Source organism: Bombyx mori, chromosome 1, assembly GCF_030269925.1.
Source record: "Bombyx mori chromosome 1, ASM3026992v2".
Classification (NCBI taxonomy): domain Eukaryota; kingdom Metazoa; phylum Arthropoda; class Insecta; order Lepidoptera; family Bombycidae; genus Bombyx; species Bombyx mori.
The window spans coordinates 7,528,183-7,668,572 of record NC_085107.1 but is presented as its reverse complement, the minus strand read 5'-3'; the positions used below and the strand labels follow the sequence as shown (position 1 = coordinate 7,668,572).

The 140,390-nt window shown below is 35.1% G+C and overlaps 4 protein-coding genes across 7 annotated transcripts; 2 read left to right on the top strand and 2 right to left on the bottom strand.

Moving 5' to 3' along the window:
- The first annotated feature begins 29,871 nt into the window (after positions 1-29,871).
- On the top strand, positions 29,872-63,076 carry rdl1 (GABA-gated chlorine channel alpha subunit). Of its 4 annotated transcripts, none has more exons than XM_038012226.2 (10): positions 29,872-30,228; positions 50,068-50,168; positions 51,621-51,688; positions 53,260-53,486; positions 53,600-53,682; positions 54,828-54,965; positions 55,853-56,137; positions 56,283-56,455; positions 57,118-57,246; positions 58,005-63,076. In XM_038012226.2, the coding sequence occupies exons 1-10, from the start codon at positions 30,149-30,151 to the stop codon at positions 58,167-58,169; spliced, it is 1,449 nt and encodes a 482-aa protein (XP_037868154.1). In that variant the 5' UTR covers positions 29,872-30,148; the 3' UTR covers positions 58,170-63,076.
- A 14,543-nt stretch (positions 63,077-77,619) lies between these two features.
- Positions 77,620-86,191, bottom strand: LOC101740832 (UDP-N-acetylglucosamine--peptide N-acetylglucosaminyltransferase 110 kDa subunit). The gene is made up of 7 exons (XM_012693631.4): positions 85,352-86,191; positions 81,533-81,927; positions 79,825-81,062; positions 79,460-79,751; positions 79,208-79,388; positions 78,963-79,067; positions 77,620-78,398 (listed from the first exon to the last, which is right to left on the bottom strand). The coding sequence occupies exons 1-7, from the start codon at positions 85,468-85,470 to the stop codon at positions 78,239-78,241; spliced, it is 2,490 nt and encodes an 829-aa protein (XP_012549085.2). The 5' UTR covers positions 85,471-86,191; the 3' UTR covers positions 77,620-78,238.
- A 5,676-nt stretch (positions 86,192-91,867) lies between these two features.
- On the bottom strand, positions 91,868-103,156 carry LOC101740691 (tryptophan 5-hydroxylase 1). The gene is given in 10 exon segments (NM_001309589.1): positions 91,868-91,999; positions 93,719-93,935; positions 94,531-94,763; positions 94,876-95,002; positions 95,639-95,802; positions 96,561-96,678; positions 97,330-97,380; positions 100,023-100,188; positions 102,086-102,239; positions 102,887-103,156. Coding segments are annotated over 10 exon segments (1,632 nt in total).
- Positions 103,157-110,133: 6,977 nt separating this feature from the next.
- Positions 110,134-123,139, top strand: LOC101745296 (JNK-interacting protein 1). Its single transcript, XM_004929765.5, has 8 exons — positions 110,134-110,429; positions 110,614-110,852; positions 115,289-115,543; positions 115,625-115,825; positions 115,950-116,067; positions 116,877-117,039; positions 118,850-119,031; positions 119,788-123,139. Exons 1-8 carry the CDS (start codon positions 110,308-110,310, stop codon positions 119,858-119,860), a joined length of 1,353 nt encoding a protein of 450 aa, XP_004929822.2. The 5' UTR covers positions 110,134-110,307; the 3' UTR covers positions 119,861-123,139.
- Positions 123,140-140,390: the final 17,251 nt, after the last annotated feature.

The following is a 140,390-nucleotide window of genomic DNA, read 5'->3' as shown; positions in this document are numbered from 1 at the left end:
TTGTAGATGTCTATGGGCTCCAGTAACCACTTAACACCAGGTGGGCTGTGAGCTCGTCCAACCAACTAAGCAATAAAAATAAATAAAAAAATGACTTCGATATGAACTCGCCGAAAAAGTGATTTGATTTATTCCTTTAAGATGGAATTATGTACACTGTATTGTGGATTTTATTTACTATAGTTTGCACACCGAATATCTTACGCCAAGCTTAGTACACTTGTAGCGTATAATGGTAGCTAAAAACAATAATATAACTATGAGTGGCTGGTAAGGCACTAGTTGTAAAAACAAAAATTTATATAAGGTATAAATTCCCGTAACTTGATATTTAAAAGTTAATGGACCGAAAATAAAGGAACTAATAAATTAATTATGTCATTGTTGTGACATTTATGTCATAATAATAACCCCGAACAACTTCAGTTTAAAATTACGTAATGAAACACAGATTTTAAATATAAAAAAAAAACACTTTCAAATCAGGGTGATGTTTTTAAGTGCAAATTATTATTCTATTTAGGTTTTAGATGATTAATATTTAACATAGATAAATAATTTTGCTTATTCCTCATATTTTTATTAAGATAGATGAACGAACTCACAATCCACTAGGTGAATACTATCTGGTTGCGGAAACCCATAGATATCGAGTTTGAATTGCGCCGTCAAGCTTGAGATAAAAAACTTAAGTGTGGTCTGCTTGCATAGCGGCTGGTTCACCCTTTCAACTAGAACGTATGATTGGTTCGCAGCAAAAATAGTCAGAATAATGGTGGCTACTGCTACGGTCTTACAATATACCCTAAGTGCCAGTTCGCAATCACAATTTTAGTAGGTAGGTAGCGGCTTGGCTCTGCCCCTGGCATTGCTGAAGTCCATGGGCGACGGTAACCAATCACCATCAGGTGGGCCGTATGCTCGTCTGCCTACAAGCGAAATAAAAAAGAACAATACGTTAGTATATAACTACGAAAGCCCCTCGTGAATCGCTTCACATCTTAGTCGCGTTTTATGACATCTACGGAACGAGATGGGGTGATACTATTCTATTATAAATTGACACCATATAGCAGGTTTTCATGAAATTCTCGTAAAATTTGATGTTATTACTTTGTGCGACATTATAATACTACCTGCCATCGTAAAATAAACCTATAAAAAATATTGCATGTATGTTTTTTGTAATTATGTAGATAAATAGTTGATCTGAAAGAATAACGTTAAATATAACAAATAATATTGGTCGAGACCCCAAAAAATATACAGTGAAGCTAAACAAGAATTAAAAAGCAGATCCGGTATGACGCAGCTGAATTCGAGTATGATTTCTTGTTTTTTAGCTTTGTGTTTTTAGAATTCATTATATAACATTCATATTTGATTTAAATTATGTTTTTAGTAACTTAGCTCATAAGAAACGACTTAAAAAGGGAACCTCAATATTTGTTTTAAACATGAATACTGACATAAAATTGAGTAAGGAAGAACGCTTTAGTGAAATATAGTGAGTCTAGGGACAAATGCGTAACGCAATATGAATTTTGGATGTAATTTAGAAATGGACACAAATACAAATAATATTTTCAAATAATACAGAATACTACATGAATTTTTAGCTCATGTTTATTGTATATTCACAGCTTAGTGATGATTTAGAGCGATGTTGGCTATTCTATCTATATACTTAATAAATGAATTGCTGTTCGTTAGTCTCGCTAAAACTCGAGAACGGCTAGATCGATTTGGCTAATTTTGGTCTTGACTTATTTGTGGAAGTCCAGAGAAGGTTTAAAAGGTAGATAAATATGAAAATGCTTGGATTTAAATAAAAATAACAATTTCCTTTGATGTGTCCCCCGTCGGACGGGAATTCCTTTTTTTTGTTTTAAGTTTATTTTTTACAAAATTTGGTCTTTTATTTATCGATTGAGGCACTACGAAGTCTGCCGGGCCAGCTAGTTGGTAATAATTATTTTCTGTCAATAACATCGCCATCTGAAATAAAGCTCAGGACTTAGTTACATTCTAGTCAAGAGGTTAGATAGCTAATTTGAAGCCTGCAAAGGCATTTTGCCGGTTAAAAGCTTCCATTTTCACTTCACAGATGGAACTGTTCCAAAAATCTCAAAAAATAAAAATTAGCTACGAAAAATTTTCTTTAAAAAGCTTTTCGTTCATTTACGAGCTAGATTTTTTAAGTTAACATAATATATTATAATATATATAATAATTTTATATAATTTAAAAAGTAAAAAGTTTCGTTTATCTATATTTTGATAATGGAGGAATAATATTGATGACTAATTTAAGGGGTTGGTAAAATTTTACTCACTACCATCAATTTTTGAATGAACAAACCAAGAATAAATAACACAAAATGAAAAAAAAAATTGTTAAAATATGAAATTATACAAAAAGTTGTTTAATCGTGATTGACAAAACGCGTAACCGGGTTCGCCGTTTCGATTTGTTTGCACAAATCTCTTCGGCGGAACACGGTTACGCGGGGCCCCGGCCAGGACTCGAACCTGGAGTTTCCGACTTTGAAAGCGGACGTTCTATCCATTGAACTACCGAAGCTTACAATGTACGTGATGAACTCGACGAAGACTATAAAATTTTCAGGCTCTATTTTTACCTTCGTGCCCTATTATTTCCTTAACGTATCGAATTATTAATGCTAGAATTCTAGTAACACCCAAAATTAGTTAAAACCTTACTCTTTCCTTCATTAAAGATACCAAAAACTCATCAAACAAATTGTTTTAGCCGTACTCATTTTCTTGTATGGACCATTAAACGAGCTTAAAGCTTTTCTGGTATTATCTGCAACCAGAATCCTGGTGATTAATGACCGACGTCTGTACCGTGGAGCTTTCGACTCGATACCCGATTGTAGGGAAGTTACATGGTTTTTTTTATTATTTATCCATATGTACACATTTTCATGTCGTATCTATGGTTTCGTAACCATAACATGGAAGAAAATAATGTGGTAGGTCGCCATCGTTGCTGAGAGGTACATCGTGGGCCCACACGGGTAAGTACCTATATCTTGCCAATTTTTGTCGTGAAATCATGATTTCCGATAACCACTTAATGCGCAATGGGTTATAAACTCTTTCTGACAATTAGTAGCAATAAAAAAGCTACTTAATGTCCCTCGTAGTCGTCTACGAGATTTTTGCTAACTGACGTAGCTTGTCGTAGATAGACGTAGCACCTTGTAGACACTTGTAGATAATGCTACGTAATTTACATTACTATTCAGCTTCGAAGAGCCATTATATTCTGACATTGATCAATACGAGGTTGAGCTGTGTAGTGTTAGTGACTTTGAATTTGTTATGTTGCTATCTAATTATTCTGAATCAATTGAATATTGACCTTCTTCTTCTTTTTCTCCACCTTATCCCACTAGGCGGGGTCGGCACAGCTAATTTTTTTCTTCCATTCTCTTCTATCAGCCGTCATCTCAACACTCACTCCTCTCTCTCTCATATCGTCATTCACACACTCCATCCATGTCTTCTTCGGTCGACCTCTTCCCCCTCTACCTTGCACTACCATTTCCATACATCTCCTAGTCACATGCATCTTCTCTCTACGCATCACAATACATTTGAATATTGACCAATTTGATGAAAATCGTGAGTAACAAAATAAAATTTAAAATTTATATTTATACATTATTTGTATATTATATACTGGGTTTTGGATAACTTCATTACTAGTCTATAAGCTAAGAACGCAAGTGAAGCTGTACGAAAATTCGTATAAAACTAATTTGTAATCGTATAATAGTTCTATTTTTCTCCTTTTATAACTGAGCTTTATATTCTTGACAAAATATTTTAAGATTACTCACATCCTGTTATAATGCTGATTTTTTTATTCATATTCCTATGCTAGCGGACAGTCGAAGCCAACTCAGGAAATACCGTCAATTGAGCCAAAGTGCTCTAAAAAAACAATAAATAACCTACAAAAAAAAGAAGAACAAAAGTAAATATAAATTAAAAAAATTTGAACTATAACAGTGAATATAAACACAAAATTCCACGGATTGACTCACGGAGAGATGAGCATCCTAGAAATTAGACCACTTATGCTCGATTTCTAGTAGCAAATATGGGTTCTTTTGGTAGGATTTAATTCGGAACCAGTTGACTAAAGACTCTCTTGAAAAAATAGGACAGGCGTATCGTAATAAAATGTTTAATTGTTTTGTTTCATGATAATTGTTTCTATTATTTTCCTCTTAATTTGGTCACTTTAATTTAGCGTAATCTAAAAACCTTCTTTAAAATTGTTTATTAATTATTAAAATAGAAGTAGCTTTACTTAAACAAAGTCGGTATCTAATCATTAACAGTCTGTTAAAAACGCCCCCTTTCGAAATACCGTTTAAGCTTGTAAACATGATCAAGTCTGGTTTTTGGAATCAAACCCCTAAAACTCTCGATACGATATAAATGGAGAGCGACATCTGTGAATATTTTATTTGCACTCTATATTCCGTTCTCTATATTTCGTGTTGTTTGTTATTTATCAAACCTATATTATATAGTATAACCTAAGTAATTCAAATATTTTGGAAATAGACTACGGAATAATTACTCTTCAAAGTTGGGCACACTTTACAACAGTAGTCATGGTTAATAATGACAATCAGTAGCGGGTCTTATCACCCTAGTTATAGAGCGCTACTGTCTCTCTGATGAACGTGTTAATAAGAGTGCTTGTCTTAAAATATACATTTTTGGTGTGCCGATGGCTCTATATTGTAGAATCTTTGATACTCTATCCTAAATTTAAATATTCGTATATCACATTCTTATGTAGGTACGTGAGATTGTACTTATTTGCTTCAAACCGAGTCCTCAAGTTATTTCTGTCGTTCCATGAATACAAAATAGCAAGGTGAGCATTGGTAATGGAAGCGTTTTTGAACAATAGTTGTATCAGTATTTTAATTTTTCTCTAACAGCTGCTACAATCAAACTCCAATTACAATATCAATAATCGGTGGCACTTAATTTACAGGAAACTGCTTATAAAGAATAAATTTAATTGTTTTGAAATATGGCATTGGCATTGTATGTTTTACGAACAAAAATGATCGTTGATAAGAATAGAAAGGGAGTGGTTGTTGGTATTAGATGAAAATTAAATTGTATTTAAAATAAACAAGATCATACAACTTAGCGAATACATCATAAAAATAGACACGTGATGGTTGTTGAACCGCAATGTTGATGAGTATAAATTAAAATTTGATAATCAATTCCCAATATCAATCAATGTCGCTATTTGATTACACGAGAAAAATATGTTACATAGTATATTTTTTAATGGAGATATTTAAATGGATTTTTTGAAGAATCACACATTAGGGTTGCAAATTAGATTTGTCACCCATCTAAGCAATAAAAAAAATTAATTATAGCCGGCGCAAATATCTGATTAAAAATTTTATTCGTTTGAGAATAAATTATCGATATGTTATTATTACTAATCTAGATTTAATGGCAAACAATAACATATAAATTTTTAAATTGATTGTTGGTCTTGTTTTAATATTATGTGGAACTATTTTAATCGTTACAGATTATAATTATATTATATTTTAGTCAGTTCTAAATTTGAATGTTTAAATAGGTATTTTTGCCCATACGACCATTAAAGCTGCGAGGGAAAAATGTTATTTTATTAATCAAAAACTTTCTCTAATTCTATTTTTTTTCTATTTTGATCACTCTTAGAAAACAGAGCGAAGAGTGGCTGTCATCAATGTTTGTCTTACGCTACTCATTTCGCGCCGCCGTCTCTTTGACGCGTATGTTAAGAGGAACATTTGTCAGCCTTTATTCGATCAGTCCACCGCATGGAAGATAGTCAACGACATTTACATCCACTGAAACGTCTCTAGAATCCAAGCTTCTGTGTGTCTCTACATTGTGTAACACGAGAGAACTCTAAGTAAGATATATTTTTTGCAACAGTAGATGTATACCTCATGTTCATTACTATAAATAGCGGTAATAGTAGAGCATAATGTATTTTAAATTAAATATAGGATATAAGGAAAATATTTTCATAGAAAAAGCTTTTTATTATATAACGAACAGGTACTTCAATATAAACGGAAAACGCAGCAACGCAAAAATACTTATCTAGTTAACATTTTACAAAACCATAGTCAAAAGTAGGGGACCACATACTCGGATGGGTCTCAAGATATCATTAGCCAGGCGTCGAAAAAGATTTCAATTGACTTCCTTATTTTATTTTGTAGTACACAAAAATTACATTAACAATATCTTATATAATTAAATCGATTACTATATTATACGGTTTACTTTTTCGCCGTTTTAATTATACGGTAGGCTGGTTTTTGGGAGATGATTCGCTTACGTGTGGTCGTTTGAATGATTATCTGATATGAATCTTAAGTCACAATCGTGTATTCAATGAATGCCTATTTCTTAAATATTTTCTTGTGTTATAAAAGATACTATGGAATTTAATTTAGATTAATTTCAAGTTGCTTACAGCCCACTATACAAATCGTTATAAAATTCTAAAAGCCAACTGAATCTTCAGACGCTCATTAATATCTGTCAAGCTCGATTTTGGAAAATAAATCGTAAATACCCAGGTTGTAAAATAATATCATAGAATTATATAATTGATTATTTTGGAAGTTAAGTGATTACCAGAAATTATAGATATCAGACCTCAAGTTGAAGTTTCGATAGTAATTAACAACAACTTTAAATATAAAAATATGAATGAAACATAAAATTAAACAGACAGCATGGCAGTACTTAATTTTCTCAATCTAACAATATCATCAATAATTATGCTAAACTATGCGGTTTGATTCTGAATTTCAGCATGATTCAAAACAAAGATAGAAATGGAAGGCCAAAATTACTATTTTAATAATATGGAATTATAGTCACAGACTTTGTGAAATTTAAATTTAAAAACTCGTAGTTAACGGGTCATTGATCTTTGGTGAACGGGCTATATCTTAAACAAAATGTATATTTTAATTTTATCCCGAAGACTGAAAAAGTGAGCTATTTTATCCGTCCTGTTTTATCTAACCCACTCAAGTGTACCATGTTCGGAGGCCGACGAAGATTTTAAATATTCATTGCGTTACCTTCCTGCGACTAAAAATTGGAAAGCCCGTACAGCCATCGCCAACTTTGTCCGTACCTGGCCGTGGACAGCGGTCTTCTGAATTTTTAATGTACTCAACACAATTGCATTACGGCTCACGAATTTTAGATGACATTTAATCAGCTCTCAACACCCCTTTTTAAATGGAAATAAATATTTTGCGATCAAACGTTCGTAATTTTATTCTGCTCGTTTTTGTTTGCCTGCAATACTGTTTTGCCAACTTAGTTGAAATATAGCGAGAGGTTTGAAAATCGTTGGCACACTCCCCGTGGAGCTATACGATGGGCTGCGTATACATTTTTGGCAATCGGCCCAGTTTCTGAGGTCTGTGCTCTGTACTTGTGTAGAAAGACTCATTTTATGAAGGCTTCGTTTCACTCGCATATTTCGGTACCTGCTCAGTTACATATTCAATGATATCGTTGTCTGCACTGCCACTGTCCTTTGTCATTTGACAAATATCTTTTACGTGTTTGTAAATCTATACTAATATATAAATCTACTGTGGCTTTTACGGATGTTCCGTTATAACTACTGAACCATGCATCCGATTGACTTGAAACTTGGTATTCATGTAGAATATACATGTACTTAACGGATAGGCTAATATTTATATGATTGTTGGACTCCTTAATAATAATGACAATAAATAATAATGTTAATTTCAAATGCCCAGCGAAGCGAGCGAGTACGGGTAGTTAAATATAAATGCTATCTAGGGCTTGATTTAAAGGTTATAACAGTTCATTTCAATTGAATTTCAAATTAATGTCTATACGTAGACGATTATTAAAAAAAATACATTGTGTTATCCCAATACCTATCTAAATTATATTTTTAATTAACACTATTAAATACAAGTTTTTTAACTATGAAAAATGCTATAACTATTGATGTGAGATCCCTGAGATTTACTTCAAATTTTAAATTCATGTTCAAACTTTGAACGAAACCCAATCTCAATTTGAAAGTTCACAACTGAAGCTCTTGACGGATAAACTTTAACCGTACATAAAAGATGTACTCAACAAGTTCGAACATAAATTATGAACTCAAGTATTGTCAATCACTTGAATTTATTATTAATTTAATATGAATAAGATTAACTTCGAGAATTTTGATTATATGATGTTTATATACAACGTATAGACTGAGCTTTATTTGTTATGTTACTCATAGTTTTTTGTAAAATAAAAAAGGGATAATTTGTGGAATCCATACCACATAAATTTCATATAATAAAACTTAATTTTCCCTAAAACTAAACTACATTATTTGATTTACACATTAGTATATTGTTGAAGTCAATATTCAAAACAAATGTACGTAATATTTACTACTTTAGTAAATACATTGCGTTTTAAGTAAAATGAAGTGTAACACACTAAAAACTGGGACGGTCCTCCGCTTAATTGCACCGCATCTGCAGCAGATAATTGCGCAGCTTCCCAGCGTTGTGAAACTGTAGTGAACAGCTTGCCACTAATTAGAGAACCAAGAAAGATATTAGTAGATTCGAGTATAATTTTTCTTCTGTAAATGTCAGAGAAAAATATAAGATTATATATATCGACGCTTGAAAGGCAAACGTGACTAAGCGACAATAACTGCTTTATACATAAATGATGGACAATAACCATATTCGATGCGCAAAAAAAATATATTTCTAGGTTTATTAAAATCATTTCAATCCCACAGCTAGATTCGTTAAAATAATTTTTTTTTTTTCAGGTATTTCAACTTTAAATTAGTCTACTGTAAAGTTCACGCATTGTCGCTTAGTCATGTTTGCCTTTCAAGCGTCGATATGTATATACAAGACTAGAATATTTAAAAACGACCCTGAATCTTTTTTCTCGCTGCCACTCACCTATTAGCACATTGGGCACTAGTCATTAAAACAACAAAGCATAGTATTAATGGTGCTCAAAGTTTTGTCGCAATATTTATTGTTCTAAGTTATATCATAAAAACCACTGAAAATCCGGCTAACTAGACTTTTAACGAGCAGTAACTATAAGTTGTGGGATAACATTGCTTTCAATACACGCAGTACGACCATATATCACCATTGATAATTTTACATAGCTAGAACTGCCTTCAGGAGAAATTACCTAGACTTACGTATATATTTACAGCTTTACGAAGAATAATAGAACAGATAGAGTTTTGCATAGCAATTTAACTCTATTGTCTTGATGAAATAGAGCAAAATAACATCGAAGTAAAACAAGGGGATAGGATGATGCAAATGAGCAAACAACCTCTTCGTTCACTTGATGTTAAGAACCGATTGCTTTGCTAGAGAAATAAGCCTTGGTGTTCAAGATTATGATGTACTTAGACGTCTACTGCTGGACATAGGTCTTTCCTAAGGTTCGCCATAGTAAACAATCCTGTACAGCCCACATCCAGTGGATTCCCGCAGCTTCAGTTAGGTCGATGTGGCTTTCCTCCATAGTGTTCGGTCATGGGTGGCACGGACTGCATGCTATATAGACTACCAATAACTGATTTCTTAAACAGATCTGACCATCTGGCTGATGTTCTGCCCACTGCGCGCTTGCCTTGTATGCGACCCAAAATTATGATGTTCTCTAATTCATGTCTAAGAGACTGCAGGATGTGTCCGAAGAAGCTCATAGCACGTTCGTCGCAGATGTTTTAAAATTTATTAATTTCAAATCTCGTGTAATTGTTGCCCTTAATTGTAATACAAAATCAATTGTGCAACGGTCGACGGAACCTTTAAGTCAAAGCCAAGCTCAGGTTCACGACTTAATTAAACAAGCTTCTTAGGCTGACAAGGCCGCCTTCCACTAGTTATCATACATAGAAGCTTGCTTCTTGATTCATTTACTCATTAGTATTCAGAAGTTCTCTACTCTGCTTGCATACAAAATGATGCAAATTAACTCGCTTGTTACGGTTCTATTCAACGAAATTTTCCAGTTGAAAGAACAAAAGTCACTCAACCAGAAGTAATTGTGGAAATTAACGTATTCATACACACTGAATCGGTGAAAGGATGAAAATGTGAAATAAAATAGCGATGAAACTGACTGTAAAGTTGAAATGAATGGGAGCCGTCGTCACAATTACGCTGCATATGAAGCACGGAAGGATTTAGGTGCAATTATGAGTGGCTCTGGTCTGTTGCAGTCGTTTTTTTGCTCGCCTCGGGCAGACGAGCGCTCGGTTCGTTTAGCTTCATTTAATTTCTTCCCAATCAAGCCTTTGTATTAAATTTTTTACACGGGTTTTTTTAAATCAGCAGTTAACATGTTTTTGATTTTTCTTTTATATTTCTTAACAAAGTAAAAGGACGGGCTTCACGCTACCGATATCATTAGGGATAATAAAACTAATAATGCCTATTCTATGTTAAACATACAAGTCAGAGTTAGAAGTCTTATAACAACAAATCATATATCCTAAATAATTTTATATATCAATAGAAGATTAGGTGATGGTAGTGACTGGCTTACATTTAGCTCAACTATAACTATGCAGAAGCTAGAAGAGTCAGTTCAGAAGACAAAGTGAAGATTATACTCCTGCTAAAGTTGGATATTGGGGAGAAGCTTGAAGCAGTTATCGTCACACACCGGACTTTGTACCTATCCCTTAATACCCAAATGGCCTGTTATCATTTAAAATCTTTTGGACTAAATATTTTTGGAATCTTATTGAATAGCCTAACATTTATCATTGTTTTAAATCAGAATTACAGCTTGCGTAGCTTACTATACAATTCAGGCGTAACATAAAGCATTGAGGTAAGTGGCAGCATTCACGATAATATCTATGAGCTCCGACAACCATTCAACACCCGCTAAGTAGTCCTTGTCCCGTCTATGCAATAAATAAATAAAAGTATTTTTAGATGCGCTATGAACATAATTTACTCTATTTGAGGTTTGTTTTAATAACAGTAAGTAAATAACTCGAAATTATTAATATAATATTCAAAATTCAATTTTATTTAAATTCAGACTGACGTTTACAGCTCAGACGAACTTCAGTATATTACACGATAACGTAGTCCAAAGTTTCAATAACACCAAAAGCTCTCGTGTTCACCGAAAGCTTTTCGCCGAAACAACGCAATTCAATACTGAAAGCATAATATCACAGTTTTCCATACTCGTAAATCGGACGCGCAGTCGTAATTCTGAAATGCAGAAGTTTATACAAACAAACGTTTTTCGTTCGCGACCCCCGCCCGATTCCTTATGAATTTACGAAGCTACGTAGTTCCATAAATTACATGAATCGTGAGTATACTCGACAGGAACGAGCGGCGTGCATTGAATTGTTAACATATAATAACAATGCTTGATATAGTTTTCGAGAGATCTTTGTGTGCGATCTTGATGCGTTCACACAATGTCTCTTTCATAAAAAAAATATTCATCTTCTCTTTAAAAAATCATCATAAATTAAGCATAAAGTTACAATCTAATTAAATTGAAATAAGGATTTTAAAGCATCCGTTGTCTAAATGAAAGCGAAGGCTGCATGTTTTTAGTACGTGTGGGGCCGCAAGTTCACGAGATATGAACCCACTAAAAATACGAAACATTAAAAGTAAATCATGTGTCTTCCGTCTATATTTTATGTTATCACCACGAGCATATTTGCCGCGATTTAAAAATCATTACATTATATTACGGAACTAAAATTTCGGTGGAAGTGAAAACGTTTCGTCTGAAAGAGGATTGGAAATTTATTAGTGAAATAAAAAAAAAGACGTGTGGCACTCGGGGACTGCCACGGTAAAGCTATTGCAAAGCATTTTTTATCAACTTATGCAATTACAATTAGACAATAATAATTTAATATTAAAACAATAATAAAAATAAGACCACGCAATATTTATAAAAATTAACAAAAGCAAAACATTAACTGTCCCCTTCACACTCATAAGCTAGACCGCGTGAGAGAGAGATGGGCAGACTTTTCATGATGCTCATGCAGTGCGACGTCACGCTGCGCGCTTATTCACAAACACTACACCAGCGCAACGTGTGGATGTGTTAAACGCGAGCTACATAGTAGGCGTAGTGGGGGTGTCAGGTTATTTTCGTTACGGAATTTCTTGATTCAGTCGCCGCGCTCAAGGCTCGCGATAGAAGCTGTGCAATAGCTTAAAAATTAATGAAAGAGCTAACTGAGTAATTATAAATGAACGCAGATTCTTAAGTAAGCTACTTCTATTTCCAATAATACCTTAATTTCGGTTTCGTTCTTAAGTTCTATCTTGTATTTGAAATTATTCCACGTTTGTATTTAAACTTCATATTAAAATCAGTAGCTATCTACAATGTAATAATTAAGCCTACTATAATTATGAACAGTACAGCAAATAAAGCCAAGTCACAGGAGCATAAAATCCTACCAAATATTTTTAAAACACTTATGAATTGGTTTTACTGAGATCTTAACTGGTAGAGCTTAATTTGAAGACTATTTATTATTTATAGAAATGTAGTCTTAAAAATTGTCGTAATAATATTTTACGATGCCTTAAATTAAAGACAAAAAACGAACCGTGCGAATAGAAAAATCCAAATTGTGGATATCCGTTACTACGCCTCTACTGATGAGCAATATATTCAAAACATACCATATCACAGTAAATAGCAATCACATAAATAATGCTAGTTAAATAAGATGGATAAAAATGAATCGGACTGCAAAAACCTTTTCTATTGTAAGTGCTGCCAAACAATTTAAAGAATAAATGTATATTAAAGTATAGAAAAACATTTGATTTTGCTTTTGTCTACATTTATCATATGCTAGAGAATACAAAAATTAACCCAGTTCTTTTGTTGTAAAGCTCGGGAAACATTACTTATTTAATAAATAAATTTTGAGTCAGTTACATTTAAAACCAAAGCCTTGTATTTTTTTTACAGAAAAACATGCTTTCGCTTTCACTAAGTGAAGCCCACATAAAAGTTGGCAAAAAATATACAATTCAAGTTGTAATCCTACTTCTACGGTTTTACCAAGCATTAACAATACAGTCTGGATTTCTGTGAAATTTAAAAATAGCTAACCAGTGTGGGATGTTCACAAGTAAGCTCGTGGTGTCAGTATTTTCTCTCTCAGTATCCGTTTGGAAAAATCCCTCGACTTTTTCTTTTTTCTTGTCTTTAAATGGGAAATTTATGAAAAGGGGAGAAATCACGCATGCGTTCTAGCCTCTATTCTCTATCCTCCCCGCACTTCTTACCTCCCTAAATGTCTTGTCTAATCTAGACACGTTATTAAACTACTAATAGATTATTTAAACACTGTCAATAAATTTTGAAAACATTTTCATTAATTTCATTAAATAAATAAAAAAAAAACATTTACAAGCATTTTTATAAATTATATTTCGATTCATGTCTCTATAAATTTTAAATTTCTAAAAAAAATGAGCCTCAGTCGAATAACTAGATTGATCAACTAATGCACTTAATTATTTTAATTATGACGTTATTTAATTATGACAAAACTATGACATTAAACTTATACAAATCAGACATATTTGCATATCTATCTAACAAATGGCATTATGCAAACTGTGAAGAGTTAAATACTATTTTCATTATTAATTTCGTAAATTATTACAGGTTTATGAATTAAACACGTCACGTATTAATACAAAGATTTTAAAAGAAATTCTCGAAATAGCCGAGAGCTATACACGATTTAATTCAATCGATATCTCGGAAAGGGTTTCCCGTTTTCGTCACATTAAGCGAGCACCTGTAGTTCAAAGGGTAGAACGTTCGCTTCAAAGTGCGAATATCCAGGTTCGAATCCTGGCTGGTGCGTGCGTAATCGTGTTCCGCTTTTTAGAATTTACATAAGTTTGTAAAAGCGGAACACGATTACGCTTATTATTATATTTTTCTAAATTTAAAATTTCGTCTATCGAAAATCCATATCCGATTTTTGCACCACAATTATTCCAATTATTTTAAAATAATTCACTGAAAACAAATCGGGCAGACGAGATTCAATTTTTTAAACGTTTCTTATTAATATTATGTTAAGGAAACGTGCTAGGGGAAATTCCTTTTTGGCAAAATGAAAATTTGTCCAAATTAATTCAATCGAATCAAATCCAATTAGTTTTTTATTAATCTTCTGTACTGATTCAGTTTTTCTGTTTATTTATGCGAAACTCGGTTAGTCTAGAATTTATATTGTACGATTTACACTTTTATTTGTACATACGTACGAGTATAATTAAGGTGACACTTGTCATGCACTTTAGTGTCAATTTAGATTTTTTCTGAATTGGTAATTACTTGTTTGGCACAAATTAAATTAATATAGAAATAAAAACTGCCGCTATATTATTACAATAACAACATAAATAAACAAATATCACGAAATAAAGTTTAAAAATTACTTTAAGATCCACGTTTATTGTCAACTGCTTACAAGATAAAAAAGACTTAGATGGATTGTGTGAAAGAGGACCTGTGCGAGAAAGATGTGAGTGCAGTGATGATGTATGAATAAAAAAGACGTCCATGTTGCGCTGACCACAAATAGTGAGGAAAAACATGAAAAAAAAAAAGAGTAAAACACTAGATTAAGCCGTAAAAGTATTTTTAATTATCATAAGCCCTGAGCTAAGCCAAAATTATTAAGCTTAAGTGTTTCTCTCATGACGCTCTGCATTTTATTAGGGCTTGAGTGGGTGAACGAACTCACAGCAACGCGTTGAAGTTGTTACGGGAGCCCATAAATATCAGAACGTAAATGTCGCTACCCATTTTGAGATATTATGTCGATGTCTCGGTTGTGGTAAACAACGACTGTCAAACCCTACACTCGTAATTCATGGCGGCTGCTCGACAGAAATAAGCAGGTTCGTGGTACTTCCAAGTACAATACAATACCTACATGTTTTGGTGTAACTAAAACTTCGATTTAACTTCCCTGTCCGTCATTATCTGAGCATTATACGTATCTTTTTGTAGGGACTTTTCAAAGGAAAGCGTCGGCCAGGCTGTGTGTGCTCTCAGCATTGCTGATATTCACGAGCGACTTGATAACACATATTCACTAAAGACATCAATTAGTGGTTCCTGATTTTATTTTGTTGTTATTAATATATCTCATATAAATATGAAGTGAATCTTATTTTCATATATAAATAGATTTTAAATGAGAAACTAATTTAAAATAGCAAAAATGTCCCAAACGAATTGAAATAAATTCTTTCCCACGTTGCCAATTCAGGTCGATCGTGGTCACCAGTAATGTCACCAGCTACAAAATTGTAGTTATGTCACTATTAGATATATGGTATGATGTATTGATTTAGTTCTAATAAATGCTGGATGTTGATTTTGAAAAGACGTTATTGAAATAGAAAAAGTATGTGTCCTGAAAATATCAGTAATTTTTTTTTCTTGTCATAGTTTATTTGATGAATAGAATCAATGTGATGATTGAAAAAATCAGCTGTTTTTCTTACTAATTGCATATGAATTGTGTATTGAAAAATAAATGTGTGAAGAAATACTACTACATACTGGTGGTAGGAATTCTTGTGAGTCCGCACGGGTAGGTACCACAAACCTGTCTATTTCTACCGTGAAGCAGTAATGCGTTTCGGTTTGAAGGGTGGGGCAGCCGTTGTAACTATACTGAGACCTTAGAACTTATATCTCAAGGTGGGTGGCGCATTTACGTTGTAGATGTCTATGGGCTCCAGTTATCACTCAACACCAGGTGGGCCGTGAGCTCGTCCACCCATCTAAACAAAAAAATAACTTTTAATTAAGTAAGTCTTTCAATAAAAGTAGGTACATACGTACGTTACATAAGTTTTCAATAAAACAAAGTACATACATAATTCACTCCTAAAGCAAAATAATCACAAGAATCTTAATTGAAATCCAAATCATAGTGAGGGTACAAGTTTTTTTTTTTTTAATTTTTTTACAGCCCTTTTCTATTCAAAATCTGAAGCGAAAAGTGGAGATGAGTCAATGAGCTTACGGTCCAGGCGGTAATTGTTGGTTCCGGATCTTCAGCCCCTGCAAACGAACGCCGTAACGAGGTATTTCCTTTGAACTTATAAAAGTCCTCCGGAGCTAAATTGAAGTATAAATGTGAATCCTCGAGCCTTATTGAATTCTATGGGAATCGGTTTAAAAAACGTAAGATGCCATACAATCATCCAATCCAAGAAAAATAATGGAATATTGTCGTGTAACATAAGGAAACATGTGAAAAATATTTTGTCACTCATGTTTTCACGAGACGGTAGATCCTAAATATCAGGAAATTAATCTCGTTTGAAATTATTGTACATTGTGTGTAAAACTAAAACGGTTATGCGATGATTCATTTTCAGGAACGAATCTAATATACTGTCTAGCTTACCATTATATACATAATAAATCATTGCCAAAACTGATTGCAAGTGAACTAGCTGAAGTGAAAACTTAACATAAAGTACATAGCATAGTTTTTTATGTTACATTATTATACCAGTTTTTTTGGAACGAAGTTCTTTATGGGACGATGCGGAGGGTTACCCTTACCGGGAAAAAACGTCCGTAACGTAAGATTTTTATTAGTAATGCACACAGTGTACGACTTAACTTTGTAATAACGTACAAAAAATAACATATTTTTTATCATTCATTGACCACGATCTCAGAGCTTTCGTTTGCGCAATACACTAACTCTTATGCAAACAACCGTGAATGAAGTGTACCACAATAAGTTCACGCATTACCGTATGACCGTGGGTTGTTGCGAAGCCTCCAATTTTCTTTTCTTTATACCTCGAATAGAACTTAAAATTAATATTTTTAAAATAAGGAACTTCGTTCCTATCCGGTGTCCCACGACACCACACATCTTTTTTTTTATATAAATAAAAAACTTATTTTGAAATGATTAAATAATAAAACGTCGAAATCAAATAACTTAAGTAGTTCGTTAAGCTTTAAGTTTTAATACCGGCACTGTTACGCCGCTATCTGACATGTCCCGACCGTAAAATACAAAGTAAAACAAGCAAAATTAAACGTGTAAAGCTGAAGTTTAAAAACCGTTTCCGTTAACTGCAATTTAAAGCCATTTAAAACGGAAATGCTGTTTTTATGAATACCGAGGGAATTAAGTTTTATAACGCACGCGCAATGTAAGGTTTTGAAAGATCTGAAATTATTTTTCTCTTTCTCACACATGAATTTTTTAATTTTTTTTTATTGCTTACTTGGGTGGACGAGCTCACAGCCCACCTGGTGTTAAGTGGTTACTCGAGCCCATAGACATCTACAACGTAAATGCGCCACCCACCTTGAGATATAAGTTCTAAGGTCCCAAATATAGTTACAACGGCGGCCTCACCCTTCAAATCGAAACGCATTACTGCTTCACGGCAGAAATAGGCGAGATGGTGGTACCTACCCGCGCGGACTCACAAGTGGTCCTACCACCAGAATGTACATTCAGTATTTCAAAAACGCCACGGAAATTTAAAGGCTGAAATTGAAATAGCACCATCTCGAAAAATCTTTATTCCTAAAATGTCGCAGTCCAAACTAAGGAACCAATTTTGTATTCCACCTCTAAATATGACAAACGAAAGAGGACAAAAACTTTCGCATGCAATTTCGTATTCTTTGATTTTAAAATTTGGTGCCCGTACTCCTTGATGCAAATAGTAAAATATAAAATATACAGTACCAAAGTTCGGCTTAGAGAAAACTTATTCCTTTGTCTGACTAACCAGCAGCTCTGTGCATGTATTCCCTAAAACAAATAACGGCGTAAGTCTCATATAGCCCTGGACTTTTCTCTTTAATGGGCTGCAATGGAGAGATAATGGCTGCGTGGTGGTTTTCTGAATTGCGCTATGCAGTTGGCGGTACTAAAAATATAGATTTCATATACCATATACGCCACTGGAATTTATTATCGAGAGGTGAAATGTTATTTGGTTTAAGCGACATTTCACTTAATACGCGACATTTATCTTTGTAATTAAAAGTCTGTTTTATTTGGTATTAGTATCAACAGTTTGATGTTTTTATTTGAACTTCAATTAAGCTTACCCTAATCAATAAGCTGATTTTTTTTGTCATGATATTTCGTCTTCTTGCATTAAAACTGTATAATCTCAAAACTTACTAATTTTACAGGAGAGTGTTTTAAAGGTTTAATGTGTGATACTTTTCATATTTTTAATCATCTTTGCAACATTTATTTCTAATTTTTTACGAGTTACATTATTTATGAGAAAAATACTGGTGATACAAAATGATTCCGCATATTAACTCAATTTCGAATATTTTTGGAAATTGTACACTTTTAATGCGAAAAAACGATTTATTCCAAATTTTAAACTTGAAATGGCTGTCGTGTAAATTTGCAAAAATGTCGCAAATAGTCTTTCGCCCGTCAATATAAACCCAATACACATGTACAGTTTGTGAGCATAATAAATTAGCCGTAACGAACGCATATAAAAGTTGGGGTTAACAACCGCCCTGAACGTTGTAATTCGTAGACCCACGACGCGCTTGTGTATTGTATGTGTTTTATATATTATTATATATACATACATGTATTTTACCTATACTACTAGGTAGACGATGACCGGGATTTTTTTTTGATAACGCCATCTTGTTGTGTCTTTAAAGCAGTTAGTTGCTCTCAATTAAGAAAAATAGTATTATTATTCGCCAATAGATGTCGGGAAGAGTCATAAAGTTGATTATCGATAAACACGAATAAAACAACATTTTCTGAAAATAAATCGTAGCTAGATCGATTTATCGCCCCCGAAATCCTCTGTATACTAAATTTTATGAAAATCGTTTGAGCCGTTTCCGAGATTTAAATTATATATATATTATACAAGAATTGCTCGTCCAAAGGTATAACATTGAATTTTGTCATTTAAGAAACGTTGTAAGATACGTATTCTTAATAGCATTCTCTTTTCTTTGTTTCAGATTTGATCAGTCGCTTGTTTTTAGAATCTATAACATTGTCGTGTTTTTTTTTGCTTGTTCAACTTATTGTCAATTTTTTCAATAGATTATCTGACATTCTTGGTATTTAAAAATATATATTATAAATCTATTCGTTAAATACTATAAAATCCCCTCGGGCTAGAGCCCCGTGAGTTTACTTACTCGCAGGGTTACGCTGGCATAACTCCCTAGGTTATTAGCATAGATAGGCAAAAAAAATTGAGACTAACTGTTTTTAAATCTACAATTTCAATATTTTTAAATTCAAATGAATGTTTGTTTATGTGTCTTCTATTCTTGAACCATTCATACGATTGTGATGAAACTTGGCACGGTTATTGTTGGCACTTCAGAAAAGGCCTAAACTACGATATTTATCTAGTGTCGGTCACAGTGAAGTGTGATTGGATTTTAATAGTTTATTACAAACTTTGTTTTTACAATGATGCAATTTTTTAAATAAAATTAACGTAATCGAAATAGTTTTAATACGTTTCGCTGTAACGCTCCGTTTTTTCTTCGTAATTTATAGAGCTAAATTCTTTAAAAACGCGAACCGTTTCTTTCATGAACTTGTAATTGCTCGCGTGATTGATAATGGAAAATGTGCATGATACAGTACTCGATCGTACTAAAATTCAGGTCAGCATTGCATGTTACCAGTGTACCAGTTTTGTTTTTAAGTTTTACGTTGAACTACGTCGTTTCTTACTAGCAGCTACAAAGCTATTTTAATGAAAACGATTTCACTAAGGCCTTTTCGGAATGCTATTTCAAAATATTCAGTAATGTATGTTTTGTATATTCTGCAATTATTTTAAGTCTTTTTATCAATTATGTTAAGAGTAATCTATATAAAGCCCCTTCCTGAATGGTTCTCTGAAGATTATGTGAATGTGAGTTTATTGGAATATTCAGTTGAAAGAACTAATAGCTGACCTGATGTTAAGCTGTCACAAGAGCACACAGACAATATAACGTATATGACACCACCTAACTTCAAAGATAAGCTCTACGCCTCACTTATATGGTATAATGGCGGTTCCACTCTTGAAACTGGAATGTACTGCTTCTAGGTAGAAATAGACAGGGTGATGGTACCCTTGTGGGTTCACAAGGCGCCCTACCATTAGTAAGCGTCTATAGAGAATAAACGTTTGGCAAATGAACTGAAAGCAAAAGTAGAGAATGAATACTTATCTTACTGGAGGGTGGAGGGTGGGGAGAATGGCTTGGAAACATCCAAGCCATTCTTATCTCCCGAGAGAGTCAGAAAGTTGAAATTGCAATAGGCAATTAAAGATATCGTAGAACTGACCTCTGACTGAAGTAGACTGATTCATCAGTGGAGATCACGGATCAGCAAATGAAGTGTGAAGTAATCACTCAGCCAGCTACAGCCAGCACAAGTAACAACATACGAAAGACCGTCATCAGGAAATGGATGGCGAGATCCTTGCTCAGGAGCGAAATTTAAGGCTTAGTCAAGTATGTGCAGCTGTGGAAGAGGCTGGCAATGACAATAACAAACTAAACCATAAATGATTCTCAGATAGGTGTTTTTTTTTTTTTTTTTTTAAATTCTTGATTTAGAATATACGTGCAACCCACATACGTGACCCAGCCGGCAAGACCCAATAACCCCGAACTATTCACGTTTCCATACGATATTCTAACAGTCACCTCCCAGATCTCCGCTCACGTTTATATCGTTAAAAATGTATCTTAAGACGTATAAAATCGCTTAGTGGAAAAACGATAACACATTTCTCGTAGTGAACGTGACTTTCCGAAGGTATTAAAATTCAGTAATTTTCTGACTGTTCTCATTTTGAAATAGAAATGGACTTTTCACGAAGCGTTAATGCCCCTAGAGGTAATACGCACGTTTTATTATCGCGATTCGTGAACAATGGTATTATTATTTTCTTTGAATAATAAAATTGATACGCCAAGCTTGAACACGATCACGTGCGTAATGACGTCGTCGGGGCGGTAAGGATAAGCCATCGAACTCGTAGCTCCTAATGAATCTATATACTGGAGCTCAAATATTGTAGACACATACAAAAAAGGCACTTTTTAACATATGTTCATGAATGCATTCAATGACCCAATAATAATATGGAGTAGGAAAAGTGAAAACCGCAAAAATTAAATGATAATATATCATCCTATTTCTGTCGTGAAAAGTTACAGGATGGTACAGCTGATTTACAATAAAACTAAGAATTCGACATATTTCAATGCGGGTGACGGTTTTTTTGTTGCTATTTCTAAGGAGCCGTAGTAACAACATAGCAAGCACTAAGGCGTAAGTTCGTAAGCATGTTAGTAAGTGTGACAAAGAATTTGGTAAAATAAAGGTAATAATAATATGTTACTCAAATCGCTTGTGTCAATTTTTTTTATTGCAAAGGTGCGTGGACCAGCTCACAGCCGACCTGGTGTTAAGTGGTTACCGGAGCCCATAGACATTTACAACGTAAATGTCGCCACCCACCTTGAGACATGAGTTCTAAGGTCTTACTTGTAACAGTACAACGGCTGATTTGCTCTTCAAGCCGAAACGCATTACTGCTTCACGGCAAAAATAGGCAGGGTGGTGGTACCTACCAGTACTCACAAGAGGTCCTACCACCAGTAACATCTGAAAACCACAAAACCACAGAATAGGCTGTGATCTCGCACGTACTTCTAAGCTAAAACTTGAATATTCGTGTAGCATAATTAGCAGTAAAGTTAATATCATCCGCTGTAAACATATTTTAATACGAGCTACGGTTAATAGTCCTCGGAACGCTTGTCAATGAAATTAAAAGGCATTGTTGTTTCGGATGAACCGTGTCGCGTGAATATGGCTGACACATTCGAATATGGATTCCCAGCGAGCCAATCAAGGTTTATTAGTTTTTCGGTCGGCTACAATGCACGTCATATATATCGATCGACATTTTGATATTCGGCTGTACGGTATGAATGTATCAATCAATCAGCTTTAACCAAAAAGGGGATTATTTTTTAAAAGGATTAAAAAATTTGGTCATATTTTTTTAAGCTAACTATTATTTATAGATAGTGTATGTTGTCATAAGTTTATTGAACAAGTTGTAATCGATACTTCTATACTGATATTATAAAGAGGAAATATTTGTTTGTTTGTTTGTATTGAATAGGTTCCGAAACTACAGAACCGATTTGAAAAATTATTTCACGGTTTGGAAGCTACACTATTCTCGAGTGACATATATTTTTTGAAAAAAATTAGGGATCCTTACTAAAACTCCAATAATGTAACCCAAGGTGTATAAAAATTACCTAAAATATTCTTTACATCGCGTGCCCTGCGAAAACTATTGATGATAGAATAAAATAATGCCCTACGAGTTGTAGAACACATGACTACTTACAAAACGTGTCGCGACAGCATAATATGTCTAACTATTATAGTTATGCCGCCATAAGTACTCTTTTATTTAAAAAAATAAAACAACGTCGTTGAAATTTTTGTTAAAGACCCAAGGCGGAGCGTGCCGCTAGCTGCATACAAATCTTTAGATAATGCGTCATGAATATCGTTCGAAAAACTGCCAAAATGTAACAACCTATACAAAACTTTTTCAGTATATCTCTTGATTCTTATTACAATATTCAAATTGGCATTGAGAGCATTCCGGCTGTTCTCGGATCTGATGCGATGTGAATCTGTTTTTTGTTTATGTCGAATTACGTCACGACTCACACTTTGGTACGAACTGAAAATGTGACCGTTCGATATATCAGCAGTTAGTTTGCTAAAAATAAAAGCCTTAATGGCTTTTAAAGTCGCACTGCGGTGCATATAATATATTATTATTATTTCTGAAATCGGCAAACTGGAACGGAGCAGAGTTTTCGTGTGCAGTGTATCTTACTTTAGTAAGAGTCTATTAACAACTTTACTGTGACCGGAAATTTGGCATAAGAAGCAATGTTGTAATTGAGAAAAAAAAAGGCGAAATCGATACAACTTTCGTCAAACGAACTGTCTATTTTTGTAATTTTTTTTCTCGCTTACTAAAAATTAAATTTATTGGCATGTAATATTTCACTAGTAAAAATAAAACTACTTTTACTGGTTAATCTCTAGTTTATTATGCCATTATATTACGTCTGGTGTTTCGATTACTTAGTTCTCATGGGCACGACGATATCGACGCATAAGCTTATCGTTGAAGAGATAAATATAGAAATCGACTAATTAATATTATTAGATAAACGCGTTTTTCTCTGGAATGCACCCCCCTCGAGAACAAAAACAATCACTAATCGTTTTTTGTTGAAACTGAGAGTTCCGGAAATGATTTTAGGGGTAAATAGGCAGAACCATCACAAAGTTAATCTAAGTATGGATTGCTTAATTAATATTTTGGTATCCATTGGGTATATTTATTAAATATATCTATTTATATATTATGATTTATAATTTTTATATACATGTAATATTATCGGGTCGTTCAATAAGCCAAGTAGTAGTATAATGTTTAAGTTAACAGAAAATTCCTTTTTGTATTTTCTATTTATAATTCTATTTTTCTTTAGTTATTCAATCAATGTACAATGTAATGTTAATGTAATGTAGTGTTAAGTGATATAAATAAATAAATAAATAAAAAACACATAATTAAATAAAATTACTATAATAATCACCGGTATGATAATATCAGCAAAATTCCACCCATTAGACATAAGTCAAAAATAATTTTAAAAATATATTATTTCATTCCCTTCGCTTTATCATTCAGCCGTAACTCAAATTATAATCAACTGTTCAAAACTAATAAGCTGCCGCTAGATTCGATGATTAGTAATTGCATCGGGCCATTAAACATCTATTCAGATCAAATAGGTATGTAGCAGACGCTATTTACAAGTAATCTGCTTAGTCAAGCATCGCATCGCATTAATTGAGGCTGGTGATGTTGAATATCAAAGGCAAGCGGAATTACGTTAGTAATTATCACACTATTTGATTGTTGAAATATTTACGTACCATAAAGAATCTATTGAGCATTCTCATGTCATTCCATTATTAAAATGATAGCATTACTTCATTTTTTATTTAATTCTGTAATACTATTCCAATGAAAATCTGAAATCGAATTATTATTAAATGCAAAAGCTTATCACTTCTTGCAAATTTAGCTTTTTTTTAATGCTTAGATGGGTGCACAAGCTCACAGCCCACCCGGTGTTAAGTTGTTACTGGAGCCCATAGACATCTACGACGTAAATGCGCCACCACACCCGCCACACGCCGATATAAGTTTTAAGGTCTCAAGTATAGTTAATTTATAATTCAATTTTAGTACTTTTTAGTAGTTTTACTAAAAATTAATTTTGTGTGAGGTCCATCTGCTTATTTCGAAGCGCCTTCTTTATATCAAAGGCGTGGATTTAGAAAGAAGAATGATATTTAGTAATTATCTCATCCCAAACTTAGACAACTTAATCTTTTAAAATGAAACTTGCGTCGTACCTATTAAAAACGTTTTTTCTTCGAACCAAGTCCATTTAAGTTTAAATCTCCATTTATTTACTTAGCTCTATTAAAGCCAGCTTTATTAAATTCCTTCGGAATCCGGCACAAACTGTCAAGTCACTGTCGCGGGAAAGGATAAACTTGTAGTACTTTATTTTTCGCTGATATTCTAAATATCCGGAGTAGGTCTTGTTTGACACATTGATTTAGGCTTACCCTTTACATAATTTATTCCATCCGGAATCGCTGCTTTGTTCAATATTCGCTCTATCAGTGTTTTGGACTTTCACTTTTTTAAACTATATATGTTCAATAAGCATATAGTCGATTTAAATATTTTATATATTTACCAATTTAAATATTTCGTTTTCTATAGTGAAGAAACATTAAAAGTGGTCACATAAAATAAGGAGCCAAGGAAAATTCTCAAGTAAACAGGCATCATAGCTACGCAAGCATTTTCTAAAAAAAACTTATTAAATCTTAAACTACCAGTGTCTAACATACAATTATTCTACTTACCGGAAGCATAAAGAGGATTGGGTGTATTATTAAGTTGTTCTGGTAGTGATTTTGCAGTTTAATTTTAGATATTGATATTGAGATTGAGTGAGAATCTAACAATTGATTACTGAAATTTATACATTAATTATTGTTTTAATAATAGGGTCATAAAATTATTTTGCCATTGAGTGTCAATATAAATATTTACTAAGACAATTTTCCAAAAGATGTGATAATAATGTAGGTATGAGATACGATGTTATGATCCATTATAGCAATCAATGAACATAATAACATAAAATTTACAATATAATTACTGCTTGGAAGAGGCGTACTTGGACAGCTGTTTCTACCACCTAGGAATTTCGCCTGGGGTGACTGTCTATCTGATTTTTTATTACTATACATTTTTATTATTTTTTATTATTATTCTTTATTATACATCTTTATATAACATTTTATCTAGTACGAATATTTTTTCATTTTCCGCCTGTTGAAAACATTAATATTTATTTCAATCAATATTTAACGTATTGAATATGAACATTTTATTACGTCATAGGCTATTTCCTTGATATTTCTGATGTCCAAGACGACCGTGTAAGCATGCGCTAAAATATCAAGAAAAAACTAAAGATAAAATTACCTTTAACCATAAACATACCATTTATAAATAAGACACACATATTCCGTCTACTGCAATAGCCTTTAAGTACACAAAGTGAACCGCAAAATTGCGATCTGGGAGAGGATCAAAGCAGTGTTTTAGGGGCTTTAACGCGAATCTCATAATTTCCCCTAAGAGAACTTACTTACCTAAAATAAACGTTCACTTTTATTCAATATAACATTTTTAATTTTCATTTTTCAGACGTCACAAGTATAAGTACGTTGTCAATATTGTCTTTACATTCAGATAAAACATTTCCATGTCTAGTTATGTTTTTAAATTTTATTACTGGTGGTAGGACCTCTTGTGAGTCCGCGCGGGTGGGTACCACCGCCCTGCCTATTTCTGCCGTGAAGCAGTAATGCGTTTCGGTTTGAAGGGTGGGGCAGCCGTTGTAACTATACTGAGACCTTAGAACTTATATCTCAAGGTGGGTGGCGCATTTACGTTGTGGATGTCTATGGGCTCCAGTAACGACTTAACACCAGGTATGCTGTGAGCTCGTCCGCCCATCTAATCAATAAAAAAAAAAATGCTTTAAAATATTTTGTAATGCACGTCTCGTTAATGAAATAAAATAAATAAATAATCGTCGTCTGTAATTCTGAGAGCAAAAGCCTGTGTAAAAGTAGGGATGGTACAACAGAAAGGAGATCCTTGATCGGGCAGGGTTTACATCTGGATTATGAACCTAGAATACAATAATTGAATTTCGAATTTTTCGTCGATCTCAAACCATTCAACGATTGATCTCTAGAATACTGTGGTCGACACGTACTTATTTCGTTTGTAAAGTATAATCGGCAATTTTCCCATTCCATCTCCATTTTATTGTTTATTTTGTACATCGAATACATCTTGTAAAGCGACCAATTATTTTGAGAGTATCGACATAATAATATTAACCGAGGGTTCTTCTTTCTGTATTTATGTGAAGTAATTTTTTTTTCGTTACGAGTTTCAATCAATAACAATGTCATCGGAATAAACAATTAAGCAATAAATAATTATTATTACCTTTATTTTGAATAGATTTATTTTTATAAGTGAATTCGGAAAATGAATTTTAGCGTAGACGTATTATGAAGTAATAAACAAATATTGAATCTGTTCTTTATCTGTTTGTGCCTGATAAGCTTAATCGGATTGTTTAAATATATGATTTTAAAAAATCAATTGCAAATGCGCAAAAACAAGGCCAATTGGACAATATAATATAGCATAGCACGAATATATTATATATATACGTAATATATCGATGTACAGCGACAGATTACGTATTGTTCAACTATATCATAGTTTTACGATATATTATTATGATAGCAAACGTTTGGAATAACACCGAGAAGAATTGTCGGGGTAAAGATAAAGCGATGGTTCGACTAGAGCTTTGGACGTTCTATATAAATAGTTTGATATTGTGTTCTAAGGTTTAGGGTAAACCCACGAAAGTAGGTCACAAATATATTCACTTTACATGACACTTGAGTGTTCCTTCAAATGTTTTGTATTGCTTAAACGGGTGTACTACCTCACATCCCATCTGATGGTAAATAGTTACCAGACGCTATGGTAAAATCGCGAAGTGAATGTCACTATCCATCTTGAGATATGAAGTCGAATTTTGAATGCTATTGCTTAACAGCGCTCACACTCTTCTAGTCCGAATTAGTAACATTGACAATAGTGCGGAAAAAGCGAACAAATCATCGTAAAATTTAATTATGAATTAAGTGAAAAAATATTGGACATTATTTACAAGTAAAATATAAATGGAGTCGTTGCTCGAACAAAAAATGCTAATTCACAATACCTGTGGTTCATTCACAAACGCGAACAGTTAACTAAACAGAAAAAATAACTCGACTATTTCAAGCTTGACGCAACCTACGTGGCTACTTCAGTTATATTAGCGATGAAATGTGAAAAACTTCTCACGCGATTAATAAATTAGAAGCCTTGCCGTATAATATAAATTTTTATAGTAAACAACAATACTAAATTAAATATAATACATAGGTAAATTGGATTTAGAATCTTACTTTTACATAATAATTAAGAAGTGGTGTAGCAACGGAATCTGAACTCTGTGTAGCACTCACTTTCCGCTACGGATTACGTAGCACTTCCCAACAAACGTAGCCGTAGCTGTATTTTTCAAAGACATACCGATCCCTAAATCGATAATGGCCGGTAGCGTAAATGTCGAATCGTGGGAAGGTAGCATACAAATTTCTGCGAGGCATGATATTCGACGCAAATCAATTGTGAATATTTGTAACTTCGAAAACAATAGGGTAGCAGGCACATACATATGTATACATATATTTTATCAAGAATTTCAATGGTGATTTTTACGATACGCGACGTTTTTGGCCTTCCGGAACCGCTTAACACCAGGTGGCCTATAAGCTTGCCCAGATAAGTGCTACAATTAACTTTGTTAATCAAAACTTACATTTCTCTTCAGTATAGAATAATTCAGTATACTTTAAAATTTAGCGGAGAAAGCCATTAATGCGTAACAATGTTAATGTAAAAAACAATGCGTGAATAGGCTTATGGTGAATAAAAATATTATGGCGACATTAATGCGCCGGCGCCTGGACTCATACTTAAATCAATCTAAAACATAATTTAAACTCATTTTACATATAATTTCAATTCTAACAAGAACGGCTTATTTTGTGTTTAATTTTAGTGTTAAATAATGTAAATATAAGAAGTAGACAACCCTGTTGATCGATATTAAAGCTCCATTGCTACTATACAGTTCGAAATTATAATATTTATGAGATTCAACAGCGCGATGCATGTTTCGTGTAAAATACATGATGAAACTATACAACGTTGTGTGGCTTACGCGTAGTGAACATATTTTAAATCCGATAATGTACGAGGCACTATATATACTAAGAGGTTTTATGTGAAAACGATAATTTTTGTATTTTATTTTTTACTGGTGGTAGGGCGTTTGGTGAGGGCGCACGGCTAGATTGATATCACCACCACGCGAGATGACGAAGCCTTCGAATTTCTCATCCAATAAATTTAATATTTCCCATACTGCATAGCAAGTGACGTCGTCCTGTTGGAGCTATATATTTTTGAGATCCATACCGTCTATCTTAGCCCACAAAAACTTTATGATCATCGTCCGATATTAGTCGCCATTGACAGTGAGGGCGAGTCCTAGCACATCTTCAAAGAAAAAATGAGAATTCGAATAAATAAGGGCCCATGATACCGCCGGACAAGCGTGTATCGTTTCATGATGAAATGTCACGATAAAATATGTGTGCATGCCAAATTTGACAGCTATCACGTTACTAAGATGGCCGCTATAAGCTGTCAAAGTTCGAGCGTCCCTATTGAAAAACCGTATATTTAAACCACAAAAAAAAATTATATAGTATACAGAAAACATGATAATAATAGAAATTCCAATTATATTGAACAAAATATTATGGCAATTTAACAGTGAGCTTTAAATGCTTGTATCGAGATATTAAGCAAATTAATAGCTGGCCTTGGCTAACAAAAGTCTGATCGATATAAAATATGAGAGAATAGGCTCTGAAACAGTTAAAAACATGCTAAAGATCTGAGCAGCTTTGAACACAATTAGCCTTACTAATTAAAAAAAAGTACGCTAATAAACATTTGGAATTTCTCTTAAAGAACTTTTCATATGTTAAATCTACAAATTAAGAAGATACAATCTACTAATTTTCATATCAATCATTTTGTTAGATTCTCCACGTGGTGATTTAAAAAAAATGTAAATACATATAATTGAGATTATTGTTTCAGAAAACCTCAACAAAAAGAAAATGTAATCCAACTGAATTACCATAACCATTGTTTGCGGGCCTCACTCATTAAGAACAAAGTTGGAAGTTGCTCAGTTAAATCAAGTGAGATTTGTTTTCGACGGTGTCGTGCGCAGGTTTGAAGTTTTAACGCCAAGGAGTCCAGTCGAGTCGGTAATTAGGAGGTGAGTACGCGTCGCATCGGTTGCGGCGCGACGGTCGATAGCTCGAGCGACAGGCGGTGCTGGCCCGGGTCACGCCTGCTGCGATCGATAGTGACGCGGCGGGAGCACAAGCAAGCGAACAAGCATTAAGCTCGTTGCCGTCGGCCTCCCAGTCAGTTCGCCACGCGACACCGCCGGCGAGTGGTGGGCGTCAACAACCTCGCGCCACGCCACGCTCTCATGCGCCTACCGAACACGTCATGAGCGGCGCCAAGCCCCGCACCGCGCCGCTTCTGCTGGCGTTAGCGGCTACCTTCCTACCCCAAGTTGATCATGTAGCGTGAGTCTTTTTTAACTATCGCTATACCGTTAAATCTTCGCCAAACTTTAGCAAGGTTCTCCGATAAGCTGAGACGATCGTAAATCTCGGCAGGGCAATAAAATGGAATGCATTAGATTTACGATGTATGACAACGTTATTATTTTTCTTTTTGGGGGGAGACCACGCAACGTGCACAGTTTTCTATTTTCCTTTTTGCAAAATAAACTTTAGTTTAAGTTGTGGCTAACTTCTTAAAAGTGTAAAGTAACAACTAAATATTTTATTCTAGAATTTTAAACTGCTTGATATAAAATTTAAAGTTCATTTTTATTTATTATAAAATCAGCACAGCCTGGTCACGGTGCCCGTGGCATTGTTATGTCCACGGTCTGAGCGACGGTAATCACTAACGGTAAGGTAGATAGATCCTAGACTAATCTACATGCTATTAATAATTCTGCATGTTATTAATAACTTAATTTTGAATTACGACGCTTCCAACATAATTGCTTTAATATATTAAATGAATATTCCTCTCAGATAAAATTGCCTCAGAATTTATTCAAAATTTACCGTGACAAGATTCGATTAGCATAATTAACTGGCGTCATGTAGGATCTCAGGTAATAACGTTTTCACTGCGTCAACTGATAAATATGCAAATGCCCAAAAAACTGGCTTGTTCATGCGCAGTCCCAAAATTTGCTCATTCGTTGGATGTATTCAATATTTAGATATCTCAAATGAACACGTTTTTGGAACGACCTTTTTTTTCTTCGTAAATTAGCTGAAAGTCGAAACGTCTTGCGTGAGAAAAGTATTTTCTAATCCTGTCTATGAGGATTCGATGCGATTAGTTTTGTGCTGCAGATACTGAGAATATATTTACAAGAAAAGAGGCGGGACCCAGAGAAAAAATATTAAATATTTTAAGCAGATATCTTGACTCGGGGAACGGATTATTTGTCGAACGGATTATTTGGATTATATTTCGTCAGTTTTTCTTCTTACTTCATCTATTTTATTGACGTCATAAAATGTACATAATGACTAATTCGTGCGTAAGGGAATTGTAAATATTTTCAGTAAATAACTGATAGAATTTATTAGAAAAATTATTTAAGTATTAAAATAAGCGGATAAAACTTAAAAAAAAAGAAATCCATTTTACTCGAATTTCTTATTATGGTGACATGCTACCGATAGTAATGGCGGTAGGATATCTTGTGAGCCCGCACGGATAGGTACCACAACCCCACCTATTTCTGCCGTGGATCAGTAATGCGTTTCGGCTTGAAGGGTGGCGTAACAGTTGTATTTTAAAGACTCAGATTTAGAACTCCTGGCACCGGTGGCCACTTAACACCAGGTATGTCGTAAGCTCGTCCACCGATCTAAGCCATAAATAAAAAATAGTAGAGCATATTGAAAGGCCGCGGAGGTAATTACTACTAGCCCATCTATGTAGGCCGGGACGTAATCGTGCATTCTGGTACGATGGGTGGGATAGCTTATATGCTACATAAATGAGTCCGCAATCTTGTGTACACAGAGGGAGATAGCCCACTTGTGTGCTTAGTTCGAACTTACAAATTAGATCGCGTAAACTTCATATATATATAATATGTATTGAATGATAAGGAAGAGTAGGGAAGTTCGACCCGGTGTAGCCTGATTCCCATTGTGTTGTCTATAGGCTTCTATAACTAAATACTTTATCTCAGGTGAATCGTGAGCTTAGAGATTATAATCCATGTGGGCTCATCAGAGCTCAGCGATCTTCATTAAAGATAGAATTTTTGGAAAGACATCAGTAAGAAATGATGGCTATGATAATTTAACCGTGAACTGACTATTAATATGTAATAGTAATCACTCAAAGATAATAATATAACAACTTCTTTAGATCTGATAGCTATATCATTTTGCCTTTCGGTTTTATTTATATTTTTACTAAAGAAATCCGGGTACGCTCCCCGAAAAAATTTACCGGATTTGGGGGTCCACTTGTGCGGATTTCGTTTGGTACATATATACCATATTAATGCAATGCTTGCAACTAAAACTTGATTTCTCAAACTGGGCTTGACATTTATTTTATGATATATGCATACATCAATGGTTCAGTAAAACAATAAGAACGTTGCTGCGTAAGGAATTAAATGGACACAGGAATTTACATGAGATATGATAAAAGGAAAATTATTCGGTAATAGCACTTTCATATGCGATTGAGAAACATTTGCTCAACGCTGCGACCCTTGAGATCTTTTGTGTCCAAACGCCGCCACTATGAGTCTGGCAATAACTGATTTCGAGATAGGGGCAGTTGTGACTGTCCATTTTTATTCATTAAGAATTAAATAATTATTTAAAACATAGTTACCATTTCCTCCGTACAGAAGACGGCAGACTGCATTGTCACGTCAGGTTCATCTTGCACAGGAGCTCCATAGTTCCGAGGTGCCCTATGTGGATCCTAAGCAAATTTTGTAGCTCATTTATAAATAGCCTTTTAACTTTTTCTAATCTTTGTCTATATACTTTTACTCTGAAAATCTCTGGTAAGCTTTCTATATAATCATCACCGACATCATCATCATCATCAGCCCTAGGACGTCCACTTCTGAACCCTCTCTGAGATCTCTTCCATTTTACATTGGTCTGCCTTAACTCTAATGGATCTTTCTATTCCTTCTCTAAAATCTCATTGCATTGTGGACCTCATATTACTATTGTGGTCATTGGTATAACCACACGATTAAAACTACTTTTACGCTTTAATCTTGTATATACTATTGTCTTTGTATTATTTCTGATATTTCAAATACTGTACAGTTCTCTTGCCTACGGGCGTCCAAATAATTCTTATATAAGTTACAGGTGTTTTCATTAATTTCTCCTTATTCCCATTATTCTTCAACACCAATATGTACCCAGAATAAATTTATTCCGGTAGCAGTGTCAATCAATTCTTTATAAAGCAAGTGAGATGTCGATCGCATTAAAGCGGGTGATGCTATCCAGCTCGTGATTTTCATTAGCTCTAACTAAAAAACTCAACACTAGTTTGCCGTAGGCTGTCATTTGAAACTGAAAATATACCTTTAATTTTTTTTAATGGAAAGTCAATTGAATAATTCTCACGCCCGTTTGAAAGTTGCTTAACTAATTTAATCTAATAAACTGTTTATCACGATTTTAAAGGTACATTTACATACAGCTTAGGGTTCGATTATCCAGTACTCATTTGTTCGGGTGTGAAAGCAGCCTGTAACCATAGCACGTAAGATGACGATTTTAATATTATTTTGAGAATCACGTCATGTCATGTAACCAATTGTCTATACTGAAAAATGGACTATATATGAGGGCAATTATACCTTAATTTTACTGTCCACTGTAGTATTTTTGTATGGCCCTCAAGACATCCGTTTATTTTATTGTATCAAATCATTCAAATATCCTTGAGACTGAATAGATTTTTTTAAATGTTACGTAAATAATACGACAACTAAATAGTACAAATAAATAAATAAAAATAAAACACAAACAGTCCTTATAAATTCGACAATAAACACAAAATTCAGAGCTCGGTAATGAAAATTATTAAGCCATGAAATAACGTCCACGGCTAGTTCTACTTTATCCAATTAAGTTACTGACCAATTAAAGCCAAGGTGAAATTAAAGATTACAGTTTTTATACCTGTTCCTAAGCAAAGCTACTTACAATTGAGTGATCGACGTAGTGTACTGGTACACGCCAAATGCTATTTAAGTTTGCTTTGTGAGTGAGGCGATTGTTAATTGAAAGACGAGGGGGTAATCGAGCCAGTGATTAGCGTCAATCTTTAGGCTATTGTTTCAAGGTACTCTGCTGTCTAATTAATTTAATTCTTTTGTTATGGATGTATATCCTTACTGCGCTCATAATGATAAGCAGCACCAGTATACATGCTAGGGAAAGACCGTTGAGGATTTCGTTTTAGAGTCAAAAGTAATGGCAGAAAATGGTAATGATATTTTAATTTTTATGTCACTTTGCTATTAAGTACATTTCACACGCTGTATGCCTTGCGACAGAAAGAGGGAAATTGGTGCTACCAACTTGTGTAACCACAAGGCCTATTTTGTAAACTAAACATCATATGTGGTTCTATTTCGTCGCAAATCTATTTTTATATAAGCCTTATTTAAATCATAATTAATAATGGCAGAGATGCTTTAGTCATCATTTATAATTAATACTAGTTGACCCGGCAGACTTTGTAGTGCCGCAATCGATAAATAAAAGGCCTAAGCTTTTGTATAAAATAAACTTAAAATAAACAAAAGGAATTCGTCCGACGGGGGACGTATCAAATGAAAAAAAAATGTTATTTTTATTTAATTCCGAGCATTTTCATATTTATCTACCTTTTAAACCTTCCTTAGACTTCCACAAATAATTCAAGACCAAAATTATCCAAATCAGTCCAGCCGTTCTAGAGTTTTAGCGAGACTAACGAACAGCAATTCATTTTTATATATATATCTATAGATTATTTCTAAAATGAATAACCATGTATGTAATAAACTGAAGGAAAAGCTAATCGTTCCGAAACAGACAACTTATCTTACAAACAAACCCTTCGATGCCAACGAGAGCTCTCTCAACACAACAAAGCGGATAGCAGCACTCATACTGAAACTTGCACAAACTTGGATATCAAATTCTGGTTAGCGTTCGACAACGACGTGCAACATAGATAAGCACGCAACGTAATTAAAACTTTAGTAAACTTAAATCTGAACTCGCATTATCTAATACGTGAAGCAAAAACTTTGTATCCCTTTTTACGAAAATTGCGCGGACGAAGGAGTATGAAATTTTCCACACTTATAGTGAATATAGAGAGGAAGTGCATAATGCTAATATTTTTTTAAAATAATACATAAAAGATACATTAAATCAATAAAGAAAACATTATACACACTACCATGTATTTGACACACACTAATATGTATACTCTATGTTTATTGTCCAACTTTTGTTGCTCTGTTAGTCTGTGGTCATGTTGAGAATAGGTTAATATTGTTTATTTGTCTAATCTTGGCAAATCGGTGATTATAGAAGTATAATAATAGTCTTTGACAATAGAACCATAATAATGTTCAAACTTATAATTTCAATTAATTATAGTCGAATCTCGACTATTGCGGGACCGCTAGTATGTATAAATCTTGTTAAACGGTGGCAGGCTGTGAGTCCCTAAGAGAGGCGAGGTTGCTTTTCCACTCTAAGCTCTACCCACTACACTCCACTCTAAGCGTTGGATAGTAGTTTTACAATACAATTGAGGCTTTGATCTTGAGTTTGAGGACGGGCGATGGTAAAAATAAGGTATTGATCGAGAAAACTTTAGTGATTTAATCTCGCATTTATAAATGTCGCAGCATGTTAAGTGTGACTCGTAAGGTCTAAGCCTGAAATGTATTGTCTTTCATTTCGGACTAAAACCGTAAGAACAGTGAAAAACCGTAAAACGTGTTCAATAAACGGGAGATTAAGATCATGAAAATATTTTAATTACGTCAGCGACTCGTGAAAAGCCCAGACAATAAGGGCTTGTTATTAAAATAGAGGCTCAATATTGGTTTTTCGGGACAAGGACGAAGGCTCGTGTCTAATTTTAGAAAGCCGTAAAACGAATCCCTTCCGTGAAAAGCGGGAAAACAAAGTACAGACGATTTTCCATTAAATAATTCAAAAGTATATAGCTTACCAGTTATGCAAATTAATATTAAAAATGAGAAAGTGTGTTTGTTTGTCCTTCTTTCACGTCGAAATGAAGTGACGGATTGATATGATTTTTTTAATGTGATCGTGTTAAGTCAATGTATTGACGTAGGCTACCTTTTATTTCAAAAAGCTACACTGACGTTTTCTTTGACCACGCGGGCAAAGCCAATAACTAGTAAGATATCTGTTAATATCTCATAATGTAACTATACTGAGATCTTAGAGCTTATATCTCAAATTGGGTGGCGCATTTAGGTTAGATGTCTATGGACTCCAGTAACCACTTAACACCAGGTGGGCTGTGAACTCGTCCACCCATCTAAGCAATAAAAATAATAATAATAATATAATTAGACTTCGACTTAATTTCGATCGAAGATCGCGTTATATGCAAAGTATATTTATAAAATTTTTATTTTTTTTATTTATAGTCCTTTCTTGGTTCCGTATAAAATACCGCTCGCTTAATATCATTGAGCAACAAGTGCGAGAAAATAATAGAAATACGGTATTCGCGTCTAGCACGTTCAGTAGATTGTTTAGCTTGTCTTGGTTCTTTATTACGGAAACTGTCAAACGGTAGATGATCGATAACAAAGCCATTGAGTTATCATACGGTCCTCAGATTGTTACTTTTCTAGATGATGAACAACTCATATCAACTCCACATTGAGCATTAAAATGATACAGGTACGGTAATGAACGCGATGATATTCCGATAAATACACATGATCAACAAAAAAAAACAGTTGTGGTTCTGTAGCGGTCATTGGTCATACCATTTGAGTTAAAAAAAATATAAAGAATATTATTACGACAAGTCCTACTAACTAGCTCAAATAATTTGAAAATTTGGAAGAAGAAAAATAGAAGAACGAATTAGTTCTTGCTGAGCTTAACACTGCAATAAGAGCAATGAGTTTAAAAATGTTATTTTATTTCCTTCATCGAACATTTCAATAGTTTATTGATTATTTAAGAAAACGAACTTTTACTTTTTATTTTTAAATTCAACGACCGATTTGCGTTTAAATATCTTTACCTTAAAATTTAATACCTTTTGTAATCGCTCGACGATTTGTAAAATATCAAAATTGAAGCTACTAAAGTTGATGTGACGGGGACCGAGAAAATACTTTATAGCAAAACTTTACAGTAGTCGAAACAGGTTTCAACTAGGTACTGAGACCTTAAAACTTATATCTCAAAGTGTGTGGCGCATTTACGTTGTAGATGTCTATGGGCTCCAGTAACCACTTAACACCAGGTGGGCTGTGAGCTCGTCCACACATCTAGGCAATAAAAAAAATTATAATAATAATTCACAAAGTTGAATATCGAGTACTACTGCCAGTAAACTGGTAGGAAGAATATTACTCGTATTACTAGGCGTATTATCAGCCTACGAGTAGGTACCATAATCCTGCCTATTTCAACTACTTTGCCTAGATTACAATTGGGTATTAAAAATCATGTTTCAAGATCGCAGACGTTATGATTCTAAGATCTTTGAATATTATTTGACATTCGTAAGCGGAGAACTACTATTCATATCTACTATCTACTATCCATAAAAAAGATATGTAGTTTAAATTGAAATGGACTGACCCGTCCGGTACGCTAAAATCCGCTCCATCTTATTAAGAACCTCAGAGTAATCTTAGACACCGACATAACCTAATGAACATTAATTAAATTATCGCGGCGTAAATGGTATATAAGACAGCCGGTGTGCTCAAATCAATCGACGTGACCGTGTCGGATTTCAAATCCAAGAGGCAGTTACTCATTAATAGTACCTAATAATAAAATTAGTAACTGTTTTTGGAATGAAGTTCCTTATGGGACGATGCGGAGGGGTATCCTAACCGGAAAAAAACGTCCGTAACGTAAGATTTATATTAGTAATGTACATATTGTATGACTTAACTTTGTAATAACGTATAAAAAATAACATATTTTTTTATCATTCATTGACCACGATCTCAGAGCGTTCGTTTGCGCAATACACTTACTCATAATAATATGCAAACAACCGTGAATGAAGTGTACCACAATAAGTTCGCGCGTTACCGAATGACCGTGGGTTGTTGCGAAACCTCCAGTTTTATTTTCTTTATACCTCGAATAGAACTTAAAATTAATATTTTTATAATAAGCAACTTCGTTCATATCCGGTGCCCCACGACACCACACATCTTTTTTTTTAAGGACACAAATATAAGTACATACTTAATCCGCGTCACAGTTAACGAACGACTGGATTATGATAAATCGAACCAACAAAATTTCTACGGTGGGAGAAGCCTTTGGGGGTTCGTGCACTGGCGTGATTGCTTTTCTTCATACAGAGAAGTATGAAGGATAGAGTAAACACGCAACTCACTCTTCTTCATTCTTCTTATGGGGGCATTAATGTCTTGATGTTTCTGGGATCTGCCACTAAAATTCAGATGGGATGCGAGTCCGTGTATGTAATAATATATCCGCACAATAAAACACAAGCATAGTGTTAATCGAAAACAACCGAAAGATAAACATGAAAATTAATATGAAAATGTATTTATGGTAATCCGATTACAATTATTTAAATGCGGTGACAGCGTCAACCATACAAAAACCGAAATATAGTAACGAAAACACTTTCGATTATTACCGTGTAATTAATTCACGGACCATATGACAATGTAATGATTTTATTATTTTATTATCTTTGTAATTAATTATACTAAGTGCTTCTATGAATATAATTCTGAGTAAATTTTATATCGTGTGCCTCTGTGACATCAAAATATGGAAACCACGTCCACAGGTGAAAATTTTGTTCGTGGGTTCTTAGGATAAGAACGCTTTTATTAGCCTGGTGCCGTATATTTGTAGGTATATACTATCCACGTAAAGTATATTATTGCTTAGTTGGATGGACGAGCTCACAGCCCACCTGGTGTTAAGTGGTTACTGGAGCCCATAGACATCTACAACGTAAATGCGCCATCCGCCTTAAGATATAAGTTGTAAGGTCTCAGTATAGTTACAACGGCTGCCCCACCCTTCAAACCGAAACGCATTACTGCTTTACGGCAGAAATAGGCAGGGCGGTGGTACCTACCCCCGCGGACTCACAACAGGTCCTACCACCAGTAATTACGCAAATTATAATTTTGCGGGTTTCACTTTTATTACATGATGTTATTCCTTCACCGTGGAAGTCAATCGTGAACATTTGTTGAGTACGTATTTCATTAGAAAAATTGGTACCCGCCTGCGGGATTCGAACACCGGTGCATCGCTTCAACACGAATGCACCGGACGTCTTATCTTTTAGGCCACGACGACTTCAATATATATATAAAAGTGAATGGACAAATTCAAAGCAAAATTGAATAACAAGAGAAACGGCGCCATATGTATGTTCGAAATGTATTTATTACCGGTGTTTACTTACTAGAGTACACTGATAACCTAAAAAAAAATATAAAAATTTTATCTGCATGTTCAAAATTTGATATTTCGCTGCCGTATTAACTAAATCTGTCTCTTGTCTGGATTCCCATCCACTGCGCGATGTTACCGCGAAGGGCGTAACGACATTTTCTGTCTCTTTCGTACTTGTGAGGTAGAGAGGGAGAATATTATTATTCGCATTAAAAACGTTTCTTGTCCCTCAAAATTTCCAACGGTAAATTCCATACGGAGACCCATGTTGCGAAGCGTCATCTTTACTAATCTACAAATTTAACGGTAAATTTACAAAAACACAAACTCAACATAGTTGATATTGCAGCCGGTAGGGGGTCTCGATATCCCCACCATGGGTCATGTATTTGGAAAAAAGATATTTACGTACCTACCGCAGAGGGGCTATGTTTTTAAATTTCTGTCGGTACAATGAAATATGGAAATAGATTGAATTAATTATTTTATAAGATGTGTCTCACCTGTGGTCACAAATTCTCAATTGCCGGCGAAGGTTTTTTGATCATTTCACAGTATTACATATTAACACATATTAATGCAATTTAGCGTAGGCTTTTTTGCGGTTTGATAATATGTATATTTGATTTGTGTTTTGTATGTATTATATGAAATGCACTGACATGTGTTATTATATGTAGCGATGATACACAATATTACACAAGAAGTATGAAAGAAAAAATGAAAGCGGTTTATGCCTTCGTGGAGATTCCAATGGAGCACACGGAGTGTACATTGCCTAAGCTTATTCTTCGATGATAAACAGAAAAAAAAAGAAAAATACGCGCGTCCAATAGTATTTGTTTTACTTTAAAAATTTTGTTGTTTCGATTTTCTACGTAACTATAAAATAATGTTTTTATAAGTAATGTTTCTCTTTTCGTTCTTCGAATTTGATTTATTTGCTCTCATAAGAGTGATAAAATAAAGTTATTTAAAGTTGACCGGGGTTCGACAGCGTTTTGATGGACCATCAGTATGGGTTTATACCATCACGGAATGGGTGATGCTACTTGGTAGTTCGACAGTCCGAATTCTGTCATTCGCAACTTGTTTATATGAAAACTGATCTTGGAAATGCCGTTAGCGCGATTCAGACTTCTGTCAAATATCTTCAGTTCAGAATGTTACATTTAAGAAATAAAGAAAGAAATCTAATGGTTTAACAATTTAGATTTACTTTAACTTTAGACTTAACTTACTGTTATAAAATATTGGGCTAGGATTCGACAACAATAAAACTAGTGTTCAAACTCAAACAAAGTAATTAGGTACATGAAAATAAAGCAAACAAATACACAAACAATTTTTTGTTTTTTACGAATGATATTAATTTTTGAGGGTGCAAGTATTCATGTTTCATTTCACTAAACCTGATCAAGAAATTTTATATCTAAATATAATACATTATTTATTACAATATTATTTGGCGAGTATGTTATGTATATGTATGTATTCTTTATATATTTGATGTAGGCATATAAGGTTTTGTTTTATCTGTTTTCTGACACACCATGCTTTTGTGATTCCAGTTTCAGAAACAGTAATATATTTTTGGGTTCAATCACTATTTCAAAAGCGAAACGGATTTTTTCCCCGAGCAATATAAAAGTTATGACGGCACTTTTGCTGTGTATTTCGATGCTACTCCACGTCGAGAGTACTCGACTGTTTTTCAATTAACTTGCGAAGCTTTCAGCTTAAATGCCACGTGAAGCTTTTAATGGATATTAATGGAATAACAGTGGCAATTTAACATTGGACAATAGCTTTGGTTCGACGTAACGAGCATCGTAATATTCTTGGTCAGTTGTTTTATCTTTTTTTTTTTACTATCTGCGATCAAGACTATGTCCAGCTATATTTCACAGATGTATCGTGGAATTTGGAATGTATTCTTTAGTGAAGTTAACTTATGAGGAAATGGATTCGATTTTTTATCTTGTGTTGTTACAAGTTTTATTTTTATTTTTTTATTGCTAGATGGGTGGACGAGCTCACAGCCCACCTGGTGTTAAGTGGTTACTAGAGTCCATAGACATCTACAACGTAAATGTGCCACCCACCTTGAGATATAAGTTCTAAGGTCTCAGTATAGTTACAACGGCTGCCCCACCCTTCAAACCGAAGCGCAGTACTGCTTCACGGCAGAAATAGGCAGGGCGGTGGTACCTACCCGTGCGGACTCATAAGAGGTCCTACCACCAGTAAAAAGGTTTTGGTAGTAATGCGATTTTTAGTCCTTGGAATGTCTTTCTTGTTAATGCATATTTTGACTACGTATAATTAGTATTCAATATAGTCTCCAGGTGCTCAGCAAAGGCATTGGGCTTTTTTGAAGAGCTTTAATCTAGCCGTTATTGCGTCTACGTGTTGGTTCTGAAACTTGTTGACTGTTGTAAATTCTCATAAACACACACAATAAATAATAATTAGTAGAGATGAGAGCCCTCAAGGATTCTAATTACGCTTCTAGCGTATTGGCATTTCTATTTCTTATCAGTACTTTTAAATTCCAGATATAATTTTCAATATGGTTTTATCTGTACCTATTTAGTTAGTGTATGACCAGTTTTGTCTAAGACAGCTCCCTTGATGAAAACTGAAGGTTTGTAATGATTTTTAGTATCGATTAAATGATTAAAGAAGTGTTAAATGAGAATATATTTTGAGTTTAGTTTTTTTATAGATTCAGGCCTTGCCTTAAGTTTATAAATTTAAAAGGATAAAGGTAATAAATAAAATGTTACCGCTTTCATTTTTTTGGCATCAATTAAATACCTATTTTGATTAATTGAATTTTTTTATTAAACAATTAGAATATTTTAAGTCTGTCTTGTTATTGATATTTTAATTTAACTATTTAACGTCATAAAGGATATAAGCGTCTTTTTGGAGAGACTTGGGTAAATTATAGAAAAAGGTGGGTGAGGAGCTATACTGTGTAGGTACAGTCGCAATCTTATAAAGGATCTGATAAATGAGAGAAATATTTCTTTCGCTTATCTCATTGAAAATTATGAGTCAACAAATTTATCGTTGAAATATTCCAGAGAGTATTGTTCTTACTCGAAATTATAATAGCATCATCTTTGCAAGCAACTCTATTTATTTAAGGTGGATTTTGTTCGACCTCACAATGCTCTAAACACTGAAAAGTAATGCAAAACTATTTGCCTGACTTCGTGATTTACACGGAATGGCTACCGCCACAATGTGACCTGAAACTAATGGATTACAGCGCACGGTCTGTTTTACAAAAACAAGGGCCTGCGTGATCAGTCATGCAGGCAACACTCATTCGGAAAATCACTGTAATTTGCACGAAACATTGAAGTCGTATATCAAATCTAATGTAACAAAGGTGTTTAGATATAAATACTCTCAATTTTTTTTGTCGGACTTTCATCATAATTTAACTAAAATTTAAGATAGTGGGATTTACCTCTCAGAATCAATTTATTTTAAATACCCCAAAGCATTAATTTACAAAACATTAAAATGAATGGTTGCTAAAAAAAAATTTTTTTCCCTTTTTTTATTTTATGTACATTAATAGACTTCACCATATTACATATATATATACTATATTGTGTTGTATGCAATTTACGCCGCTACCTACTACGAGTATTTAGTTTAGCAAAATATCTGCTGGATAATTCTATTTTACTAAATTCCTTTTTTAGATGGTTTCCCAAAATTTCGTATAAGTTTCTCAGATATTGTATTGAATTGAATAATTAGGATAGTGTTAAAGTTATTACTTTTTATTAATTTGTTTTAACTATGTTAACGCTACCTAAGCAGATAATAATAAAAAAAACCTAATATAAAGTCATATTCATATAAGACTGTAGAACAGATAATTAAAGAAAAATAATCCTAATATAAAGTAATATACATAATATGAGATCATGAAGGGCAGCACGTGTATTCTTTATCTAACATGATGTGTAAAGAAAAACCGTTTTTATGTAATTTTTATATAAAACCTGATTAGTTTTTTATTAAGGATTGAAAGGATTTTTCTTGTATAGATTGACTGAACTCTGTCATTGAGAAAAAAGACGAGTTCATTTTTATTTAATTCAAGAATAATGTGTAAAATAATTTGTCGAAAATAAAGGCCTTAAATGTTGTTTTCTTAATATTGTACAGAAAACGCAATTAAGTCTTTTATTATTGTTTATTCACTTTTAGTATATTCTATATCATTATATGTATAATATTTGATCCAATGAATATAAATATAAATATATATATTATGTACATGCTATCAGTATTATGAGAGATTTATTTACCCTCTTTGAGTATTGTATATTCAATAACAATCACACTTAAAGAGCAAACGCAATATTAGACACGTGTCAGAGCTGACCCACCCTTTCATTTCTTTTTTGGTTGTATATTTAGTCCTATCTATCCCGTTAAGCTCTGATTAACGCTCTCAACTACAGGGTTGAGTGTCACGTTCAATTCTCACTTTTACAAATATTTGTGTTGTGAACAGTTGTTTGTCTAAGTTGTTTCCCATAGCACACGGAATCAGACTTTGAGTCCAGGTAAATGTATGTGACTAAGCCCTAATTAATTAAAAAAAGTAATGGCACCGAAGATGATGATAACATTCCGTAGCCCTGAGTTATGATTTCCTTCAGGACTGTAACAATGCTATACTAGAATCATAAACACGGCGTGAAATAAACAGAACCCTAATGACAAACATAGTTAAAAAGTAAATTAAATCAGATCTGTTTAGGAATCCTTATAGGAAACTGGACTCTATAACTACCACCAAAAGATCAAATAATATAATACGAGACCTTTTGTTCCCATCGTTTTTTCGAGTTTGTAACATCTGAAAACTTCAATTAGAAAGATAGCAAATACGAAATAGATATATACATTATTCCATTATCATAACAATATGTGGTCAGACAAACTCACAGAAATCACGAGGAAACAAGCTGGACTACGGTATCAATACAACGCCCTTGTTAGTAATAAATAAAATAATTAGAGAATAAGGTAAGTGAGGTTACGTTAACTAGTACTCTTAAATCGAAGCGAAAGAATTCTTCGCGGCAGAAATAAGTAGGATGATAGCATTTTTCGTGCGGTCTTACAATGCGATTTTTTTTTTAATTTTTTTTTATTGCCTATGTATGTGGACGAGCTCACAGCCCACCTGGTGTTAAGTGGTTACTGGAACCCATAGACATCTACAACGTAAATGCGCCACACACCTTGAGATATAAGTTCTAAGGTCTCAGTATAGTTACGACGGCTACCCCACCCTTCAAACCGAAACGCATTACTGCTTCACGGCAAAAATAGGTGGGGTGGTGGTACCTACCCGTGCGGACTCACAAGAGGTCCTACCACCAGTAAATCTACCACTGGTACTGAGATTTATTCTTTAATTCTTTAATTCTTCGTGCAAATCGTCTTCGGGCATATAATTAGGCAACTCAAGACAAGTGAGTGAGTTATCAAAGATTAAAACTTCCCTACAATACTGTTTAAAAGCGTTTAATTTGCTTTATTTGTGCGCGGAGATATAATCTCGTCCCTCTGTCTAACTTTAAAAGGAACGATATCCTCGAGTCGTTAAGATGAAGTTTTTGTTGTTTGAAACTTGTTCTTCGCTTGATTTGTTGGTCGAAGAACAATTTTGTAAATAAATAAAGGCTTTGCAGTTTAACCGTTCTGAAGTTTTAAGTTTAGTCTTTGTTTTATTGTATTTTTTGGAAGCAACTTTTTTAATGCAGTTTACGGTGTTGTCTTGTAGAAATCGTCACGTAACGAAATAACATCTTTATTTCTCGGGTAGGACTTAATGATAGACCTGTCTTTTAAATATAACATGTTAAAGACATAACATTTACACTTTATGGCAAGCCTATATTTGTCCATATCGGAAGATTGAGGTTGGTGATAAAATGAAATTTAAAAATCAATTGGAAAGTGATTACTTTTATTATTTGGCAAATTAATAAAAGTAATCACGACTTTATAACGGTGACGTTAAGACCAATATTAAAACCGTGTACAGTAAGTTATAGTATCTAATTTACCAACGAGGGAATCAAATTGAACCAGCCGATGATGCTTTGTTTCAAAAGTTACGGTTACGTGATTCTGTCCATAGCCCTAAGCTACTTGTCCTGCCCTTCATTCACATTTTGGTGTCTATGCATTTCAGTATCCACTTAACACCGGGCAGGCCGTGAGCTCGTTTAAAGGTGTATTCAATAAAAAATTGCTTAGTACTACCTTAAGGCACTGAGAATCTCTTAGGTTCAGATTTTCCCAGAGCTCCTCTTTCATTTATGCCAGTAAATAAGTTCAGGAACATCAATTTGTTCCTCAACCGCACGAAACTTGATCTTGCAAACAATAAAACCGCTTGTAAAGCGATAAAAGTTTTTCATTTTTCATCGTCTCCAATACAACAGAGCGCCTAAAGGTTCACTTTAAATCTCTTATTGAGTTTGTTATAGTTTGCTCTTGTAATACAGAAATATATTTTTTTTTGTATGGAAAGTAATTGTTACACGGCAATTGGAAGAATGCGAATGGAGAAGCGGATTTTTTGGAAGAAGTTGGTCTACCTGGTTTCGTTGGATAGATCCAATAGAAAGGATTTAGTCGCGAATTTAGAAGATGCATTAGTGTGTCCCTGATCGGCTTAGACTACGCAAAATATTTGAACTACAGCAGCTGGATGGGCTTGAAAGCTATGCAGCGTATCAGCCTATGCAGGGAGAGGTTTACTCAAGTAAAAGTACTATATCCACCCTGGGCTCTAGATTTGGAATTCGACAATGGCAAAGAAGCATTGTAACTGTTCTATTATTAGCCTTAGCCAAAATGAGTCAGTCAGAAATTATTATTTTGAACGACTATCTCATAATTCATAAACGGTATCAACAATCCCCATGAACTCGATTTCAGGTGCAGTAAAACTTAAATTGACATCTACATTTCAACATGAATCAATCGATTTTAAATTGGTCTCCAGGTGGGCAGTAAGCTGGTCTTTCCGCACAGCTCTAAATATTGTTGTCCCATATCGTGCGATTATTCGCCGTGATAGCTCTTTGCTACTCGTAGATAAATCCATGAAAAAGACAGCTATTGCTTTCTCTTTCCTTCCAGTACAGTAGATAAAATTGTGTTTCCGTGCTGCATAAAACTTTCACTATAGCTCATATCAGTTTACAGTGTAGATGGATCTATTTTACACGGTAACTGTACAAAGCTATTCAATTTTGTACTTGTAGTGGCAAAATGTTACCATTTATAGAACAGGATGTGAGGTATATTTTTTTCGGTCGATTTATAAATAGATATCACGATGAATGAGTTTGTAACAGGAAAAAATGTAATAAACGCCCAGAATATTAGGTAAGAACGGTAAAAAAGTGAACTTTTGAGTTGTGAGTTCGTTTACGTAATATATTTTATAGGTTTGTGTAAAACAGAGTAGGGGAAGGATACAGCCGAAGGATCGGCCAGACGTCTGGACCATGACTCCAGCACGGACCGCCGAGATTGGGCCCTCCGCGCTATGACCACACTGGGGCTGGGACGTGCCACGCCCCGGGCACGAAGGTCAGCCCGCCACTGATAGTCAGCAGCGAGCGCCTCCGCCTCCAGGACCCAAGGCGGCGTCCCAGCCAGTATACACGCCGCCTCGAAAGAGATGGTGCGATAACAACGGATGACCTTAACCGCGATGGTGCGTTGCGGCCGTTGCAGCAGCTTCGCTACCCCCACGGCCAGGGACTGGCCCCACACGGGCGCCCCGTATAGGGCATGATCCCTGATAGGGATTGATCGCACCACCCCTGTATAGAGACGGCGCGTCACCTGGTCAGGCTCCCCGACATTGGGAAGGAGCCGGCTTAACGCGCCGGCCACCCCCAACAAACGAGGGACCAGATTCTGAAAGTGAGCACGGAAGGTCCGACGACTGTCCAGAATGAGGCCGAGGTACTTCAACTGCACCACGACCCCGATACGGACGCCTCCAACCACGATATGGGCATCGACAGGTGGCACTCTCCGAGGCCTGTGGAACCACATGGCCTCGGATTTACTGAGCGCCACGTCGAGGCCCAATCTCGTGATTTTGCCGACGACATGCGCCACCCCAGCCGTAGCAAGACGGGCAGACTCAGCAAAACTCCCCCCCCCCCCCCCCCGGGCCACGACCAACGCGTCGTCTGCGTAACAGATTACGCTCAGGCCCGGGAGGAGGGCACCCCTCAGCACCCAGTCATACCCGATATTCCACAAAAGAGGGCCGAGCACCGACCCCTGTGGAACACCGCGCACGACCGGGAACCGGTGCACGATCCCACCGTGTCCGGTACACGTGACCGATCTGTCCTCCAAGTAGGAATCCACCAGCCGACGAAGGTAGGGGGGCACTCCGTGTCGTTCCAGCGCCCCCCCCTATCACGGACCAGGGCAGGGTGTTGAACGCGTTGGCGATATCGAGTGACACCGCCAAAGCCACCCCACCCTCGGAGACGGCCTCATCCGAGAGGGCCCGCACGCGAAGGATCGCGTCTACCGTTGAGCGGCCCTCTCGGAAGCCATACTGCTCCGCCGTTGTAACCATACTGAGAGCTTAGAACTCATATCTCAAGGTGGCTGGCAGCATTAACGTTGTAAATATCTATGGGCTCCAGTAACCACTTAAGGCCAGGTAGACTGCAAGCTCGTCCACCTATCTAAGCAATAAATAAAAAAGGTTGCACACATTAACAATAGTCTATCTTATTACGAAGCTTTTAGTCGTTGCTCTACCTGTGATTCGTTCTCAGTCATTTAAAATAATAAATATATTACTAGTTATTTATTGAAGTGAAAACTTCTTTAGAATCGTTGTGATTTCAAACCGGATGCAACGGAAAAAACGACAGGTAAGAGACACAAATACAAAAATGTGTAGGATGAAGCCAGCAAAGAACGAGACAGAAATATACATACTATTTAATACAGCGCCATCTGTGAGATTTTTTTATACTAACGTGTGTATGAAAGCTCTTGTAGTGAATTTTAATTTAGGATTATACGTGAAATTAAAATATCAATTCACAGAGGGCACTACCTTACAATTATTTACTAATGACAAAATTTTACATATACTTAAGACGTTTAGGATAATTGTATTTTAATTTTGGAAAGTTTCACTTCTACCACGTGTGAATTGCACACATGTATTTTTTTTACTAGGTATTTATTACTATTATTACTATTATTAAAAATATTTGTTGCTGCTATACGTTTTAAAGTCGTAAGTCGTAAAATCGTTTTAAAAACGATGTTAAATGTGAACCCCTTCTTTATAATACTTAGAAGGTTATATCAATACAAAATGTAGCAATTTAAATGTGTAATCCGAAGGTCGGAAAATGTCGTGGTAAAATATCGATTTTGCAACAGTAACGCCAGCACTGTTCCGTTCTGTAATGCTTAAATACAAATTTTAATTAAATTCTGTAATTAGGACTCACTACTGGACGTCTGGACGTAGAGCTGTATATTTTCGAGGTCATTGACTTACGTTGCACGTAAGTCACGGTCTATTTAAGTGCTGATGTGGCATTGACACGAGTGTAAAGAAAAATTAAAGTTATTAAAAAAAAAAAAGAATTGATAGCGAATATTTTACATAAAAAATTTACTTTAACCAATTTTCAATTGTACATTGTTTTGTGAATAGTAGTAAAGTAATAAAGAAAAGCAGTATCGGTAGTGATTTTTTTTCTTAGGTTGGTGGACGTTGCCACAGCCCACCTGGTGTTAAGCGGTTACCGGAGCCCATAGACATCTACAACGGCTGCCCCACCCTTCAAATCGAAACACATTACTGCTTCACGGCAGAAATAGGCAGGTCGGTGGTACCTACCCGTGCGGACTCACAGGAGGTCCTAACACCAGTAAAATACGTTAAGTACAATGCGTTACATACAAGGGCCTACACGAACGTATACGGCATATGATAAAAGAAATCCATGACAAAAGAAATGTGGACGAGCTTATAGAATTCATATCATTTATACAGCTTATCGAGTTCGTTACGGGTTGCGGTAGCCACCGAAGCCCGTACAAAACACAAGATAAATGCTGCCATTCACCTCAAGCCACAACAGCGAAGCTACATTTGTATTGCGCAGTTCGAATGATTAAGCAGTACGCTGAAAATATAAATGGAATGTATTCGCAATTTAATTGGCATAAAAGAGGCCCAACTGTGTTGCTTGTGCATGAAAAAAATGCTGGAATATTTTAATAAACTACATTATTATATCTACAAGTTAGTGGGTGGGCTCGTCTGATGTAGTGGTTTGTAAATAAGAATTTAATTCCTAAAATTATAAATACCAATTATTATTAAAGAGTTTTTTGAACTTCGTCTCATATAAATGTATACTTTCCTATTTATTCCATTTAACGTCTTCAAGAATTAATGAATCAACGAAAATACTTGATATTATTTTTTATTCCATTTATTTAATTTTATGTTAATTAAATACATTATTATGAATGGATAAAATGTTTTAATGAATGTTTAATTCGCAGGGGCGCTGGTGGCGGTGGTATGTTTGGCGATGTTAATATATCGGCCATTTTGGATTCATTTAGTATTAGTTATGACAAAAGAGTAAGACCCAACTATGGAGGTAAGTACAAAAAAAGTTTTATTACTCAAATATTAAATACGTATTAGTTGACTTAATTTTTTTGAGTCAAATTAAAAACCAAGAAAGTTGTAAGTTAATTAAATAAATTGATTTGATTAAAGGTTGGTTAATTATCAACGCAATCAATTAATTACCTTGTTCATAATTAAATTGCAACAGCAATAATGTAATTAATGAATACGCAATAATATATAAACATTATAACCAATGCGTTTCAGAGATCTCTTTAAACAATTGTTATTCAACAAAACAAAAGTTGTTAATTACAATAAAAAGAAAACGAGAGGTATGTTCCTATTTGAAATTATAAAATAAGGGGGAAAATCTACTGGTTCTGTCCCCTTAATGGGAATGAATATGGGATCTAAATCAATATTGTGCCCAAACAAAAGCATTCGGATTCCACAATGAAAATAATATTGCAAATTATGTCCAGAACATCTTCACGCTCACCAAAATCTATTCAGGGAATTATTATTTTGTGCTGAAAAACGGAACCCCGTTGAATTTATTATGCGTTGCGTCCGATTCAGGACAGCGGCGTAAATGCTACAAATTTGCCTTCAAAATGTTTTATGAATAAAATATTTCGCAATCGTACTACGTTAAAATGAAAACGTTTTATTGCTTTCGAAACAAGTTTTCTCAAAAGGAATAAACACTCTATCCGTATTTCTGCATAGGTTGCCTTATTTTCCTTTTACACATCGCATTTAACATATTCCCGATTTAATTTTTCGGTTTTAACATTCATTTTACTTTCGCATGTATCTTACCAAAAGCAAATATAAAACGGAACTACAAAACGTTTACTGAGAAAAGACTTTTCTGAATTTTCTGATAAAGTCATGCCTACTATTTACGCCCTGTTTTCTTAGAGTAATTGATTATTGGTACAGAGAGCATACATAATATTATCAATAGTAAATAAATAAATAAATAAAACTGTACCGATTGAACAAAATATATCGCGCTCAATATGGCCAAATTCTAGTCATGTTTTTTTGTCTATTGTGTCGTTTTCAGGACCACCCGTGGAAGTGGGGGTTACCATGTACGTGCTCTCCATCAGCTCTCTGTCTGAAGTGAAAATGGTATCTTTTTTAAAAGCAATTTAAAAGACACAACGCATACATAGCAAAAGTCCCTTAGTTTATCACCAGCATTAACCGTTCATCGTAGCACCCGTGTCCACGGTTCGATTGATAAATAGGCGTGACACCGTTTAGAGACGCGTGTAGTGTGTGGTGCGGTGTCGGACATCGCGCTGTACACTCGGCCGTGACCGCTAATACAGCCCGCCACTCGAACGCATTCCGCGCCTCCCGCGTCCCCTACTCCGCTCGACGGCAATGGGGCACGTCACCGTCCTCTGGTTTGGTTTTCACGGCGCGAGGCGCGCGCGCGACTCACAATTGGGCTTGATTGCAGGTCCGCCAGTGGAGGTGGGCGTCACCATGTATGTGCTCTCTATCAGCTCCGTCTCCGAAGTGCTCATGGTACTCGCCAATGTCAGCTCACGCTTGTCTCGGTCGTGACGGCTGCGTACGCGCCGCTGCGACCGAGCAGCCCCAGACACGAGGCTGCGAGCATGTCCGCGTTTGGTGGAGCAGATGGCCCTTTGTCCACCCACTTGCTTTCTTATTATGTGTCTTGTACTTGATTATTTTTCTTCAAAATTGTAGTGTGACGTCATAATAAGAAAAGCAACCGTCAAACCTTCAAGTTATCCAGTTGTGTGTCCTTGCAGTACTCGTAACTCCAAAGTTGTGTTATTATTTTGTTGTTCAGCGAAGATACCTGTTTTTATTTTGTTTGGATTTTTTATTTTGTTTCTGTAAAGTCCAGATTCAGTTAATACGTTTATTTCACAAAAACTAAATAAACCTAACCTGCAGGCTATCGTAAAGTAATTTAAATTTCATACTGTGGATTTGCGACGACTGTATGACTTAATCGTGACCCATTCCGTAGTTTGTTGTGTATGTACGTATTTTGTGTTCCCATATTTATTATTGTTAACATAAAAGCAATTTAGTACTCTTCAATCACTCGGTTTATCGATTTTATCTGACCTTTTGTATATTTTTATTTTTCGTTCAATTTATGCTTTCTAATTCTTTGGAATTACATGTCGGCTAAAACGTCAGATTGTTCGTTGTAATATACATACAATGAGTTCGGTTATTGAGATTAAAAAGCTTGCTAAAATTGTTATTGGGCGAAGTATCCCTAAGTGGAAACCAAATCAAAGTTGTAAAGGTCACAATGAGACGTGATCCATGGCCCGAGGTGGAGAGGTCGCCTAATTATCCAACCGCAAACTAACGAGTATACCGCAAACCTGTTCCAAAGTGTTTTTTGGTGGCAACATGTACACGTGCCGGCTTATTAGCTTGAATTAAAACAGAATTGCCTTTATCGAGCCGTGGGTGACTGCCTGCGCCTCACCCACTCACCTCGTTGTCAAGCACCTACCTTCCTTCATACTTCATACCACACCTATGTGTCGTAGGCTTCCTGAGTGTCACCAATACACCACGTGCACTTTTGGGTTATTTTTTAATTATTTAAAGCTTGCCTCTCGATTTGTATTAATGGATGTCGTTAATGTGTAAAAAAAATTAACATTTTGAGGAATCAAAAGCTTTTTGTGATACTTGTATTAAATTATCGAGCTTTGAACAGTCGTTGTATTAGGTGTGCGTATTTAAAATAATAATATGGATTTACGTAATAAATACAACGCATGTAGATGTTAGATGTCAGTATGTCAGATAGTGTTTTACATCGAAATCTGCTATATACATAACATATACTAGAACTGGAATGATTTTGATCTTGAGTCGATCTCCCGCAGCTCAAAAAAGCAGCATTTTTTATTTGCGTCGTATTTAAATGATTCGACTAACACAAACCGCTAGAAGGTCCCACAGATATCAATTGAATGTCGGATAGCGAAATTCGAAGGAGTTGTGGAACGTTCCAAGCTTAGACAAGATCAAAATTATTTAAATCATTATATATTAAACTAACTCGATTTCGTAGTTAATTTACAGTTTTTCCTCAGGACTTCACGTTGGACTTTTACTTCAGACAGTTTTGGACCGATCCGCGATTGGCGTACAAAAAAAGGACAGGAGTTGAAACGTTGTCGGTTGGCTCCGAATTCATAAAGAACATATGGGTGCCCGACACATTCTTTGTGAACGAAAAACAGTCTTATTTCCATATAGCTACGACAAGTAACGAATTTATACGTATACATTACTCTGGCTCAATAACTAGAAGTATAAGGTATGAACTTGGCTTAGAAGCTCTTTATAACACGGATTAATTTCTTAAGCAGGCTTATAACTTTGCCGGTTGATTATAATGAAAGTAGCAAATTTTTTTTAATTTTCTTTCAGATTGACTATTACTGCGTCTTGTCCAATGAATCTGCAATACTTTCCAATGGATCGTCAATTATGCCATATAGAAATAGAAAGTTGTAAGTATCTCGATTACATTTGAGAAATAATAAAATGATAATACACTTTCTTTATTATTTTCGATATTAATCAAGAGAATAAAAAAAAAAATTGTGTGAAGATATCATAATAGATCTTAAGTTCAGGTAAACAATGAATATTTTATTGTTTTCAAAGGCACGCTTTCAGTGTATTCCTAATGTGAAATTCGTTGAGAAACAAAATATTATGTTTATGAATTTAATTCTAGCCACATACGTACTGTTACGGTCAGATGATAGAAAAATAAGAGAATTGTAATGTACCTATATTCTATGTTTTCGTGTTCACTCAAAGCCATAAACGATATTTCGATTTGTTTACCACAATGCAACATCACTAGGCTTACAAATACCGCGTTGTGACCACTTTTTTGTATCACAGATCTGCTACTCAGGGCTACCCTGTTAGCACAAGCGTAAAACTTTAAGCGTCGACACGTGCTGTGATTTTCCTCGTGGTTTCATAAATTGGGACGTCTCCTTCTCGCATACAGCACCCGCAGAAGGCAGACATAAAAATAGTAAGCCTAAATCTCACGGCCATCAAGCGAAAGAAATGATGATGTGACATCGGCGCTGAAAAACGCTGAGCGGGTCAAAGGAGGCGGGGCCGGTGGGTCCGTGCTAACACCGAAGACGATGCGGTTCGCGGCCTAGAGCGCGGCGCACAAACCCAACCCTCGCAACACCGCCGCTTTCGCTCCTCACTTGCAAATAGGAAATTTGGCACACGCATGTCTTTTACGTGACCTTTTAATCCCAATTTCTCTTTTGTGCTTGTAAATTAGATATAAAGTACTTTATTTTTTTTAACATAGACTTAGAACCATTTTTATTACGTAACTACGTTTTTGTATTGTGGCCTTATCATTACGTAGATTTGGATTTTTTTTTATCTGACTTTCTAGGTAGAATTCAGTAGACTTATATTTTTCTATCATCCATGAAGAGTCGAACCGATTGTAGCTTACGCGTTACATTTAAACTATCTGTTCGACTCAATGTGACTCGCCATATTGTGAGGCCGCGAGTTACACCGAGAAACGGGGTGCAGCCACGTGAGGGATACACGGTACTTCGCAGCGTAAGTGATAGCGTTTTGTGTGTTTGGCATGTCTCCGGAGTCGGGTACACGATGAGAGACATTCGGTACCATTGGAAGGACGGCCATTCCAGTGTCGGCATGAGCAACGAAGTTCAACTACCGCAGTTTCGGGTGCTCGGTCATCGCCAACGCGCTACCGTCATAACTTTGACGACAGGTAACTCATTGCATTAGCCGCTCCCTAAGCACTTTCCGTCTACCGCTCTACCACCGAACCCGTCTCCCACAGCCCGTGTGCAGAAAATTAAAATCGTAACACACGCACACAACGCTAAACACGACACGAAAACCGCACGACGAGTTGCGCGATTATAATCTCGCGAATTCCCGCTCTACCCCGACCGAACAGGGACTCGAGTTGTAAAACCCATTGTGATGGGCCCGGGGTTGTTTCATTTATAATGTCCGCTGCGCACAGTCGGCTACACCATGCGGGACATCCGATACAAATGGAACGAGGGGCCCAACTCTGTGGGTGTTTCCAGCGAGGTGTCGCTACCGCAGTTCAAAGTCCTGGGTCACCGCCAACGAGCTATGGAGATCTCCCTCACAACAGGTACTTGGGTCCGCGGGAATAATGTACTGTGTTATATTAACAGAAACACCACAACGTGGAAACACTGGACAAAAAAATAACCACGAATCTTATCACGTCCTGCTTTCGTATTGTTGCACTAAAACACAATGAGTGGTGTGGAATTGTTATATGATGCAATGTTGTCTTTGGACCTAATTGTTTTGTTTTATTATATCATAATGTTATTTATATTAAAAGGGTCACTAATAAATTATTACAGTCGTATTAACATACTAAAGATTTGGATATAAATTTTATATAAAACCTGTACTTTATAAATTCGATTGGGTAAATTTTGTAAATATTTGTTGAAAATAAATAGATCCTTAGCTATTTATTTATTGGATCGAATCAAATATTGTTTTGGTAGTATGAAATTAAATTCTGTTGTAATGTCGTTTCCGTATAACAGCGAAAACCTTTTTGTCAATGTTTTACTTTGTACTTCACATTGAATTTTTTTGCAGGAAATTATTCAAGATTAGCATGTGAAATACAATTTGTGCGCTCTATGGGCTACTATCTAATCCAAATTTACATTCCATCGGGACTCATCGTGATCATATCCTGGGTGTCGTTTTGGTTGAACCGTAACGCCACTCCGGCTCGAGTGGCTCTCGGCGTCACCACTGTGCTGACAATGACAACGCTTATGTCATCGACGAACGCTGCCCTACCAAAAATTTCATACGTAAAATCAATTGACGTCTACTTAGGAACGTGTTTCGTAATGGTCTTCGCGAGTCTTTTAGGTAATGGTTCCTTAGTAATATTTTTATTATTATTGCAAAGCGATGTTTTGATGATTTATTTAAAGCGAAATTATGAAATTGCACCGCGAACTTATAATCAAACGCAGCAGTCCTCTGATATAGCGAAGCTCTCCGATCTTTTCAGAATACGCAACTGTCGGATATATGGCTAAGAGAATACAAATGAGGAAACAGCGATTTGTGGCTATACAGAAAATTGCCTCGGAGAAGAAACTTCCAGAATGCCCTCCAGTCGGCGATCCACACACTTTATCGAAGATGAATACTTTAAGCAGATGTCCTCCTAGCAGACCATCTGTACGTTTTCGAACAATTTTGAAATTATTTTCTTAATAAATCATTACTAAGTAACGACTTAATAAACTAAATAGTACAATAGATGGCGCCGAGATTTCGAACCATTTCAAATAATCCGTTAGATTTTTTTTAAACTAGAACAAAAATAGCAATTTATAAGATTATAGAAGTGACAGCTGTGTAAACATTTTTTTTGACGTGAGAACGTCTTATAATTCGATGGAGCCGGCTGCACGCACGTAAAAGCATGACTCATGAGGCGTTCCATTTAAGGCTTAAAGTGCAAGCGAGAGCGCGCAACGAGCGACAAAGAGGCACAATCGGCCTCCGCGTTCGGCAGCGTTCGACATCTGTCTCTCTCCTACTTGAGTGAGCGATACAACCGCGTGGACAGCTGCTGCACTATACAATAATACATTTACATGTTTTCGTCAAGTATGAAGTTCAGTGAAAATTTAATGTGGTGTGAATTGTTTATAGCAACGATAATTGCGATAATTGAAAAATGAAATTAATATCAGTATTTTCTTATGACGTTGTCACGTTCAACTATCGTCAGTAAACGGACTTTACAGACAACCGATTTCTTAAATTATAAATAGAAGATTAGTTTTTTATGAATACAATACTATTTTTTATATCGTAAGAAAACAATTTCACAGGAAGTCCGTTTTAAAGTTCACGATCCGAAGGCGCATTCCAAAGGCGGTACTTTGGAGAACACCATTAACGGAGGAAGAGGGGGAGCAGACGAAGAAAATCCAGGTCCCCATCCAATACATCCAGGAAAGGTAAATATTTATGCATTTCTAAATAAAGCTATGCGATGAAAGCTGGCGATCCACAAAGCGAATTTTTTACGTATTTCATATTATATTAAAAAGGATATCGATTATTTAATTTGGATATGGGTTATTTACTATAGGATATGGATTATTTAGTTTTTAATTTTTGGAACGAAGTTCCTTATGGGACGATGCGGAGGGGTACCCTAACCGGGAAAAACGTCCGTAACATAAGATTTTTATTATTTATATATAGTCTTAGTATTATGGCTATACAGTGTCTAATGTATAGTCTACGTGATGACGGTTATTATTATTACTCATATAAACAGCTGTTTCTTTGTATATTATTATTATATATATTTTATAAATCATTGTGAATAAAATAAAGTTGATAGCTTTGTAAAGTAGTTTTTTTTTTGTCAATAAAAAAATCATAATAGAAAATGTATACCCGAATAATTATTTTCTTTATACCTCGAACAGAATTCGAAATTAATATTTTTATAATAAGGAACTTTGTTCCTATCCGGTGGCCTACGACACCACACATCTTTTTGGATTCCAAATTGAACACAAAACATCATTGAACTTATAAATATAATATTATATTAATATTATAAATATCTCGATTCTGAATTCATCGTCGTATTCTTTTAATTTCCAGACTACTTTTCCTCCAAGTTGCTCCAAAATTATTCTAATATTTTATATACCTTCATAAGCCGACTCTTACAAATAATTTCATTCTCTTCTCATTTCAGGATATTAGCAAACTACTGGGAATGACGCCATCAGACATCGACAAATATTCCCGTATAGTTTTCCCGGTTTGCTTCGTTTGTTTTAATCTTATGTATTGGATTATATACCTTCATGTTTCGGACGTCGTGGCTAACGATCTGGTTCTTCTGGAAGAAGATAAATAGAGGGCGTTATGTATTATCCACTAATTTTACAGGTATATCAATAAGTAAATTAAAACATTTAATTGTATCGTATTTAAAACAAAATCGTGAATATGAATTTATAATTTGGAACTGTTGTTTCGATTCTATCAATGATACTAAATATGTATAATATCCATTTTATAATTTTTATGAGTAAAAGATGTTTTAATTTATTAAATAAAAAGTAAAATTAGTGGATTAGGGTAAATATCTGATGCTCAAATTTCTCTGCTTGTGTAATTCATAGTTAGTGTAATTAAATTTTTAATAACCTTATAGTGATAAATTTAGTGATTCGTTTCTTTGCTAGAATTACTGCTATGACAAAAATAGGTATCATTTAAAAGCTGTAGTGGCAAGTCGTAATAAAGATATTTCTAACAGTATTAGTTTCCTTTTTTTATCTTTAAAAAACAATTAACTATGGACTTCGCTTTCCGAAAAATAAATGCATAACGATTTTTGACGGAACATCAAATTTTGTATTCGTTTTAAGCTGTTACATGTTTATCAAAACTCGAATGCATTTATTGTGCTTAAGACTTGTTTACTTCTTTAGAACGATCAGAAAAAATTTGCACTATAAGATTTTCGTCTCCATCATCATTGTAGAAAAAAAAAGTTGGATTCTCATTAGCTGCATGCTCGATCGAAATTTCCTTTATTCAAAACTCGAAATCCCAGCATGTACCTAATTTTGTCATACTAGAAATTTTGTAAGTCTTTGAGGTATTTAAATTAAGCTTTTAAATATTTCTTTTTTATCTTGACTAATTATAGACATCACTTTAGGACTAAGTGAAATAAGAAAAGCAAATTAGACGAATGTAAATAGTTTCGAGTTTTTAAGGAATGAAAAAAGCCAATGTGAGCTGATTTTAATGTAATGTTGTTCAGTTTGATAGAATATTCTATGCATTTATTTATTCATTAGTAATGTAGATTTTTTTTATCTGATTAAACGGAAGTATGGCTATTTCCTTTAGTAATACCTTTTAATAAATCGTCATTCCTGTTCCAATTATTAAAACTATCATTTCGCTTTCTTCTATTTTAGTCAGTAGAAAATTTCTATCCAACAAGTATGTTTTAAGCATCAATGATGAAGCTTACTGTTGAATTGTATCTTTATGCAATTTTATTAATCCTACAATAATCATTTTAAATTATTTCGCTTTTATGGTAAAATTATTCTACGGAGTTTCAGAATTTGATTCACTATTATTCACACTAATTATTTCACTTCCTCTCTCAAATGAATGTCGATGATATTCCAATAATTTAAACTCTTCAATTTTGTAAATTTCTCAGATAAGTTTATTAAATATAATCTTTATACATTAGGGATAAATAGATCTTAGCGAGCTAGATTACATTGTAGATACGAGCAAAATTGCTACAGAATAATATGAAGAATCTCGAAATACCAATAGATATATATGTAGATAATGTTAGACTTAAAATAGTTTAATCTATATCCACTAAGTATTAGGTACTTATAAGATTTCAGATAAAGTGTGACATACACAAAATATTAGTTTAAGATTTGAATCCAAAGTAGGTATTCGCCATCTTATAAGCGTATTAACTTACTCAAAATTAATTAACATGATGCAATATTCATATGATTTTGATTGTATAAATAAATGATAGCATAACCTGTAATATGTACTTGTAACTTTATGCGTTGGATTTGAAAATTTCATAATTTATCGAGACAACAATTTGCAAATTTGATTTTCAAAAAATTTGGAAAGTTTGGAAAGATCTGATTTCATTCTTTTACTTTGGCATTTTTATTTGATTTATTTTGTCTGAGATTTCGTGTGATTAGGATACTAAGATTTTAATTGAATAATAATCATTCAATCATCAATTTAATAAGAGAAAGTTATATAAAAACAAAACAATAAGTTGAATTTAATGAATAACTCAATAAAAATAAATACGGGTACCTAGAATTAACTAATAATAATTTAATGAAGTTTAGGAAAATTAAATATTTCGATTAAATAAACTTTAAAATAAAGTACACACAACAAAAACTGTAAATTTATAATCCTGTAAGGAAATTTGAATGTTTTAACGTTTTAATTAATATTGAATTGAATTAAATTTACGGAAATAGGTGGAACGATTTGTGAAGAATTATTATTTATAATATATTAAATAGTAGGTATTCTTATTTTTAGGATTATTTAAAGCTTTATTAGCTCGAGAAAAATAATTATATTTCTTTTAAATATCACTATTTTAATTTCACATTCTGTATGTAACCTTGTCTCCAAATGAATTCTGTGCATTTGAATGTTTTCAATTTATATTTTACTATCAATCTTATTGTGCATGTGTATGCGTTCCCTAACTTCCCTCTCATTACATTTTTGAAATGAATTCCTAAAGTTTGCGTCCTTATTTGGTCAAATTGATATCAAAAATAGTTTCTCTTTGCCCTAAATAACCAAAATTAATGTCTGTTTGGTTAATCGCCATTAAGCATAGCAATTAATATCCATATTATAAAATCAAATATTCTCAATTTGAAATTGAGCGAATAAACACTAATTGAAACACTTTAACCCCTAGCTATAGCGTTAAGGAATACAAAATGATAAAAAAAAAACAAAACGTTCATTTTTACACAAACAAAGGTACAAAGTTAAAAAAAAAACAAATAAGGCATATAACTTTTTTGCACTTCAAATTTTAATATTTAATGTATATTTAATAAAATGACTATTTCTAATTAAATATTTAATGTAAAAGTGACAAATTCTTATGTGACTACGTAGCATTTACCACGCATTTTTATAATTATTCAAAAATGTTTAGAAGTAGACTTTGAGTGCGTTGGGGTTTGCTAAGATCAAAGATCTTTAGTTTAAAATAGTGCATAGCAATATTATAGTTGGTGCACGTAAAAATACATTCAGACTAGTCTATGAAATGCGCGTAATAGTCACACATAATAATAATATAAGGAATAATACACTGCAGTATTTCACCAAAACGTGTCTTTTGGAATGAACAAAATAGTTTATGTAAGATAATGATATTAATTCCGCTCGCGGAATAACAAAACGCATTTAGAAGCCACAGAGTGCCTATGATGTACAGCTGAATAGCAAATCCATTTCCAAAATTGAATCTCTAACACTAAAGTAAAAGAAAACTTAAAATTAATATATCTTTACCAGTAACACATTAAGTAGTGTTAAAGATGCAACGCTTTCCTCCATTGATTTAATTAGATGAAGTAGCTTTTTGCTCGCTAGCATTTCCATTTAAGCTCAAGTAGTTACAGAGCCTATTTACATATTGAGCATTAGAATGAGTCTGTGGACTTGGGAAGCCCATCACTAGTCACATCACTCATGCAGGGTGTGTCTATGTGATCATGTTTCCCATTTTAACAGAAATTAACACCCTCACTTATCTGACAAGCAGGACTCCTGTCTTCAGCTACGACTTTCACATCGATTATAATCTACAATTTTTTATTAATAGCTTTAAGACTATTTAACCATACTATAATACTTTCTAGTATATAAAATAATTTAGAAACCTATTTAGCCCAATTGATCAATATTCCTTAATTTCTGAGAACTGTGTAATTCCCGCCTCGAATTTTATTGCACTCGGGGATATTTTAAAGATATATGTATATATTTATATACATATATATCCATCTTTATCTTATTTAAAATATGTATAATAAAAAATGTAGTATGTAATGAATATCGCAAATTTGATGTGTATGTATTTAGAAAATAATATTATTGTAATGTGAAGCTGAAGGTATATAGTAGTATCACTATTAAAAAAAATATATACTACATAAAAAAAAATTATTAAATATATGTATTTAAATAATATTAAGAAAAATACGGCGTATGCTGAAATATGTATCGTGAGGTGTTGCACTAATCTTCGTATAGATTATGAATTTCTTCACCACCATTTAAAACTTGAATTTAGTCTTGTGTTAAGAGTCTTAAGAATTATTATAGCAGCGTGTAGATTGTTTAGAAGTAGGAAAACGATGTAGGAGCGTATCTCCGAAACGAAATTCTAAAATATTTGTCTAGTTTTTAGATAATAGTGTAAATTTAGATATAAGGATGTCCTTAATCTAATAAATCAAATGTGTAACTTTTTATGTATCGTATCTGCATTCGTATGTGGTTTATCCGACTGAGTAAAATTTTGTATTTTCACGGGCCCTTTGAGAAATAGCTTTCACAGTAAACGTGCAGAAACTTACACGTGAATATTTCCAACAAATTGGTGGATTTCAAAATTTAAATTTTTTTAGTAATAACGTAATTTTGTTGGGATTCACTAGAAATTAATATTTGTATGCACGTTATATTGATGAACACATAATCAGTCATTATAGTCATAGAATAATCTATAAATAGATGAAGAATGTACACTACTATTCAGCACTGGTAATAAAAGAAACCGCGATGAGTAAGTCTGAGTTTCTGTTGCAGCATTCAAAATATCTTGTTACCACTCAAATTGATAATGATTACTTTGAATAAGGATTATTGTATTTAAATAAAACTGAGTATGATGATAGTTGCTGTCTATAAAATTGTTTTTACGATTAATGGACTAATCGAAATTTCACTGTCAATTTTATAATCGAGAATATTCGTCTATTTTTCGGAAAGAATGTATCACCTGTTTACTATATTTAATAAAATCACATGTTGTTATTCGTTTATTTATAAACACTATTATAATGAAATAAATTTATGTAAATTTATTATTTTAATACTCATGCTTAAAATCTTAATCTACTTTTTTTTCACAAAGCACTCAATCTATTTAATGTATGTAGATCAATAAAAATAAACTAATAAACGTCTCGTCAATTCCTTTTTGGTTTTTGTTCGTAAAGGTCAAACATTTAAAACAATTTTACTTAGATTGTTATATAGTGTCATAAATTATTTGATTTTTCATAAGTTGATATTGATGCATAATAGCAAAGATTGAGTTGCTAATCTAACCAGAATATTTCACCGGTTGTAGGACTTCTCGCGAATCTTGCAGGCACATCAGCTTAGTAGTTCTATGTTACTATTTCTAAAATGGAAAAAGCGCTATTTCTCGGTAGTTGGGACTCAGACCTTATATCTTAAGTTGGTATCTTATTGTGATGATATCACTAGCCTACTGTTTAATTTAATAAAAGGTGAACCGTGAGCGTCAAAGTTGAAGTTTCAGTAAGCTTCACGTGTTCTCGAGTGCCGTGCAAGGTCAAAAGCTTATTGTCAGTGTATAGGCGTAATCTACGATATCTTAATACTAAAAAACTATTGCGTGATTTTTCGGAATCGTTTATTGTAAAATATGTAGGCTTTATTAGTGTTTTAATTTAATTTTTATTGCTCAGATATGTGGACGAGCTCCAGACTCCTCTGATGTTAATGGCTACTAGAGTCCATAGAGAGCAACGTAAATTGAGGTATGAGTTGTAAGTCTCGGTTTCATAGTACAACAGAAGCCTCACCCTTCCAACCGAAAGGCATTTCTGTTACATTGCAGAAATAGCCAGTAAATTACATTTGTTTATTAAAACGATTTTTAGTGACAACGCTTCCAAGAATATACTAGGATTTTTATTGCCATATAGACAATCGACCATATTTTATAGCTCATTTTATAGTGAGGGTTACAAGTCGCTCATGGACATTATCAATACCAGGGGACAGCAAGGCCGCTGCTTACTACTGAGGATTCTCTTCAAGCTTGTATTGCAGAATGAAATGTCCTAGCGCTCGGGAAACATCAGGGAGTCATCTAGGAAACATTTTGAAGTCGTCATGGTACTACGGCAATTTCTTGCATCAACCTTGGGAGTCCGCACGGGTAGGTACCACCACCCCGCTTATTTCCGTCGTGAAGCAGTAATGCGTTTCGGTTCGAAGGGTGGGGTAGCCGTTGTAACTATACTGAGACCTTAGAACTTATATCTCGAGATGGGTGGCGCATTTACGTTGTAGATGTCTATGGGCTCCAGTAACCACTTAACACCAGGTGGGCTGTGCGCTCGCCCATCCATCTAAGCAATAAAAAAAAAGCCGATTTGGGTATTCATGCGCGCATGTGTCTAATGTCGATACGTTAAGGGCTTCGAGTAGCTGGACCTATTTCAGTTGTGGCTGCGCGTAGACATGGAGGATATACTTTAATCTGCGCCTGCCGATACAGGTCCCATAGCAGTGATGCAGGGTCAACTCTGTTTGAGCGTGTGCAAGAGGGGACGGACCGCGTACTTAAGCAGTGTCCGGTCTACGGAAGCGTTGGTTCTTGAAAATCTTAACGCTCATTACCAAGAGTGGTGTCGGTCCAGAACGCTTTTTGGTCACTGCCAAGGCTACAGAAGGTAATTTTGCTGGCTTAGTCTCCCATTACTACTGCGTAAGTCCGATGAAAGTCTGAGCCCTAGTGCAAAAGAAAGCTGACCACCCGTCAAGCTATTGCCTTAAACTTAATTTACCACGTAACATCCACATCTGAAATATTCTTCCGTCCTCAGTTTTTCCTGAGAGCTATGATATGTTTTTCTTTCTACGAGATTTGTATCCTCAATAATAGGCAGTGGCTTCGATGTACCTCTGACGTTACTGATGTGCATGTGCGATGACAACCTCTCAGCGTCAAATAGAACGCACGCATATCTGCCTACAAGGTCAATAAAAAACAAATTACGTCATTCCTTTTTACTTTGGTAACGTTGTTGAGAGGTGAAATCATCTGAAAATAAGCAAATATTTAATCACCGATGAGCGCACAGGAAGGAAGCCATAAATGTCACAAATTATAGACGATTTCTTAATTTAGATTAGGGACTCCGATCGAACCGCTCGATTTTCATAAGCAAAGATTTTTAACAATTGTGAAATCTTGCTCTTGCGTCTCGCTGGGCGCATTAGCGACGAGAAATAGTCACGAGTCTAGCATAAATTTAAAATTGTTTGTATTAGAGTTATTATTTTCATTATTAAAACAGCAATGTCGGTGATAAAAATTCATCGAACTTTAATTAAAGAACGGGATTTTTTAAATCGCCGGATAAGACCAAAGTGAATAAAAATTACATTTTTAAGCTTGAATTTCGCTATTGGATTATTTTTAACAATTGTAAAAAAACATTAGCATTACAATATTTATTAGTAGTTTTTTTTTAACGAACGTTGCTTATTTCTCCTAGGGAAAGGGGTTAAGAGAATCGTCACGTAAGGAAAAGTGCCATTCCCTTCGGTCTTGACTACCATAAACCAGGAGATTCCTTAAATCTAGTCACAAAACTAAAATCAAAATTTAATTTAGTACCTTTGAATTGACAATCCAATCTTTCATAAAAAATTTGATAGATTAGACAAGTATGAAAAGTTAACCTGAAATGAAATAGTTAAAAGCAAATTGTAATACACAAGAATTTATGAGCTAGCTACTCTTGGTAGGTCAAAAGGACGCGCGTTCATTGTTAGGTACAGGTGTCGACTGACTAGTACATATTATACACTAATATACAACACGAAAATTATTTAAGCCGAACGCGCCGGAAAACAAAAGATATATGTCGTATACGTCGCTCCCATCTTATAGTTAAAGCATTTCCTTAGCGCCGAAAAGAATATCAATAGTAAGAAACTTCATTCTTGATGGGAGTCCTCCTACTGCACACTTTTTATTCTTGTATTTACGAGCGCAATTAAATTGTATCGAATTTATAACCGACTAGCTGTACCCGTCCTCTTCGCTGGGCATTTCAAATTAACATTATTATTTCTCACCCCCACAAAGATTCTCATCATTAACTCCCGCGCAACTGGTATAAGGAGTCCAACACTCATATTAATATTAGCCTATCCATTAAGTACATGTATTTTCTACATGGATACCAAGTTTCAAGTCAATCGGATGCACGGTTCAGTAGTTATAACGGAACACCCGTAAAAACCACGAATAGATAAAGAAATAGATTTATATATTAGTATAGATTCGGAATGCAATTACACCGCTCGAAAATACATAATACCAACAAATTCAAAGCTTAGCATAGCGTCTTTTTTAAATTAAGAACATTCCAAGCATTATATAAAACTAATACATAATACAGAAAATTGCGAACGTATTTTGAATCATATTACTGATATTTTGTCCACTATGGCCTATATGGGTTCAAGCTTCTCTTGGTGTTAATTGTTTACACAGAAACTTGAAGTCAAAGACCAGAATTCTTTTGTAACAAATCATTGTACATCAAAACACGTGAGTGTTATCCGACAAGAGTTGTCTAGGCTTACATTGAAGGCTACGTGGAAACATCGCTGCTTTTTATGAATATAAATCGTAAATATGAGTTAGGAAAGTAGATGGTTTCCCGTAAGAAATTTTACTTGCACCAAGATCTGGATCCTGCTAAATCCCATCACTCGATACGAATGAGTAGGTACATTCTAATAAATGAACTACGGATAGTAATATGTTTTCAAATAACATAAAAACAGAATATATGTCATGTACTTATGTCATGTTCCATGTTAGTCCCATGTCCTGGTCCGATCAGATTAAGACAACTTTGGAATCCAGCATCAATGTCGCTATCCACTGCGCGGAGGACAGAAGTGAATGGAGGAACATTGTCCTAACAAAAGTGCTCAGTAAAGCTCACGACCCTCAGAACTGAGGAATACAACGCACGGAGGATGTCATGTGATCTCATGTGAACTATTTCTACGAGCTATTTCAATGTATTCTGATCTCACCTGAAACCATTCGCCACAACATAAGTAATTCCCACAAGGCCCTCCATCGATTCAGCTGGCAACAAATCAAATACGAGCGTATCAGGTGTAAACAGTTTCTAATGAATATGCTAATTGTTCATTTATGCATTTTACTTTTTAGCTAGCGTAGCATACATTAGCAATTTTCATACTAGCACTGATAAGTGCCAGCAGCCTCGATTATTTCGAGTAATTTTCGAGGAGATTTCAGTTTTGATTTCAATATAATATATTTTTTTATTGCCTTTGCAGGCAAACGGGCATACGGCCCACCTGATGGTAAGTGGTCACCGTCGCTCATGGACGTCAGCAATGCCAGGGGCAGAGCCAAGCCGCCATAAAGTACTCTCCGCAAGCCTCGTTTGAAGAAGGACAAGTCATAGCGCTCGGAAAACACCGTGGAGGGGAGGTCATTCCAAAGCCGGATGGTACTTTTTCTAATCTTAATACTAAGCTAGAATTTACTCCTTTCATGATATGGATACCTACATATGAGACAAGAACAAGTTCAGCCAGACTTCGAATACCAAACCTGCAAGAGAAAAAATCGCTGCAGCTGGAAACGGTACCCAGGATTTGCATCAAATAATATGTACCTATTATTTATTTAATCCCCAAGCCCATCATGACTCCGGGATCGGTTAAAAAAACCACTCAGGCTTGATGAAACTTTTAAATTAGCTGGCTCAACATTTAACGATTTACTTGAGATTAAGCAGAAGGGTTCGGGTGACGTTTGAGAAAAATGTGTCTAATTTTTCAGACTTCGGTTTTTTTTTTACTTTATCACAGTTTCGATTTCTTCAGGAAATTCTTTCAAAGTTGTATATTTCAATAAGGTGACAGTGCCACATGTCATAACCTTGAAATTTCAATTATGTAATGAAACAGTTATGTTTGAAAAAAATACGCACGAGGTACACAATATGTTTTAGTCAAAAATCAAAGAGTTTTGCAACTGTTTGTAAATTGAATTTAAAGCAGGCCGTTCTTAATATCGCATAACAATATATTAACTGGTGGATTTTTGATAAGAATGTGAAAGATTTAACAAAAAATACCTTTATCTGTGATCACACGCGAAACATCGTCCAAAAATCTTTAGCAGTATTAAATGTTGAGCGTATTTGTAGACAGGTGTCCTGTCTATGTCAATATTAAGCAATTTATCAAAGACATGCATGAGATGGTTGAATACATATTATTATAATAGGTTAACTGTTTATAATAATAATGTTCGAGTTAGCTTTGATGTCATTGATAAATATCTTATTTGCGTGATCTCGTATTTCTGTAGTGAACGATGCTTCGAGCGTATTGCGAACGAATTCCAACGCTCGCGTAAGCCAATATTCAATTTTGCTCGGGTGTTGCTTCTGAACCTAGAGCTAGTAAACTAAATTAAGCACACTTATGTCAGACCAGAATATCAACTAGACTTTATCAGATAGTTGTTTTATTTTATACAGATACTATGTATAGACCAGATAAATTTTATCAGTAAAGTGGAAAGACAAAACCTAATATTTCGGTTTCCGCACTGTGCACCTAGCTTAGTAGATGCCTATTCGATTTCTTGTCATGAATTCTCCAATTGCTATTTTTATAAACCTGACGTTTCTATGGTGCCAATACTTTGTCTGCAATTATAAAGGCTCTAAATTCTCTTCTAGAGAGATTGTTCTGGTTTCATATTGCAGTGCGTTTTTTTTTTTTTATTTATTGCTTAGATGGGCGGTCGAGCTCACGGTCCACCCGGTGTTAAGTGGTTAGCGAAGCCCATAGACAGACCCAGCTTGAGATATGAGTTCTAAGTCTCAGTTTTTACAGTACAACGGCTGCCCCACCCTTCGAACCGAAATGCATTGCTGCTTCACGGTAGAAGGTAGCTAGAGCGGTAGTACCTAACAACACGTCCTACCATCAGTAATTTTTAGTAAAGTTATCTAATCATTATTTTCGTGCTCCATTTATTTCGTATGCAACGTATGTAATTGATCAAATTCAGCCATTTTTGATAAAGTTATAAACAAACAGTTTTATATAATAGAATGTACTGGAAGAATAAAACATGCGTAGAAATAAAAAAAATTCAACCACAACATATTATTTTCTTCCACGAAATAAATGACAGAGTGACGAATGTTTGAAGCGATAGGCGAATAAGGAGATGTGTGTAAAGCTTATAGTAGAAACGATGATTCTAGGTTGATGATGTCGTAATTTATCTCCACTACAATAATATGTACACAATATGTTATATTTTGGCGAAAGCCTTAAGAATATGATATATTTTATTTATTATATTATATTTATTATTTTTATTGTTATTGTCTATAGTAGGTATCAATAATTAAATTAATTAGATTGTACTCATCTACCGACTCATGTAAAGCTTTCCTTTTTTGAGAACGGTTAGCTGGTAGATAACTCAATTGTTGAGTTGAGCTCGCCATTTTTTATATCTTATCGCAATTACTGTATTATATTAACAGTGTGTACAAATAAAGAATAAAAAAAAAAATAATAATAATCTAACCTAGTTATAAAAAAATTAAGAATTTCTTAATTAGCCGATTCTCTGACAAGGCTTTATGTATTATACAAAATATTTTAGAGAGGCCGTTAAAGTATGAAAATGTGAAAGTACGGTTGATTTTCTGACATGATAACACAAACTGTCAAAACATGTCAGCCCCAACAATTTTATGTAATCATTGAATGTAATATTAAAACAATTATAATATATACGCACGCATTGAGTATAATATTATTATTTCATTAGAAGTATTATTTAATTATTATGATAGAATTATCAATAAATTAGAACTATTTGGGATTCCGATTGATCCCTTTATTTAATGTACATACATATATACCTATAGCAATCATAATGATTGATTCGTAACAAGTATATCTGAATCAGTAAAGTACAGAGCGTGTAAATAGCTGTTAATAAGACTATAGAAGTTGTTGGCGAGAAAGAGGAAGCAAGCAGTGGTGTACAAACGAAATGAATGTTTTATTTTTCCTTCTAAATTATATTTAAAATAACGGCCGTGACAATATAACAGGTACACAGGTGTTGTGCGTAAGGTTGCTGCGAGAAAAGTGTCGGTGCGGTTGCAGTAGTGCTCGTTGACCGATTTCTTTTTTTTTTGTAGTTTTTGTGCGCATAGACAAAGTAATAAAATATTAAAATAACAATTTAATTTACAAGTAGTACAATAAAAGCACATGCTTTTTTTCAGCGTTTCAGTGTATTTTTATTTATTTTTTTATTGCTTAGATGGGTGGACGAGCGTACAGCCCACCTGGTGTTAAGTGGTTACTGGAGCCCATAGACATCCACAACGTAAATGCGCCACCCACCGTGAGATATAAGTTCTAAGGTCTTAAGTATAGTTACTTCGGCTGCCCCACCCTTCAAATCGAAATGCATTACTGCTTCACGGCAGAAATAGGCAGGGCGGTGGTACCCACCCGCGCGGACTCACAAGAGGTCCTACCACCAGTAATTACGCAAATTATAATTTTGCGGGTTTCATTTTTATTACACGATGTAATTCCTTCACCGTGGAAGTCAATCGTGAACATTTGTTGAGTACGTATTTCATTAGAAAAATTGCTTTCCGCCTGAGATTCGAACACCGGTGCATCGCTCAACACGAATACATGGGACGTCTTATCCGTTAGGCCACGACAGATGTCCAAATGAAAAGAATTATGTATTGTGATGGTTGGCCCTAATCCCGAATATGGGATAATACTATAATATTATACCGATATATTATTATTATAAGGCGAAGATGAAAAACAATGAGATCGCAATGCTCGCGAAATTAAAATATATTATTATATATGTCGTGGATAACGACTTTTAGTTGTCGTGGATAACGACTTTTAGTAAAAGACGGTGGTTTTGATTATTATTTTAAATGATGAGATGTTGTTTTGATAAATATCACAAAATGAAGGGTAGACTACGTAACGCCACAGTATAAAATGGCGGTACGTGGACAGAGTCGTGGCATTCCGTGTCAGACAGTCATTCCGTCCGTCTCAGTCAGTCGGTCTGTCGGTATGTGCAACGAAACTGTCGGTTTATCCTGTCAATGTGAAAGTTGTGTGTGTTGAGTTTCCATAATTATTATTCAAAAGGTTTTATTGACTTTTTATAAACTGTGTTCAACCAAATAAGAGTGATGACGGAACCTACCGCTCAGCCATCCCTGACGTGAGCCGACATCAGAAGTGGGATCAGGACTCTACTCTCATTGGCGTGACGTGTTTGAACATGTTCGAAGTACAGCAAAAAAACATGATGCAGATCAGAATACTAGTAATGGTACGCCACAAGAGCGTGAATGCAGCATACGTAAGTCTTGTAATAACGTCTCTGTTACCTTGATGGAAGATCTGAGCCACGAAGAAATCATCACATCTTACGTTCTGGCTCATGTTGCCCAGTTTGACTATCGACTTCATCACATGGCATTTACTAGCGGAAATACAACACGTAACAAGCTATTGCAAGAAATTAAGGCAAGTGCAAATCTCAAGTGAAACTTCGATCGCAATAATGGATCTGTCATGACGAGTGGGTAGTTCCGACAAGAATTATTTTAAGCCGCTGAGTTCTACTAGAGTTACATGGCACTAGTGCAGTAAACCAGGACATGAGACTGTGAATTGTCGCTGAAATTTTAGAATCTACTAGATTCAATACCAATAACACTACACGTTCAATGACTTCGGGCTCCAGCAAGCAAGCAAACAAGAAAGCAAGCAGGTTTCCGTGGGGAAGAAAAATTTACACATCTGAAGTCGTCGTGACCTGTAAGATAAGACGTCCGGTGCGTTCATGTCTGGCGATGCGGCGGTGTTCGGGTTCCGCTGGCGGATGCAGGTTTTTCCGGTGAAGTGCGTGCTTGTGCGTGCTTGACAAGTGTTCGCGGTTGGCTTCCTCAGTGTGGGAGTAACATCGTGTAGGAGAGGTGGAACCCGTAAAATTGTAGTTTGCGTGGCGGCTGGTAAGGTTTGTTGCGGTAAGAAGTTTGCATGGTGGTAAAATGTCTTGTGAGTCTGCACAGGTAGCCGGAGGTGAGACTTCCGCGGTCGCGGCCCACCCAGTCCGCGAGAACCGGGCAGATCGCCTCGACGGTACGGCCGACGGGTCCGCCAAACGACGAGACCACGCCTCCAGCACGGACTGCCGAGATTGGAGCCTCCGCGCTCCGGCTGCACTTGCGCTAGGGCACGCCGCCTTGTAGGAGACTGTGAGGTATCCTTGAATAACTCTGACTGCGATCGCGCGCTGCCGGCGTCGCAGCGCGGCGACGTTCTCGTGGGTAAGGACGTGGCACCAGACGGGTGCTCCGTATAGTGTCATCGACCGCACGGGTACCATCACCATGCCTATTTCTGCCGTGAAACAGTGGTGTATTTCGGTTTGAAGGGTGGGGCAGCGGTTGTAACTATACTGAGACCATATAACTTCTATCTCAAGGTGTGTGGTGCGTTTACGCTGTGGATGTCTATGGGTTCCAGTAACCACTTAACACAAGGTGGGCTGTGAGCTCGTCCACACATTAAATCGAAGAGCGTAATCAAACGAAATTAGATACGAAGTTTAAAGGGCCGTTTAAAGTAGTTGAAGTATTGGATGGTGACCGTTACACATTGAAAGCTTTAAATTCAAAACGTACTTACAAATACCCATATGATAGGCTAAGAAAAATGCCAGCATGACACATACCAGTCGAGGTTGATGTAAATGATGATGATGAAGAGCAAGCTTAAATTGTGGTGAAAACTCGAGTAAGGATAGTCTATCGGCCGTATTGTGTTCGACCGTACCAGTAGCTATTACGTAGTCGTAGCCCGGTAGAAATCGGTGTCTCTTGAGGCAACTCAAGTAGTCCGTGGGTGCGCGGTGCGCGTTTGGCTCTGGCGGAGGTCGGGGTCTGTAAGGACCATCGTGTGTAGTCAGCGGGTGATGCACACGGGCGATCCACGCTGTGGATGCGCATCATGAGGGCAATTGCGATTGCTGGTCGGCTGGAGAGCCGTGGCGTTAGATATTTTTACTCGGAAGTTTTGTTTGATCCGAGTTCCTGTAAGCTATGCCTGATTTGTACAGAGTAAATTTGAAGTTTGATGAACGACTGTGGTACGTGCTCCGGCTGCTGAATAGTGAACTTTGTATACCCTATTGTTTGATTTGGTTAAAATGGTATAAAAACAGTTTAAAGCTTTGATGACTTTAAATTTTTCCGAAGTGTAGTCAGGAGTTATCGAGCGGAACAAGGGTTCTCGTGGATGTTTTTGATTGTAGGTTAACCATCACACGAGGACGTATACAGTCAGGAAGGCCGTGTCGCAATCGACACGTGATTGCTGCAGCCAGTACGAGATATGGGACGCAAGCGCCGTCTGTCGGCGCTCAATGGGTCAACTATTCACCGGCCGAGCGGAGCAACGTGCCGGTAGCTGCGTAACATCAGGCAATTTTGGTAAATAAGAACAATCTGGTGAGTCGTATTATTTTTATTTGGATTCGGGTGCCGAATGCTCTCTTGTCAAGAAATCTATTAGTAGTAGCTTCATAACTCATCAATTTTATACGATGGTTCTCATAAAAGGTTTCTGTTGTTTTGACTCAAAACTGTACGGAACAAATCCTATGCGATGGTTTATTGCTTACCTATTGTATGTCATGTACTACCTGATAGTTGTTTTAATCGGTTCAGTGAGATTGAGCATTCAGCGAAATAGAACACTTAAATCTAGTGTCCTTATTCGAAGCCCAGACTTGCGTTATTGATGACCAAGCTCGCGGTGAGCTCATGGAATTGTTCTTGACAAGAAGTGCTAGAAGCCGTACATCTATTTTAAATTGTTCTACCATAAGAATAACAAAAGTGAGCCCCTTCGAATTCTTAATAGTTCGCGTGCCATATCCCTAAAGGTTTTTACTTAAAATGATACTGAAAGTAAGAGATTAACTTTGACGAGACCAGAACATTAACTGGTAATAGAACCTATGATTACATAAGGCTGCCTCTAAGTAGTGCTACTGACGAGACTGATCAGTGAGGTGAGAGCATCTCCATCGATTGGTACAGCGGAGACCTGGGTCTCAATGGAGACTATTGTTGTGTTGGTCTAGTAATGACTTTGACTCTATATTGTGAAATGATGTGTATTGGTTTTATCATTTGTTTTAATGATAATGTGGGTGGCAATGTCACTAGCTGCGCCGGCAGCCAGGCCAGGAGCGTTCTATACGATTTTGTTGAAACTAGTGATGTAGAAGATGTAGGATCAAATGACCACGATACAACTGACTGATTAAAGTAAGGATTTTGTTGTCCTATTTTGTGTGATTAGTAAAGAACAGTATTCGGTGTCATTTATGACTGGTAATTGAACACATCGCTCGATTTAGGTGATGTGTTCGTTTTATTGCCGGATGGAGGCATTGTGATGTGTTTTATGGTTGAAGTGGGTACTGGATGGAAGTTCCACTTGCGTGCCGGATGGAGGCATTAGTGTTTTGTGTTGAAGTTGGGTACCGGATGGAGGTCCCACTTATTTGCCGGATGGAGGCAATAAGTAGTCAAGAGCTACTTGATGGAGGTGGCACTTGAATTGGTTTATCGTCACTCGATATAGGTGGCATGAGTTACTCTCACTAGATGGAAGTAATTGTAACGATAGTTTGTGGTTGATACAGAATACTGATGAAATACTGCTCAGATTGAGTTGTTTTGTAATAACTCGGGTTTCTAATGCTTATTGAGCATTAATGAAATTTTTCAGTTGTATAGTGTATCACTAATAATTGGGTAATTAAGTTATCTACTCACACAGGTTAACATGGTCTGTTAAAGATCTTGTTGAGAGCTAACGTTATGGTTTGTAATGAAAGGAATCCCAATCCTCAATCGTGAATGTATCAGGATTGGCCGAGACAAAACCTGTTTGATATTGCAAAAGGTAGTTTTTCTTGCAGGGGCGTCACACAGGGACGTGTGACATGTCAGAATGGCCGTGTCGTGGATAACGACTTTTAGTTGTCGTGGATAACGACTTTTAGTAAAAGACGGTGGTTTTGATTATTATTTTAAATGATGAGATGTTGTTTTGATAAATATCACAAAATGAAGGGTAGACTACGTAACGCCACAGTATAAAATGGCGGTACGTGGACAGAGTCGTGGCATTCCGTGTCAGACAGTCATTCCGTCCGTCTCAGTCAGTCGGTCTGTCGGTATGTGCAACGAAACTGTCGGTTTATCCTGTCAATGTGAAAGTTGTGTGTGTTGAGTTTCCATAATTATTATTCAAAAGGTTTTATTGACTTTTTATAAACTGTGTTCAACCAAATAAGAGTGATGACGGAACCTACCGCTCAGCCATCCCTGACGTGCTCCGACATATATATATTTTTTACGCCACATTTTTTTATACTTAAATGATATTAAGATATTTTATTCCTTAACGAACAAACAAACCGCACGATCTATAGCTAAAGCCTAACAGTTTCAGCAACTGGTCCAATTACGTTCGGAAATCAATCTTGTTCAGCACATCAACGATCGGCTGGATTCAACATCAAAGGTCGCTTTAATTATTGTACAGTTGCCACATGTTGTGCCGTACATCTGGTAAATATCGCGTACGACGTGTCGATCATAAATATAAAATAGTGATTTCGTTGCTTTTATAACATTTTTATTGCGGTTGTGATAATTGGGGAACTTCAAAAAGCTACACCGTGTAAGGTCAGTGCACCAACTACCAATATGGACCAATATGGTCGTCGTATCCACTTGCGGGGCACGGAGCGGGCCTCGGGGAAACCCCTCTGCCCGGACTGAATTTCCTTGCCTAAAGGAGGCAGGGGTGATGCGCTGCAGGCGGGTCTAATGCAGACTTGAGGTAGTGGTAGGTAGAACTTTTCTTTTTCTTCATCTTCTCCTCTTCCGTCTTCTTTTCTCTTCTTTTCTTCTTTCTTCTTCTTCTCTTCTTTCTTGGGGGCTGCTCTCCTCCATGTTTTTTTTTTTGGAAGGCTGAATGCAGTATTTATATCTATTTTGCACGATTTCCTATCCCATGCTTTTGCTTATCCATTGAAAACATCCATGGAAAAAGGGTCTCAAGGTGTGTATTTTAAACATTTTAATGTCATCATTGTTGATATTGCTATTGGTTATCAAATTGTGATTTTTTTCAGTGCAACAGAAAGGAATGCCAGGAAGACTTGTATATTTTGCATTGTTTCTCTTTATCTAAACAAATGGGCAAGAGAAGTTACTGTTATTGTGGTTACACTTTAGTCGCAAATTGATTTTAAATGTTAATTATCATGCGAAAGTAAACCTTGAATCCATTATACGTAAGTAAAAAGTATAGTATTAAAAATCATTTTGAAACGTATATAATTGAATCACGAAGCTACGATTTCTAGTCGTAGAATAGCAAAACGATTCGATCCAAAGCGCTGTTAGCGTGTAGATAAAGACGCATCGACGTCCGTTTTGACAGTGACCCGTTTGCGGTATTCAATGTTGAGCGTGTGGTGCAAGATAGGACTCGATCGATTCAGTAACTATTTCCACAGTTCGATCGATGTGTTTCAATTCTAATGTAGGAATTCAAAAGAGATAGTGTATTTCTATTGTTTTCGGTAGCACAACAGACGGTGAATGGTTATCGTCACCCGTAGAATTCAGAAATACTTGGATGTACTATAGCTGCTTTTAAGGATTAATATCCTGTTTTTTTTAAAATTATTATTATGTTATTTCCGATGCTATTGGTTAACTTTCAAATAGTGAGCTAATAACTACCACAGTCTATTTTTCAATAAAAAATATTTCTAGAGTTTCGTTTTATTTCACACAAAACGATCTAACAGTATCTTGAGGCGTAGTTGTTTGTTTGACTTGGTTGTTTGTCTTTGCGATAGGAGCATTCCAGGTGTTATTTAGATGAGTCCCAACCATATTTTCAATTAAAGTTAGGGTCTTGTAGTTTTAATTGAATCTAAGCCCAAAAATTTACTATAACTAAAGAAATACTACTTAACCTCCTTTGTGGAAGAATAAGGAAGCGTAGCGATTAGAAAATATTGTGGAGAAAAATTAAATTCACACCAGTTTTCTTTTTCTCTACCTTATCCCACTAAGTGGGATATGCATAGCTAATTTTTCTCTTCCATTCTCTTCTATCAGCCGTCGTCTCAATACTCACTCCTCTCTCTCGCTTAACGTCATTCACACACTCAATCCGTGTCTTTTTCGGTCGACCCCTTCCCCATCTACCAGATAGCAAATAGCTCTAGCAGTGCTGATAGCAAAACTATCAATGTTCCCAGGCTGTAGATTAATTAAAACAACCTCGACAAATACAAAAACCTAAATAGTACATTCAACACATGGCGGTGCAGCACACGCCTCGTAAATCTGTCCAAAAACTCATTTCGTATTCTCTACTAACAGTATTTATTAACATGAAGTACACTCGCAATAATAACTAACATTTCACAATTGCGTACATTCATTAAATTAAAACCATAATTAAAATCATAGGTCAAAAATTAAAACACAATGTCGAATATATTTAGTTTACTAATTATTTAAGATGAACAAAAAATTAAAAATCCTTTTTTGAACGTCATTTTATTATCAGGAATAACAATAACACAATTTATGTATATATTCAACTTATTTGCATGCACGGATAGACCACAAGTAAGCACTATCCAGTCGGGTTGCGTGAGATTAAATAATTGAAACATCTATTAATATGAACCTAGATTACAACGCTAGCTGCTACTGGCAAAAGCCGCAGCGAAAACGGACGTAGCATTTAATGAAAGTGTATCCAATACCATTTATATTTTCGCGTCAAGAATCCAAATTTACAGTGACGGTTTCATTACCGCATACAAATAATGTTGTAATAGTTTTATATTGTATTTTGTATTCTATTCTATTTTTGAACTGCAGAATAATGCGATGTCACACGGATTGCTTAATTATGTTTAATTTTCGATAAATAGTTATCAATCAAGGAACCCAACCTAATATCAAGACTTTTGAAATAAAAACACCCCAATTCTTCGAAAATGAATGAGAAAATTCTAAAATTATTTTTAAATAAAAATAATGTTTATTATTTTTTTAATGACCGAATTAAATGTATCTAACAACTAATTAAAATTATAAATCACTTCGAAGAAACAGCGATGTGATCAGGCTTGTCTCCTCTTTGATATAGTTCCCACATTTTAGAGTAAAGGCTCTCCAAGCCTCTTGCATAATGCTCGCAGTCAAACAACGTGCTTTCTAAACGAGCTTTCGAAACTTTCGCACGAATATATCGCCGGCTGTGAAAGACAAAGTTTTAAATTTAGTTTCACGAACTGAATACCCGGAGTCTATTAAATATTTTGTACTTTAAAGTAATTCGAAATACACCATGTTAAACACTATGCATTGACAAAATCATATAAATAAAAGCTAGATTTTTACAAAAATATGATTGCAATTTTTTTTTTGTTTTGCTTTGATGTTTGGACGAACTCACAGCCCACCTGATGTTAAGTGGTTACTGGAGCCCATAGACATCTACAACGTAAATGCGCCACCCACTTTGAGATATAAGTTCTAAGGTCTCAAGTATAGTTACAACTGTCTCACCCTTCAAACCGAAACGCATTACTGCTTGTGGTGGTGGTACCTACCCGTGAGGACTCACAAGATGTCACAAGAGGAGGTTATTTTGTATAGAATTAAAATATCGATCTCAAGCTCTATCAAGGTTTATAGTAAGAAAGTCTATAGCTTAACCGCCACTTAAATAGCAGTATGTCTTGAAAATAGTAAGTAGTTAAAACGATGTTTTTGTTACTACTAATTTCAATTTCAGTTATCCACAAAAAAACGCTTACTATGCAGAATCAGTTCCTAATTTGATGGCTATATCTTCGTAATGCTTTCTATTTTTAGCAATGAGCTCCGTACAATGAAGTGCTGTTAGCTGGGATGCAGCAACTCTGAAATTATGAAACGTAAACAATAATAAACTTGAGGCTTACGTTACGCACCGCACTAAACAAATTTTGATTTATCATTTTATTTTGTGAAGTGAACTGCTTATGTTTATCTGAGTTTATGTTAAACATTTTACGAATACCTTGAAGCGAGCGTATCTCCGGGCAGAGTAACCACTGGAGTGCCAGTCCAGAGGATGTCCATCGTCGTTGTGTGGCCGTTGCAAAGTGGTGTATCTAAGCAGATGTCTGCTAACTGTCCACGTCTTACGTGTTCTTCTTTACAAGCAATTTTAGAGAAAATAATACGTCCTGGTGTTAAACCTAAATGTGAAATAGTTATGTAAGAATGTCCATTTGCTAGTTATTTTTACATTCTGTTTGGGAGTCTTTACCTAAATTTAGCCCATATTTCTGAATATTAGGTTCTCCAGCAGCAGGAAAACTTAACAACCACAGTACGCTATTAGGGACCAGTTTCAGAATAGTTACCCAAGATTCCATTATTCTTGGATCAATTTTGTATAGCTGATTGAAATTGCAAAAAACAACTGCATCTTCAGGTAAGCCGTACTGCTTTCTGGACGTAAAAACAATATTTTCAAAAGAAACTTCACCGGATGCAACTCTCTTACTGGAATAATTTATTGATATACCATTATCAATGACAGTACCGTTGACTAAGACCTGTAATACATATAATGGATAAATTACGATTTACGGTACCTCTAAAAACTATAAGCAAATTTTCAAAAGTTACCTTTTCTTGCTTAGGATTAATTGTCGTATCGAGTACATAATTCGGAATGTTTACTTTTCTTATAATAAATTCAATTTCTTCGAGATTTTCGAAGGATACAATTGTCTTATCACATCTTACATTAAAAACTTCATCAATATTAATAAATTCAGACGAATTAATCAGTGCTACATTTTCATGAGCTATCGAATTATTATCAATCAGTACCTTGTACTTCGTTTTTAAGTGAGGAAACATTTTTTTGTGATCACCAACAAAATAAGTATGCGGCATATATGCAAATTTTTCACTAAAATCTTCTGATAACGACAAAGGTGCGGAAACTTCATCAGTTATCATATAATCTATGTAGCCCGCTCCACTTGTCCCCGGATATCCCAACCACATAACCTGAATAGGCGCTGGTTTTAAAGCAAAAATTTCGTTTCTAGCTCCCTTTGTATAACCGTTCATGTTAATTAAGATATGGATACCATCTCTGTGGATTCTTGTAGCCGCTTCCATATTGCAAGGGATACAAGATAAATCGATAAAATTTTCAGATTCTTCAACTATTTTTCTACGGAATGTTGTACCATCATCAGCGTTGAGTGCATAACAAAAAACTTCCACTTTGGAACGATCATGGCTACCCGGAATGGACTGCATTAAATGTGAGGTTGGATGATTACCGAAATCACTGCTTACGTAACCAATTCGTAATCGACCTTCCATAACTTTGGGGTGTTGAAACGTGACAGTATTTTGCAAAAAATGAAGTTTGTCTATATACAAATTTGCATGTCGAGTGGCAATTTCTCGCCTGGCTTCATTCGTAAGTGGATATAAGATGGAATGGTGTGGATGCACAGAAGAAAGTTTATCCATTTTTAATTGTTTATTGACTATTTCTATAATATTATGCATTCGTTCGTAGTAGTCATCCCAGTTGCAAACAATTTGTAAACAGTGCGCTAAATTGCAATAAGCATCGGGAAAATCAGGTTTAAAATACAGAGCGTTTTTGTATGACTCAATAGCTTCTTTGATGTTGCCAGTATCTTTGTAAATGCTGGCTAAATTACAATGTGCATCAGAAAATGTAGGATTTATTTCAATAGCTTTTTTGAAACATGCAAGTGCTCCCGTCATGTCTTGCAGCTCTCTAAGAGTGTTACCCATATTACTGTAAGCATCTGCGAACTTAGGTTGTATACCGATAGCCTGTTTATAGTGAAATAGAGCTTGATGTAGTTTACCTGTAAAGCAAATATATTATTAATGTATCCATAAAAATTATAAATAATAAGGAATAAACAGAAAAAAACATAAGAAATAATTTATATTACTTATATTTAGCAATTAGAGCATGTTTCAAGCTTGTATGCGTGGCTACCTTTTAACCTGTCTTCTACTACAAAGCATTAATATGAATGAGCTTTAAAACTCAATTCACCGTTGTATTAATGCAAAGTGACACTTCACCTTTAGATCTCAAAGTGGCATCCATATTGTCAGCGAGCTATAATAACCGATTAAAATCAGGTAGGCTATGAGCTCAGTAGCCAATTTTTACTAATATAAATTACATAATTTACCTTATATTTCATTCGTGTTTCTACAATCGAGTATGATGATAAAAATATTTGATTCATTTAATCAATATGAAACTATGTATAACACGGGCTGCCTTCTGAGTTAAACTCAAATTAGATTCTTAAGAACATACCTTGTTGCTGTAAAAGGGATGCCAAATTGCTATGAGTTGCCGCAAAATTAGGGAACACCTCCAAGGCTTTCATGTATAAATTTGTAGCTTCATCAATTTTCCCTTGTTCCCTTTTGACGTTGCCAAGATTATTGAGTGTATCTACATGTGTGGGACATAGACTTAGTGCTTTGAAATAGCACTCCTCTGCTTCGGTCACAAGGCCCTTCTCTTTGAGTGCATTAGCTAGATTGCAGTACGCGTCCGGAAAGTCAGGCTGTAGTTCTATAGCGCGCTTGTATGTATCGATGGCTAGGTCTATGAAGCCTTGTTTGTAATAGAGACACGCTAAGTTACCGTGCACGATTCCGTTGCTTGGATTTAATTTCAGAGAATGAAGATACACTGCAAGAGCTCTGTGAATATAAAAATAAACTTATTAGCTTTTGAAAAATACATTATTTAAAAAAAAAAATTGTTATATGAGCAATTTCACGTAGTTGGTTCATCCGTATAATTTGCAAATGGTTTATTGATCTTTGGATATTTTATTATTTTTTGGTATACAAATATTACAGTGCGACATGATTAATGTTCTAGGCATAGCTGTTTCGCGAGTTATCAAATCAAAATCACGCGATGTGTACTTTTTGTGAAAACAATATAAACTTGTAGTACATTGTATACAGAGAAAGAGGTGTTTATTTGGTTACATTTAGTGAATATAAACACTATGGCTTTTAAGACATAAACAGAAAAAAAACTATAAAAGAAATCACTGACGTAGAATACTGTACATTATCCGAAATGGTCTACCATTTGCTGGATAATAGACATCGTTTAGTCTAACTGTTTCCAGAGGCAAATCAGAATGTACATATAAACAATAGTATTAAAATTTCTCGAAACTAAAAGAACTCAATTATGTACTCATTATTAATTTAAAAACCGACGATTTATTTTAATACACAAAACCGCTTAATTATGACAAAAAAATGTCAAATATACTCGTAGTAGCTCGCTGCGTTCAATTATTAGTGCTTCGCTACCCACGTGTGTACTAACAGTTATCGGTAAATTCAATATTGTTCGAAATAACGTTGTTTTACGCGTTTATCGAACGAGTAGTTAATATAGACCACGAGCTCGGGTTTATAAAAAGACGAGAGCCCTTGAAACGTTCATTGTCATTAAATATACCTATTGGATGGATAAATTACTGGACAAACTGGTTTTTGACGTTCGTAACTATACATACTTTAAGTTTTATAAGAATTACAATACCTAATATACAATATTTACTTTGTATTAGAACGTATTGTAAGTATGTATTGTATTGTACGCGTGCTACGGTACGCGTGTGAGCTTTCAATACGTTGTTGAAAAGTGAGACCTACCGATGATTGAGAGTTATACCTCATGTCTCAAGAAAAGTCGTAGCATTCTGAATGTAATTTTGAAGGCTTCGGTATCCATCAAATAAGAACATGAGATCGCTAACCCGTGTAAGCAATAAAAAACTGTTAAAGACATTTATCGATTTTACAGACTCATTAATTTTAGTTGAAATAATAAATTATATTTTTTAAATGTACAGAAAAACTTGTAGTCTAACGGATCAAGTCGCGTCACACAAAATGTCTCTTTCCGTGAGATAGAACAACCGTTGTTCTACCCTTAAAATTAAAACATTTTTTTAACTAATTAAACATTAATTTTTCAATTAATTAAACAATTTTAGATTTCGTGAAGCCGTCGCTGGCCCTAAAAACTATAAAACTTTTGAAACGTCAGAAATAATATAATGATAATTTGAAAAATGCGAGATTAAGCCGCGTAATTAATTTTCATTATGATATAATAACCACAACAAACCAAAGGAGAACAGGGGTGACTGAAAATCAGAGCTGTTCGATGTACCTACTTTGAACAGCATTAGCTTTGCCACCTTTTTTTTTCCTTTTCCCTTTTTTTCTCTTTTCTTTTATATTAGAATTTACATTCGTTTAACCTGTCATATTCTAAATCTGTCTGAAAGGAATTAAATTATACTATGATTATTTATCTATATATATATAAATGAATTGCTGTTCGTTAGTCTCGCTAAAACTCGAGAACGGCTGGGCCGAATTGGCTAATTTTGGACTTGAAATATTTGTGGAAGTCCAGAGAAGGTTTAAATTATAATATAATAATAGATAAATATGAAAAAGCTAGGATTTAAATAAAAATAACAATTTTGTTTTCCCTTTGATGTATCCCCCGCCGGACGGATTTTTTAAGTTTATTTTATACAAAAGTTTAGGTTTTTTATTTATCTATTGAGGCACTACGAAGTCTGCCGGATCAGCTAGTAATTAAATATAAAATTCATCTAAATTTCAGCAGAAATGGAGTGGTCAGAAATACCGATCCATTCCAATTTACATAGTGATAAGGCACTCTTTAATTTCATTCTATATGCTCATGCATATTTAGAATACAACGCACAGCAGTTGATTTGTGTGACTTTTGTTTTTATTCAAAATTCCCTGAGGCGCACAAGTTAAAAGCTTTCGTGCAACTTATGCTATAATTACATACGGTGTAAAAGGGTATTTAATTAAAGCGAAACTGTTAATGAAAACGAATAACCCTTTGTCCCGGCAGCCTTACCCGAAAAATGTTCAGGTTTTGATAAAGCTTTCTCTTACGTTGAGGTTAAATACAATTCAATCTATACTAATATTATAAAGAGGAAAGATTTGTTTGTTTGTTTGTTTCGAATAGGCTCCGAAACTACTGGACCGATTTGAAAAATTCTTTTTCCATTAGAAGCCGACATTGTCCCTGATGAACATAGGCTACTTTTTTAAATTTTTTTTATTTTTTTTTCTTGGTTTCATGTGTGTTTTAATGTTTCCGAAGCGAAGCGAGGGCGGGTCGCTAGTTAAGTTAATAACGTTCGTGGACGTCGAATGAGATCGACGATGATTTCATTTTATAAGATCGTTACTACGTCACCCATCTTAATATAATGACGTGGTCTGTTGACAAAATGCTTGTAATAAAACTATGAGCTATACGTTTGCTTAGTGCTTCTTTTGTCAATGAGTTTGGAGGGTCGGGGTAGCCTTCTGCTAACGATCACCGCGTGTAACTAATTATTCTCATTGTACACAGTATTAAGAACAGGCTTCGAGCGCTGTTAAGTCTCATCCAAAGTCTTATAAGGTTTGTGATTATATAAATTAATTAAGACTTATTAATTGTAAGTTTTTTTTTTTGAATCATTTCAGATTTTATACCTCTCCAATTATTTTTACAAGAAAACAAATATGTATATTTAACTAAACGCTGTTGGATTGTTAGGTTTTATTTTTATTTTGAATACGCACTGGCCAGAATCAGATTCCATATACGCTTCGACTAAATATCGTAATGATTTGACATGTTCTAGAGTTAAAAAGTTGTATTAAAAGTTTTGTTTCGTGAAAATGCAATGCAATGTAAAGGCGACAGATTGCGAATGTGCCATTTGTCAAAGGAAATTACAGAGCTGAGTAGAGCGGAAACTAAGATGTGTCTTCATTTCAGTTACAGTTGTTATGCCGTAAAAATATTATTTTATTTTAAATCTTTATGAAATCGAGTTTTTCAATAGATTTTATAAATGTAGCCAGTAACATTGAAATTAATGCAAATTTAATAAGGTAGACATATGAGTTATTAAGATCAAAAATATTTGGTTGAATTGTACTTATAAATAATTTTCTAGCGAAATGATTAAAATTTCACATATTTTTTTCCGAGAAAATTTTATTTTAAGCTTTTAGATAGTTAGGATTGTTTAAAACTCACTTTTTAATTTTATTCTTGAACCAGGTGACACAGCCGTTTGAGAATTCGGAGGCTTGAGCTGTAAGACGCGGTGGAGCGATATTGATGACGGTGTAGACGACGATGCATTGATAATCCATAACGCAGGCATGTCCTCAACGCGTGCAGGGTTTAACTGAACACTGACGGATAGACGCGGGAGACATGGCGAGCCGGTTGCGTGACGCCGCGCCCGCGCACCTCACCAATGTCCCCCGAACAACGATGCCGCCTCGACGTAAGACCCGGCCTTCGCAGCACCGACCGCTAAACGCTCAAAACGCAGTCGATCTATTACCAACTCCATACAATCCCGACATTTACCTATGCGTCACCAAATCGCCGCTCATAAAATTTCGAAACACCGCTCTGGGTTTCATCAACGTAGTTTCGATTTAAAATTAAATCAAACGCGACTCTTGATTTCTCGTTTTATTCTAGAATCGTAGAATTTTATCTACGAATCCGTTTTATTATAACGTATTGTTGTGCAAAAGACCGAATGTTATTCACGAAACGATCAGCCGCTCTCGCAAAGTATCAGCTGTTACGGGAGTTTATTTTCGCGGCGATTGTTTACATTGCGACTTTACATCGCGCCGATAAGCCGTCTCGAAGTCAACAGGGATGCGGCAAAATGCAGTAGCGAAGTCAAGCGCGGAGCAATAAAACTTTTTAAGCGATCGTAAAATGTTTACTTGTAATAAAGTGTGTACGTTAGGGATCACGGTAAATACGGTAATATTGATTTGCGGCGGGAGAAGCGAGCAGCGGCGACCGCGGCGTGCCGACGCGGCGGAATCTTGACGCGACTGCCGCCGGGCTTTCCCGCTGGAAGCTGACGCGATTTCACTCCTCCTGTCGTAGCACACTCAAAAAGTGGCAAAAACTTTTTAGCTGCAACTGGCAATGCCATGTGTATGGAATTCGTTTCGTAAACAAATAAATCGGTTAATCGACGACATTAAACTCATTTATGTACTGTTTGTACTATAAATGACCAAAAATATTAAAGTTTTATTCTTATTAATATTCAATTAGTGTTAGAGACACTTTTGTAATTGTAATATGAATTCACTTTCATTTATTCATGATTCATTGAACGAATGACAATTTGATGTATCGATTAAATATTAATCAATTCATTATTACGCAGCTACCGAAACTTTTAAATCTCATTCGGGATTATAGAGAGTTCTTTTTTTTTCGATTCAATACACACTTTTTGGAATATCGCATCATATTTATAATATAGCCGGATTCTTAACACAAAATTGAACGAATAGAGTAAATAAACTTAAAAAAAATGATCATACGAAAGTGTGACAACGAAATTTTCAATGTTATATTCTAATTTTAGCCACAACTCTCGTCGGTCACTTGCCAACTTCCATACGATTTTGACAGATACGAGACTAGTTATAATTAAATTCAAGAAGCATTGCCAAGGACCCGGCTTTTAATGCACCTATGTGACGTGGCTTACCATCCGCATACTCATAATTGGAACGATCGCTACAGCGCGTGGAAACTCAATGAAGCCGAATTCACACTATATACCTAATCGATTGCAATCAACGTCACAGCATATAGCATGCATACAAAATTTAGTTCTAAATTTAATTAACTAACAAATATACTGTTCTAGTTTTGGTCTAGTTGCAACGGAAGTGACGTAATATGTTTATTACTGTCCGCATGTTTTGTTTCAAATGCATTCCGAAGCGTGCTTTCCTATTTGGTGTTACGGTTTTCTATTTTGGCTTCTTTTGCGAGTAGATTCTAAAAAATATAACTGAGCTTAATATTTTGCAAATATTATACATTTGATAAAACATTATACTAAAAGATTCCATGAATAATTTAGATATTTATTGATCCATACAAAGTACTTAGCACCTAATATTCAGTACTTGAATTCGTGAATACTTTAATTTCTCGAAATAAAATAGTGATTTATAGTGGTTACTTCTGTACGTACTAACCTACTCATTCTAAGTCTGCGCGTACTAACCTACTCATTTCAAGATAATCGCGTTGTGAATGGAATGATTTGACAACTTTTTTTAAAATGCGACAATCTGATTTTTCTATCCATCCTTATAACTAAATAGATCGCAGACTCCACTTAGTAATACAAAACTTCACTCAATTAATCAATTAATAGAAAAAAGAAAACCAATTTATCATAACCTAGAAGGTTTTCTTCGTAAAAGGTATTCATCGATATTTGAATCTAAACACGTAATAATATATTAGACTAGAGCTTCGTATGATTTTACCGATATTCCAGTTTTGTCGCCTTGGACACCGTCCAAGTTTAGATCGATATTTTAAAAGTGATTTTTGCAGTTTTATTCTTGATTGTTTCCACTGTGATCACGAGTAATGCGTCTCTATGATTTCGAAAGGTTTTTTTTGTTATTGTCCGTGTAGGCAGACGTGCATACGCCTGATGGTGAGTGGTTACCGTCGCCCGTGGACTTCAGTAATGCCATGGGCAGAGCCAAGCCGCTGCCTACCGTTAAGTACTCTCCACAAGCCTTGTTTGAAGAAGGATATGTCATAGCGCTCGGGAAACACCATGGAGGGAATGTATTAGTATCTGTGTATATTTGTTCGATTACTGTGTTAATCGCCCGTCTTATTGCGATAAAATTATATACGGCACAGGGTTTCTCATTATGAATTTATTAAAAACAGTTTATCTTTATATAGGAACATTAGGTATCAATATCATTAAGAAATTAATCACATATGTAACTATATTTATTAAGTACATTGTATGTGTGACGCTTCATCATCTTCCCTCGCTACTAATAATATTGTTAAGACGATTAATAGGCGTGTACTAAACTTTGCAATTAAAAATTGTTCAAAACAAGTTTTAATTTTAACTGAAAACAAAGACGCGTAGTCTTTAATGAAATTTGTTTATTATAACAAGAGCATTGGTAGATCCTAATTATTCAATATTTTTAATCCATAATATTTATATCATAATTTCAATTTATTCGTTTAGCTAAGTATAGCAACCCACGGCTTATTAAAAAAATAAAATTCTAAATGTGATAAATGTTATAAGTTCTTAATAAGTAAAATAAATTAATACAATTAAATGTAACCCTTTACGCGAACCAATACGTCTTTAAATTAAAGAACAATGAATTCTAAAACAGTTTCTTACATAGGCTATAACAGCGATAGTAAAACTTTTCTATTAAAGACGAATAATATTATCGATTAACGACTCTGAAAATGATTATAATAGTAGCAATTCAGTTAAATCCGCTATTTATAAAATGTTTACTATTCCAATAATCCTCGATACAATTATAGGTAATATCATGAGTGTAGGTTATTTCACTGGTGGTAGGACCTCTTGGGAGTCCGCACGGGTAGGTACCACCACCCCGCCTATTTCCGCCGTGAAGCAGTAATGCGTTTCGGTTCGAAGGGTGGGGCAGCCGTTGTAACTATACTGAGATCTTAGAACTTATATCTCGAGGTGGGTGGCGCATTTACGTTGTAGATGTCTATCAGCTCCAGTAACCACTTAACACCAGGTGGGCTGTGAGCTCGTCCATCTCATCATCTAAGCAATAAAAAAAAACGGTTCATAGACACTTAAAACCACTGAATTGATACGTTACTTCTATTTTAGCTACGGACAACTAATAGTTTATGGGCAAATCTTAAACTTTGAATGTGCTTTTCGATTACGATCTTATTACCTTTACGATTTTTATTATGGATCTTAGATGGGTTAGCCCTTCGCTTATGTAATGATTAACACACTTCCTTAAATTAGGTGGAAAATTGTAACATTAAAACCACTGTCAACCCACACTGCAAGACGGAGATTGTGTACCTTCTACGCGGAGTTTTACTGTAAAGGCTCAACTGAAACTTAATCAACAACAACCAATAATAATATTATATTTATTGAGTACATAATATACTTATATTGTAATTTTGTTTACCTATCAATTAGTTTTAATGGTTCAAAAGTTAATAAGCTAACTAATTTTATGAAACGTATTTTTTTTTTGTATTCTTAGTATGAAATGTGAAAAAGAACGTATTGGAAAAGTATGAATTTGAGTAATCAAATAATAAATTATAATTTTCATTCTTAATTCATTCTTTAAGTATCGTGGTTACCATACGATCGAAAATTACTTATAAAAATTAATTTTATTGGCGTAATTACTAGTGATAGAGGGTATTCTTGTGAGTCTCCACGGGTAGGTACACTGACCATTGCTGCCGTGAAACTGTAATGCGTTTCGGTTTAAAAAGTGGGGCAGCCGTTGTACTCTAAAAACTGAGTCCTTAAAAATCATATCTCAAAGTGGGTGACGCGCTGTTTGGGCTGTAGATGTCTAAGGGCTCCGTAACCCCTTAAAAAAATAAAAAAATAAAAATGGAACAGATAGCCCTAACCGATAGTATAAAAACAAAAATTTTTTATAATACTGTGTTAAAGCATACTGTGTGTGCTAATTTCGCCTAATTCTGCCGTGAACCACTCATGGGTGTTACAATAAGATGGAGACTTCAACCAAAAATCTCAGAGTGGATTGGTGGCATTCCGATAATATCTATTGGGTATCGAGTGGACCTTGAGATTTTTATTTTGTATTTTGATCTTTCGGGAATTAACAATTTCGATTGTAGGTAAAATATATTTCAAGAAAGTTCACCATTCATCATAATATTATTCTTTTTTATTTTATTTTTCGTTCACTGAACTTAGTTCAAGGCAACGAAATATAGTTTAACGAAATGCTCGTATAACTTCTTTTCTTGATCCGCTAGGTAGGGTTGGCAATATTCCCGTTCTTTTTTTACTCTAGATGTTGTAATTGGATTTACCATTTTATGAACGGTTGCGTTTTTTTCTTTCTTTGCCAGACTTCGGTGCCCCACTTACGTATGGCTGAAGGTTGACAAATCGGCATAGGGATAAATGGAAGGCTAAGTTTATAAATGTATACTAATATTATAAAGTTGAAGAGTTTGTTTGTTTGAACGCGCTAATCTCAGGAACTACTGGTCCGATTTGAAAAAAATGTTCAGTGTTAGATAGCCTATTTATTGAGGAAGGCTATAGGGTATATAAAATCACGCTAAGACCAATACAAGCGGAGCACCAATAAGGAATGTTTCAAAATCGGGTTTTGAGAGTTTCCGCTGCATGCGCTGTAGAAACGGTTAAAGTTTCGCTAAAATAATATATGACACAATTGTTCCCCTTTAAAAGATCTAAAAAAAGTCCGCGACAGCATATGTCTATATGTTAAGGTTGGTTCACTAAAACGTTTTTATGCTAACCAAATTTGGTCTAAAATAAAGCATTATTTGTGAACTATTCCACGCGGACGAAGTCGCGGGCAAAAGCTAGTAAATTAATAAACCTCTTTCATATGTAGGGCAGTAGTAATGGGGCTACATTCCTATAACCAGACGTACGATCCTCTAAAATAGCTAGATATTTCGTCTAAATCAGTGACTTTTTGGCTCTTATTGTATTTTTAAAGGATACCGGGGTACAAAGTACGTGCTTCACGTGTCTTTTCATCGGTGCCGATAGTGAGTTCCGTTGGAAGTATTATCTTCACAGCGGAAATAGAATCGAAATGCATTCGTGTGGAATCGCGTGCACAAAACGATTTCACAGTTGACATGGACTACTGATCTTCGTTGAAGTCAGAGTTCTTTTGTATTATTTTGTGGAAATGTACTAAATATATTCGCGTATTGTTCGATCGTTGGTAATTTTGCAATTCATTTGTTTTACTTTCCTTTTGTTTCTGGTCAAAGTTCGTATTTCTGTGTAGTAAGAATGTCACAAAGGCCTCGTTGGAAATGAAGTGATTAGTTTGAAAACAGTTGTTTTTGAAAGTAAATAAATAAATAAATAATGTATTTATTATAAGTACCATATACATATTTATTAGGTACTAACATATCGTTCGACAGCCATTTAATACCATTGTCGATTTTTGTCCGAGAGTGTTGTTACATCTGAGAGTAATAGGAAGAATAAAAACAAACGAATTTCGATGCTGAAACTTTAATAACAATAAATGGTATCTAACAATAATACTGTATATGATATTTATTACAGATTTTTACTCATTTTTAAACGTATACATCGATAGTTAACTCTTATCATATTCAAGAACATACACTACATCACATAACACGATATACTAGCGATAAATAGTTTACTACACATTAATTTTTTTTCTGTAGTACTTTTAATCTACTTTATTTTCTAAATTATTGAAAACACAGCATTTTTATTTAAATACAAAGTATATAGGATATTAGCAATAATTAATTCCATAACGTCATATCGTAACATTTTGCTGCAAACTAAAATCTACTTTAATACTAAACACAATACGAACTAATTGATTTTGCTCCACTACTTCTGACAATCTATAGAAGCGATACACGTCAAAACGTTTCATGAGCGTAATTTCGATATTAGTTTTTAGTTGGTTTTTCTTCGTCGGTTTTAAGAGTTTCTTCGGTTTTCTCTAGCCTTGCTGGCGAAGTACCGCGTTCAGAATTAGGAGTGCTCGCTCCAGACGTGCTCTGTGGACTCCGATCGTGAACCTAATAGAATTGTTGTTCTATGAATCACGATAGTTAAAAATAGAACGGCCGTTTCGTCGCAGTTTAGTTCATTAGAATTTTTAAACTTCTCGTGCAACCGTTTTGAGAGATAAACTGTTGTGAAATTGTGATTAAAGTATATTATGGGTATGCAGCTATACGTTCCGACCTGAATAATCGGGTAGATATTTTTCTATTGTATTTGTAACTTTGAACTCATGCCCCATGGCTACTTAACAAGAACAGAGCAATAAGGTCACCTGCTCTTCTACGGGAATCAAGAATATTTGATACAAAAAAAACTCCATTAGAGTAATATAAAAAAACAAATTACATTTTAATGAAAAAATACCAAATAATTACTTTTTACTTTACGCTTTGTACTTTAGGGTTTCAAAAAATAAAAATAACATAAAGCCCTATAAAGTTGTGGCAACAATGTCAAAAATCTCGGATTCATTCCTAAATATCCGCCTTGGTAGAACGAATTACATGTTAACGGATGTATTATTCCTCATGTAGAAAATGTTTTCTAGCATTTTATTAACCTCCCCACATACCGCCTACGCTATAAATATCCTTTGTATTTCTCCTAAATGTCATAGCGCAATTACTTGTCTGATAAGTTCAATGCGGTGTATAAGTTTGTTTGTAAATGTAAACAATTTCTCTCCGGCCTTACTATTTGCGTTTGTATGACAACAACTATATACTGCGAGCAAATATGTATATAGTATACAATGACATGTATAATAACACATACTTCATTTTTTTTAATAACTCAATTTAGTTTTCAGACTATGATTTGTTTATTTATTGGCCTATTTTTTAATGCGCCGTTAAATCATTTTCACACCCACTGGAACACGATTTTTGTGATCCATTTAAACGATTTCGCAGCGAAAAATACGATGAAACATGTAGATTGTTTGGTCAAATGATCAAAGACTCGCACAATGTCATAACATACACAAAAATCGTACGCGCTCATAATATAAAAAATAATAATATTTATGTGAATTTAAAATGTTATGTGGCAAGCTCAATGCGTTTTATAAAGCTTATCAAAAGAGGCTCACTTGCTTTTACTGCTGTACTAATACTAAGATTCTCATGCGTGAGTGCCCAATCCAATAGCACGTATTTACGTCATCAACGAACCAATATAATTTTATACGCAAATTAATAACAATGTAACATACATGCTCACGCCGGTTCAGTATGTAATTCTTCTTAAATTGTAATACATAATTGAAATAGAACGGTTGCCAATTCGAATGGCGAATTATTTTAGCTTTGTGCTTCGTGTGTTATGTCGGGCTAATATTATTATTTCTCGATCATTCCTTACACGCCGGTATATATTTTATAAATATTACATCTACAAGTCTGTAGCAAAGCCGGTACGATATTAGGTAAGTGCCAGTTTCCGACACGCTTTGTTGCTTCGTGTGACGTTCTCCTACTGAAGATTTGTATTTATTTTTAGGGATAAATTCTGAGATTCGGCTACCAACAGACACGACAACAACAAATTATATGTAGATTACGTTCCAAAACTCAATGTCAACTTTTTAATTGGAGTTCGGAAAAAGGCGGTTAATGTGTCTGGTGTATGTATTATACTACAGAATACGTCAAAACATAGAGTAATAATTGCTGCATACGTCTATAATGGATAAGATGCCGAAAAACATCAAATTTTTGAGGAAAGCTTACCTGAAGACCAGTATGAAGCATATTAGCAATCGACTCTACATCTAATGTCGAATCCTGAGCTGATATTTTCTTTATAGCCGAAGACACAATGCACAAATCTCCTCGTAACTCAGAGACCAGAGCAGTAATCTTCTGTGCATTACTCAGTACCTCGACGCTTTGAGTGTATGGATTGTATCTGACTCCAAAAGGGCGTTGTATGCTTTCAGCAAATGCTCTGAAACAATTTAAATCGACGCTTATAGTGTTATCATTCCTCTTATATTTTTGTGTTTTACGCAGAGCGTCTCAAGATTAGTATTATTATAAAGTTTTTACTAAGGATTTTTTTATTGATTGTCCTTTAAGGTAGACGAGCATACGGTCCACCTGATGATGAGCGGTTGCCGATGCTACGGGCTTCGCCACGCCACTCCATACAGAAAATGTGAAATTTTCACGAATATACTACGGAATCGTGAATGTAAAAATATTACCCGACCTGAATTCCGTATTCGTTCATGTAACTCGTAATGACGCGAAATATACAATAGTACAGTATAGTCTAAGAAATGTTAGGATAAGCTAAATTATTGTTTCGATTTGGAAATGGTATATTAATTATTTAAAAAACGCAAACATAAAAAATCAATGACAATGAATGTAATCCATCTGTCATATTCTGCTATTCTTTGCGAATGAATGACGAAATATTCGAAATAACGTATAAATAAGTGTAATGTTTCAAGTCGCTTATGAAAATTGGTATTCTGTTTGTACAGTCTCGTATTAATAGCGAGGTGCTCAATAATAATCTTTATTATATTACTGACCTCATTTTCTCCTTCGCCTCTTCAAAGGAATCGGTATAATAATAAGCGTTTTGGTATGAAGTGATGATGCATTCTTCATGTACAGTAATATCGGGGTCGAAACGCTTTATTTTTTCCGGCGTAGTGAGGGCATGTTGGAGTTCAGCCACAGACGAAAGCAGTCCAGCTCCGTAAACGCAAAAAGAGCCATCCGGTTGACGACACAAGCCAAATTCAACCGTGAAGAAATACAACTACAAAAATACAAGACATTATTTTAATTTTCATTACGAATATAGTAAAATAATTTCGTTTAAATTTTATACGTCACCATTGAACTTTTAAAATATGCAGGCTAATACGTACGGTAGCCAATTTATCTATGTCTGCATCAGACGCGCCGAGAGACGCCAAGCCGAGTTCTTGAGAGAATTGCGCGAAACTTGGATTAGCTAGCAGCGGCATGTGCCCGAGAAGTTCATGGCAGCAATCGCTGTGAAGATTAAATTATGTCTAGAATTTATATGGACCCTTCGGTTCAGGGAGTAAGAGCTTACAAAACTGATGGACAAACAAACATAGATAAAATAATGTTTACAAAAACATGAATGTATTACATTATGGTACTTCGTTCGGTTTTCACGCGAGATTATTGGAATGAACGGCTTACTGTCGCGTTTATTATTGTCAATATACTATTTCTGACGTTCCGAATACTTTAAAGTTTTGGAAGTCACGGACAATGACTATTAAATTTTAATTTTAAAGAATCTACTAATTGTGATTAACGAAACTAGATCGATTGCATTTTTTTTTTTATTGCTTGGATAGGTGTACGAGCTCACAGCCCACCTGTTGTTAAGTGGTTACTGGAGTCCACAGACATCTACAACGTAAATGCGCCACCCACCTTGAGATATAAGTTCTAAGGTCACAGTATAGTTACAACGACTGCCCCACCCTTCAAGCCGTAACGCATTAATGCTTCATGGTAGGAATAGGCGGGGAGGTGGTACCTACCCGTGCGGACTCACAAGAGGACCTATCACCAGTAAAAATTTAATGCTGTTAGTGTGGGGCTTTCGAACAGTTTTTGAATTAGAGCTAATAGAATTACTTTGAAACTCACGGTTCCGGAGTGTAGAAAGGATCAGACGAGTGACGAATGTATTGGGTGCAGTGGAAAACACGGAAAGCAAGACCCGATAAAAAGTCCCTCGGCGAGAGATAGCCGGCAACAGGGCGCAATTGAAAGCCAGTTTTTCGTTTCAAGAATGAACTCACATCTTCTAGCTGAAATATTTAATATAAATTACACAATTTCACGTGCAAGCATTTCGCTACCTAAAAACATTGGCTACGAGCCAAAGGTTGGGTAAGAACTACGTATTTTTATTAGTACTGGCTATGTTACAATGTTGGTGTTCATTAAAATAGCATCTGTACCTCTGTACTCCCACAGAGTAACAATATTTTTTTTCGCACGAGATAATTAGGAAGATAGCTTACGGTAGAGCTGCCAGAATCGCTTTTATCTTCGCCGTTAATTAATTCATATGAATAGAATGCAGGAATCCATATATATAAAAATGAATTGCTGTTCGTTAGTCTCACTAAAACTCGAGAACGGCTGGACCGATTTGGCTAATTTTGGTCTTGAATTATTTGTAGAAGTCCAGAGAAGGTTTAAAAGGTAGATAAATATGAAAATTCCTTTTGTTTGTTTTAAGTTTATTTTATACAAATGTTTAGGTCTTTTATTTATCGATTGAGGCACTACGAAGTCTGCCGGATCAGCTAGTTTAAAATAAAAAAGACTTTAAGATTTCTCACTCTTAAGGGTATTTTATTTTGTTACCTACTGTAAAAGTCAGTTCAATACTACAGTGAAAGTTTTGGATAGCTTTAAATATTATGGACGTTAAATATAAGCATTTGTTTGTTTTTTGTACGACAGTATAAAATAAATACAGAGGTGAAAGATTAATGTTTTGAGTTTTCAGAACAATGCGTAGAGTACAAGTTTCGAGATGATGTTACAAAGTTATCACCTGAGGCAAGTTGTCCTCCCTGTAGCCGCAGTACTTGACAAGTTGGGGCCAGTTCTCTAAGTACTCAGGACAAGCGTGTTTCTGGTAAAGTTTGTGAAGCTCACGGAACACAATTCCCCTGGAAGGTCAGTTAAGTTTACAAACTAATAATGATCTCGTACACGCGAAATGAGTTTCCGAGAGCTCTCCGACACGGGTAATTGATATTGATCGATAAACGTTTCACAACAAGTGACTTTTTACCTTGCATCTCGACTGTACTGGCTACATAGCATCTCAAAAATATAATAAGTCAAATATTAAAAAAAAAACCTTTTTCATATTGTATTAATTAATGTTGCGAATTCAAAGTGTATAGCAAATTGAGCTTCCTGTTGAGATTCTAAAAATATGATTCAAAATTTCAATATGCTTGTAATGATCAGAAATTAAAGTATGTATCCTTCTACACACCTACTTTAATATGATTTTATTTTTTTATTTTTACATCCATTATCGTGTTTACAAAAACACATAATTAACATTGTATTGACAGTCAAACCTTAACAAAATTAATTTAAGCTAACCGGTCCCTACCAACGCCCAGTAGTTACTGAATATGAATGTAATAACAGAGTCTAATACGTTTTGTCGCGGAGCAAAAGTCTTTATCGTTGGGAGAGAGCTTTTGTTCGGTAAATTCGCCGTCGGCAAATCTTTTCATGTTCAAAACGTCGCTTGTGCCAGCAAATTGTGTTAGCTGTTTTGCGCCAATTGAATATAAACTTACCATGTTTTGATTTCTGTTTCAGTATACTGCACCTTCGGGATCGGATGGCCACTGTAAGATAAATTGTTTCAATTTAATTGCTTCAATCTAATTTTCTGATTGTCGAGTTCACATTATTTACCTTTCATCGTATACATAATTAAAATACTGTGAAATATACCAAAAAGTATAAATTGATAGTAGGAGCCATAAGTTAGTAAATTTGAATTCGCCTCAACTTAAAAGAAGTAAAATATTTTAAAACGATTTCACTGTAACTTGATTTTTTTTTCGTATGTTCATTATAATGAAAAAAGATAGAGTGATTTCAATTTTGGTTCTATTATATTGAGGCTTAAACGTTATTAGGTCTTGTGTTTTGTCACTTAAGGCCCATGATTAATTAATTTATTTAATAAATAAGTTACAACAAAATACATTGTTATGGAATTTAGGAACTTATCAGATTTCATTTACAAGTGGAAAAAGTCAGTCTGTAAATCGAAGGAAATTTTGAGGAGAAGCGTAAGGTTTCACCGTAAGAACCACACTTCCTTACAAGTCTTTCATTGTTTATCAATTAAGAATTATCAAATAACAATAATAGCTTAAAATCATAATGAAAATTGACTAATCGATAACATGACTTATCGATAACAGAATAGGTCTAGTAATTGCCTGAAGAATTAATGATTGAAGTTGAAGTAGGTCAACTTAGACATTGAAAGCAGCTTTATCATTATTTCTTTCCTTCGAATACCAATTAATAATGTATACACTCATGACTCTAATCGATGCACGCATCGATACTCAATCGTTAAGTTCAGGCAAGTGAGCTATGAGGTCATTAACGCTTAATCCATTTTGAGCTGAACTATAGCTATAGCACTATGTAAAAAGGTTTTACTTTCAATAAGGCCAAGTTTTTGTTTTAGCTAGGTTCTATAGAAGCAATTGACGGTGCACCTAATGTAAAGAGATTTCCATCTTTGAGGCAGAAAATCGAAATCTATGTTCCATGCTGCTACGCGGTACACATTCGGGACAACAGCTTCTGTTTTTGGGTCAACAACAAAATCAGTTTACGGCTATTGTTTTGACAATTCGTTTGAATTAAGTTTTTGCAAAATATGAAACCTTACGTTCCAAATACAATACATTTATATATACAATGATTAACAACATTTCGAACAAGCCCGTAGGGTTGTTACCTGTATGTTTATTTACAAGTAATGTATTAGAACCTTCGAGCTATTGCGAATTTTCCATTGTAGCCTCAATGGCAGTTAGGAAGCCAAATAAAGGTTGTCAATTATTCCGATATTGGGCCAAGTGACCAATTTAATTGAAGCTTTGGCCTCGTTTGTTAGCAATCGATAATTATAGGTGCGTTTCCTGTTGTTCTGGTCGAGCATGCTTTTAATGATTGGTTGACACACTATTGTTTTTAGGAGTATTAGGTTACATTTCTATTGCAATAATATTTTTTCGCAAACAATCATGCTAGAATTTTGTTTTGTTAAAGGTGCCTAAATATAATGAAACAAAATTGACTATTTTTACGGTTTCGATGTTCAAATGATTCAAATCAAAAGAAAACAGTTTATAGTAGCTTCTTTATAGGACACGCAATGCACTAAATGATGCCAAGTACCGATCAGCATTACAATTCGGTAATGATTATAAAATCATTATTACAAAAAAGCACCTACTCGATTGAAAAACTTACGGTATAAATTTGATTTTTAATATAAAGTTCAGATATTCAAATAACCTATGAATTTCTATGGAAGCACCTATTACTGAGACTCCGAAAAGCTGTGGCAAATAATTCTGAAAGAACTGCGTAATTTTTATGTCAAATTTGTGTAAAATGGTCTGTTCGAATTTTCCCTCAGTGATATTTTACATCAAAAGAAACGTTTCATTATAGAAACCTTACAAACTTATTAAGCGCTGCTGGCAGATTTTCCTCGTAAAACAAAAACAAAAATTATTGTTATTGACCAAAAAAGCTTCACTGTAATTTTATGAAATACGTTAAACAATAAAATGAAATTATACCAAAAAGTACTTCATCGTTTCTTTTATTAAAGCATGTAAATGAAAGAATCGAAAATGTGTGATCGAATTGAAGTTTCTTAATTCGAACAAAAAAGTGTTAAGTCGCTTTGGTAACCGTAGAGCACACTTGTGGCGAGTTCTTCATTAAATAGACCATATAGAACCAGAAACACCTATATTTCAACCTATATGAAAGCACAAGTAGAATCACATTCTATTTTTAAAAATAATTTAATGGTCTTTCATAATATTATGTTAGCGAGCATCTATACGTGTATCTATGCTTCTTCATGAGATTTTTGTATTTGAAAAACTAACAGTACCTTTTTCAACAACTAAATAACAGTAACCAGATGAGACTTAGATCAGTTCAATACAATAGAAAAGACGGTTTGAATTAGAGCTGACGACTAACGTAGCGGGGAGTAAAATTTACTATGAGCAGGTTTGTAAAATCTGTATCAAAGATTAGTTTAACATGATACTGGCCACATTGGAACATGCTACATGACATTAAAATGATACAATCCTGTCGCCTTCTGAATGTACTCCTAATTTAATTTTATCTGAAGGTATTAATCTAAATTCTATACAAATATTACTGAATACTACGTGGTTTTTCAGAACGTTATCAGAAACATCATACTCACTACTTATAGTTATTGGCGATTGCCGCAAACTGTTCACGGCGTTTCCTATATATCGGGTCTTTGAAGCCAGGGTGATCGGCGTCCAGTTCCGAACCATACATGAGGACGTTTTGGGCGCGGTCCAAGTCAGATATCTTTCGTGGAAACCAGGGCATCTCACCGAAATCTAAAATTAACAAAATTGCCAATAAAATATACAGATTGCATTTTTGTCTCCTTCATTCCTTTCTTCAATATTTACGGTTACATTCAAGCAACTAATAATGTCCATTATTAATTGAGATTAAAAATAGTGTTTGGTATTATGGAGCATTTATATTTGAAGGTATTAAATTTAACGAAAGTAAATGATATAAAGTCTATTCAAACTTTACAAATAGAAGTAACAAAAAGTCTGGGTAAAATCACAAGATTAACTGATCTCGAACGAAAATTCCGTCTACTATGGAACCAGAACATCAAAAAAAAAATTCTTTATATACTTCCAAAAAAATTGTATACAGTATACATCCAAATCAAGTGAAATGGGAATCAAACCCAGAATTCGCGGTGCAACAGTCCCTAACGCCCTGACGTTAACTACAATACCACCAATTCAGCTAATTTTCAATTCACAATAATTTACATTTATCTAATAATAATAAACCGTAGGTAGTGTTGTCAAAAACAAATAAAAAAAAAATCAAAATCTTTATCTTAGGAACCAGTCCATATTATGTGTAAATATGTAAAATCGTTGAAATATTTTAAAGATGATATTGATTATCTATATCTAAATCTATATGTACCTAACTAAAATAAAATAATTCAAAAAACAAATGAAATTATCTAACTTAAAAGAGAATCTCGGGGTTTGATTGCATTAAAGCTTCTGTAAACGTCCCGGGGCGGTCAAAGTAAAGTAAATTCTTTTATTTCACAAAGTTGTCTCGTTACAAAGTCAACGACGTTTTAAATTTGCCGAGTTTGAACAAGATATTAAAAAAGGAAAATTTTAAAAGTGAAATTAAAAGTTTTAACGATATTGTGGACTCATGGTGTCGTTTTAAAGAACGCTTTTAAGTTTTCTTCTTTACAACAAAGTGCTGAAATTTGCAGGTCATCACGAAATTTCCGTTGATAGTATATTACACAAAGAAACTGTTATAATATATAGAATATAGGAAAGCATTTTTACGAAACTGTTAGGGGATCCGCAAAAATGAACACTGCTTTTTTTAAATTTAGTATTCCAAGGTTTATCCCTGAGATCATAATTTGAAAATCGTCAATAATAGTAATATTACTATTACCTTAAAATACAGCTTTCCTTTCGACACCTTTAACAAATATCTAGGGAAACAGAATCATTATAACTCAGCTGTGACTATCGCAAGCTGTACAAAAATATTATCATGAATTGAACGCAGACCTCGTCTTGACAATTACCAACATAACGAAGGAGAAGCCAAATCGATCAAGTTAAATCTCATTTGTCATATGTATGTATCTATGTGATAGCTACTAGAATTTCAAAAGCACCAATTTAAGTCAAATTATTGCAACCTTCCATTGAATTGGGGAAATTACTGCAACAATCCGGGATGGAATCGAATAAGTATTGTATTGTACCTACTGTATTGTGGTATCCATTAGTTCAGATTAACAAAATAAGATTACTATATACAGATTCGTAAACCACCTTAAAAATTTTTTTATTTTATAAATATTATTGACCTAATTTTACAAACTCTGGCGTGTTAATAGAACAAATTGGCACAAAATAGAAATAAGAACAAATCTCCAATTCTTTAGTAGATATTTTAAAAATACTTTAGCAGCATCTAAAGTAATTTATCGAATGAATAATACTGTGTAGGTACAACAATAATCTATAGAAGTACTAAACAGTCTCCAAGAATATCGGTATCCATCATGCCACAGACAGATATTGATTGAGAGAGCTATTCGACCAGATGTACAGATAAAATAGTCGTTATCCTCAGCCATAAACGAACGATCAAGGAGAAAGAATATAGACGTCTGCCTTAAAGCACATTCGACTTAGATAAGCTCAGGCTCACCGAAGCTTGCCGCAGCAGACATAGGCGTTGGAGGAGGAAACTCATCACCAGTCTGCGGTGGTACAACCTCAAAGTCTTGGACTTCTCGTTTTAGCATCCTCTTCAGTTGCTCCATTCTTTGGGGATCACACTCCACGTCCACGAGGATGTCGGCCTAAACGAAAAATAAAACACGAATAACAAAAATGCACCCAAATAATTATTTGTAAAATAACAAACTTATTTAAAAAAACAGGTAGTAGTCATGTCGTCTTTCGCATTAAAAGTGTACAATTTCCAAAAATATTCGAAATTGAGTTAAACGAAATCATTTGGTATCACCAGTATTTTTCTCATAAATACTGTCAAAAGAGCGTAGTTTAGTTTTTGTTTTTTTTTTGTTTACCTATGTTTTGACTACTATAACAAAATGAATACATAATTTTATCTTACTTTAAAAGACAGATACCGTAACTGGTAAAAAATAAAAAATAAATGTTGCAAAGATGATTAATATTAAAAATATCACATGTTTTGAACCTTTAAAACACTCTCCTGTAACATTAGTAAGTTTTGAGATTATACAGTTTTAATGCGAGAAGACGATATTGTGAGTCCGCATTAGTATGTATCATCCCCTATCTTTTCGGCAATAACGGTAACTCAATTAAGACTTCGTATACGATGTTAGGTGAGGTGAGTTACGGTAAGTAATTAATTCAACGCAAGATGTGCCCATCTCGTCTAAGCATTTCGTGAAACTACAAAAAACATAATCAAATCGCTTTAGCATATAGATAGATAGCATAAGATATAACTTACAGATGAAACTTCAGTCATAGATTTTCTGGATTCAATGTGGAGAACGTTAATACCCAAGTCTTGGAAAACGGATAAGGCCCGAACTAGTCCGCCAACTTGGTTTTTCAATGTAAACATCACCGAAATACGTTCGCTTTCTGCTTGAGCCTGGACTCTTGCTGCATGAAGCTCTCCGAGCTTAGGATGGTGTGGAGATTCATTCTTTACTTGCCAATCAGAACCGTTTCTATAGAGCCAAAGACCTAGAAGACCTTTTCCCGAACCACTCATTGCGTCCAAATTTCTAAAGTTAGTAAGTTACCCCGAAATGTTCAATTTTTTCTAAAACTGAGTTATAAACTGATTGAGACTATTAAAATTTTAAGACCTATATAGGGGCAAATACTTAGTTCAAGGGTAGTTCTGTTGCAATGCCTGGAACATACTGTGCTTTTATCCGTCGCCTGTCCGCTTTATAAAGAGAAGAGGCGCGGGAGATTGTCGGAGGGTGGGTATATTTGATTGGCTGAATCAAGTGTTCGGAGTAACTTGGAAACGTTCTCTTTTCACACCGTAAAGCCGAGACTACACTGTTTATTTTTAAACAATAAAGTTAATTCATTGAAAATCGTCTGATTTTCGATGCTGGATTGTAAAATGTCAACGTGACTTAATAAAATTTTCGGGCTTCATTATATTTTATACTTACTTATTTTATTAGGTCAAGAGCATGCCCAAAACAGGCATGAAATTTGGTACAAAAGCGTTGTATGTCATTATAATGTGATATAATTACATCCCATCGTTTTGTTTTCTGTCGCATAAGTTTCAGAGTAGCCAGCATTGAGCATGACCAATGTCGGTAGAAGCACTTGTGTAGTCGCAGACCTACGTGGGTGGATCCATCCTCCGACCACCGGCTGACGGGTGTTAAGCGATCTAGTCACTGTATTTATTACCATTGTTTAGCAGAAAGAGCATCCCCTATCATTCATTATCTTGAGAGCGTTATTTATGGACATACTACAACTACGTTAGCGATACTTGAAACTTTCCTTTATTGTAAACGTGCGTTTTAGGCAATAGGGGTCTTGCATTAATTTGAAAAAAGACATTGAGTATTTCAGAATATATTTTTTTCGTACTATAAGGAACTGGTTGGAACTGGTTAGAACTGGTTAGACTGGTTAGAGCTTTAAGGAACTGGAATTTACTGGTGGTAGGACCTCCTGTGAGTCCGCGCGGGTAGGTACCACCGCCCTGCCTATTTCTGCCGTGAAGCAGTAATGCGTTTCGGTTTGAAGGGTGGGGCAGCCGTTGTAACTATATGAGATCTTAGAACTTATATCTCAAGGTCGGTGGCGCATTTACATTGTAGATGTCCATGGGCTCCAGTAACCACTTAATGCCAGGTGGGCTGTGAGCTCGTCCACCGATCTAAGCAATAAAAAATAAAAACTTTAATAATTGACATCGGCTTTAAAATGTTAGCTTCGTTTACTCAGATATAACCCTCATGCTATGAACTAGGCATGACTCTCACAAAGGTCGGCGTCCCAAACTATCTCACGCGTCATTCACGCCTCGTTACGCTGGATTTAATATGAATACAGACCACATGTATGAACATCATTAACTTCGACCTTGCCCATTAAAACGGTTTCCTTTTTTCCAAGATAGCAAAACTGCTTACGAGAAAAGTCACGTTCAGTTTATATTAACGTTTTAATTTAGAATTAAAAGAGACATTAAAAGCGTGCTCGATCAATATTTTTGTAGTTTATCGTCATATTGTTGGCGATTAACTGTACCGTTCAATCTACGTTTACGTAGATATTCCCCTTCGACGCTTTTAATTTGATTTCCTGTGAGACTTCCCGGCGTTTTCGTCGATACTCGAGTTTTTATCCGATGCGTCCTAATTTTAAACGTACAGATTATAAATCTCTCTGCTTTTTTTCCACCTTATCCCACTAGGTGGGGTCGGCAGAGCTAATTTTTCTGTTCCATTCTCTTCTATCCGTCATCTCAACACTCACTCCTCTCTCTCTCATATCGTCATTCAGACACTCCTTCCATGTCTTCTTCGGTCGACCTCTTCCCCCTCTACCTTGCACTACCATTTCCATACATTACAGATACCTTTTTTGTACCGAAAATCAATACATGCATTTTAGGTTGTTTTTACTATTACTACAACTACATTAAAAATTAATCAAAATATGACATTGAAAATTTCAAAATTTTCGAAACCTTTCATGGTTTTAATTTGATTTTATTATATTTGGTTTTAATGATGTCTTCTGTGAGGTGTAACTATCTGCAATTATTTCTCTGAGCCACACTGTCTTTGGGAATTTTATTCTGTTGATACAGAGAGATTCACGTTACAGAGTTACTCACCGTGGGATTGACGGTAATAAACTATGTTAATGTAATAATATTTTTGGTCAATTTTAATGTATGTTACCAATAATCTAGCATTTTCATAATAACGGCTGAATCAGTGAGCTCCCTAGTTTGCACCCCGACTGCTTGACTGAGGAACCTAAGTTCGATTTCCACATCAGGAAAATGTACGTGTGTCGAATAGCCTACTTTCTTAGTAGATTCATATCTATTAACATACATATATTCATTAACATATTATATAAGTATTATATCAGTCCCTAATTATCATAGTACTGGAAGTTCTATGGAAACATATACATAGTTTCTGAATTATCGATATTTAGTTTTTGAGTATCGGAAAGCATAGGCCTCCTACAAATTAAACCGATGACCGATGAAGGTAGCGGGAATTTAATGAATGCAGGCTATGCAGGTAGTTGTAGATAGGACCAGGCAAGTCCAGCAGTGGACGTATGTGGGCTGAAAAATAAAGTTTGTAAGCCTAGTTACTTATATTAGGCATTTAATTAATATTTTTTCGAATATTAGCGAACTACTACACCATCCTTCTTGTGGAAAACAATTGTACTCATACTTTCCGGGACATGCTCTACACACCATTGAGGTTAAAGTTTCTTAAGAGCTTATTATTTTAGTATTTGATGGGTGGCAAAGTATCCGAAAACAAGTAAAGTTCGTGGGCACCAAACCGTTTAAGTCAATAAATTGAAAACAATAAAACGCGAGTTATAACTATAAAATTAGTTTTAATAATATTTGTGGTTCATGAAGACCGCATCCACAATAGTTAACCTTTAAAAAGTACGATGCACACCGCCCTTAATTCTGCCTTTGATTTATAATTACTTAAAAATAATCTGAAAATACACGAGAACAATGACGTGAATCATTTTATTTTTGCTAAAGAGGTCTTTCATCCTTCACATCGTGACTGAAGCACGTTCTTCGAGGAGAGTCAACAAGCAAAGCCTCTCCAGCGGCTATATTGACGTTGGCGACCTCATACTACTTGAGGAATTCTTCGACTGAAAACAGTGCGGAAGTACCTACAGTTTAGATGTCAATAAAATCGGCTTTTGAAGATTTCTTTGTGATAAACGACTACAAGTACAAGAATTTTATCTTCAGATAGAGAAGAGAGATTATTGTTATGGTTTTAAAATATTGCAGAGCTGTTTATTATACGGGTAAATCAGTTTTTTTTGGATTTTCTGTTAAACATTTTATTATCTATATTCATTCTGTATTCGGTATTTTAATGATAAGAGATCAGCTGAAAAATGTTTAATAATTGGTCAACATTTCATAGCGAGTCAATAGCATCCGTGCTAACATAATTTCTAATCGAATTAAAAGTATGGATTAATTAATTAATTTTAATTAAAATATTTAAAAAAAGTAGCAATTTATATTATACTTATATATTGAAACAAAATTAAATGAAGGCATCTTAAACCTACATCTAAACAAAATTTAAGGAAAAAGCTTTCAAAAGAACATAATATGCATAATAGATATAGAATAGGTATAGAAATTTTAAAATTTCAATGATTTTTTTTTCTTGCATTTCCCCTTGATGTAAAATCAGAGTTGTAGTACAGCTAATCTTAAACATTTATGTAAGTACGCTTAGTCATGTACAGTATTTATTATTTACGCTATAAAGTTTTGAAATAAATATTCCAAAAAGCATTATGTTGATCCAAAAGAACTGCAAGGCCAGATCAATTGTTACATAGAAATGTTACTTGCGTGAACTAGTTGTATTTGCACGACAGTATGGGTTTCAGAAACCTCTTAACCGAGAATTAAAAACTAAAGTAACAAACTGACTATCTATTTATTTCTTTTAATATTATTAGATACATATAAAAAAATATATCAGTGAGAAAAAAAAGGGAGCAATTGAACTATTTATGTGTGGCTCTTTTTCATTTGTATATTATTATCTGCATTTTTTTGTTGCTTAGAAGAATGGACGAGCTCACAGCCCACCTGTTGTTAAGTGGTTACTGGAGCCTATAGACATCTACAACGTAAATGCGCCACCCACCTTGAGATATAAGTTTTTTTTTTATGTTTGAAGATTTACAGGTGGCCTGGAGGCCTTTCCAGTTTCACCAGGACAGGTGGGCGAGCAAAGGCTCAGCCAGAAGGGGTGGGATTTGCTAACAGCTGCCCGAGCGCCTCCGAAGGAGACCTAACAACTCAAGAGCAACTGCTTCGCGAATGAATCTACTACCGGATCGGAATTGCGACCCGCTGAGAAGATCCGGCGAGAAGCTCTGCGAGCTGATGCATGGGTTAGGTTGCACGTCGACCTCTTTGTCGAGTTCGACGAGTACGGTTACTGGGGTTCCTCAGCCTGCTTCTAGTGTTAGAGCTGAAGGTATCTAATGCAAGAATTATTGGATCTGATGGATCCGTAAAGATGTGTCTAGGGCGACGATGGTGACTTGCTCCTGCGTGATCAGGATTCGGGGAGTAGTCAGCGGCGGTAACGATAAGACCATTATCATGACGAAGATATAAGTTCTAAGGTCTCAAGTATAGTTACAACGGCTGCCCCATCCTTCAAACCGAAACGCATTACTACTTCACGGCAGAAATAGGCAGGGTGGTGATACCTACCCGTGCAGACTCATAAGAGGTCCTACCACCAGTAATTACGAAAAGTACAATTTTACGGTTTACGGTGTTATTCCTTCACTGTGGAAGTCAATCGTGAACAATTGTTGAGTATGTATTTCATTTATAAAATTGGTACCCGCCTGAGATTCGAACACCGGTGCATCGCTCAACACGAATGCACTGGACGTCTTATCCTTTAGGCCACGACGACTTATAAATTTCTGAATGTGTCTTGTATACATGTGTATGGAATATAATGATTGGCCAATGTTAATCATGGACATCAGCAATTCCAAGGGCTAAGTCAAGCCGCTGTCTACTGATGATTAGATGACAAAAAGCACTGACTAGAAAAGTGCTCTTGACCTTATAATAATAATATGTAGTTATTGCCGAAGTTCGATTACTGGAAAAAGGTACAATGCTTTTTATTTCTTTCTTCTTATTTGCATACATAATTGAATATAACATATAGTACATAGTACATATTTGAATTCGTCCATAGATATCCAGGAACTTCTACTATTAAAGAAAATTTTGCGGGCTATTTAATGTTGATTGTTAATTATTATAGGACTGCGTACTAATTTTAACTTGTAATATAATTTAATATGAACGTACATTCATTCTACAACGAAGAAAGACTATATAGAAAAACAGAAATTTGAAAATATAATTTAATATGTATATGTAAGGAAAAAAACCTTTTAAAAAGATTTTTCTTAGACAAGTTCACTTACATGTCATTCAATGTCGAGAATAATTTAATCTTTCATAATAATATTGAATATTATTGTGTTAAATATTAATTTACGCAGAGATATTAAGGGCTTTAAATGTTGTTTTCATATTTATATTGCAGGTGAGTAATTATTTTTTTACATAAAATTATTATAATATTAATATTATATTATTAATATACACTCTCTGTATTGATATTAGAGAAAACGCAGTTCAGTCTATTATTTTCTGGAGTATTTGATGTCATTAAATACATAATTGAATATTAAAAGTAGAAGAGTACGAAAATAATAAATTTACTGATCTGACGGCGACATCTATTATTGAAGTAACTCAATTCTGTTAAGTTACGCTGATTTGTTTTAAAGTACAAGTATACCGCAATAGATGACGTTGTAATACAATCTTCAATCATTTCAATGAATTTATTTACTACTAGCGACCCGCCCTCGCTTCGCTTCGGAAACATTAAAACAAATATGAAACAAAACAAAAAAAAAAAAGTAACCTATGTTCATCAGGGACAATGTTGGCTTCTAATGGAAAAATAATTTTTCAAATCGGTCCAGTAGTTTCGGAGCCTATTCGAAACAAACAAACAAACAAATCTTTCCTCTTTATAATATTAGTATAGACCAGCTAACCCGGCAGACTTCGTAGTGCTTCAATCGATAAATAAAATACATAAACTTTTGGGGGGGACATTAAAAGAAAAACAAAGTTGATATTTTTATTTAATTCCGAGCATTTTCATATTTATCTACCTTTTAAACCATCTCTGGACTTCCGCAAATAATTCAAAACCAAAATTAGCCAAATCGGTCCAGCCGCTCTCGAGTTTTAGCGAAACTAACGAACAGCAATTCATTTTTACATATATATACATTAATATTTATTGCAAGTACATAGTCAGTTTTCTATCCAACTGTTTCAAAATAGTGTGATGTTATTACGCCCTGATGTACTAACGCCGTGAAACTCCACTTCAAAAGAGAAAAGAGAAACTCCAAATGATGTGCTCCTAATTTAATTTATTTCCAAGTGCACAGTGCTGTGGTTTCAGCAGCTTGAAATAACTTATTCTATTCTATGCACCTAAAGGATACCAAATTTATTTTTAGTACGTTATTATACTTTTTTTTCTAACAAATACCCATTTTCGTCACAAATCCTACATTGATTGTGTTCTGTGATCGAAATAAAAAATAGCGTTATGACTAGTATTTGCTATTCCTTCTCGTCTTTACAATTATATATTTACTAATGTAACATCTCTTATTCGCACACGCGCATAATTCACTCATTGATTTTAGTTTTTTTTTTCTATTATAGTACCTAATCTGCAAGCATGCTTCAGTAAGTAAATAATATTTGATTAACCACCGTGAAGTTCATTGCAGCTACGAATGTGTATTTTTAGTGAAACAATACTAAAAAAAACTGTCATGACTGACTTGCATGTGAGTTCCGCTAATATTTACTCACACGCATAAGCATAAAATTCAAACTCCCAAATCCTGTTTTGTATTAGGGTGACAAAAGCACGCTTGCGCTCTGGTCCCCATCGATGCGCGCGCATTTCTACTGTTTGAAAACTGTGTGCTATTACTGTCCAAGAGACATGTCTGGGTCGATAGAGTTGCAGGGAGCAGTCGCGCATGCGACATTCTCTCTGCTCAACAATCAGGTGTAGCGACATGGCCGATAGCGAGTTTGAAGAATTTCGACGAGTTTTTGATAGACTACCGCAACACATTAAGGCCCCAACGCCTTTTTACTCGTGAGTACAAATTTATTATTATCATTGACATACAACACGGGCCGCCTTTCATTTTTACGCGTATCGCAAGTGATACACTAATTCGCGTCACGTGAGCTGCTATGTTCTTTGGATTCCCTCTATAATTTGTCGCGCAACGGATTGTTTTAGATACATTAGTGATACACATGCTATCGTTGTATAGATTAGTGCCAAATGTTGGATTCGAAGATGAGTCACCTTCCTCGAAAAGTGAAGGTAGCCCCGAAGAAGACAGAGGATGTGTAGGCGAAACCGATGGTCGGTCATCTATTCCGGAAAATCCGGAGTCTCCACCGCCACCGGCAGACGCAGCAGACACACAACGCAGTCCTCGTCACCAGACGTTTACAAATGGCGAAAGGCGAAGGAGAAAACTCCCTGAGATCCCGAAACATAAAAAATGTAAGATCCATTATTGATGATATTTAATACATTTTCGTGTTCAATGCAACTGCGCGTAGCGATTGTGATCACTTTATTCTTTCAGGCCTAGCGATCGTTATTATCAGTAAAAACACTTATTTCGAGTCAATAAATTTATTTTCAAGCGACTAAAGAGAATATAATCACTACGTTAAACATTGAAAGTCAAATAAGAATAGTTTATTTTTATAGGAAAGGTCAACATAACAATCGTCTATGAACGCAAATTCCAAATCTGATTGTCTCGTTGTAACTCATATCCGGATTCAATGACCGAATTTGGTATCTAGGTGCACTTGTTCTTGCCTTACGCCTTAGTCTGCTCCTGGAATTTTAGGTTAGTCGGTTAGGTTGGTTGGTTTTAGGCTGGATGGTTTAGGTCCTTAATTTTTAATTAGTTAGTCCTTAATTTTAATCAGACCTAGCATTCCCTATACTATGATAACAATAGACTGATATACTTCCTTATTATATACGTATATACATTTAGATATTGAATACATAGACAGAGCATACAAACATGTTGATCACACAAATGCTTACCCGATGTGGGAATTGAAGCCAAGATCCTTGACCCAGCCGACAAGGGCGCTAGCTACAGCACCACCGAGCTAGTCACCTACTGATTTCTAAAATAGTTTTATTTAAAATGTTGAACTATTTAGCTCAATTGGTTTTAGTAAATTACTTTATTGTTGGAAAAAAATAATTAAAAACCTATTAAAAAAACTGACATTTTGCTAATTAAATATGCGATTATTAACTAACAATGAAGACTTGACCTAAATTTTCTAGATTGAATCAGAAGCTTTTTATTTATTTATTGCTTAGATGGGTGGACGTGCTCTCAGCCCAACTGGTGTTCAGTGGATCTCATAGACATCTATAATGTAAATGCGCCACTCACATTGAAATATAAGTTCTAAGGTCTCTGTATAGTTACAACGGCTGCCCCACACAGAAGCTTAATTAAGATATTAGTTTTTGAAATTCATCGTTAACTAGAATTACATCGTGGTTGTAAAAAAAATGTTCTTAATAAACTAGCTTTAACAATTAGTCCAGAACAGGTTCTTCCTTACTACCTATTAAAATACCTAAAACTTATAACATTTTATTAAGTCTTATACAAGATATGCAATTTTCGTTTTAATTCGATGAAATTTGCAACGACACTTTAAATTTAAAATGATTACCGACAGTGAGTTCTTGTGAGTTTCAAAATTTAAAGTTTCAAAAACACGTGTAACGGTAGGCACGACCCAATTTCGAAAGAATGATCACTCGCGAACTCCGTATTCCTTCATGTCCGTCTTAAGAGCATTATGGCATTGCTAGTTATATTTTAATTCCTTGTTTGTTTCTTATTTTCATAACTACAAATAGTTATATTATAAAAAAAAAGGAATGAAACCGATGTCAACAAAAGTCGTCTTCAGAGAGTTATTGGTTCAAGATAAGGCGTTTTGTTAATATGACCACGAGATTTGAAATCTCTTATGTGTATAAACGTAGTTTTCGAGAAAATCTAATAAAACTACCTCATGAAAAATATATTATCCGAATATTTTTTTAGCACATAGGATACTTTGATCTACAATAAAATCAATCAATCAATCAATCAATCAAATCAATCAAATCAAAAAAGTTTTATTCAACATAAATGAAAGTACATACTTGTTGAACGTCAAAAGAACTACCGCCAATTCACAAGAATTAGCCTCCGTCCTGAGAAGAATTGGCAAGAAACTCAGCAGGCATGTCTTTTTTTTTTTAAATATTAGATTATTTTTTTTTTAAATATAAGATTTTTTTAAATATTCATTTTTACAATAAGTAACTATAACATAACAATTATTACAATATTGAAATGCCCGGAGCGAGCAACTCATTCCCACTTTGTGCAATCTTCTAAATGCAAACCGACACTTAGAATTTTTTTTAAGATTGACGCGTAATAAAGTTAAATATTGAGATATGCAGATTGCTTTTGCTGAGTATAGGTATTCAAAATAACATTAATAATATATGAAAACATCATTTTGACCCAAAATGTCACATAGGAGATTTCAAATTTGCAACGACGTAATATTGTTTAAGTGCAGTGCATGTGTGGGTTTCGCAGTAAAATTCACGGAATTTATTTATAACATCGATTCTTTTGAAGAGAGTCTTCGGTAATTTGTAGGTATATATTTTCAAAATATGGGTACCTAAACTTACAAAATAAAAATAAAACTACACAGTTAAAACACAATTGGTCCGGTTACAAAAGATAAAGCTTGCTAAAAGAAAACGATAGATATTGCATCACTCTCTACTTTCCCGCCGAAAAGGATTTTTTTTATTCAGAGCAAACACACTTTGTATGCGGTTTACCTGAATCTACATTCATTGTCACTGTCCATTGACGTCATGAATCAAAGCGGTTGAGCGACTGGTGGCAGAAATTAAAAATGTACAATTACCACCCCATCGAACAAGTCTATCTATTTATGAAATCAGTTTTAATTAATATTATATATCGTTTTATAGATAATATAATCAGTATAATCATTTCTTTTTACCGAGATAAACATACATACACACACCCAGGCAAACAAACGCCGGCACACACAACACTCACAGACAATCAAACATACGCAGAGCTAATCTAACACAGAAAAAAAAACATCTTATAACACGATTATTTATTATATGTTTTTTTTTAATTGCCGAAATGACTGAGTTTGATCAGACCTTATTTGGTATAAATTAGTTCTTATTACAAAGTGAATGCCGTGCCTGGTCTACTTCCCGCTACGTCATCTTGAGATACGAGGTCGAAATCTCAATTGTATTATGCTTGTCCCGTACTCCAATCCGGAAAACATGACAACTCGCGGCAAAAATAGGCAGAAAAGTGGTAAGGCTTCCAACACGCCTTACTACCAGTAAACGTTAGCTAGGGTCGCCGTGCGCTCTGACGGAGGTGAACCCTCAGACCGGGCGAAAACGTCGGTTGGCGAGCTCGATGTGCTATTATAAAGTCGCTTTCAGACTACGCTATAATATAATAGCATATACTATTATAACACATAGCACATTTGCCTCGTGCCATCCGGTTATGGATTGAGCTCCCCTCCACGCTTTTCCCGAGCGCTACCACATGTCCTTCTTTAAAAGAGGCTTTTGGAGAGTATTAAGCGGTAGGCAGCGACAAAAAGCGAAATAAACAACAATATCGCATACCGTACATTGATGATAATATGGACACGTTCACACAATACTGTGCTATATATTATTGGCTAAGTATAGGCTGCTATACTATAATATGGCACTATAGTATAGCGTAGTCTGAAAGCAGCTTAATACATAGACAACACTGCTGCCCAGTTTTAAGGATATCAACATTAAAAAAAAACTGTGAATCCCTTTAACGTCCACTACGGGAAGAGATGGAGCGCTATTCTAGACAACATTTCGACCTCACATTTCAACAGAGCCAGAACATTTCAATTTGAAATACACCAGAAATTACCGCGATCAAATATTAAGTTATTTGGGTTTCCCGTTTATGCCTATTAAAGACAAGTTGTCTTTGGTGTCAAAAAATGTGTCTCCCGTTCATTTTCCACTTAATAGCTAATGCTGCACTAACTAACAATAACGCAGTTTGTTTATCAAAACAATACTTTTATTTCATTTATTTATTTATTTAAGGCTTACCGACAGGGTTTACAGTAAGACATAAAATAACATTGACATGTATAGACCGATTGATAACTGCAACTCTAATTAGAGGCAATCACAGCATGCATTACATTAATATATCAATAGAGATTTAATAATACTGTTAATAATAATAAAAAATTAAAAACAAAATAAAGACAATAAGGACAGTAATACCCGAGTACTCAGACCAAGGCTGAGGCTGAGGTTCAACAACAACTTTTTATATTTTTTTATAATTTTGACTTCGAAGATACGAATTATATAATATTTTCAGACTTTTATCTTTACTTGTGCTATAAGAGCATAACCTCTTGCCATATTTCATTATACTAGAGTAACAGAAAGTGCTCTATAAATTGCGTTAACTGAAAAGCTTGAGATTGAGTATGGCTTCCTTCGGTCGTAAAGCCTTTGTATTTGGAACTAAATCTAACTGCATATGTGTTCATAAGAATAACGACCTGAACACACAAAAACACTGATAGACAGTCTGACGACAAAGTGATCCTTTGAAGGTTCCATTTTTTCCTTATGAAACCTGAACCCTAAAAATGCCCTGGTGGCCCTTAATGCTTACATGCAACATCGACAAATATATAATTGCATGATTTCTTGATTATCGGATTAAAAGCATATTTTTTTTAAAGTAACAAATCTAAAGTGACGATTTAGTTCCTCATCTGGCGTTTTAACTTTTACAGCATCTATTCTAGCATGTGGCCAACCAGCATCTCTAGCTGATGAACTTGGGGCTCTAACCGGGATGCTCGTAAGACCAGGATGTCACAGCAGACCACTGCTCGTGCTAAAATGTGGCTATCTCCTCGACGAAGACTCCAGCCCAGATTCGGAGAGACTGCAAAGCTTGGGAGATGTCGACAGTGGACACAGCACCGCACATTCCCCTATCGACACGGGTCCAAAGAGTTTGTCGCCAATACCCTTACAGCAAAACGGTTCGTTCAGTTACTTAACAAAACGTGAATCAGTCAAGTACTTTAATTAAAAATATTTATATGTTTTTTTCATTCTTTTAGTGTCGCCCTCGTCCAGTTGCAGTATCAGTGGAATGAATTTTGCAGGAAATATGACCACAGTACCTCATAGTCAACTAGAAATGCTTGAAGCAACCCACAGAGGCCTACATAAATTTAACCCTAGGCATCACGATGAAATCGAGGTGGAAATAGGGGACCCTATTTATGTTCAAAAAGAAGCAGAAGATCTATGGTGCGAAGGTAGGGCGATCTTATAACACATTCATTCGAGATTATGCAACTAAAGTGATATTACTAATGTAACTCACCTATTTATATTATGTATAATAATTTTCATAAATAAGAATCCTGTTTTTCGTTTTAGGTGTAAATTTACGAACAGGACAGCAAGGAATCTTTCCCTCCGCCTACGCAGTCGATATGGATTACAACGACTTCGACCCAGCAAATGCCAAAGTAAAAAGGGAACGATATTTATTAGGGTGAGCAATTTATCTTGGGTTAGTTTTCTTAACGTAGTTTTGTATATGGTAAATCTCTCGTAGGGTTCCAGATGTTGTTGTCCGTTAATCTCTCGACAGCCAATACCGTCTTTACCATAAGGGCACACGGGGCCCGTGCCCAGGGCCCCCATTCTCAGTGGGGCCCCGAAGGACCGACAATTTGGTTACCAACTGTAGTCGAGAGCGGTTATTTTCGCAGCTTAAGAGAATAAAAAATGAATTGCGAACAACAATGTTACAAGAACGGCTGAGTAATTTGTCAATTATGGGCATGGAAAGTGATATCCTTCAAAAAGTTTACTTTAAAGATATAATGAAATATTTTTCTCAACAGAAATCCCGAAAGAAACCATTATCGTAATCGTAACCAAAAAACCAGCAGCATTCTAATATAATTAATATTTTTATATCATACTGTATTTGATTACCTATAATAAATGGTCATACTCAGTAAAAAATGTTATTATAATTCGCTTTTTTTACTTTCCAAAAGGGCCTCAAATTCTTGTGTGCCCAAGGGCCCCAGCCTAGTTTAAGACGTCCCTGTCGACAGCTTAATAGTTAGTAGCCGCAAGTAAGTAGTACATAGCATTACGAGAGCCGACCTCAGCTCTCGGTCGGAATCAGTACAAGAAAGAAAGAAGAGGAAGAAAGATATTTCAAAATGTTCGAGATCTGCGTATATTTGTTCTTGTGTCGTGTGTATTTCTTTCCTTTACCCGTAACACTTATTTTTATAACTATATGTAATCTTTATATTTATGTATTCTTGATTAATTTATTTATAGGTATATGGGCTCCGTAGAAACTTTAGCCCATAAAGGTACAGGTGTCGTTTGCCAAGCTGTAAAAAAGATTGTCGGTGAATGCAGCACTGAACCTACCATTCAGCCTTGTATTCTTGAAGTATCTGATCAGGGGCTTCGTATGGTTGACCGTTCCAAGCCAGAGGTAAGTATAAGACATACTTAAAGTCTGTACGTTATATTTCATTCGTAATCCGTGTGTCAAACCAATAACCGTCATTACGTCCTATTTGAAACATAATAATTTAATTTAAAATCGAACTTTTACTAATTATATAATTTTAATGAAATTTAAAACCGCTTTCAACTTCAAAATTAAAAAGTAACAGCTAATACGTATAGAAATGTAAGAAGAATTTCTTAAGTTCAAAAGAATTTCAAAACGATATATTTTAATTACGATAAACATAGCTGCTTGCAAATAACCTTGATAAAAATTATAAATAAACGGACATCTTCAAATGGTTGATTATTTCATATTTTCATCGTAAAATTATCATTCGATTTTAAATGTTCAACTTGTTTGAAGCGGGACTACTCTGATGATAAAACCAAATATTTACAATATTATTCAACACGTGCTAAATGTAAAATTAAAGCGTTTTTTCTTTTAAACACGTCCATCAATTTTGATGTTCTACAGTTCGGTATTCGTAAACAGTCTATAATTCATTCTAACGTCTATCGTAATAAAAATTTTGAAACTTGTATTTGTTATTACAAGAAAAGAATTATTAAGGAACAAACGCGTGTGTTTATGTGAGACAAATAATAATGCTTCATACATACATTACTATGCTTTTACGTCTGTAACGTTAAAAGAGAAGGTTTGGATTTCTTCAGATGAAGGTTTACTATATGATATTTTAGTTTTTAATCTCTACTTATTCAGCAGTTTACATAAATATGTACACTTTTCAATATCAATTTCATATTTCAGTAAATTAAACTCAACAATTTCGAAGCAACACTTTTTCATGATCATACAAACCGGTGATTTCAGTATTACATTTTTTATGGCAAACAAGTGAAAACATTCTCGTCGAGGAAACATAGATTACGAGTTAAATACGAACGAATCTATTTTTCACCTTGCCAATCATTCTGATGAGTTAAAACACATGCTCTGGGATTTATTTCACATTGCTGATAAATAGCATCTCATAATGAATAACATACCATACTATAAATTACATTAGATACTAAAGGTAAACTAAAAAATTCAACTGAAAAGTACACATTCCAGTTTATGCTAGCTTCCCAAATTAAATTTCCGTTTCAAGAATTGTGAATATCTACTTATTAGCTATCGTTATTGCCTGTTTTTTTTTCATTGTATTCTCATAGTACGCTCTCACGACCCACCAGCTTAAGTGGTTATCGGAAGCCATAGATATCAATCACCTCGTAAATGCCGTCACCTACCTTCACACGTAGGTTCTAAAGTTGCATTTGTATAGTTTAACCGCTATCCCGGTCATGAATCAGAAACCAGTAACTGCTTTGTGGCAAAAACGGACAGACTAGGGGCTCCTACCAGTGCAGCCTGACAATACGTCCGACCGCCAGTAATTTTTTATTCACGTTTGCATACGAATTTTGTAAATTTCTTTAGTAATATGTTACATTACTTTAAATCTCCTAGGGCCAAAAAATATATAAAAAGAAATATTATGTAAAAACTACAACTGTATTTCTGTAGGCTGTGCTGATTTGAAATATCACGTTCCCATATTCAGAAAATCCATTCTGCCATTATTTTCGCTAAATATAGCTCAAGTTGGTTTTACGAAACCAGCGACGGTATAGTCTTCTTATGACTCTGCCCAGCGCACACCACAATCCTGCTTGTTTAATTTGGAATGCCAAATTCGGAAATTTATATTATAAAACCTAATGTAATCTGACTGGACTGGTTTGTTAATTGATTGTTTTCTACTCTTTGTGTACTACAGAGAAATCGCAACGGACCCTGTATCGATTACTTTTACTCGCTGAAGAACGTATCGTTTTGCGCTTTCCATCCTCGAGATCATCGTTACCTGGGTTTCATCACAAAACACCCGACCCTTCAACGATTCGCTTGCCACGTATTTCGAGGACAGGAGTCTACCAGGCCAGTCGCAGAAGCAGTCGGGTAAGACAATGTACATCTTATGTCCTGCTTTAAAAACGAATGTGAGCTAGTAACTAATAAACTCACTCTACAACGCAACAGTTTTTATCAAGAGCAGCATTAAAACTTGAAAACTAGTATAAATATAAAGGTAAAGAAGCCTTTATTAAGAACCTTAATTCATATTTAGGTACATACTATTAATGTAATTTTCCTACACATTTGACACCGGCAAAGGTTATCTTGTATAGTGTTTTTAATATAGGCTTACGAACGACTTTTGCCATTAAAGCTTGCAATAGATAAAATAATAAAATGGCGTTTTAATGCTAATAGAAAGAATCGGGAATTACTACTAGGAAAGGTCGTATAATAGCTCTCGAATGTACGGAGCGTAGTACGAAGTAAAAAGGATGTCTTAAAATAGTTTCAGCAGTAAGAATGCACTCTGCTACTCTGCATTGTCGGTTGGTGCGATGGTAAAAACGGTATTAGTAGCTCAAACGACTGCTCAGAGGACTTCCTGTGGAACTTACTCACAGAACTCCAAGATTTTTCCTTTTTTTTCCCTACCTGTGCTGATAGACTTGAGAGGCTATTTCAGCTTTACCCTAACGTGTAGGTGAGCTGACGGGGCTCAAACCGGAAGTGTTGCTAACACTGGTCCTAGCAAGTGCAGTGTTTCGCAGAATCCACCACCGGATCGGAAACGCGACCCAATTTCTCCGTTGACTAATTAATCAATTAATCAATTTCTGTATTGCTTTTTTTTTTCAGGAGAGCTTTTCAAAGATTTTATCAGAAGTTTATCGAGACAGCGTACCCAATTGAGGACATCTACATAGAATAGGGAATGAACGATAATAATCATCAGTAATTTATTGAAGCTTTTTTGTTGTAGTTATATCACGTCAGGCATGTTTAGTGAATGGTTATTTTATGAATTAACAAATGTCGCAAATTTACGCTGACCCTAATGAGTCAATTGCTTAGTGAAATGTATTGTTCACTTGTATTTAAAGGGTTTTTTCGGTGGTTATTGCATCTCTGGCTTTACTTCAAAGACTTCGAACTTCAAAGAATGAATGTAGTATTTATATAAAATATAATTTGAAAATTAAGTTATCTTCCTAATGTACCGATTTTACGAGATTAAATTGACATAAATTAACAGACCATCCACTACATGCCTGTCACAAAGTATTTGATATTTTCAAAGTCGTTGCTAAGTCGCAAGCCGCCTTCCGAAACTATTAACTTTAATATATTATATTAAGAGAGAGAGAGACAGAAGTACATGACTATTTACAGCAACTCATTTCAGTATTTATATACATACTGCATCTACCTTTAAATAAGAATAACGTTAGAAAAACGCTGATATATATTTCCATTCGTAGATTCTTAACCTCCTAATCTCTGGTTTCAATTAGTAGTTGTTTTTTTTTTGGTTTCAATAATCAAAATGTACCGATTTTATTTACATATTTACTCGTAGACTTTGTTATTTCTGAAGGATTTAATTAATCCTTAAAATGTGTATGTAGAATTTACGTAAAGTATCTCAATTTGTATTCATTTCGACTAATAATAATAATACGAAACATTAGATGAAATTAACACTGAAAATGAACTCCACTTGGCTTAGGCCGTGGTTTTCAGTATTTACCGGAAATTCGTAAAAAATCGAGAATAAGCACTTTGTACATAATAATAATAATAAAATAATTCATAGTTTTTTTTTTTTATATTTGTGGCATTGTAGTCGTAAATTTTCTCGAGAAAATGGATGCCGTAAAAATATCATCTTTGAGACGAATGCAATACGTGTGTGCCGCACTATCCAGTGCATTCGAATATCATTTTGAATCTCGAACTCTGTGATATTGAATCAGTTGAGTTTTGGTATAGATATTAAATTGAATTGTGAATATTTTTTTAGACCCTAGAATATTTTTGAGTATTTACAGTGTTTCGGAAAGTACGAGCCTGATTATTACACTGTGAAATTGATGGTATTTTAGCGTGTTTTTATGATTGAATTAGATGAAATCTCAACAGGATCTCATAATATAGTTCTATAATATTTGTCTTAGATTGTTTTCGCTTGATATTACAATCGTTGCTTTTTCATTTAAACCAAAATTTCTTAAACTTAGTAGTTCGCTGGGAACGCTCGTGAAGTCGAATCGTAAACAATAAGTGGATACAAGGCTTTATCGATTGTAATTTAATAAAAATTTGTAGCATTTTACATTTAGATTATCTATATGAAATTTTTGAGGCACCTTAGCAATTTATTTACTTAGAGTGTATGATCTAAAACCAGTTTGACTCACTGTATGCGATGTTATCAAATATCCGTTGGCTTAAGAATTAAGATAAGGTTTAAATAGTAATCTTTAATAAATATCATAGTGAAGAGTATTTATTACGAAGAAAAGTTAATATTTTATATACCGCCAAAAATATAGAAAGCCCATCAAGAAAATCATTGCGATCAAATCCAATAAATATTTTTAGCTAATTACTATTCATAACTGCTTAATGTTAATGTATGTACTTGCATTGTAGTGGTGACTACATTACTTGTTTCCAAGTGAAACTTTATTGAAATCAACTAGTAATCATTTTTGCAGTAGAACCAAATCATTTTTGTAGTAGAACCAAATCATTTTTGTAGTAGAACCAAATCATTTTTGTAGTAGAACCAAATCATTTTTGTAGTAGAACCAAATCATTTTTGTAGTAGAACCAAATCATTTTTGTAGTAGAAGTCTCATGGAAAACAGATAAACTGGTTCCGTGTACGTCCAGAACCCGTACAAGCTGAGCTACCGTTTAACTTGGACCCCACGTTTCTCATACTGAGTTTTCAAGTTGTGCTAATAAAATATTAACTTTCTCTTTGGATACTCTGTAATGTACCCTAAAGTGAGCAATGAAGCAATAATAAAATGTAATATCGCGCCTTTGAAGAAAAAAAATACGATATATCTATATTTAAATACAGTATACTTAGTCTTGTCATGTAAAAATATAAATAAAACCCTTGTTTCATATTTAGAATATGCGTATCCTACAAATGACAATATGTGGAAACTATTAAACTCGATGTATTAAATAGATGATGAATGTCTACATTGTTACCGAATAATTATTATACATATAGATGGTATTTATAGTTACAATGCTGAGTGATTCTATGCTTACAGCATTTACGAAGTAACGTTGATAACAGTATGGTTAGAATGAATGAGCAGCAGTAACGCAATTAATTGAAAGCAATAATATGCTATGCAAATATTTTCTTAAAGTATATTGTTATTCTGTAAAAACGTGATGTCTTTTTTTGGTTGAATTTATAAAATTGACTTTTTCCGTTACATTCTATGATCGTTGGCTGGTGTAAAATGTATTTATCATTATTATTTTTGGCTTAATATTTTTTTTATTATGCTCTCCTAATCGAAACAATAGTTGTATTAATAAAGTTTCTAAATTTGTATTAAAATATAAAGTATTATTAGCAAAGTATTTAACTTTTAATTGATATTTAATTGAGAAGAAATCATGTAGTTACAGAAGCGGCATTATCGTTTATTTTACTTTTAGCGACGCAAATTTTCATTGTGATGTATATAATTTAAAAACTGTATATGGCGTGTTCTTATTGCAGATTATATTTTTTTTAGCATTTTTATAGTTTTAAGTTGATTGCATAGAGTTTTTCTTGTTCGATGAGCCATTCGATTTACGTTACGAGTGATGGCGTTAGTGTATAGCTTATAGTAGTTATGGTTTTTAGATTAGTACGAAATGCTAATTTCCAATTTTCATATCGTTTAAAGAATATTTAAGATATAAAGACGAAAGATTTAGCTGTACTTTAGTTCTTTAAAAAGTTAATATTCGCAATCGTTTTAAACTACGAAAAATCTTAAGTATTGATAGGATACTGTATCCAATAAACGCCTTACACTGTGTATATAAACATAAAAGAGAAGCATTATCATTATCTGTTACTATAAAAGCTATTTAAAGTAAATATAATACTATTTATTTTTTCATTTATACATCATAGCGTTATCGATATAATAACACATAAGCATTAAATAATTTGGACTGATTTGTTTATTTTATTTCATGCAACCCACCCAATACACTATAGACAACAGAATTAAGGACACAATGAAATGTCACATTAAGGCAATGAAAGTTTTTTTAGCATTTTTTTATGGCTTAGGTGTGTGGACGAGCTCACAGCCCACCTGGTGTTAATTGGTTACTGGAGCCCATAGATATATACAACGTAAAATGCGCCACACACCTTGAGATATAGTTCTAAGGTTTCAGTATAGTCGGATCGTTTGGATTGTCGATAATCCCATTCTCACGGATCGCTTGGAGCCTCTGGGTCTGCGGAGGAACTTCGGTTCCCTCTGTATTTTGTACCGCATGTTCCATGGGGAGTGCTCTGAGGAATTGTTCGAGATGATACCAACGTCTCGTTTTTACCATCGCACCGCCCGCCACCGGAGTAGAGTTCATCCGTACTACCTGGAGCCACTGCGGTCATCCACAGTGCGTTTCCAGAGGTCTTTTTTGCCACGTACCATCCGGCTATGGAATGAGCTCCCCTCCACGGTGTTTCCCGAGCGCTATGACATGTCCTTCTTCAAACGAGGCTTGTGGAGAGTATTAAGCAGTAGGCAGCGGCTTGGCTCTGCTCCTGGCATTGCTGAAGTCTATGGGCGACAGTAACCACTTACCATCAGGTGGGCCGTAAGCTCGTCTGCCTACAAAGGCAATAAAAAAAAAATAGTCACAACGGCTGCCCCACCCTTCGAATCGAAACGCATTACTGCTTCACGGCAGAAATAGGCGGTAGTACCTACTCGTGCGGACTCACAAGAGGTGCTACCACCAGTATAAAAACAATGACCTGACGCAAATATAAGGGTTAATGTGTGTGTATTATAATTTTTTATTTTGAATTTTTTGTTAAAGACCCGGAGCGAAGCCGGAGCTGGCCGCTAGTTACTAATAAATAAAACAAATGAACCATGCAGCGACATCTTCAAATCATTTTGAGTATTTTCACTTCTAGCATTTAAAGAAAGTACAACAGATGGCGCTACAAGCATAATGCGTTCAGAAAATTCAGGAAAATACCCGCCGGCTTTGAAACTATCTGACGTCAATTACCTACATCAACTTTTGTAACTTATCTGAGCGTTAGTGGAAATCAAATGAATAGATCATCATAATACAAATAATGTTATGCACACAAAAATAACAAAAGGGCATTTTAATTTAATTCATACCAATTAAATTGTTTAATTTATAATGTGCTGATCGAAATCAATGATTGATGTTATCCGAAATTTTAACGAATGACTTGTTTACGAATAATATGTTTTGTTCGATAATTTAAATATTTAACAGACTGAGGGCACCTAAATCCAGTGTTCCTATGATAGTTGGTTTAGTACGCTAGACGCTGCCGGGTCGTGTGCACGTACGACGACGTTCGGTAAAAAATTTACGGCAATCATATTTCGCGACTTGCAATCCGCGTATGTACTTTAAGTGCTAAAAAGCGTACGTTAATGAACAACCCAAATTAGTTTATTGGTATAAACTTTAGATAACTAAATCTCGTTTTTAATAAAAATAATAACTGTCGTAAAAAATATCTATTTTGTTTAATATTAAAATTTATCCTAGTTTGAGTCAAATGAGCTTTAATTTTTAACAAAATAGAGACTTTTTTGTGCAAATTTTATATTTATTTAGTGAAGAGTGGAATAACTTTATACAAGTTTATTAATATTACTGTATTATTATTATATACTAACAAAAAAATGCATATTTAAGAATGTGATTAGTAGTTTTAAGTAATAACTGTAATGTGAGTAATAATGCAATGTAAGTAATGTTAACTTTGGCCCGCGGTACTGCCTTGAGACTGCCTATAAAAAAAGATCCATTTCAGAATTTTTAAAATTTTTAATAGCCATGAAACATTGGCGGTAAATAATAATGCATTCTAAGCTACGATAATAAGGTTTAAAATTTATTTCAGTCTATAAGAAATCAAGTAACTGCCACAATAATTTGCGTAATTACTGGTGGTAGGACCTCTTGTGAGTCCGCGCGGGTGGGTACCACCACCCTGCCTATTTCTGCCGTAAAGCAGTAATGCGTTTCAGTTTGAAGGGTGGGGCAGCCGTTGTAACTATACATGAGACCTTAGAACTTGTATCTCAAGGTGGGTGGCGCATTTACGTTGTGGATGTCTATGGGCTCCAGTAACCACTTAACACCAGGTGGGCTGTGAGCTCGTCCACCCATCTAAGCAATAAAAAAAAAAAAAATGTCCATATAAAATTTCATTCTTTTTAATTCTTCACCAATCTAAGGGATAAAAATTAGTAAATTAGACGCCTTTTTTGATAAACAAATGCTCATCTTATGGTAATTAATTTTATATGCTCATACAATATTTGCCGTACTCGTTTATTACTGCAGGATCGAAATAAAAAATCACTAGCCCAATGACTTTCTACGTAACGAAAAGAGTCCCCTGTCCAATTTTGATGGTCTATTTCCACCATGGTGTGAAGCCATGTGCATGGATTAACTTAATGATGTTTAAAAAAATATAAAACTTAGTATTTTAAAAATAACACTTTAAATACCATTTTGGATCATTGATCTGTCATATTCTGTAAACGAAACAAAAAAGTTTCCATTTAAAAAAATATTACTTATTTTCATAATGATAAATAAACATATTTAATGATCGTAATCAAAACTTAGTGCTGTTAAATTCATGATTTTTCAGATTACCAATTATAATTTTTTTAGAATAGTGCCTTTATGATTTTGATATGCAGTTTTAAAAGCGCGCCGATAGTAACCTTTTATTCCTAATTTTCTAATAGATGTTAATCGTTCTGGACTAGGTTAGTAAAATATATGACAACAATATAAATTGACAAAACCCAGGGTAGAATTACGTTTAAGATCAAACAAATAATTTACATATTTTTCATTATCCTTTTTATGGGTCAGGCGGAAATCGCTGGACTTATGCCTACGTGTTAGAGATGATTACCAGAGCGTGACGGAGACGAATTGACGAAGACCCCCTGTCACTCAACAACCCGCGACTAAGCCTCGTATCAGTCAGTGGTAACGCGTGAGAGCGGGCAACGCGTTGCATTCCCGGAGCGCATCTCGTCCCGCGACCCTATACGTTCAACTGGCGGTCGTCGGTGCCACGATCACCGGGCCTCGCGGTCGGTGGGCAATTTTCACTCAATAACCAGCGACTAATGGGGCCTGTCCACCGGAGCGGAGCCAGGCAGTGGAGCGGCGAAACGGAGAAATATTAACCAATAAGATTGCACAAAATCAAAATCTTCAGATTGCAAAATGATTTTAAGATTAGACAAAAAATATATAAGATTGAACAAAATCATATTTGCAAAATGATTTTGCATCATTGAATCATTTTGTAATCTTATGATTTTGATTTTGTTAATATTTCTTCGTTTCTCCGCTCCGTTGCCTGGCTCCGCTCCGGTGGGCAGGCGTCCTTAGCCTCTTATTAGTCAGTGGTAACGCGTGAGAGCGGCCAATGCGTTGCATTCCATGCGGAGCGCATCTCGTCCCGCAACCCTATACGTTCAACCGGCGGTCGTCGGTCCTACGACCACTGGGCCTCTGGGTCGGCGGGCAATTTAAAGCATAACCAAATGGCGCCCCGGGGATCCCTACTGAGACAGAATCAGTGTAAGTTGGGTGTGGGTGTAATACGATCAACAGTTATTCGGTTGTATTTTCTCATTGAATAAATTAAAGTAAAACAAAATCCGAACAATACGAAGGTGGTGTTTCAAACGTTGGGCTGCTAACTAAGATGTTTACGTACGCTAATAGTCAATAAAATATAATAAAACTGTTGAATCCGTTGTGTCCGTACACTGGAAGGAGGTAATAAGAATAGAAAGGCGGTAACTAAAGAATTATTAAAAAACACCTTCCAATAACTTTGTATAATTATTTTCTGTCTGTAAATCTGCCTGTTTTTTAGTTGGCGCAATCTCTGTAACTATTAAGCGGATTTTAACAAGGGAATAACTTAGGCAGCAACTTTCACTGCCCTGGTGGTTCAGTTGTTATCGTCCTGACGGTTGGACTGAGGTTCGTTGGTTTGATTCTCACTTCGGTCATTCAAGCGACATTCATGTGACGAACACGTTTGTTTATTTTTAATATCTATATGATGTGTATGTAACTAATCAGTTTCTGTTTCCCATTCCCCAATAGGAAATCTATTGTATGGCTAGATATGCTATGAAAAACAACACCTAAACTGAATCAAACTAGTTCAGTTATATTTCTATACAGAGATTCTCTAAATCTAAGTTTAACAATAAAAAAATCGTACAAACCGCAAACACGATTTATTTGTGCTTAAACTGAGTTCATAATTTACCTAAATCGAAACTGAATGAATTCGTGCAAGCCACGGAGTTTTAACGGTTGAGTACTTTTTTTAAACTATATTAATCCAGTTGCGCCGTCAATTAAAAGTATTGTTTGAAAAATAATTAGGTATGGGCAACAATTTTTTTTATTGTTTAGATGGGTGGACGAGCTCACAGCCCACCTGATGTTAAGTGGTTACTGGAGCCCATAGACATCTACAACGTAAATGCGCCACCCACCTTGAGATATAAGTCCTACGGTCTCAGTATTTAATCATAATTGCGAAACACGAAATTTTTAAATAAACTTTGAGTTTCATATTGTTTAAACAAGCCTCTAATACGAAAAGTGTTTCATTTGACGATACGATGCCACACGTGTGTTTTTCCGCTTATGAAATATTTAAAAATTTTGCCCGCGGCTTGAACAACATTCGATTCGTATTTTACATTCGAATATTGCTTTCAAGTTAATTTTACCAATCGCTTTGAGTGTATTTGAATATATTTTTTAATGCAATAGTATTGCAATGTTTAGCCGCATTGGAAGTTAAATTTATAAAAATGAACTTGTTGAAGCTTGATTAGAACATTCGTTTTTAATGCCATACTAATAAATAGCCAATTTTCTTTATTGCCCTTGTAGGCAGACGAGCATACAGCCCACCTGATGGTGAGTGGTTACCGTTACCCATGGACTTCAGCAATGCCAGGGGCAGAGCCAAGCCGCTGCCTACCGCCTAATACTCTCCACAAGCCTTGTTTGAAGAAGGACATGTCATAGCGCTCGGGAAACACTGTGAAGGGGAGCTCATTCCATAGCCGGATGGTACGTGGCAAAAAAAACCTCTGGAAACGCACTGTGGATGACCGCAGTGGCTCCAGGTAGTACGGATGAACTCTACTCCGGTGGCGGGCGGTGCGATGGTAAAAACGAGATGCCGGTATCATCTCGAACAATTCCTCAGAGCACTCCCCATGGAACATACGGTACAAAATACAGAGGGAACCGAAGTCCCTCCGCAGACCCAGAGTCTCAATCTAAAATCACAAAAAGTGTATACTTATAATCTACTAGCTGTACCCGTCCGCTTCGCTGGGCATTTAAAATTAACATTATTATTTCTCACCCCCACAAAGATTCCCATCGTTAACGCCCCCGCAACTGATGTAGGGAATCCAACACTCATATAAATATTAGCCTATCCATTAAGTACATGTATTTACTACATGGATACCAAGTTTCAAGTAATCGGATGCACGGTTCAGTAGTTATAACGGAACATCCGTTAAAACCACTGTAGTATAGATAGATTAACGGGACTTTGACATGACGTATGTCGCATGAAATAGATAATTACTGATACATTTTAACCGACTCGGTGGTGCAGTAGTTAGCAGCACCGACAGTTCGCCCAGAGTCGTGGGTTAGATTCCTGCATCAGGCAAATATTCGTGTGATAAACAGGTTTGTTTGCTCTGGGTGTTTATTATCTATATTTATATGTACATAATGTATGTCAGTCTCTGGTACCCATAGCACAGGGAATCCTAATTTAAGACTGGTTACCGAGCGTGATTTGATCCCAGATTCAATTTCTGAAGTCAAAGTGTCAACGAGTGACCTCCGCCATGACACTATTTGTTTTTCAAATCCAGCGCTACAGTCTTTAATTTGTCATATAAGGAGAAATAATTATCTCAAAAATAACTACCGTGGATGTCCCAGGGCTCCGCGAAAACGCCCAACCCACCCAGCTCCGCGAACCGTCGGCCCAAAGACTTCGGCACCCTCAGTGCCGAAACCTGCCTTCGTGCCGGCTGCAGTTCCCACGGTTTCAGCGTGGAAAAAGCCGCTGCCGTATACGAAGGCGGGAACGCAAACCGCACCCCCGCCCCCGCTCGCGACACGCCCCGCGCCTCAGCCCCTGCTCGCACCTCGCCCCGCGCCCGCGTTCCGTCCCCCGCAACCCTCTGCCGCCAACGACTTCGCGCTCGTGCGCGACTTCGTCACCGCGGTGAACTTCGACCGTCTGCGATCGTTCGCTGACGCTATCCGTAGGTCGACAACCCCCGAACAGCGGCTCGCGGCCGCGTTCGATCACATGGACGTTTATGAGTCCGTGTCGCGTACGTTATAAAATCTTTACCGGTAATCAATGGCGCAAAAAGGTAGAGAAAAACCGTATTCCCTTACGTTAGCATTCTACAATGCTAACGGACTCGCGCGGCAACGCGATCAAATTTTTGAATTCCTCCGCGACAATCTTGTAGATATCCTATTAGTGCAGGAAACCTGTCTGAAGCCCTCGCGTCGTGACCCGAAAGTCGCGAATTACGTCATGGTTAGGAATGACAGACTCACCGCCTCCAAAGGCGGGACTGCCATTTACTATAGGCGGGCCCTGCACGTTGTCCCTCTCGATACTCCCTCGCTCTCACATATCGAGGCGTCAGTGTGCCGTATCTCGCTGACGGGACACCAGCCGATCGTCATCGCATCCGTTTATCTCCCCCCGGACAAGCCCCTCCTGAGCAGTGACATCGAGTCACTGCTCGGCATGGGAGACTCTGTCATCCTGGCAGGCGATTTAAATTGCCACCACACTAGGTGGAACTGCCATCGTACAAACGTTAACGGTAGGCGTCTCGACGCGTTTATAGACGACCTCACCTTCGAAATAGTCGGTCCCCCAACTCCAACATGTTATCCGTATAACATCGCGCTCCGTCCGAGCACTATAGACCTGGCATTGCTTAGGAACGTAACTCTGCGCTTGCGTTCCATCGAAGCAATGTCAGAGCTCGACTCAGACCACCGACCTGTCGTTATGCAGCTCGGTCGCCCCCACAACCCAGTCACTGTTACGAGGACCATGGTGGATTGGAATAAGCTGGGCACGTGCCTAGCCGACACCGCTCCGCCAATCCTCCCTTACGGCCCGGATTCGAATCTATCCCCCGAGGACACCGTCGAATCCATAAACATCATTACCGATCACATATCTTCCGCGATCATTAGATCTTCTAAAGAAGTCGATGTGGAGGACAGCTTCCACCGCATCAGACTGTCCCCCGATCTTAGGAATCTCTTAAGAGTTAGGAACGCGGCAATCCGGGCCTACGATCGTCTTCCCACGCATTCAAACCGGATTCGGATGCGTCGTCTACAACGCGAAGTCCACTCCCGCTTAAGCGACGCGCGTAACGATAATTGGCATAGTTATTTAGAACAACTCGCGCCCTCCCACCAAGCATACTGGCGACTAGCTAGGACTCTCAAATCCGAAACTACCGCTACTATGCCTCCCCTCGTACGCCCTTCAGGCCAACCACCGGCATTCGATGACGATGACAAGGCTGAGCTGCTGGCCGATGCACTGCAAGAGCAGTGCACCACCAGCACTCAACACGCGGACCCCGAACACACCGAGTTAGTCGACAGGGAGGTCGAGCGCAGAGCTTCCCTGCCGCCCTCGGACGCGTTACCCCCCATTACCACTGACGAAGTTAGAGACGCGATCCACAACCTACAACCTAGGAAGGCACCCGGCTCCGACGGCATCCACAACCGCGCGCTAAAACTCTTGCCAGTCCAACTGATAGCAATGTTGGCTACAATTTTAAATGCCGCTATGACGCACTGCATCTTTCCCGCGGTGTGGAAAGAAGCGGACGTTATCGGTATACATAAGCCGGGCAAACCGACAAACGAAACTTCTAGTTACCGTCCGATTAGTCTCCTCTCGACGATAGGAAAAATTTACGAACGGCTCCTTAGGAAACGCCTCTGGGATTTTGTTACCGCGAACAAAATTCTCATAGACGAACAGTTCGGATTCCGCTCAAAACACTCGTGCGTACAACAAGTGCACCGCCTCACGGAGCACATTCTGATAGGACTAAATAGGCGTAAACAAATCCCGACCGGCGCCCTCTTCTTCGACATCGCGAAGGCGTTCGACAAAGTCTGGCACAACGGTTTAATTTATAAACTGTACAACATGGGAGTGCCAGACAGACTCGTGCTCATCATACGAGACTTCTTGTCGAACCGTTCGTTTCGATATCGAGTAGAGGGAACTCGTTCTCGTCCCCGTCAACTGACCGCCGGAGTCCCGCAAGGCTCCGCGCTCTCCCCGTTATTATTTAGTTTGTATATCAATGATATACCCCGGTCTCCGGAGACCCATCTAGCGCTCTTCGCCGATGACACGGCTATCTACTACTCGTGTAGGAAGATGTCGCTGCTTCATCGGCGACTCCAGATCGCAGTAGCCACCCTGGGACAGTGGTTCCGGAAGTGGCGAATAGACATCAACCCCACGAAAAGCGCAGCGGTGCTCTTCAAAAGGGGTCGCCCTCCGAACATCACTTCGAGCATCCCACTCCGTAGTAGGCGCGCAAACACCTCCGCCGTTAGTCCCATCACTCTCTTTGGCCAGCCCATTCCGTGGGTCTCGAAGGTCAAATATCTAGGCGTCACCCTCGACAGAGGGATGACATTCCGTCCCCATATAAAAACGGTACGCGACCGCGCCGCGTTTATTCTAGGACGACTCTATCCAATGCTTTGTAGTCGAAGCAAACTGTCCCTCCGTAATAAGGTAACTCTCTACAAAACTTGTATACGCCCCGTCATGACGTATGCAAGCGTAGTGTTCGCTCACGCAGCCCGCACCAACTTGAAATCCCTTCAGGTTATTCAATCACGATTCTGCAGGATAGCCGTCGGAGCGCCTTGGTTCCTTAGGAATGTGGATCTCCACGACGACCTGGAGCTCGACTCTTTTAGTAAGTATCTACAGTCGGCATCGCTACGCCATTTTGAGAAGGCGGCACGACATGAGAACCCTCTCATCGTAGCCGCTGGAAATTACATACCCGACCCAGTAGACCGAATGGTAAACCGTCGACGTCGCCCAAAGCACGTCATTACGGATCCTCCTGATCCATTAACGGTGCTTTTAGGCACCACAAGCACCGGTCACCGTCCTCGTCGAACCCGTCGCTTGCGACGAAGGGCTCGACGAGCGAACTAACCCATAGACACAGCCCACTGAGTTTCTCGCCGGATCTTCTCAGTGGGTCGCGTTTCCGATCCGGTGGTAGATTCTGCGAAGCACTGCTCTTGCTAGGGTCAGTGTTAGCAACTCTCCGGTTGAGCCCCGCGAGCTCACCTACTAACGTTAGGGTGAAGCTGAAATAGCCTCTCAAGGCTATCAGCATAGGTAGGAAAAAAAAAAAAAAAAAAAAAAAAAAAATCAAAAATAATAAATTTTAATACAGTCCACGCTCATTTACCAGAACGCAACATACCAACTGTTATTATACATATTATTATGTATGTGGTGATTCCCCCCGTGTTTGCTTATATTATCAATCAATCAAATACTTCTTAAGAATGATTTTGATATATTAGTTCTTAAATATTCTCAGGCCGAGTCCTTTCTTTTTTTTTTTTCAAGTCGTCATTCAAAATTGTGCTGTACCGTATTATCGTTCTGAATTAAAAGTATTAAAAACCGCTCTACGCAGTTGTAATATAAAAGAGAAAAAAAAGGATGAGCTTATAAATATCTAAGTCATAGCCAGGCATCACTAGATTTGCATCAGTATCGTGCCGTGAAATTAAACTACCGAACTGGGTCATGTTTTCGCTTCAATAAAAATTCAGTTTCATGCATATTGCCTCCAACGGTGAATATGCCGTATTTATTGTTTCAGCTCGCCAATATATTGGCGTTCAGAATCGGTATCGTAAATGTCGATTATTCAAAACTTCATAGTTCAATTTTACCTCTGCAATTTCACAGTGGCATTTATATTTTTGGGGTTATTTTGTAAGACCCATCGCTTCATGTTCATGTAACATCTAGTATTTGTGATTTATGTATTTGTGTAGTTCTGGAACTTGACTTAGGTATCTTTGTGAGTGTAAATGTCTCACGCTTGAAGATGAAACGTAAGACTGCTTCGATGATATATGATAATATTGCTATCTATCCATTTCAATTCACAATAGTCGCTAAAAACAATAAGGCGTTGATGTGTGCAAAATTTTAAGAATATAATTTTACGGTATTATTGTTTAATATGGAAGCCTTAGTCTACAATTGACACTTTAATATGATCAAAAGGTCGCCTACTTTTTCAACTATTCTTTTATTGCAATATATGACAATACCACTATCTATATATTGCCATATTATATCTGGTGCGTCATCTAAATTTTTCTTTAATTTCTCAAGAACATTTCTATAATAACGGATTTTTTGTTGTCTTTCCATTACATTACTGACCTAATGGATCTATAGGTTCCGATATCTTATCCAGCTATAGCTTGGAATTTTGTTCTTTGGATCTCTTACCCTCAATGGGCTAATCAACATAGGACGCTCAACGCTTTTATGTTCATTGCCAATATTAAAAGTACTTTTACGGCTTAATATTACAATTGTCATTATAATATTCCCGAAGTTTTGAGTACTTTAATATTTTCGTGGTCACGGACAACAAAGGTGATATCTAAAAGGAATTCGTCGACATTCTATTCTATTTCTGTATAAAAAATGTTACTAGAGTTTTAAATTACATTTTATATAATATCTTGAGGTCTGATAGTTTGCTTGGCTTGGGTTTTCATCATCAAGATAATAGAATCCCAGGTGTTGGATAAGTGCCAACCATCTTTTCTATTAAAGAACTTTAAGATAGTGTCAATAAATGCGCGACATTAAATTGTGAAGGCAGTTTTAACGGTGTGTATGACTCGTTAATTCGAAGAAAATTCTTTATTGGTAACCTTGTAGAAGCTGAAGATGCAATATGTCCAAAGTAATGTAGAACTCGATTTCGGAACGCTGCAGGGAATTTTAATTTTGAACTCCTCCAAAACAGATGCGTTATCGTCGCTTATATCTTATGATATATTGGAAGTGGTCTATCTTTAGGTTGAATTCAGTCCTAAAATACACGCGTGTCGTAGCGGATCTCAGACAGGCAGAATTAAATTAGGTGTTAGATAGATCGCTTTAATAAAGACGATGGATGAAGCGGTAATTAAATTTCGCCTCTTGATAAAAACTTAGATGACTAGTTATTCCCTATGGGTTCGCTTGTAATTGAGAATTTACAGTTCTAGACTTTCTATATATAGCTCATTTTGTTAAATATATGATCAGTACCGCCGTTTTGAAGTATTTTAAGTGGTCACTGGAGCCTAAAGATTTGTTTTAGTATTTATGTTTATGTTTTTTCTGTTTTATTATGTGAACCCTAAAGTCAAGCACGTGTAAAGTTGTAATTTCGATAGAAATAAACTTTTGTTAAATAACTATCCCACGTCCCACAAGACCGAATGACAACTAGGCATACTGCTATCTGAAATACTAACTAAACTACTAATACTATCAAAATACTAACGAGATACAATTCATGCTATTATCTAATATTCTTATCAATGAAAAAACTGAAATTGAGACAGATTAAAAAAAATATTTTGATATTAATTACGACAAGTACTATATTGGTATTACCGTCTATACTGTACAACAAAAATATGATGATCTAAAAAAGTATATATATTTCCATAGAAGACATTAATTTGTACAGATATCAGAGATTTGGTAATGTTGATTGTTCTGTAAGCCTAGAACCGAGCTTTTTTTTTATCAAGCTTTGTCTATGTGCTATTTATAAAAGTAAGTTTCGACTTAACCAAAAGGTGTTGTGTATCTATCAAATTTTTGGATAATTTAAAATCTAAGAGCTTCATTTAAAACTTATTACCTCTTGAATATTTTGTGTATATTTGAATTTATTTTCAATACTACTATATTTTGATAATAAATATCCTGTTCTTATATTTAATGTAATGTTTGTCGATGTAGTGATTTCTGCAAAATGTTTAATTATTCTTTGAATCTTCGATGAGAACAATTGTGCATTATATAGGTACCATTTATTGTACCTACCCAAGTTTTACTGTAGGATTAATGCTGCTGATGTTTATTGGGTTACTTGCAAGTTAAATTTATTGATATGCAAAGTTTCCCGATAATTATAATATATATTTTTGTACTCAAATTTATGTCCAGAACTATAAACAAACTTAACTAAGAAAAATAGTTTTCCCAATTGAATAATTCAGAATTTTATTGAATGAATGAAGAAAATTTGTATAGAGGAAGTTCGGTATGGACATGAATATTGAGAAATATCTTCAATTTAAAATGTTGGTGAGAAAGTGTTACTTAAAAAAAGAGTGTTAATTATGAATGTGGAAGGATATAGAGGAAGAGATAGACCTAAGAAGAAATGGATGGATTGCGTGAAAGACGATATGTGTAAGAGGGGAGTGAGCGAAGAAATGGTATATGATAGAAGGAGTATGGAAGGAGAAAACGTTTTGCACCGACCCCAGGTGACTGGGAGAAGGGCAGGCAAATGAATGATCTTCAATTTAAAATGTATTCCAATATCAATGTATATTTATTTTATTATCTCGATTGCACTTTTTGTAGTGAATATACAAGCCAATTTAAGAACGACAATATTTGCACAAGATTTGCAAACATATGGCTTCGGTCCAAAAACGTGAGGTTTAATTGGCTGCATAAATAAAAAATCATAAGTGCAGATCATATACTTTATTGGATCACAGAACTAAATTTGGTACAATGTAACTACTTTTTTAAAGTTAATCAGTTTGAGCAATATCATTAACCACAACGACACGATTAATTTTGACTTGAGTCGAGAAAGATAAATCTGAAAAATATTAATAAGTACAGAAATATAAGTCTCTAAATTTACAGAACACTAATTATCTAAACAAATTCTTTAAACGTTTTTTTTTTAAATTACAAAACTTTATAAATTATTTTAGAATATGTTTATTGCCAAAATTATCTACATTGAAATGGAAATTAGTGAAAATAAAGCACTGCAAGTAGCACATGGTAAAATGGTATTGCTTTATATTTGATCTACATCGATTGAGATTAGTACTGATTCACATGTTTCGGTACCAACGAATAAAACAACTATGGTTTCGCTCAGAATGTATGTATAAATACTCTGCATTGCTTTTAAAATTTTAACACTTTCAAAAACTAGCCTCTTTGTTTTGGCATTATTATATATATATATATATATATATATATTGAGTTTATTTTAGCATATTGTAAATTACGTGATCAAAATAATCTGTGTACGTAATGTCATAAAATTCATCCGTACCGTCATGTGAATTCATATACATTTATAACAGGACTACTGATAACATTGTTTAAAAAACTAGTTCTCTATTATGTACGATGAGATGATATAAAAATAATATTTATGTGTCTTAAATTAATCCTAGTTAAAGCTACGTAGTTTTGTTTTCTCACATTGAATTGTACATACTTTTTCACACGGACGGTGTTATCCAAAGCGGCCAAACAGTGCTTTGAAATATTCATTGATATCGTTCAACAAATTTTGTAAACGATCAAACTTACCTATTGCATTAACATCTCCCAAAACGACAACTTTTAAATAAGGTAAAGCAATTGTAGACGAGGTGAAAAAGTATAGAATTTTAACGAAATGCAAATATATGTGTTCATGCTTTGATTCTATATTAATTTTGTACTATTAAGCGCAACGTGTCGGATATAAGAACACATATTCTTATTATTCTAGAAATTCACACGACGAGTCGATGTTCTACCAATTTCTTGCACGTGCGCATTTAATTTGGATATTTTATGACCGACTTTAGAGAAGAAACATTGCGTTATTATATAAATTTATATGTCTGAATGTTTGCATGTTTTATTTAAGACTACACTAAATATTATAATAGCTGGAAATGTACTAAAAGTTGATGTGTTTAAGACCATGTATATTTAAAATATTTAAATTTACCAATTCCAGTGTTGAGTGCTTCGTAGATTAGAATGGAGTTAGTTATTTACTTTCATGAAAAAAAAGATCCTATTCGTTTTAACGGTTGATTTTAAAAAAAAACATTTCACCATTAACCACGAAAACAACATATTATCTCACAGTCTCAGATTTTGGCACATACCACTTCAGTTTTAAGTTATGAGCAAAACGAATATACTAATCTTTGGAAGTAATTAATAGATTTTTTCACATAGCTTTATTTAATACAATGATAGTGCTTATTGCAGGCTACATAAAAATGTAATACTAATTACTATTCAAATCGGGTACGACATATTAGCAAAAAACCTCAAAGGCAGTTTACATTTAACTTTCTTGACACAGCAAGTGACAAAGATTTAAATTTTAATTTAAATTTTAAATTAAAACTTTCGTGACTTCTTCATAGTGATGTAACGACTGTTTAATTTTTGGTCAAACATAAATAAATATTGCACAATAGTCACTTGCGTTTCAAAAACATTTTAATGTTTTTTTTTATGTTTTTATTTTAATTTCATTACAATTAATGCAATTAAGGTTTACGTTGTCTATACTAAAGGAGCGACTAGTTTGGTTATACATTTTTTATTGATTAACTTCATAGAATTATATGATATTATACTATTATAACAAATTATCTTAGTTTATCTAATTTGATTTTTATTTTCACAATACATTTTGTTTATTACGCTAATGTTTATTAAATGTGATTTAGAATTTGGTTTCGCGTTAAAGGTATACGGGCGATGCGTACACGCACGTATAGTAAGTACCATATTATATTATATAATTAATTAATTATTAGCTCTGAATTAATCAAAATCAGCGAACTAATTATAAAGGAGACGTCTAATCGAGATACGAAATTTTGCACCAACTTACGCGCCAAAATCTCCTCACGTCATATTATGCTCGTGCGTCTGAGACGACTTTAATTTTGAGGGTTTTTATGAATTGAATCAAAATTCACATAGCGATGCAAAATTACTGTATTCAATCATAAAACAATATTCAGTGAATTGGCATTAGAAAATTAGACTTTGCTTTTCGAAATATTCTTTCAGGACCCTATCATTTTTTTTTTCTCTACCTACTGTATTTCCATTTGAATATCAATAATAGCGGTGGTGATTCTGTTTTGCGATTTTGAACTTAAAAACGTAGTCTCAATTAACTTTACGATTAAGCGGTAGCTGTCAAAATACATTTACGAAGGAAAAACGTTTTTCTCTAACTGATCCGCCGGCACAAGCCAAACTGAACCTTACGACCTCACCAAGCAGTAAATAAAAAATTATATGTTCTGTTTATTAAGGTGATTGTGCATCTCCTCAATTTATACACAGCTAGACGTACATATGTATATTCTTTTAGTATTCATCACGTCAAATAAAACACACGGTGACATCGATATTATTATTTAATGAAATTCGTATATACTGCTGACGTTTCCATTTAATGTGAATGTTTGATGAAACGCTCAATGCAGGTCTTGTGTTGATGACAAGAGTACGGTGCCGGTCGTCCCAGGTTACCCCCGGCTGCCGTCATCAAGTCGTGCGATTCATTCTCAGCATCGATGCCGATGGAATTATGTATACGCGTTAATACACATCAATAAAACGACAGCGAATTATCTACTATTCAATTATTGGTAACTATTAATGGATTGATTACATTTATACGTAAAAGGTAAAGCAGAATATCGGATTTCACCTAAACTATTATCTATTGTATATTCAATCGAACTAACATAATTGTATTAATATGTTTAAACCTTAAATTGAACTTTTCAATTTTAACGATTATAAAATAAACTGAATAAAAGTTTTTTTTTTAAATTATAAGTTTAGATGTAGATGTACAGGCAAAACCACAGACACAAAATACATATTATTATATATAAGCAGATTATTTATTATTATAAGCAGATTAAATAAACATCGCACTTGATTCTTCAATACTAATATCGGTTTTTGATAGTATTCTACTTTTTATAAATGAGTAATGTACTTACTATTTAAAAAAAGGTACATATGCGCATCGCCCGCGCCCCCCTCCGCTTAACTACTCTACTTTCTTACTACCTAGGTGCAATATAATGCCAACTTTTTGTCTTATATTTATTTCATATTATATATTATATACATATATGTATGTATTATATTAAACAATAAATCGCAACCGTATATATTATATATTTTTTGAACCTATAGTATTTTTGGCTTTCAATTACTATATCTGATTTATAATCTGAAAGTGTTACAGAAAATAAGGGTTTAAATTTATTTAATGTACTTTTTGATTTTATTAAATCGTTGAGAATTATTTAATTGAAAAACAAAAAAAAATTAAATAAGTACTGACATATTATTTGTCTTCTTAATTTAAATACAACAAGATAATGGATAATAATAATACTGTACATTAATAATAATAATGAAAAATTCAATTACATTTGAGCAAATTCAGAAAAAAAAATCATGTAAGAATATTATTCTAACATAATTATTATATTATATATAATCTGTAACAAGTCGACGTAAAATATTAATAAAAATTAAAAGAAAATACTGATGTTTTCAATTGTTACAGTAATCCAATGCTATAAATCTATCTATAGCTTCAAAAATACTTATAATTGTTTTGCTTAATTAATACTGTTAAGAAATTTTTAATAAAATTTATCAAGAAAAAGAACATTAAATATTAATTTAATAACAACATTGAGTTATTAACAGGAATAAAGTGCAGAATTTTCTAACGAACTCATATTTTTTCACAGCACTAGTCTCGATTTTCATTAATCATTATCATTTAAAACATACTTTACATTATAGATATATTCGCTTACATATAATCAATACAATACACACATTACTAAATGCGTATCTAACTAAACATGTATCGTGGTTTAGAATAAGATAGACACGCGCCATT

Excerpts from the sequence above, each read along its gene's own strand:
- rdl1 (XM_038012226.2), top strand. The coding sequence starts at position 30,149 with ATGAGCGGCGCCAAGCCCCGCACCGCGCCGCTTCTGCTGGCGTTAGCG. Across the intron at positions 50,169-51,620 it reads AGTAAGACCCAACTATGGAG|GTCCGCCAGTGGAGGTGGGC; the intron begins GTAAGTACAAAA and ends GCTTGATTGCAG. Across the intron at positions 53,683-54,827 it reads CCATATAGAAATAGAAAGTT|TCGGGTACACGATGAGAGAC; the intron begins GTAAGTATCTCG and ends ATGTCTCCGGAG.
- LOC101740832 (XM_012693631.4), bottom strand. The coding sequence starts at position 85,470 with ATGGATTATCAATGCATCGTCGTCTACACCGTCATCAATATCGCTCCA. Across the intron at positions 81,063-81,532 it reads ATCCCTTTTACAGCAACAAG|GTAAACTACATCAAGCTCTA; the intron begins GTATGTTCTTAA and ends TTTGCTTTACAG. Across the intron at positions 79,389-79,459 it reads GAAATATGGGCTAAATTTAG|GTTTAACACCAGGACGTATT; the intron begins GTAAAGACTCCC and ends TTTCACATTTAG.
- LOC101745296 (XM_004929765.5), top strand. The coding sequence starts at position 110,308 with ATGCGACATTCTCTCTGCTCAACAATCAGGTGTAGCGACATGGCCGAT. Across the intron at positions 110,853-115,288 it reads GATCCCGAAACATAAAAAAT|CATCTATTCTAGCATGTGGC; the intron begins GTAAGATCCATT and ends TAACTTTTACAG. Across the intron at positions 115,544-115,624 it reads AATACCCTTACAGCAAAACG|TGTCGCCCTCGTCCAGTTGC; the intron begins GTTCGTTCAGTT and ends TCATTCTTTTAG.